We start from the raw sequence: 144,179 nt of genomic DNA on the forward strand, positions 1-144,179 counted from the left end.
ACAAGAGTAGCCGGATGAATTCTGAAGTGTACCGGGATATACTTTCAGCCCAGATTCAGCCAAATGCCGCAAAGTTGATCGGACGGCGCTTCATAGTACAGATGGACAATGACCCCAAGCATACAGCCAAAGCTACCCAGGAGTTCATGAGTGCAAAAAAGTGGAACATTCTGCAATGGCCAAGTCAATCACCAGATCTTAACCCAATTGAGCATGCATTTCACTTGCTCAAATCCAGACTTAAGACGGAAAGACCCACAAACAAGCAAGACCTGAAGGCTGCGGCTGTAAAGGCCTGGCAAAGCATTAAGAAGGAGGAAACCCAGCGTTTGGTGATGTCCATGGGTTCCAGACTTAAGGCAGTGATTGCCTCCAAAGGATTCGCAACAAAATATTGAAAATAAAAATATTTTGTTTGGGTTTGGTTTATTTGTCCAATTACTTTTGACCTCCTAAAATGTGGAGTGTTTGTAAAGAAATGTGTACAATTCCTACAATTTCTATCAGATATTTTTGTTCTAACCTTCAAATTAAACGTTACAATCTGCACTTGAATTCTGTTGTAGAGGTTTCATTTCAAATCCAATGTGGTGGCATGCAGAGCCCAACTCGCGAAAATTGTGTCACTGTCCAAATATTTCTGGACCTAACTGTATATGGGGAATGATGGAGAGTTGTGAGTCAAATATGACCCCAAGACAGCGAGCGTGCCACTTGGGTGTAATGATTAAATCATCGAAGGTTATTGAAATGTCGGGAGTAGGTTGGTTAGTAGAGAGAGGAAACACAAGAAACTCAGTTTTGGAGAGATTCAGTTTCAGATAGAGGGAGGACATCCTTTGAGAGACAACAGACAGACAATCCCTGGTATTTTGTAACAAAGCACTATTGATGATTGGAGATGATGTGTATAATTGGGTGTCATCAGCATAGAAATGGCATTGGAAACCAAATCTGCTGATGGTTTGTCCAATAGGGGCGGCGTATAGAGAGAAAAGGAGAGGGCCCAATACTGAGCCTTGAGGAACCCCGAAGGTGAGGGGGAGAGGAGCGGAGTAAGAGACGGCAAAGGAAACATTGAAGGAGCGGTCGGAGATATAGGAGGAGAACCAGGAGAGAGCGGTGTCCTTGAGGCCAATAGAGCGGCGCATGGTGAAAAGAAGTTGGTGATCCACCTTGTCAAAAGCAGCAGAGGGATCCAAAAGAAACAATAGGGAATAGTAGCCGTTAGATTTTGCTGTTAATAGATCATTGGAGACTTTGGTGAGGGCCGTTTTGGTGGAGTGTAAAGAGCGGAAACCAGATTGAGAGGGATTGAGAAGTGAGTTTTCAGTTAAATAGCGGATTAGCCGAAAGTGAACTAAGCGTACCAGGAGCTTAGAGATAAAGGGAAGATTAGAGACTGGTCTGTAGTTAGCGGTACAGTTCTGATTGAGGGAAGGATTTTTAAGTAGAGGGGCTATGATGGCATGTTTAAATGATGAAGGAAAGATACCTGATGAATGAGAGAGGTTAAACATTTTGGTTAGATAGGTAGTGACAGCTGGGGAGAGAACCTGATGGAGATGTGAGGGAATAGGGTCACTGGTGCAGGTTGTTGGGCGGGAAGAGGTGAGGAGACAGGTCAGGCAGAAGCTCCAGGCAGGCCTGATAACACCTACACAGTGAGGGGACCATCAAGGACCTCACTGACCTTGAAGTCCAGGACTCAGTAGCAAAGGGTGAACCGGGGACAGGACCAGAGACTCCAACCCCATAGGGTTCACGCTACCATCATACGGACTGCAGTGGAAGACCACCAGACGGGGACCCCCAGCTGCTCTACGCCACGGGGACCCACCAACCAGAGACAGGTGCAGGGGAAGAAGGCACCAGATTACTAAACTGGCACTGGGACTAAGGGGACCTGAAGGTGAAACCAGCCAGCCTCGGGTGAGCAGTTACCACCAGAAAATGAGCAAAGAACCAGTTGCACTGAACCCCTTGTGTGGACTACCTTCTTCCGACACCCGTCACTTCACCTACCCTTGGGGCCCGGCCCTGATTGCGGAGGGCCTTTCATCCAGGCTGCCATTAACACCAGCCCCAGTAGTGGACATTGTGCGGTGGTGGCTTCATCTACCTAGCCGCAATACCGCAAGTGGTGTCATATATATATATATATATATATATATATATATACATATATATATCTATATATATATATAATATATATATACACACACACTAGCTGTAGTTCCCGGCGTTGCCCGAGATAGTATCTGTCTCCCAGTCTCTGTCTGTCTCTCTCTCTCTATCTCTCTGTGTGTTTGTCTCTATCTGTCTGTCTCTGTCTGTCTGTCTCTGTGTGTCTCTTTCCAAGTCTGTCTCTGTCTGTGCGTCTGTCTCTGTCTATCTCTGTGTCTCTGTCTGTCTATCTCTCTCTATCTCTCCGTCTGTCTCTGTGTTTCTGTCTGTCTGTCTCTTTGTATCTTTCCCTGTCTGTCTCTTTGTCTATATCTTTCCCTGTCTCTTCCTCTGTCTGTCTCTTTCCCTGTCTATCTGTCTGATTCTTTCTTTGTCTGTCTCTTTCAATGTCTATTTTTCTGTCTGAATATTTCCCCATCTGTCTCTTTCCCTGTCTGTCTCTGTCTGCATTTTTCCCTGTCTGTCTGCCTCTTTCCCTGTCTGTCTCTCTTTGTCTTTTTCCCTGTCTGTCTTTTTCCCTGTCTGTCTTTTTCCCTGTCTGACTCTTTCACTGTCTGTGTCTTTCCCGGTCTGTCTCTTTCCCTGTCTGTCTATTTATCTCTTTCCCTTTCTGTCTGTCTCTGTCTGTGCCTATGTCTGTCTGTGCCTATATCTGTCTATGCCTATGTCTCTCTGTCTGTCTCTCCACCAATATAATATTACATCACACATAAGCTTCTTATACTAAAAATGTCTATAAATCCCATCCACTGTGCTTGTACTGTACAATGCAGCGTTTTGGATGTAGTGAAAACATGCTGCGTCCGAAATGCTGTGAACACTGATCGTGGGCACGCAGCCCAAGTGGTATGCATCCGAGATTAGCACCAGTGAAAGCTACAGCTTCCTGACCCTAATCCCACCCCCTCCGAATAAAACAAAGTTATGCATTTGAGAAGTTGATGAGAAAAAAAATATTTTATTAAAAAATTGTAAAGATAACATGTCTGCTATATCTATTGGTAAGCTGTCATTCTGGTGGATTTCCTGATGAAGAAGTGAGGTAACACTTCGAAACGTGTTGAATTAAATCACCTTGCATTATACCTCTCCTAGACGTGTGTCGTATCTTCAGCAGCGCAGTGGTAAATCCAAATTTACAGTGTTCCCGCGCGGCTTTTGGGCTTTCCTAGCATGTGGACTCTGCAGCAGCTGGTTACAGGCGTTATATCTAGTGGTGTGATACACAACTTCATAAGGTGAGCATATTCCCTTATTTTATTTTACTCTGTTTTTGGGTAAGACCTTATTGCGCTTTCCCCCCCCCAGCACTTTAATCTATTGGTAAGCTGCATTAACCCCTTCACCACGGCACCTGGCGATTTTCCGTTTTAGTTTTTTTCCACCCCTTCTTTCAAGAGCCATAACTTTTTTTAATTATTCTGACAATCTTGCCATATGAGGGGTTCTTTTTGACGGGATGAGTTGAACTTTTGAATGACTCCATTCATTCTGCCACATATTGTACTGGAAAATGGGGGAAAAAAATCTAAGTGCAGTGAAATTGCAATTTCATTATTGTTTTTTCAGTTTTTTATTGGTAAAACTGACTATGCAGTATGACTCTCCAGGTCAGTACGAGAACAAGATACCAAACATATATAATTTTATTTAAGTGGTGAAAATAAATCAGAAATTTGTAAAAAAAAAAAGAATTGCGGTTTTGTTGCCATTTTCCGAGACCTGTAGCGTTCTCATTTTTCAGGATCTGGGGCTCAGTGATGGCTTATTTTTTGCGTCTTAAGCTGATGTATTTATTTATACTATTTTTGGGTGGATGCGATGTGTTGATTGCCTCTTGTTGCATTTTATTGTAATGTTGCGTCAACCAAAAATTGTAAGTCTGCCGTTTTGTTATTTTTCTCATTATGCCCTCTACCGATCAGATTAGTTTATTTTATATTTTGATAAATTGGGCATTTTCTAATGTAGCTATGCCAAATATGTGTAGTTTTTTAATTGTTTTATATTTAATGAAGCAAAAGGGGGTGATTTGAATTTGTTTTTTATACTTTTTATTGATCTTACTGGTCCCCTTAGGGAACTTGAAGCTGACACAGTCTGAACTCTTCTGCTGTTCAGAGCGATGCTTCACCATCCCTCTGAACTACAGAAATACTGATCTGTGAATGCTGGCGCTCAGCCGGCGTTCACAGGAACTACGTCATGACAGTGGTCATCAGCTAGCCCCCTGCTATCATGAGTACCCACTGGCGCCCTGTGATCATGTCACATCTCCAATGTCGGCGAGGAATGGCGCAACTCCTGCCCGTTAAATCCTGCTGTCAATCTCTGACTAGCTAACAGGTGTGGGTGTATCTCCAATCCTGTTAGCTGCACATGTTGGCTGATCAGATCAGCCAACATGTGAGAAAACATGCGGGTTCGCTGCGCGAGGCAGCATTGAAGGTACAGACATAGCCTTGGATGCACTGGTACATCCAAGGTCATGAAAGGGTTAAAGCACCATTCTGGTGTTTCTTTTATTACTAGCCACTGTCTTGAGCTTTTCTCAGTGCTGTTCCATTCGCGCAGCGCCATCTTGTGACTTCAGCTTCTGACTAACAGGTAGTCAAATGTATTGGTCACAACAATCTCTCAATGTAAGTCTATGAGAGCCTTGTTCTGGTTCTCATAGACTTACATTGAATAGTGACCTCCAGCTCACCCAGCAAACAGCGGAGCAATCCGGCTGGTCACAAACCGATACAGATCGCCTGTAGCGGCACAGAGAACAGATGAAGGCAGCTGCTGGTAAATATAACGCTAGGATCAGGAATCCTAGATTAGTGCAACCACTCTAGCGGTAAAATAAAAATAAAAACACTGGAGAGGTGCTTCAATTTTCATTACACTTAACATTTTTAGTTATACTGTTCTTTGCACTTTTATTGTTCTGTTGTGCTTTTCATGTTAACTTATTACTGTGTAAAGCAATAAAAATATTCTCTTGTTTTCTGGGGGTACTGGAGATGCATTAAATTATTATATTTTATTAAATTACTCAAGTAATTATCAAGAACTAGACACTTTTCGCTTATCTGTAGAATAGGTCATCATTATTAGTTCAGGGGGTATCTGACCTTCTACATTCCTGCCCATCAGCTATGTGACGAGGCCGCAGCATTATGGAGAGGGCAGCATCCTCTTCATTATCTACGAGACCTCACTTCTTATATCCTACACATGCACAAAGATATTACACATTCACCATGCGACAAGAGGACCTGTGTACCTCCAAATGCAAGGGCTGAATTTTAGTCCCAGTCTGACCCTGATGGTAAAGCGTTACACTAGTGATCACACTAATAAATGTAAACGTAATAAAAGTACAAAACTAAAATATATATATATATATATATATATATATATATATATGTATATATGTATATAATATAATTTAAAAAAATAAAAAAATCTACCCAAATAAATAACAAAATAAGAAAAAAAAATTACACCAATAGATATATATTTATGTGAAAACAAGCCAAAAACTACACATATTTGGTTTCACTGCATCGGGAATAACTCAATCTATAAATACGTCACATTAGACATTCGTTTACCCCTTCAGTGAACAAAAAAAGGCAAAAATTAGGCTTTTTCATCAAAATGCCAGGAAAAAAAGTGTAATAAAACATGATTAATTAGTTAAATATACATAAATATGGTATCCCTGAAAAGGTCATCTCGTTCCGCAAAAAACAAACTGACATACAGCTCCGTCAGCAGAAAATAAAAAAGATATAGCTGTCAGACTAAAGCAATGCAAAATCATTTTTTCCCATAAAATTATTTTATTATGTAAAGTAGGCAAAACATTAAAAAAAAACATATAAATGTGGTATCGCTATATTCGGGTCGCTCGCTGACCTGAGGAATAAAGCGGAGTTATCACTTCTACCAAACGGTGAATGACAAAAAAAACAAACAAAACAATTTCTCAACTGCTGTTTTTTATTCATTCTGCCTCCCAAAAAATCGGAATAAAAAGCGATCAAACAATGTTATGAGCCTGAAAATGATACCAATATAAACAACAGGTCATCCCGCAAAAAACAAGCCCCCACATGACTGTGTTGGCAGAAAAATGAAAAAATTATAGCTCTTAAAGTATGGTGATGTAAAAACGTTTTATAAGCAAATTTTGTTTGTGTGGTAGTTGCCAAACATAAAATTCTGATATAAACCTGGTATCGCTGTAATCGCTCCGCCCCAAAGAATAAAAACGTCTTATCACTTATACCACACGGTGAATGACATAAAAAATAAATTCTTACTCTACTATTGATTTGTTTATTCAACCTCCCAAAGATTACAGTAAGAGTCGGCTCACATTTATCCTGTGCTCTACGGTGAGCGCTTATACCAGTTTAAGTGTAAATCTCTGAAATACATAAGATAGACACTGCTAAATAGAGGTCAGAATAGAGGCCAGACGGAGTCCAGAGTAATTCTGGTGCCTCATTATAGTGAATGGATCCCTCTATTGCTTAGGTAATCCCCAGTTTGGCGCTTTTTTTTTCAGAAAGTGTGGAAGACAAGAAAATGGTGATTTGCAACCTGTGCCGCAGGGGCCTGCCTGACCACTACCAGCTTGACCAACACCAGCATGCTCAGGCACGTCATCTAAGCACCCAACTATGTGGGCCGAATGCCTGGGTCCATAAAACAGAATCTGTGGATGACACCACTACCTCTTCCCCTGTGCTATGTGCATTCCAATCCCTACTCCAGGATGCAGGCATGCCTGCCTCCCATCCTGCACCTGTCATTGCACATTCACAACCACATCCACTTTCTTGTCACAGCACAGCATTCGGTGTCCTTACCCTAGGCTTTGGAATGCAAGCGGAAATACTCAGTCCCCCACTGGCAGGCCCAAACACTTTGGCCATGTTTACAGACTGCTTGCCCTGGAAATGTTATTGTTTCGGCTTATGGACACTGAGGCTTTCAGAAACCTGATGGCAGCATCCGTCTCTTGGTACTCGGTCCCCATCTGCCACTATTATCCACGGTATGCCATCCCTGCCTGAGGCCTGCAACACCAGCGGTGGATGCAGCGGTGGCCGCGGGTAACCTCAGTGACAGCTCAGCTGATCAAGCTACTCACCTCAGTTGCTGCGTGGAGCTGACCGGAGCGGCGGTAAGTAGCGCAATCAGCTGAGTTGTCACTGAGGTTACCCGCGGCCACCGCTGCATCCACCGCTGGATCCAGGTAAGCTCAGTGACAGCTCAGCTGATGACGCGGCTCTCTTCATTTGCTGCGTGGAGGTGACAGGAGTGGCGGTTTCTTCTGCTGCTCCGGTCACCTTCATGCAGCAGAGCTGGAAGCGACGCTGGACCATCCTGGATTCCGCCGGACATGGAGGGCTTTTTGGGGCTGATTAAATTGGTGAACCAGGGAATGTGTTTGTGTTTTTTATTTCTAATAAAGGATTTTTCAGTTGTGTGTGTTTATTTACTGTAATTTACAGATTAATCATGGAAGGTATCTCGGGGAGACGCCTGACATGATTAATCAAGGATCTAGTGGCAGCTATGGGCTGCCAATAACTCCTTATACCCCGATTTGCCAACGCACCAGGGCAAATCGGGAAGAGCCGGGTACTGTCCCAGAACAGTCACATCTAATGTATGTGGCCATTCTGGGTGGCTGCTGACTGATATTGTTAGGCTGGGGGGCTCCCCATAACGTGGAGCTCCCCATCCTGAGAATACCAGCCTTCAGCCGTATGGCTTTATCTGGCTGGTATTAAATTTGGGGGGAACCGCACGCCGTTTTTTTAAATTATTTATTTATTTCTATACTCCATAGTGACACGCCCACCGGCTGCTGTGATTGGGTGCAGTGAGACACCTGTCACTCAGCGTGGGGGCGTGTCTCACTGCAACCAATTATAGGCACCGGTGGGTGGGGAAAGCAGGGAATACGAGATTGTTTAATGAGCGGCCGGCTTTTTCACATTAGAAAAAGCCGCCGGAGCAGTGTGAACGCCGTGCAGCGCCAGTGATCGGGGATCGGTGAGTATGAGAGAGGGGGGGACACTTCAGTCACTCGGGGGATTAGCGGTCACCGGTGAATCCTTCACAGGTGACCGCTAATCAGTACACGGCACACAGACAGAGCCGCGGCATGACAATGAAGTCGGGTGAAGTTCAACCGAGTTCATTCTCATCCCGCTACTCTGTCTGCTGTCTGCCGACATGTAGTAAACGACATTTTGCATCACACACGGACATTCCACACGGACAACACAAACACATGTCAGTTAAGTTTCACACGCACACACGGACATTTCACACGCACATACGGCTAGCATACGGGATACATACGCAGGCCACACATACCATAAAAACGGACCTAAAAAACGGAAAACGGACCCGAAAAACGGCCCGTTTTACACGGACGTGGTTTTCACGGATGTGTGTTTTAGGCCTTAGACAAGTTTGCATCCCATAACATCACTTGTGACATTACCAAGGCAGATACTGGGAAGGTCCACGTAACCACCCTGACATCAACTTATTACATAGGCTTTTTGAGTGTAGGAGTTCCATTATCTAACAATTTTATCTGAATGTGTATCAGACCCTCCTTTATGTCTAATACAGGGTATATCGGAGTCGCTATTCCTTTGTGGTGTTCAGAGTCCCTCCTTCATAAACTACACAGGCTATGTCTGACCATGTCACACACCACATGCCCAGAGGCAGGTAGAAAAGGTAGAAAAATGATAAAATTACATTTACCAGTGAATGTTTTTTTCACCATTGAAAGCAATGAGAATGTACAAAAACGCTATGTATCAACACAGCCTAAGAGATAGAGGAGGCAGGTTTTTTTTCTATTTTTTAATTTGTCTTATATACATCACTATACAAGCAAGAATGAACATTTTTTTTCCTGTAAAATCCATATATCTTTGGTTGTGTATGTGTGCCGCCCCAACAGCAGTCGAACTGCTCGGATCCGGGTTGCTGTGGCTTGAGGGTCTCCGGACCCGAGGGCTTGCGGCCACTTCAAATGTAAGGGGATATTTACAGAAGATGAATGTTCGTGACGCCACCTGCAGGTTGCGGTAAAGGGTAGTACCGCCGCTGCCGATGGGAGTACCGGGGCAGATAGTGTGGGGAAGCCAGGTGTCGGTCCCTCCGCAGGTAGGGAAGGCCCCAGATAGTGGGTATTTGGTGAACGGGTGGCTTGGCCTTGGGAAGCAGGGTGCAGGGGTCAGATTACTCTCTGCGGTTGTCATGGTGCTGGATCAGGTGGATTAAGCAGACACTCACACAGATGGTAAACCAAAGTCTCTAGGCACCGCAGTCTCTACGGGGGGAGCCAGTCCAGGTCCCACTCCCACCATTGTCACTTGGTAAGTCTGGAGCCCTGTCTGTGTGAACAAATTGATTGACAGTTGTGGCCCCTTGGCTTGAAGCTTTCTGGGTCCCGCTAGCCGTGTGTATGGCAGCTGTGCTCTTGGTGGCTGGCACTTGGGATTTCAGTGGGTTGTGTATTTTGGAGAACCCTATTCCCCATGTTGTGCTGATGCCTCCAATCTCTGAGCTCTTATGGAAAGTTCATAAAGAGACTATCCTCCACAGGTTAATTACCAAGGCGCTTGAAGCTCTTCCCTGATCTAGGGTCCAGTACCCCGCCGTGCTCGGTATCGGTAAGGTAGCTGGGCTTTCTGGTGCCAACAGTCCTCCTAGACTGCGTCTGTTACACTCCTGTCCAGTGTTCCTAATACCAGTCCCCGACTCCTGTGGTCCCGGACCACCGTTTGCGACCCAACCTGTCTTCTCCCTGGGAGCTCCAACTTCCCTCTCTGAGGGCTACAACTCAACTCCTTGTCTCCCCTCCCACCAGTCTGCCTGACCCCTAGGTGGGCGGCCGTGCTCCAACTTGACCAACCCACTGGTGTGTCTGTCCACCCCTGGTGTGAGGTGTGGTTGGGATTTGTATTGTGGATGTCATTGACACTGTTGATGGAAACCTGAACCACGGGGGTAGGCCCTGCACCCTGGGTTACAGGATGCAGTTCCCTGTAGCACCCTGATATAGTCAGGGACGCTACATATGTTTCATTTTCACTTTGTAATAATTGAGTAATACTCTGACAACATTATTCCATGCAGCGACCTGGGAGTTAGAGATGCATCCAGGCGTCTTCCCCATGCGATTCCATCCATTTCAGATATTTTCCTGCCCCCCAGTCCTCCTGGGAGGGTCTTCAAGAAAAATGCTCAAGTTTCCCTTTATAGCTTCCATTATACTTGTTGCTTGAGTCAACCACATGAGCATTTTAGCGCTTGTATCATACAGGTTAAAGGGAACCTGTCACCAGGTTTTTCCCTTATGAGCTGTGGCCACCACCAGTGGGCTCTTATATACAGCATTCCAGAATACTGTATATAAGAGCCCCGGCCACTCTGTGTAACGTAAAAAAAGTAATTATTTTATTACGTTATTATACTCACTTAGGTGGCGCTTCCGGTCCGATGGGTGTCGCTGCTCTCGGTCCGGCGCCTCCTCCATCTTGTGCAGTTGCCGTCCTCGAGCCCAGCCCCATGTGGATGATGCGTCCTACATCATCCACACAGAGGCCTCCATTGTGAGAGCAACGATGCCCATGGGACCGGATTGCCCCTTAGGTGAGTATAATAAAGGTGTTTTTTACAGTATGTTATACAGAGTGGCCTGGTGACCACAACTCATAAGGGAAAAACCTGGTGACAGATTTCCTTTGATAGTGTTAAAAGTATCAATGCGAATAATGTCATGTGTCTTAATTCATTACAAAATCCATGATAAAATATTGTAAGATTGTTCATTATACAGTGTTGATGGATTATTACATGATACAGATGGTGCTAAAGTCAACAAAAAATATTGATACTTTTAACACTATTCCAATATATGATACAAAGTGTACTGTATATGAAATATAATTATCAATGAATGTATTATCACCACCAACATGTATAAATAGATGAATCGTCGGTCATGACACTGTGCCGGAGGAAAGCTACAGCGAGGAAAGCTGTTAAATGGAGAGATCAAACTTTAAAAAAAAATAAATAAATAAAATTAAAAAACATCTACTTTTTGAGTGCTTCTTCTATTTTGTGAAAAAATATTTTTAGGCAGATGGATTATTATTATTAATTTATTTTCATTTAAAGCACTATTAACCCCTTCTCCCCCACACAATTTTCCATTTTTGATTTTCGTTTTTTCCTCCACTTCTCCCGAGTGCCATAATTTTTTCTTTTTCCATCAATACTGCCATATGGGGGCTTATTTTTTATGCGGGAAAAGTTGTTCATTTGAATGACACTATTTGTTTTACCATATAGTGTACTGGAAAACGGGAAAAAAAATCCAAGCGTGCAGAAATTGTGAAAAAAGTGCAATTCCGCAATGTTTTTTTTGTTTTTTTTTCTTCACCGTGTTCCCTATATGGTAAAACTGAGGTATCAGTATGATGGCACAGGTCAATACGAGTTCGTAGATACCAATCATGTATTCTTTTACTTTCATCTGAGTGGTGAAAAAAAGGCAGAAGTTTCTCCAAAAAAATAATTGCGCTTTTGTCGCCATTTTCCGAGACTCGTAGCGTTCTCATTTTTCGGGATCTGAGGTTTACTGATTTTTTGCGTCTTGAGCAGACATTTTTAATTATACCATTCTGCATAGACGCGATGTTTGGATCACCTGTTATTGCACTTTAATGCAATGCTGTGGCGACGAAAAAACGTAATTTTGGTGTTTGAATTTTTTTTCTCGCTACGTCGTTCACCGATCAGATTAATTGATTTTATATTTTGATAAATTGATTTCAATAGTTTTACTTTCAATAGGGCAAAATGGGGGTGATTTGAACTTTGTTTTTTAAAAATGTTTCATATTTATTAAAATTTTATTTTTTTATTGATTTTACTAGTACTATCGCTGTGATCAGGAGAAATGCTGTGTTTTTGTGAGTGCCTGCGCTCTGCCAGCATTCACAGGAAGTGAGCTATGACAGCGTCACGGGTCATCATCTGACCCTGCACTGTCATGGTAAGTCATTGGCGCTACGTGACTGCGTCATGGGGCCGCCGATTGCGGCGGGGGAACAGCAAGAACCTCGCCACGGCCCTTTAAGGGATTAACAGGTGCGGGTGGATCTCTGATTAGGATATGTTAAGGTATGCTCACACAGGGTGCCTTGGTGCATTTTTTCTGCAGCAAAACCTTCGCTTATGGCAGTAAGTCTCCTGGTGGTTTTCTGCATTTTGGTGCGGTTTTTATGGCTTTTTTTGCTGCATTTTTTGCACTTCCTCAATGAATTGTAGGGTGTGATGGATGGAGTCGCAGATAACCGGGATTGGAGTCTCTAACTGGGTTAAAAAAATAAAAACAGTTCCTGCACAGAATTGATCCCTGATATCTGGCCGGGCGGCAGTCCCCACAAAACTCTATGGGGCCAGAATCTTGCGCTTAAAAATGGTGGCAGAAGGGATAGGTGGACTGAAGCAAGCGCGCTATACTTACTGGTCTCCGCATGGCTGTAATTACTTCCAGGGCCTCTTATTATCGTTCAGCCATATTCACTGCTTTCCCTGCCCACCAGCAGTCCTAGTTTGTCCGACTGCTTGTGATCACAGACCCTGTCTGCGGGTCTATATCGTGGTGTGGTGTAAAAATAAATAAAAACAATGTCGTAGGTTCCCCCCCATATTATGATACCCAGCCCAGATAAAGCATAGGGCTATAGGCTGCAGCCCCCAGCCGTGCGCTTATCTTGACTTTGTATCAAAATAAGAGGAACCGCATGAGGCTTTTTAAAATTGAAATAAGTAATATAAAAAAAAACGGCATGTGAGCTCCCCCCCAATTTTCATATCCAGCCATGATTAAGTGGACAGCTGGGAGCTGGTATTCTCAGGCTGGGGAGACCCAAGTATATTTGACCCCAGCCTAAATATAGCAGCCTGCAGCTGCCGAGGATTGTCCTGGTGCGGTGACAATTGGGGTAATAAGGGGTTAATGACAGCTCACAGTTGCCACTGAGCCCTATAATAGCAATCAGAGGTGTTTATGAGACCCCCCATTACTAATCTGTAAATGAAAAGAAATAAACACAAATACTAATGTGGCGCCCTGGATAAGCCAGGTCGTCACAGGAACTACACCAACACACCCCACACCCCGGTTAGGCACACCAAAGCCAAAACACAAAATCCTTGTTGCCTTCCTCCAGGGGCTGATGTCCACACCAGAGGGTGGGCCAGGCGGTTGGTCCCGCCCACCGAGGAGTTCACAGTCCTGGAGGCGGGAAAAGGAGAGAGTTAGTGAGGGGAGATGAGTTTTGAGGTTTGAAGTGTAAGGAAGTGAAGTGGTAGAGGAGCAGACAGAAAGCGTACAGCAAGGTTGGCAGACGGTGGTGACTGTCTGCAGGAGAGGCCGATTGGAGTGAGCCATAAGGACCGTGGACGGGCGGTGGCCCGGCGGTACCGGACCGGTGAACAAAGAGAAGCCAGCACCATCAGGCAGGGCTTACGGACCCCGACAAGGCTAGGAGTCGCCGTTGAATTTGTCAAATCCGTTAGCGAAGGGAACCTCCTGGGTTTCCCAGCAGTCAAGTCCCGATAGAAGACGACAGCTCAAACCGTGAAGGGAAACACAGTCACCGCCAAGGCTAAAGTTCCCAGGGCCAGAGCCTGTGGACAAAAGGGGCTCCTTCAGCACCCATCCAAGCTGGGGAGCGGGTTACCGGTGGGAACCCATTGGAACCGTACACACTACACAGGTGCAGGGAAAGGCAGTCACCATCAACCTGCCAGGAGGAGAAACACCGCAGCCATCTGTGGGACCCATCCATCCAGCCGTTTGTTTTACCGGAGACTGTGTATTCATTACTGGCTGAGTGAGTACCACCGTGCCATGCGGCACAGCGCTGCCCCCGCGACCCTGCACCTCACCAGGCCCCGTAGCCCACCTGCCAAGCATCCTACCCCCTCACCGGGCCCCGGGACAACCAACCCCCCTACCCACGGAGGGGAGAAACAACATCCAAGCTGCTCCCTGTCATCGCTCCCGGGATCCCCGTCCAGAGCAGCGGTGGTGTCACCAATCTCACCACAACCGTGGGTGGCGTCACGGACAATATCCCTAAACCAAACCACCCCCCTTTCACTCACGGGCGAGGAACGCCGCTCAAGTCCCCGGGATCCGGCCCACCGCTCGAGCCACCACCGAGCAGCAGCAGCAGCCGGACCCGAGCAGTGGGAGAGCGTAGCGTCCCCTCCTTCGCCCGCGACAACTTGGCGTCACAAACAGGATCTTACCGCTCTGCCGTTTGGTAGAGGTGCGCCTTGTGACCGCCGGAGGTGTCCGGCCGAAAATTTGGAGAAGCCGCCATCTTGGGCGCGAAAAATTCCCGCTCGAGCGTCTCCTCGAGCAGTGGAGGCGCGAAGGCCTAGACCCCGGCCCTGTAGAGGAGGAGCCGGAAAAAGACTAAGGGGGACGGATGGCGTCTGGCCGCATGTAGCCGGCGGCTATAAAAGCAGGGACGCCAGGACCCTGCGGCCATCTTTCTGTTCCTGGAAGAGGCCGCCTGAACGATGTACATGCCGTCCCGCAGCACCGTAGCCCCCGCGCCTGGAACCGCGGCGTGGGTGGAGGTCCGGACCGCCCAGCTCCAACAGCGGCTGCAAGTCAAATGCAACTCCTCTTGGAAGAGTGGGAGGCCGACATGGCGGAGGTGGTGGCAGCCGTACGAAGACGCGAGGAGGAGAGAGTCTTGGAAGGGAGGGTAAGTGACCCACGCCCCTGTACCCCTAGTGGGTCGGTCATTGCGGCCAAGGGACCCGGTCCATACCCGCTCGCCCTGCTACCTCCCCCGCTACCCGTGTTGGCTGCTGCTACCCCGCCACTAGGCCCGCTACCACCACCACCGGTAGCGGTACCCCGCCCATCCCAGGCGGACCGGCCTGCAGCTGGAGCCCGTGACCGATCGGAGCTGCTCTCGTGGAAGGTGCCGAAGCCCGAACCGGAGGCACCTGTGGAGACTACCCCCGAACCGGGGCCGACAGGCCGCTCCGTGCAGGAGGTCCAGCGGGAGACGATCCCTGTGCCCATGCCCCACGCCTCGGCTGAGGCCGCGCCGGGTTGCCGCTACAGGGCAGCACCCAAGGCCATGACACCGCGGGACCTTCCCCCCAGAATGCCAATCCTGGGCAGCGTGAAGGAGGTCTCGCGGGGCCCGACTCGTGCGCTGGAGCCTACAATGGCCCCTTACTGGGACAGAGGACAGACCCCGCTGGGCCAGGAGATCGCTGAGAGGGAGCAAAAGAAGGCGGAGCTGGTGGCTCGTACGATCCGAGAGAAGGAGAACCTTCGCCAGGCCACCTTCCGTGTCCAGGGCCCGTTCTATGAGGGGCAGGTGAGGAGGTTTGACGTCCGTCGGGGCTATTGATTCATTTACGAACCGGGCCTGGAGGCCGAGATCTTTATTGCCCGATGAGACGTCCACGCCCATCTGCCGGAGGACCATCCGGGCCGCAACCTAATGCCGGGGGACCTGGTCCGATACACCAGGCACTGCGGGGAGCGGGGTTGGTTCACCCTGGATGCAAGGCTGAGAGGCAGTCAGGAGGCCCAAGCCGTGACCCAACCCCCTCCTCAGGCCGACACCGTAGATGAGCAGTGAAGTCGGCGGTCCTCCGCCTAAAAGTTGTCCCCGTTGGGACCACCAGCAATGTTGTTTAGAAAAGTTTTGAATGATAAGAAAAGATGATTACCGAAGAAGTTCACCTGATTTGCAAATTGATTAAACCGGTCGTTGCCGGCAACTGGTCCCTGGAGGGACCTATTGTACCCACTGCATAGAAACTGCTACGGACAAGCCCGAGAACTGGCAGGGCAACCACGAACTTGTGGTGTGTAAATAAAATATATGTTGGCTTGTACCGTGACCGCCTCCGGAGAGGCTGATTTGGAGGATGGGCCTGGAGGAAAGAGATGGCCCAGGCCCGCCACTACCGTAACCGGTGGCGATCCTCCGGGGGGTTCGGGGGTTCCCCATGGACGCGGGGCCCCTGAAAGGGACAGAACCCGCTCGGGCAACTTGGTGCTGGACTGGGGTCAGGGGGTGCTGCCCATTTGCTTAGGGGCAGCATCAGGGCCAGGTTGCTTGGGTGGGAGAGAGTGGAAGCCGTAACCGTTATTTACAAAAATGTTGGTAACGTTTAAAGTAATGTGCCTCCCGATGTGGGAAGAGTGAAAAATATGCTTATGCTTTTATATGTTTTACCGTTTTACCTTTTTTCCAGTTTGTGAAAATAAAACCGGTGATGGACGGGCAGCCCGCGGACGGTCTGCATTTTACTAAGGGGGAATGTGGCGCCCTGGACAAGTCAGGTCGTCACAGGAACTACACCAACACCCCACACCCCGGTTAGGCACACCAAAGCCAAAACACAAAATCCTTGTTGCCTTCCTCCAGGGGCTGATGTCCACACCAGGGGGTGGGCCAGGCGGTTGGTCCCGCCTACCGAGGAGTTCACAGTCCTGGAGGCGGGAAAAGGAGAGAGTTAGTGAGGGGAGATGAGTTTTGAGGTTTGAAGTGTAAGGAAGTGAAGTGGTAGAGGAGCAGACAGAAAGCGGTCCGGGTGTGTGGCCCGGACGGTACAGCAAGGTTGGCAGACGGTGGTGACCGTCTGCAGGAGAGGCCGATTGGAGTGAGCCGTAAGGACCGTGGACGGGCGGTGACCCGGCGATACCGGACCGGTGAACAAAGAGAAGCCAGCACCATCCGGCAGGGCTTACGGACCCCGACAAGGCTAGGAGTCGCCGTTGAATTTGTCAAATCCGTTAGCGAAGAGAACCTCCTGGTATTCAGAAATGCGGTCACAGCGAACACAGGTACACGCGGCACTGCTGGTGATGCTGAATTGAATAACATGTTAGTACGCCCCTGTGGGACGGACTAGTCGGGGTATATAACACCCTTGGGACTAGTCCCAATGCTCATTAGCATAAGATAAAAGATCTTTAGAAATACTTTTTCTATAGATCTCTGCTAGAGTATACAGGGACGGTTAGGCAGGGATTAGCAATATACACCAGAACTGCTCGTGCTTTGCCCAAAACGCGTAGACTGGTCTGTCTATACCATCTATTTTTCATTTTATCATGTTTTAAACTGATTCAATAAAGGTGTGATTTTTATTTGTGGATGCCGGATACAAATCTTTTTTGCTTTATCCATGGACCAAGGAACCGGCCTGTATTTCCGAGCACCGCAGCTGCATAATACTGAGCAATTGGTTGGAGCTGTCTGAACTTCACTTGTTGAAAATATGGAAATTGCCTAAGGATGAACCAGACTTGTCCAAGTCCACAATTCTCTTCCTTGGCTAATTTCTTCTTTTGACTTTCCCATGATACTACACAAAGAAGCAGTGTTTTTTATATCGATTAAAATACATCCACAGGTGTGTCTCTAATTAACTCAGATGTTGCCAATAAACCTATCAGAAGCTTGCAAAGACATGACATCATCATATGGGCTGCCTCATATTGTTTAAAGGCATAGTACTCAGTGTATGTAAAGTTTTGACTTTGCAGGAAGTGATGAAAATGCCTTCAAACATTCTCTCTCTCATTATTCTGGTATTTGGCAAATATATAATTTTGGTTCCTAATTGACCTAAAATGGGAAAAGTTTATTCTGATTTCATGTCAGATAGTGAGAAATACATGCAGATGTGTCTTTATAGATAGTGTATGTAAACCTCTGGTTGGAAGAGAGATAGATAGATAATGGATAGATAGATAGATAGATAGATAGATAGAGGGATAGATAGATAGATAGATAGAGGGATAGATAGAGGGATAGATAGATAGAGGGATAGATAGAGGGATAGATAGATAGGATAGATAGATAGATAGATAGATAGATAGATAGATAGATAGATAGATAGATAGATAGATAGATAGATAGAGGGATAGATAGAAAACAACAATAGATTGATGATAGCTCACTCAGTGGCTTCAAAGGCATGTTCTTGCTCTATTGAGACTCATTTGCCATTACATGTCCATTATTTTGGCAGCTCGGTTTCTATCTGTGGATAGATGGATAGGCTCACCATACGATTCAAGATTCAGGTTCTCACCACTATGCCGCCATCTACTTGCCTCTCCTAACACACACCTCACAGCACCATCCACACATAATAATCACCTTAAAAAAGAGCCAGGACACATGTTCTGTAATAATTATAATGGTCATTTTGTAATTGTCAGTCAAATTATTTTACATGGGGCTGGCGGCAGCAGGGTATGGGAGAAAACTAGGCTTATCACAGAATAAAACATCAAATATTTACAATTTTAACAAAATCAACGCAGAAAAAACGGCCGAACAATAACAAACAATATTAACAAAAGAAAAAAAAAATTCCAACAATTTTAGATATTTATATAAAAAGTGCTCTAAAAAATTATTATTTTTTTTTAAAATAGCAAAAATGCTTCAAATAGGATTTATTACAGAAAAAGACAAACACATATAGTAAAATAAAGGCACATTATTTGTTGTATTTCATATTAAATAATGGTAACTAGGCCCTAAACATGACCTCTGACCTCACAGGTTGGGTTGGAAAGGTTATGACCTCTGGTTAAGTGCTTTAACTGATACTGCTGATACAACTGAATGATGGATCGATCTATTGAAATTCTCATTCCTTTTTTTTTTTTTAACAATCTTTAAGTGTTACTCCAGGAGGTTAGGATATCTGAGAATCCTTTCGAAACTCGGGCCAAATGACTTTGGCTTATGGGATTTTGTAACGTAACCCATCTTATACCTAATTATCAATTGTAACAGTTGCAAAAAGCCAAAAGAGTGGCTACTTGGCAAAGTGCTCCAACTACAGCTCTGAAAAAATGACTTCACAGTGCAAATCACAACGTCAAGTCATACCTGATATTAAAAGGGATTACAAAAACATGGCTGCTTTCTTTTATAAACCGTGTCACACCTGTCCAGACGTTGTGCACAGTACTGCAGATCATCCCCATTCACTTTAAAAGATCTGAGCTGCAACACCAGACGCAACTTATGGACAGGTGTGGCACTGTCTCTGTAAGGCCTCCTTTACACATCTGTGTCTCCAGTACGTATGACGTCCGTTTTCACATGTACCGGAAACATGGACACACGTAGACCATTAAAATCAATGGGTCTGCACACACGTCTGTTTTGTTTTGACCATGTGTCCATGTGGACTACACGCGTGTCTGTGTGCTTCACATGGCAACATGTCCATTTTCTGCACGTGTGTCACTGATGTGATCCATGTGAAATCAGTGTGACACATACTGGAGAAAACAAAGGTGACATAAAAATAAAGAATTTTCATACTTACCTGTCTCCAGCGCTGCTATCTCTGTCTCTGTTGGTACTTCCGGGCCCGCTCATTATGCCTCATGCATATTCACTGCACTCACCGCAGACCCTGGAGTTACAACAGTGCTGGAGACAGCAGCACCGGGGACAGGTAAGTATACCAGCTTATGCTGTCCGTGTGCTATCCAGATGTCCCAAGGATAACACAGGGACAGCACACGTAAAACATGCACACAGATACGTACCTTCACCATGGACCATGCAAAACATTAGTGTTTTGCACAGACGTGTGAAGGAGGCCTAAGAAAGCGGTCTTATTTTTCTAAACCTTTAAATTTGCATTGTTACGATCCCCGGAGGACTTCTTTTCACCAAGAAATAGAGGATCACATCAAAACAGAAGTCAAGAGTAAAAATATGATAGGGAGTATACAAAGCAGTTATATGGCTTTTGCTCAACATTGTCTACCTTAGTTTTCATAGATCTGTTTGCTAACAGATTTGTCAAGTTACTTATAAATGCTATAGTGCACAGTGTTGTAGGTACCTATTGCCTAAATTACCTGCTTTATTTAGAAGTACTCAATAGAAAATAAATGACAGGATGGTAAGAGGAGAGTGGAGAACATATCTAGGTCATGATATGAAGTTTGGTGGAGCTTTTGTATGATGGTATTATGTGTTAGATCCTGTTCCCAAAGAGTTCTTGCTAGACATATTGCATGAATTCTAGACAATTGTGGTTGAGATAATGTTCTACTATTAGACTAGACATTGACCATTGAAGTGTCAAACATAATTTAGATAACTGCATCAGTGTTGATACCCATGAGGCCATATTGTGCTTCACACTTCTGTGTCTTTTTTATACTTAGCTGCGATCATGGTAGTCTTCTTCCAGACAGCTTAATATATGCAGGAGTATAGCTGAAGATATTGGGAGCATGTGCCCAAGTGCTCTGTGCCAGGGGAGTACCAACAAGCCACTTTGGTTTGGCCATTGTGCTTAGGCACAGACCTAATGTATTTTTGCCCCAGGTGAAAGAAAGTCTAGCTACAGCTACAAGCTACACGGAAGACCAAGAAAGTGAGCACCATGGCAGTAGATGTTAGGTTTTAGGCTATTGTTAGTACCATAAACATCTTGTGTGTTTCTGTAGATGTAAAGACTATTATTAATTTAGCTATATGCTACACGTAAGGAAGAAACGTAAGACTTTGATGGGAATGTAGGACAATACTAATGTTAGTAATATACTACAAGAAGGAACCTACTAGGCTTTACCAGACCTTACATTATGTGTGACCACAAAAGGATCAGTACGTCTAGTCAGAATCCAACTGTTTTCCAAGAAGAAACAGGCCATTAATATGGACAATTTGATGACAGGTGGTTTCCACCATATGTTGAAGAATGTGTCTATGACTGTTTTACAGCTTCAATGAATTGAGGGTCCAACAGTAGATATACCTAGGATTGTTTGTATGTAGATGAATGGTCCATTTTCCCTTTTACGTTCCTCCTGACCTCGTGAGAAGAAAGTTCAAACTATATTTTATTATGACACATCAGCTAAATTTTCCTGTAGGGAGACACACAGAGATTTGATTAATACAAAAAGGAAATGTTCCTCATTACATCCAATCAGATTTCATGTGCCATTGCTTGAGTGATTTTCAGAAATGGAAAATTAGAAAAGTGTGGACAATTCCTTCCAGAAAAAGCACCACAGTTACTCAGTGGTTACATCTGATATTGGTAATCAGGTGCATTGAAGGGAAAGAAGCTCAGCTGTAGTACCACACACAACCTGTGGGGAGATGTGGTGCTGTTCTTACATGAAAAGTGACATTTTTTAATCCTGCAACATCTCAATGACTAGTCAAAATAGGAACCAGGATCTTTCCTCTTTCAGATGGAATCAGTTTCAGTGATACTGGCTAGTATTTGAATAATGGGGTTTACTTAGAAATAGATGGGTCCCTATTATATATGTAAGACTGCTCACTAGTATCTGGTCTGTTCTGTATACATAGATGGTGCTATATCTGTCCATTTTATCCCTGAGTGTATCACAGGCTGGAGGTATTTAAGATGGCTGTCTGTAGGTTTGCTATCACAAGGCTGTAATGGTCAGCACAAGTAGATCCAATGGATCCTAAGAAGTTATGAGACCATACAATGGGTTTTTGTATTATAGGCACGCCACACAACATGGCATCATATTATCTTCTCTTTGGTGGTCTAAGCCTCCTCCAGGGAGTTCACCACAATAGAATGTTAAACCAATCAATACAACTTATGAAGTATTTCATATACTATGGAGGCAGGATGTGCCTCATGTCTCTGTGATGTTATCAGGTCTAGTAGGGTGTATGACATGGTATCCTCCAAAAATGTCTCCACTGCAAATGATATGAATGCTTTATACAGGATTAGGAAGTTGAATATACTGGATCATATATGATCTAAGGATATTAAAGAGGTTGTCCACTACTTAGGATAGGTCATCAATGTTTGATTGGCCGGGATCCGACACACAGCACACCCACCGATCAGCTGTTCCCGGTGACAGCAGCGACAATAGGTGATTGGAAATGCTCGGTTCCAGAGCTGCCCTGTCAACTGATAGTGGCCATGGCTGGGTACTGCTCATCCACATTCTATTCAAATCAATAGGAGGTGGTTGTGCGGTACCTGTCCGCAAACACTATCAGAGAAGGGGCAGCTCTGTAACTGAGCATTTCCAGCTGCCTAAATGAAGAACAGGTGAGCACACGGGGTGCCGGGTGTCGGACCAAGGCCGATCAGACATTGATGAACTATCCTATGGATAGGCGATCGATGTTAAGGTAGTGGACAACCTCTTTAAATCTAATCTAATATTGCTGTACAGATATTTCAATGGAATATTTTTGGATGTGGTTCTTATTAGGAACTTAATGCTACTCAATGCGTTAATATTGCAATGTTCTATAACAGGCAGCGGCATGTCAATGGTATCATCGTCGATGATTGTCTTGAGGCCTAACGCAAGTCATGGCATTGTAATCAGCTAGGTGCTTGGCAGTAATACTAGCTTGTTCAATGCACTAAACGAATGTATGTTGTGAAAATCAAATTTGCCAACTTCATCGAATTATTTAACAAAAAGTTGTTTTGCAGCTAATTGATTTACCATAAATCGCAAAAAAGCCGTCAACTGCCCTGAAAAGACTTGTGTTACTCTCTGAAATCTCCTAGGAGTGAGTGAATACTGTTCAAGCTCTTTAACGTAAACACAGCTTTAGTAATGTGAACGTGACCGCAACATACATGGCTATGAGTAAATGGATGATAGCTGTTTTCATAGCTGTTGTATTGCACACTATCTGTAATGTTTATTCAGTGTTTTAAAGCTTTCTCTAACTATCTCAAATCTTTAGCTGTGAGCTATGATGTCCTCTCACTCTCCAGATTCCTTTCAACATGGAAAATGGCTGCTGCATTCCTTGCCTCTGCTTTTATACAGGCTATGATATTACCTGCTAATTGACTATGTTCTACCATATGATTTGATAGCTGCAAAGCATTATGGGAAAACCTACGTGGCCCTGTGAGCTTTCTCTTGCCCATGCAACCTTCTGCTTTGTGTAAAATGGTGGTGGGCATTTTTTTAACAATTCGTTCAAATCAAATTGTTCAGGGTCCAGCGAATTTCCTAAAATTCAACACTAATTCACTTGGCAATTCACTCAGCTCCACTATGCACTCATTAATGCCCTATCAAAGCACAAATCATAATGGGTTAATTGTTGAACATGATCCCTAAAAACTATAGATATTGGTTTACTTGATGCAATACTGATGGTCAAATGCACACTCCTATGCTCTGGAATAACTTTGATATTTTCATGGTTTTCTCAAATATATGGCTGATTCATGTAAAGCACATTGAATATCATATAGGCGGCATTTTTATGGTATTTGAATTGAAAGTAATGTCTTGTTGAATCCATACAAAACATTCACAGCACAACTATCGCCTACACATAGTGGAGCTGCCGATATTCTAGAGGAACTTATGATATCACTGAGGCTTAAGATACAACATGCCCAAGATGTCACATATTCTTAGAACTCTCAAGGGCTACATGGTGGCTTAAGAAAAATGACTGCATTTACATTGTTCAGAGTGGGTGAGTGTTTCTAAAAGCTTTTTGACAATATTCACGGTCTTTGGGTTAAATATGGTCCATCTGAGTGAGATATAACCATATCTCTAGATTGTGTGTTGCAGTACCATAACGGCACAGAGTCAACAAACTTTATAGGGTAGGAGACATTTGGGTTATTGGGGGAACGGTCAGAATTCAAGGCCTACAAAACAAAAGGAAAATCTAGATAAAAAAACAAAAGACTGACTATAGAAGTAGGTGGGTGCACCTTTGAATTCTCAAAGTAATGAAGATTCATAGTTCACGTTTCCTTATCATCTCAAAGTCTTATGGTCCATCACAGTGAGAAACCTGGAGATACAGGACATGAAAGGTCCGTAGAGAAGATTACACACCACAATACTGAAAATAATGCTTCAGTGCAGACGGATTGTCCGTTAATACTGGGTAAAAAGGGTAGCTGAGGGGATTTCAGGGTCAAGGGGCAAACTTTCCTTCACATCTCGTATGAAATGTTCCACTGAAAGATTTCAGCATGGAACATCTTCCTTCTGTCCCACTACATCCTGATTACACTGGCGAGGTAGCAGTAGAGTCGCTATATAAGCTCTGGGCGATGTCCTCCCTTTGAATTTTGCGTAGAGCTGTATATAAAGCGTCGGTGGTGGCACAGTCCTTATTGGACCAATCGGAAAGCAGCGCTCGTACCGGAAACTCCTCTCTTGTAAAAGTGTCTATGATCTCATCCTGGTAGCCAAGTTCTCCTGCCAGATTTTTCCAAGTTTGATCCAATGATCCGCTCAGAAGCTTCTCCACCTCTTCTTGCTTATGTGGTGATAGATTATTGTACAGGTGATCATTCTTGCCTGGAGAAAGGAATAGAGATTTATAAGCACTGAAGCTCTGAGAACAAACAAGGTATGTCCACCTTTTGTAAAAAAAATTTTTTACATTTCTCCAATGTATATAAAAAAAACCCCTGAAATATTGTAAAAAGTAATGGCAACAGATTTCTTTTTTGTATTTCTTATTTGTCTCTATGGTTACAGACTACAAACAAACCCTACGTAGTCTGCTGCTATGACTACTCTACCAATAGCATGTTGACAAGAAGTTGGAAAATGGAATTAAAAGGGTTATACATTTTCAACAAGCCCTATTTTGTCAGAAAGCTCCCCAGATGATCAGCTGATTACAACTTATTCTGCTGGGACCTCCACTGGTCAGCTGTAGAGCGTGGGGAAAGCTGAGGACAAGTGCCTAATTACCCTTCAGTGCCACTAAAGGTAAATTACATTGATGTCGTTCACAGTGAGAGACAGTCTTTGTAGCTGCTCCACTCTGACTAATATATTGGAGGATCCTGAACGACAGTCATAATAACTATATTATATGTTTGAGATGGATATTAGATTACATAATACATATTACAGTTATGACAAAAGAAAATGTACACTCTGTAAATTTTATTACTTTACGTCTCTCACATCGTTCTGGAGAAATTCTGACTACTCTTTTCTACAAGTTACTTAAGGTGAACCTGTCAGGTCCCCTATACTCTCCATCTCATCAGCATTGACATCTGTATGACTACATTTCCTGCCTAATCAGCCCTGTATAATGTTATTCACTTAACTCAGTGTTTTAAAAAAGTTTTTAGAAGCTCCGCTTTTCTATGCTAATTAATGCTTTGACTAGTCGATGGGAGGTTAGTTCCCCAGACTAGTTGGCCCCCTTTCCATGTTATCATAATTTTGGCATTTCACTTGGCCTCTTAAGCTGGTTGTATGCATTCCAGCTTCAGAGAGGTGCACTGCGCATGATCAGAAGTGTAGACGCTGTTTTTATGATTATGCGCAGTTCACCTTTCTGAAGCCAGAATGCATACACCTAGCTTCAAATGAGCCATGCGCATGCGCAAGATTTCTAGGGGCTTGTTATTATGCTGGCTTGTGGAAATTATGTTATCACGCCAGCAACCGTATCAGGATACTCGATCGAATATCGACCGTCTCGAGCACCCCAATGCACACTCGCCCATTACTACTTATAACTAACTCTTCCTAGATTGACAGCCGGCAACAATTTCTTCACTAAGATCATTGTTGATGTCTTTCCTCTTTGCCGTTCTGTTAACTTAAATGCTCTAGACCAGCAAATTGCCAAAACTTCAGCTGAACAAATAAAGACATCTGATTAGCAACACCTGACTGCTACTTACCCTTTTAAATCCTAAGAAAGCAATAAGGGTGTACTAAATTTAGTACATACTGTTTTAGCATTTTGGCCTAGTTTTTGGTAAATAAATAATTACATGATGTAGATTTTCATAAGAGGGGCTGCTGATAAGTCTTTGGCTTTGTGATCTTTTTTGTTTCCATGGTAACGAATGTTACATCCCATGAAAGCCTTATGTGTTTAATATATGTTATCAAAATTTTGTGTTTGTTGCTTATGGCAACAGTGTTCTACGCACACGGGAAAACAAAATGGTGGAGTCTAATGCGATATTCACAGCAACTGAGAGCAGAGAAATGATAGAAATCGTGTTTCTGCAAGGAAAGTCCGTCAAGGATATTCATGGTGATATGTCGCAGACATTGGGGGATCAATGCCCTTCATATTCCACAGTTAAGAACTGGGTTGCAAATTTAAAACAGGCCACTTCAGCACCAATGATGAGGAACATCCTGGATGACCGAGAGTGGTTATTGTTCTGGAGATCGTCGATGCTGTGCACAACCTCATAGTGGAGAATCGACGAATTTCAGCTAAAGCAATAGCAGACATCATGAGGATTTCCTGTGAACGTGTTTGTGTTGTGACGACATGGACTCTCATGGGTTAAAGTTTCTTAAAATCCAGCCAGACAGCATGATAGATTGTCTATAGACGGGGGAGAAGTCCCTCATTGTTTTTACAAGACTCTTGTTGACTCAATGTAATTGTGTTGGCCACTGAAAGCCAGACGTATTGCTCTCCAGACATTTCCAGTAACCATTGTATTGTAGTTGTGTATTGATAATGTAAGTACCTTAGTAGCCATTGTCTAGTCGGTGACTTGCCGAATCCATGTAGATATACTGAGTCTTTCTATGCACATCATTTAAATGAACATTATCCATGCAGCTTGAAATTCATCCAATGGGAGAAGCAATCTTGTCCAACCAATCGATGAGGACGCAGTGTATTCTAAGGGAAGGTTATGGCTATAAAAGGGACTTCTTTAAGCCACCAGGGTTGATGAAGGTTGATGGATGCTGATGGATCCAGTCTAAGCTCTTTGGAGCTGACTAGAGGATCAGGATATCTTATGGCTTCAATCTAGGGACTCCGGATCCGGTTGGAGACCATATCCACAGCCTAGGGATTTCGACTCCGGCTGCCAGGATTTTAACATCAAACCAGGACTACCTAAGGAGGACACTCAGGTTGGGACAGTTCAGTCACCTGTTACAGACTTTGCAGACCTCAGACAGCTTGGAACCTGTGAGACATGGACATTCTAAATCCCTGGTGAGCCAGCGGAAGGGTGAGACTCTGTTGCCTGTTACATTTGTGTGTTTTGCTGGTTATGTGTTATGTGCCATTAATTGTTTGGGGATCCAATAAAGTCTAATTATTGTGGTTCCCTCACCCTGTGTTGTCTGAATAGTGTTACACCCACGGTTAAGGAGGCCGGCGTTCAGTTGGGATGAGCCCTGAGCCACTGCAGTACTGCTATCACCAGCTGGTTCGAGAAGGATGGTCCCACTACCCAGCAGAAGCTGCGCCAAAACAAAGGACTACAAACAGGGCCTGTGACTCGCCCAATCTATGGCGCTGTTATACATGTGGGTGCAATGGACATATAGATAAAGATTGTCTCCAAAACCGAGGCCGCATGCTTGGAGCCCGTCTGACACTCCAACCAGTCAACATATGCCGAGATGAACCAACGAGACCTGAGGAATGCTACTCCCAAGAAACACCAATAGCTGAGGAAGTGGTTTATCCAGTCCACACCCTACGGCAGGCTGGACACCGTACACCAGCCAACCTCCATCCCCACATCCAGTCGGTCAAGGTCGGTGATATACAGGCTCCGGGACTTCGAGACATTGGATCTTCCATCACTCTGGTAAGCCCAGTTATTGTTTCCCCAGAAGACCCTGTACCAGATTCCCAATTATCCATCTCCCTGGCTGAGGGCCAGTGCTCAGACATTCCTCTGGCATGTGTGCAGTTGGACCTAAGGACCGACCAGGGAGAGGTCGAGGTAGAGCTTGTGAACAACCTCCCCACACCTGGTATTTTGGGGACCAACCAAGAAGTGATCGATGTGGGGATTGTGAACAGCCTCCCCATACCTGACATTGTGGAGACTGACCAGAGCAAGGCTGATGTGGAGCTTATGGACACCGTCCCCACACCAGTTATTTCGGGAAAGGACCAGGGAGAGGTTGATGTGAGACTTGTGAACAGCCTCCCCACACCTGTCATTGTGGAGACTGACCAGAGCAAGGCTGATGTGGAGCTTATGGACACCGTCCCCACACCAGTTATTTCAGGAAAGGACCAGGGAGAGGTTGATGTGAGACTTGTGAACAGCCTCCCCACACCAGTCATTTTGGAGAATGACCTAGGACAAGGACTATCCAGTCAGTTTGAAGAAGCCATCACCCACCTCCAAGCCAAGCAGGACCCTGATGTGGATCTTTCTAACATCTTTTCCAGGGATGGTTTGCATTCCCGGTCTCCATCATCCACTTCTGAGCCAAGAACCGTGAGTAAGCCTAACCACACTGTGGCTATTGACTGGGGCAGGATTGATAGTGGGAGATTTGTGCAGGCCCAACTCATGGACCCCAGCTTAGTGCTTGTCCACAATATAGCTGCTCAACTTGGGGGAGGTAATCAGGGGGAGGTGTATAGATGCAAGCCTCTGTTGCTGACCTCACCATTAAAAAGGACAATGCCGTCAAGAGGAGAAGGATGATCGGAAGCCTATCATGTCTGGCTAATATTAAGAAGGGGCAGGAATGTGATGACATGGACTCTCATGGGTTAAAGTTTCTTAAAATCCAGCCAGACAGCATGATAGATTGTCTATAGACGGGGGAGAAGTCCCTCATTGTTTTTACAAGACTTTTGTTGACTCAATGTAATTGTGTTGGCCACTGAAAGCCAGACATATTGTTCTCCAGACATTTCCAGTAACCATTGTATTGTAGTTGTGTATTGATAATGTAATTACCTTAGTAGCCATTGTCTAGTCGGTGACTTGCCGACTCCATGTAGATATACTGAGTCTTTCTATGCACATCATTTAAATGAACATTATCCATGCAGCTTGAAATTCATCCAATGGGAGAAGCAATCTTGTCCAACCAATCGATGAGGACGCAGTGTATCCTAAGGGAAGGTTATGGCTATAAAAGGGACTTCTTTAAGCCACCAGGGTTGATGAAGGTTGATGGATGCTGATGGATCCAGTCTAAGCTCTTTGGAGCTCACTAGAGGATCAGGATATCTTATGGCTTCAATCTAGGGACTCCGGATCCGGTTGGAGACCATATCCACAGCCTAGGGATTTCGACTCCGGCTGCCAGGATTTTAACATCAAACCAGGACTACCTAAGGAGGACACTCAGGTTGGGACAGTTCAGTCACCTGTTACAGACTTTGCAGACCTCAGACAGCTTGGAACCTGTGAGACATGGACATTCTAAATCCCTGGTGAGCCAGCGGAAGGGTGAGACTCTGTTGCCTGTTACATTTGTGTGCTTTGCTGGTTATGTGTTATGTGCCGTTAATTGTTTGGGGATCCAATAAAGTCTAATTATTGTGGTTCCCTCACCCTGTGTTGTCTGAGTAGTGTTACGCCCACGGTTAAGGAGGCCGGCGTTCAGTTGGGATGAGCCCTGAGCCACGCTGTCTTTCTAAAGGCGGCGGGTGTTAGTGGACGAGAGCACCCACTGAGCCCCGTGTCTCCACATGTGTCATTATCCATCATCATTTGGACATGAGGAAGCTATCTGCAAAGTGAGTCCCCAAATGTTGAACAACAGATCAAAGAAGCATGCAAGTGAAAATTTTCTGGTCCATTTGTCAGCATTTCCGGACTGATAAGAACCTCCTGGATTGACTGGTCACTATGGATAAGACCTGGATTTATTTGTATAAGCCTGAAAACAAGGCGCAGTCAAAAGAGTGGAGGCACAATAGTTCGCCTTGTCCAAAGAAGTTCAGGGTGCAAAGATCAGCCACTAAGGTGGTTGTGTCTGTGTTCTGGGATAAGGAGGGTGTGCTGCTAGTGGACTACCTTCAAAAGGGTTCCACAATCAATGCAAGGTTTACATTGATATTTTGGACCAACTGAAGGCAGCTCTGAAGGCCAAAAGGCACGGCAAGCTGTCCAAAGGAATCTTGTTCCTGCAAGACAATGCCTCCACTCACACTGCACAAGCGACCACGGCAAAACTGGCAAAACTGGGCTTCCAGCTGGTTGACCACCCGCCTTATTCACCAGATCTAGCTCCTCCAACTATCATCTGTTTCCAAACCTGCAGAAACACCTCAAGGGTACCAAATTTCACACCATTTCTGATGCCATGGCTGCTACGGATGCCGAATTTGAGGCACAACCGAAATCCTTCTTTTTGCTAGGCTTACAGAACTTGGAATACCGATGTAAGAAGTGTGTTGACATCAGTGGAGAGTATGTGGAATAAATGTAAAGTTTCATTATCCTATCTCGTTTATTTCTGGGTAAAGCCAAAGACTTATCAGCAGCCCCTCGTATGTTGTTCTTCTGAATTTGTATTTAGATATTCTTCTAAGAACCGGATTTCTTTTTTGATTATGTTTTGGTATGTAAAACCATAGAATTCAGAGAAGGTGTTCTTAGTTTTCGTCATCACTGTATGTTTATCCAAAACACCGTCATAGTTTGTATTATATTCAGTTATGTAGTTTATGGTGTACAAGGTTATCTGTCTGCAGATTTTCATACTATATGTCCCATTTTATTATGTGGGTTGGTTCAATAACACCAATATGTCCTTTCCCTTTCTTTGGCTCTTTGTAACGCCCTAAGCTCTACACCCTGAGATGGTTCACTGAATACACAACCATGTTCATTTTCTTTTTATCTCTAGGGAATCAATGGTGTACCAAAAATGTAATAAAACATTGGCATAAAATCAGTTTCTTTGACACCTACAAGGCAAAAGGATATTATAAATTCAGGCATTTATATAGCGGCAGAGATACAGACAGTACATGTGACAAGTCCTCACTTGCCGGGTTTCTCAGGGTGGCTCTCAGTATATCAAGCTCAATATATTACTTGTCAGGAATAAGAAGCGAGAAGAAATTGAACTTTGTATTAAAAAAAAGAATAGAAATGCCTTGATAACCTTTAAGGGATTTAAAGAGCTCTGTTTTATTTTAGGACACAGCACCACTCTTATCATCAGGTTGACTTTGGTATTGCAACTTACCTCCATCTTCTTTAGCACCGTTTCCGGAAAATAAGGGGTGCTTCACACATAGCGAGCTCACTGCCGAGATCGCTGCTGAGTCACGCTTTTTGTGACGCAGCAGTGACCTCATTAGCGATCTCGCTGTGTGTGACACTGAGCAGCGATCTGGCCCCTGCTGCGAGATCGCTGCTCGTTACACACAGCCCTGGTTCGTTTTCTTCAAAGCCGCTCTCCTGCTGTGACACACAGATCGCTGTGTGTGACAGCGAGAGAGCGACAAATGAAGCGAGCAGGGAGCAGGAGCCGGCGTCTGACAGCTGAGGTAAGCTGTATCCAAGATAAACATCGGGTAACCAAGGTGGTTACCCGATATTTACCTTAGTTACCAGCCTCTGCAGCTCTCACGCTGCCTGTGCTGCCGGCTCCGGCTCTCTGCACATGTAGCTGCTGTACACATCGGGTTAATTAACCCGATGTGTACAGCAGCTAGGAGAGCAAGGAGCCAGCGCTAAGCAGTGTGCGCGGCTCCCTGCTCTCTGCACATGTAGCTGCATTACACATCGGGTTAATTAACCCGATGTGTACTGTAGCTAGGAGAGCAAGGAGCCAGCGCTCAGTGTGCGCGGCTCCCTGCTCCCTGCTCACACTGGTAACTAATGTAAACATCGGGTAACCATACCCGATGTTTACCTTAGTTACCAGTCTCCGCAGCTTCCAGACGGCGGCTCCGTGCAAGCGCAGCGTCGCTTGCACGTCGCTGCTGGCTGGGGGCTGTTCACTGGTCGCTGGTGAGATCTGCCTGTTTGACAGCTCACCAGCGACCATGTAGCGATGCAGCAGCGATCCTGACCAGGTCAGATCGCTGGTCGGATCGCTGCTGCATCGCTAAGTGTGAAGGTACCCTAAATCGGACAGAACTGGATTATGGGTCTCTGAAAAGTAATAGATGGAGCCACTATATCCCCTCACTTTATAAGGTGTTCAATGGTCATTTTTAGTGTTGAGCGGACCCGGACCAGCAAAATCCGGATCAGTGCGGTTTGAACAGCAGATCCGAGTCCGACCCGGACGCGGGATTCCGGGTGCACGATCCGGATTCGGCAATATTATTTTTTTTTTTCTCTCTCTCTCTCGCTTTCTCTCTCTCGCTCTCTCTCTCACTCTCTCTCTCATCCTGGATCGGATCGGATCCGGACTTCTTTGTCAACCTGCCGCTGATCCGCCGGACCCGGATTATTGGCAGTCCGCTCAACTCTAGTCATTTTGCATATTAGAGTTAAGGTGGTGGCCCCCTTTCCATACGCCCGCCCAGTATATATTCCTATAGGGTCCAGCTGGAGGAGGGGGCCACAAGGAGCCTAATGTCACCCAGCGTTTCTACTACTTAGTAAGTGAAGCAATACAAGGACCATTCCTTACCTTGCGTGTGTCCAGCAGGCTGCTCTGCTGTGCTGTCACTATTCACAGAAATGCCACTGTCACTATGAAGCTTCTCCCCTTCTGGGGATGGGGTCTGGTTCACCGGATGACTGTTACCCCCTTGTTTGTTCTGTTTACAGCTGTTCCACCTATAGGAGTATAGTATAATGGGATAAGACACACTTCTTATACCTATTCAGGTACCAATATATGGCAAAACATGAGTACTATTCATAACACAGTATACGAGAGACCTGTTAAAGGGTTTTTCTCATGTGGTCACATCTTTATTAAAATTAACTACGAAGGCAATCAACTGATCATCACATTCATAGTTCTCTAACCCTCAATAACCGTGCCTGTTAAACACTCTTTTGCCTACATATATCAAATGCAGTATTAGGCCGACTTCACATGTCCTGTAATCATCCGTTGGAATGGATCCTGCAGAGATACGTTCACAAAATTATTTTTATCAGTTTTGTTTTTTTTAACATTAGAGTCTATGGAGGACGGATCTGTTAACAGATTGTAATTTATCTTCCATTTTAAACGGATAATGTAGGAAAAGAACAGATCCATTACAAATCCAAGAATAAGGGATGACTAAATAGCAATCCGTTAACGGAACCGTAATCCATCGACTCCCATGTTAAAAAAAATGGATCCAGGTGTGACAGGTGTTTCACATGGGACAGTCATGTGGTTTCTGGACAGAGAAGGTCACAGCATCTGGCTGCGCCGAATGCTCCCTGACTTTCCATTGTTTCTGCTGTCAGCATTCATTGGTATAGGAAGCTTTCCTGCTGGATTCATCTCTCTCCCTTTTGAACCCAGCAGGAGCTCGACTTCCACCACCCAGCTGCTGATCATCAGTATTCTCTTGGTGTTTAAATACCCCTTCCTTCTTTGGACTGGTGCTGGTGATGTTTTTCAGTTCCTTCAAGCCTTGGTCGCAAGCAGGTGGTTTGTACTCCTCTGTAGTATCGTTGCTGAAAACTCTGCTGAACTTCAACTGAGTCATCTGTTGATAAGTAGTTCATGCCTTTCCTCCTGTGTGTCCCCCATGTATCTTCTGTAGTTGTTTAGTGGGATGGACGAAGAATTCATCCTAGTGTCAGGTATCCGGCTCGGCGCATAGGTGCGGAACCTATCTAAGGTAGTGAGGGACCCCAGGGACCAGCAGTAGGTTCGGTCAGGGGTCACCATCTTCCCTTTCCCTAGACACTGGGTTTCCCTTCCCTTTCGCCGTGCGCTTGGTACTTCCCCATACCTAGTGTCACACCGGCAGACACCAGTTATTTAACAACGGACAAAAAAAGTTTTGTTTGCAGAACTTTTTTCCCAACGGATCTCTGCAGGATCCATTCTAACAGGTAATTACTGGACATGTGAACTCAGCCTTACACTGTCACCATTGAAATCATGGTTGTGTCAGGTTTGCCAGAGCAGAAGCCACTCTATGGATTGGGTCTCAGTTCAGGTTCTTAGAGGGATCACAACCAAGGATCCTTCTATGGTGAAGTCCATTTGCCCTTATTTTGCCCTGATATATTTTATGTAAACCATTACCCCTTTGGCCAATGGACCATGTAGTTTGGACATGTAGTAGGACAATGTAGTTTGCTTTGCCATGAGCCTTAGTGCTGGATGGGATCACAGCTCTTCATATCTACATCCATGTGCATCAATTACATCATGTTTTGGAAAACTCACCGTTTAAAGACAATAAATGCCACTAGTCCTGCAATGACAGCTGCTAAAATGGAGCAATAGACAGGGATGAGGTTCTCGGCTGCTCCACTAGGAGTGATGGGTTCCGTTCCCTCAGTCGATGGATTGACTGTCTCTATGTCCATAATAGTGCTGTCCTGAACGGTGGTGTCCGTGCCGAGCGTAAAGGGAGTCACTGATGCAATGCGTGGATTGGGATCTAAGAAGAGAAAAAGAACATAAAAAACATTGCTTTATATTCTACTTACTATATTGTTTTATAAAGACTAGTTGATGAGCGAGCGTGCTCACGACACCTCAGTAAAAATGCTCTAGTTTCCCATTGACTTCCATTATACTCGGAACTCAAGAAATGTCTGAGTAACCCAATGCTATATCGAGTAACAGGCAGTGCGAGCACGCTCGCTCATCACTAATAATGACATTTCTGGTAGAGATTACTAGATCTCCACATTCATGCATAATAAGACCATTGGGAATCATGGCCGATCCAGATCATCAGAGTACAAGTATGGAGATTAATGCTTTATTCTAATATTTTACATTAATATAAAAATCTGCAGATGCGACAGACTTTGAAATGTCATCTCCTGAACATTTTTCTTCCACAGACCTTTGAGGTCGCTGTATTGAGGAAGCCTGAAGCAGAGTAGAACATATCTAGGGAGACGAGATGAACATTTCAAGGTGCATTGGAACCTTGCCCAATACTAGCAACAATCTAATGCCTGAGGGCGATGACAATCACTGATATACTACCGAGACTGCAGATGTGGAGATGAAATAGGGCAATACTATACATAGTAAATGTGGCCTGTTAAATGTAATACTACTGTGATATCGATAAATCAATGAGACACAAAACTGAAACTTTTGGGGCATTCAGGAGCATTTCATAAGTGGATACAATGTAAACTTTAGGGAACCTCAATTAGAAGTGGTGGAGGTAAGACCAAAAAGAAGCATTTGGGACCATTTTACATGCTGATGAACTAAAGGTCAACAGGGGCCACAATTAAGGTTATATACACACGTGGCATCTTTTACTGCGTTTTTGGTGCATTCTTAAAGACGCACCTAAATGCATGCATTTCCTTCCCCCTGCAAAGTCTATGAGATTTCTATTTTGCTGTCCACACTGGGCATCTTTGTTTGGCTGCATCTTGGCTGCGTTTTTGAAGATTCAGCATGTCAATTCTTTTTGCGTCTTGTCCCTGTGTTTCAGAGGACTCGCAGATCAATCCCCCGCTTACTCGAGGTCGGTGGAGGATTGATTCCTGGTATCTAGCTAGATGACAGTTCCAATAAAGTCAATGGGGACCAGAATCTGGCACAAAGGGGTAGGAGCAAGTGCTTCATACTTACCGAATCACCGGCGTTGCTGTCATACTACTCCTGTGGCCAGTCATTCACTTCCCGAGCCGCTCATTACCTCATTAAATATGCACTGCTTCCCCCGCCCACTGGCGGCTGTGATTCATTGCAGTCAGACGCACCCCCATGCTGAGTGACAGCTGTCTGACTGCAACCAATCATAGCCGCCGGTGGGCAGGTCTATATCGTACAGTACATTAAATAAATAAATAATTAAAAAAAAAAAACACAGCGTGTGGGACTGCCTGCTGTGAATATCAGGCCGCAACTGAAGTGAGCCGCGCGGGACTGCCGGCGGTAAGCTCCACGCAACAACTGAAGTGAGCGATAAGCGTTGACGTCATTCAGGTTAGCCGCTGCCTAAGGAATAGTTGGTGAAGATATAAAAGGGGCTTACAAAACCAGTTTATAACTAGATAGATGGTCAATGACTAATTAGGAAAAGGGGCAGGGAATGGTGATGGTAAGATAAAAAAAAGGGGCACTGAGTAGCAGGATAAACTAGGGAGTAATGGCGCCCCAGAAAGGAATTTTGGTGGAAAGAAAAAAAAGGACCATTTTATAGGTTGATGCATTCTTAACCCTAGAACGTGCAAGCATAACAATCTACCATAAAAAACAAATGACCTAGCAGGCCTGCGAGGCCCCAGGTATGCGTTCTAGGGTTAAAGGGGTTGTCTGGGCAAAATAAATGGATGCCTATGGGAGTGCATGAGTAAAAATGATAAATTCATGAATACTTACCTACCGGCACCCGCTTATGATCCAGCGCAGGCTGCTCCATGGTATGTGCCAGCAGTGGAAGTTGAGATGTCACCATTCAGCCAGCCGCTAAGTCTCTGCCACTAAGTACATCGCTATATCATGGCCCATATGTGTCTGAATATATCTGCTGGCGTTTACCATGCGCTGTGTGGACTGGGAACTATTATTTAGTACTGATGGAATTTAGATTCACTGCGCCCTCAATACAAGTTACAGATATACTACCAGCAAAACTTTTTTTTTGTTTAATTATTCATCTGAATGTGCCTTTCATTTGCCCTCGAGCAAAGCACAGGACTGAATGCCAACCCTAGGAAATATTTATAATGACTTAATCTCCCTGTACCCTGATTGTGAAGATTCGCCTTAAGCAATACAGATAGTCTGCCAGCCATAGAAAACATTCTCACACTTAAGTATTTTCATGACATCCTCCCAAATACTGGAGAGTTCAATAATGGTTTGTCTCTACTATGGTGCCAGAACAATTGTCTGTATCGTTCTCAGAAATGGCGCCTTTCCTGTCTATGACTTGTGTCTGGTACTGTAGATGAGCGCCTATTCGAGTAAAGACTAGACCATGCTAGGGGCCCAGCTTGATCTTTTTAAGGGGTTCCTCTATTATGTAACTTTATGCCCCAAAAGTTAAGAACTTTTTGGGTCAGGTTAGTCTATACAAGATCTATCGATCATATGGTCTACCCTATTCTTAAAGAGGATCTGTCGGCTCTCCTGACATGTCTGCTTTAGTTGTCCATTCCCTATGAAATAGCACTATACTGTTGCATGCTGCTATTTCCTTATGAATACATTCTGAGTGTTACGGTTTCCTTTGTCTGTATATAGTCTATTACTGGCAGCAATGATAGGACAATGTCATTTATGGCACTATACGTCTCTAGCAGACTCCATCAGGCTGTCACTTCACTAATGACTCTGTGAAGAGTACCGTGCGATGTCTAGCACAGGGATAGTCCTGTTGTGGTCTAAGATGGCCATGGGCTGATTCCTGCTTTGCTGTGTCACACAATAAGGTCACTGTGAGCAATCAGAAGAATGAGTCACAGATAGACACAAGGACCCATCATTAGGATGACCTATAAGATTGCTGCGGATGTGGATGGTATGTCTCCCAAATTATATGCTAGAGCAAAGGCTTAGAGCTAGTCCAGCTGTACAGCCATGCTAGTATGTAGATTGACAGATAGATAGATAGATAAATAGATAAATAGATAGATAAATAGATAGATAAATAGATAGATAGATATAAAGATAGATAGAAAGATAATAGAAATAGATAGATACTGTATAAACATAGTTAAATAGATAGAAAGATACAGGGATAGATAGATAGATAGATAGATAGATAGAAAGATAGAAAGAAAGATAATAGAAATAGATAGATACTGTATAAACATAGATAAATAGATAGAAAGATAGAGGGATAGATAGATAGATAATGGATAGATAGATAGATAGATACTGTATAAACATAGATAGATAGAGAGATAGAGGGATAGAGAGATAGAGGGATAGATAGATAGATAAATAAAAGACATAGATAGATACTGTATGAACATAGATAAATAGATAGATGGATAGATAGATAGATAGATAGATAGACAGAGGGATAGATAGATAGATAGATAGATACACAGAGGGATAGATAGAGGGATAGCTATAGATAGATACATAAATAGATAGTTAATAGAAGAATAGATAGAAAGATAGATAGATAGAGGGATAGATAAATAGAAACATATATAAATAATAGATAGAGGGATGGATAATAGATAGATAGAGGGATAAATAGATAGATAGATAGATATGTAGATACATAGATACATAAATAGATAGATAATAGAAGCCTAGATAGAAACATAGATAGAGGGATAAATAAATATATATATATATATATATATATATATATATATATATATATATATACTGTATAAATAGATAGTTAATAGACAGAGGGATGGATCGATAAATAGATAGATAGATGGGTAGATATAAACATAGATAGACAATAGATAGCTATACACATGGATAGATGACAGATAGATACAGATTAATAGCTAGAGGGAGAGATAGATAGATAATAGTTTGATAGATTAATAGACAGGTATCTGTGACGCCCTGGACAAGCCAGGGGTCACAGGTAATGGCATCACCACACCCTACACCCCGGTTAGGCACACCTAAGCTAGACCAGAAATCCTTGTTGCCTTCCTCCAGGGGCTGTTGTCCACACCAGGGGGTGGAGCCAGGCGGTTGGTCTCCGCCCACCAAGCAGTTCACAGTCCTGGAGGCAGGAAAACCAGACAGATTAGGTTTGGAGTTTGAAGTAGAAGGAGGGACAGTAGTGAAAGAGAAAAAGTGACAGCTTGAAAGCCTGAAGTTGGTCCGGGTGTGTGCCCCGGACCGAGACAGCAAGGTTAGCAGACGGCGGTGACCATCTGCAGGAGTGGCCTATCGGAGTTACCGTAAGGACCGCGGACGGGTGGTGGCCCGGCGGTACCGGACCGGTACACAAGGAGAAGCCAGCACCATTGGCAGGGGCCTTTCGGATCCCGGCAAGGCTAGGAGTCGCCATGAATTTGCCAAATCCGTCAGTGAAGGGGACCTCCGGGTCTCCAAACAACTAAGTCCCGATTGAAGGCAACCGTCCAACCGTATGAGAGAGACACCGCCACCGCCAAGGCACCAGTTTCTCAGGGCCAGCGCCTGCGGGCAAAGAGGGGCTCCTCCGGCTCATATCCAAGTTGGGGAGCGGGTTACCGGTGGGAATCCATCGCTACCAACATTGAACATAGGTGCAGGAAAAGAGACAGTCACCGTTACCTACCGGGGAAAAGCAACAGCAGCCGTCCGTGGGAACCGTCTTTCCAGCCGTGTGTTTTACCGAGAACAGTGTCATCGTCTCAGGCTGAGTGAGTACCACCGTGCCGTGAGGCACAGCGCTGCCCCCGCGACCCTGCACCTCACCAGGCCCCACACCTGGCCTGCCATCCCTCATCCTCCACCCCATCACTGGGCCCCGGGACAACCAACCCCTACCCACGGAGGGAAGAACTAACAGCTCTGCTGCTCCCTGTCACCGCTCCCAGGATCCCCATACAGAGCAGCGGTGGTGTTACCAAAAAATCACCACAACCGTGGGTGGCATCATGGACAATAAATTCCCAAAACCAAACCCCTTTTCACTCACGGGCGAGGAGCGCCGCTCGAGTCCCCGGGATCCGGCCCATCGCTCGAGCCACCGAGCAGCAGCGGCCGCAGCAGCAGCGGCAGCCGGACCCGAGCAGTGGGAGAGCGCAGCCTTCCCTCCTCCGCCCGCGACAACTTGGCGTCACGAACAGGATCTTACCGCTCTGCCGTCTGGTAGAGGTGCGCCTTGTTACCGCCGGAGGTGTCCGGCCAGAAAATTTCAGAAGCCGCCATCTTTGGCGCGAAAAGTTCCCGCTCGAGCATCTCCTCGAGTAGTGGAGGCGCGAAGGCCAAAACCCCGCCCCGATAGAGGAGGAGCCGGAAAGAGGCTAAGGGGGACGAAATGGCGACTGGTCGCATGTAGCTCGCGGCTATACAGATAGGGACGCCGGGACCCCACGATCTGCTGACCCCTGCAAAGAATGTCCGCTCCACCGAGCTATGTGGAGGCTACCGAGCCGGTGCCCGGGACAGCGGCATGGCTGAGGGCCCGAACGGCAGGGATCTGCCGACACTACCGGAGCCAGATCTGTAGGCTGATGGAGCAGTGGACCGCAGAGGTGGAGGAGGTAGCTGCAGTTGCACGGGTGTATGGAATGGAGGAGCTGGTGAGTGTCCCACGCCCCTGTGTCCCCGAGGGACCGGCCGTTGCGGCTGAGGGACCCGGTCTACCCCTGGCCCCCATGCCATCTCCGTCCTCCTTGCCCGTGCACCGCGCTGCACCTGGCCCGTCGGGCGTACACCCCTTTGTAGCAGTGGCCGAGAGGGTGGCGAGCCTGGAAGCTGCGTCAGCTGGCGGCAACCCGCCTGGCGCAGGGGCGGACGATAGTGATTCTGGGCCTGACACCGAGCCCGTTTCGGAAGAAGATGAAGGAGTCGTCGCTCTGTATGACATGGAGGCCACTTACATCCCCCGGAGTGGGAACAACGGGTATCGGGCGGCCCTTCCTCGCCGCGCTTGCTATGCGCTGGAGGGGCTGGTGCCCGTGTTCTTACACCCAGAGCCGGGTGGGGAAGACGAAAGTGCACAGTAAGGGCAGCGTAGTGCCGTTCGACCGTCCCCGTTGGGACCATCTATGTGTGTTTTAAAGTTTTAAAAGTTTGTGAAGAATGAAAATGAGTGATCAACTGAAGTTACCCTGATTGTCTACAACCGCTGATTGAAACCGGCCGTTGCCGGCACCGTTGTCCCCGTGGGGACCGATTGAAAAGTTGCGTAAGGGACTCCTTACGGACAAGCCCGTGAACTTGCAGGGCAACCACAAACTTGTGGAATGTAAATAAAAATGTTTTTGTTGCAGCTTACCGTTACTGCCTCCGGAGAGGCAGATTGGAGGGAGGGCCCGCAGTGGAGCAGGCTGGGGCCAAGCCACCATCGGAACCGGTGGCTACCCTCTGGGGGTTCCAGGGGCTCCCCATGGACGTGGGTCCCCTGGAAAGGACAGATCCCGCTCGGGTAACTTGGTGCAGGACTGGGGTCAAGGGGTGCTGCCTGTTTTCTTAGGGGCAGCATCAGGGCCAGGTTACTTGGGTGGGTGAGAGCGGAAAGCCGTAATCGTTTGAAACTGTTACCGTAACGTTTAAGAAAAGTGCCTCCCATTGTGGGATGATGTTCTTTTACTTGTATTGTGTTTTCTTATCTTTTTTCAGAAAAATAAAATCGGTGTTGGACGGGCAGCCCGCGGACGGTCTGCATTTTGCTAAGGGGGAATGTGACGCCCTGGACAAGCCTGGGGTCACAGGTAATGGCATCTCCACACCCTACACCCCGGTTAGGCACACCTAAGCTAGACCAGAAATCCTTGTTGCCTTCCTCCAGGGGCTGATGTCCACACCAGGGGGTGGAGCCAGGCGGTTGGTCTCCGCCCACCAAGGAGTTCACAGTCCTGGAGGCAGGAAAACCAGGCAGATTAGGTTTGGAGTTTGAAGTAGAAGGAGGGACAGTAGTGAAAGAGAAAAAGTGACAGCTTGAAAGCCTGAAGTTGGTCCGGGTGTGTGCCCCGGACCGAGACAGCAAGGTTAGCAGACGGCGGTGACCGTCTGCAGGAGTGGCCTATCGGAGTTACCGTAAGGACTGCGGACGGGTGGTGGCCCGGCGGTACCGGACCGGTACACAAGGAGAAGCCAGCACCATTGGCAGGGGCCTTTCGGATCCCGGCAAGGCTAGGAGTCGCCGTGAATTTGCCAAATCCGTCAGTGAAGGGGACCTCCGGGTCTCCAAACAACTAAGTCCCGATTGAAGGCAACCGTCCAACCGTATGAGAGAGATACCGCCACCGCCAAGGCACCAATTTCTCAGGGCCAGCGCCTGCGGGCAAAGAGGGGCTCCTCCGGCTCATATCCAAGTCGGGGAGCGGGTTACCGGTGGGAATCCATCGCTACCAACATTGAACATAGGTGCAGGAAAAGAGACAGTCACCGTTACCTACCGGGGAAAAGCAACAGCAGCCATCCGTGGGAACCGCCTTTCCAGCCGTGTGTTTTACCGAGAATAGTGTCATCGTCTCAGGCTGAGTGAGTACCACCGTGCCGTGAGGAACAGCACTGCCCCCGCGACCCTGCACCTCACCAGGCCCCACACCTGGCCTGCCATCCCTCATCCTCCACCCCATCACTGGGCCCCGGGACAACCAACCCCTACCCACGGAGGGAAGAACTAACAGCTCTGCTGCTCCCTGTCACCGCTCCCGGGATACCCATACAGAGCAGCGGTGGTGTTACCAAAAAATCACCACAACCGTGGGTGGCGTCACGGACAATAAATCCCCCAAACCAAACCCCTTTTCACTCACGGGCGAGGAGCGCCGCTCGAGTCCCCGGGATCCGGCCCATCGCTCGAGCCACCGAGCAGGAGCGGCCGCAGCAGCAGCGGCAGCCGGACCCGAGCAGTGGGAGAGTGCAGCGTCCCCTCCTCCGCCCGCGACATATCGATAGATAGATAGATAGATAGATCAATTAATAGATCAATGGCTTCAAAGAGATTTCTTTCTTTGAGATTCCTGGCCGCTTTGCTTTCCTTCTTCATCTTCTCCTCTAGACGCCCAGTGCATGTTTCCCATAGATGTTTGCGTTGTGCTCACTTACTATTTCTATAATCTGGAGGATGATACAGGGGCGGACATAACATTGGTGCAGCCACACAGAGGCCCAAGAGATAAGGGGGCCATTTCTACCTCCAAAACAGGTGGAATTGTGCATTTTGATGAGTTATTGGACTCAAAAGGGCCCATACACTGTTGTTGCACAGGGGCCCTTCTTTGTCTGTATCCGCTAGTGGAATAATATATTTCTAATCTGTCCTGTGATTCTGGGACACACGCTGTTAATGTCCAGCCTCTCATTTCTTGTCTGTATTATTTGGCGGCTTGGGAAAAGAAGCCGGATTTAGTTGTGTAGAGATCCGGCCAAGATTTCTTAATGAATTTTCCACAACTTTGAATCAGCTTAGGAATTACGCGTGTGGACCTGCTACTGACGATCCTACAATGACTATTTGCCGTTTCTTACAGTATAAATGACCTTCTGATGCTCTACACAATAAGTAATTTAGTCCTAAAAAATATTGTTATTTAAAATGGTAAAATAAAAGGGTCACTTTCTTGGAGGAAAAAACAGCAATCGTAAGGAGCGCTTCAAGATAATCGAGAAGGAGCGCTATTAAAACCGCTCATTTCATGCGTATCTTGCCGTGTAAACAGGCTGCCGTCACCTTATGTTTTTGGCGGTGGTACAGACTCACAGTCCGAGAACAGACCAGTGTGAGGCTATGCGCACTGAGGGATCGAGTATAGATCTAGTATACATCCCTCAGTGCGCATCATTTACTTTCGTTTGCCTAACAACCGCCGATCAGTTAAAATTTACGCCTAGATGGTTGTATTATGCCACCGGTAAGTGAACTCTTATTCATGAACATCTGATTTTGAAGTTCAGTCCTGTTTATTTGATTTTTGTTAGACTTTGCAGATATTCGATCAATCTGGTGTGGACAGGTCCTATACAGATCTACGCATCTCCATGGTTATTGACTCCAAATAAAGCCCTCGTGGTCTGATCTTGCAGTCCCACTCTCTTCTCTGTATCTGCTACTTTATGCTAACCTACCCAATGTACTAAGAAAGGCTATGACTGTTGGATCGGACTACACAGGCTTTGTTACCATGGAGATGCATAGGTAGGCATTAGAGTTGTATACACAAAATGGAGGTCAATCTTTTTAGTCAAAACTCTACAAAATTTTAACAGAGCAGATGTCGTATATCTCTCTATAGATACTCACCGAAGCATACTGTGTCTAATGTTGTGGTGCACTCAGTCAGCGTGATCTCATTATCTTCACAGATTGTACAGGGCAGACACGGGTCCATGTTGTTGTCCACGTTTGAGTAGGTCCACTCTGGACATTTTTCACACATAGTGTTCTGGTTCATGTAGCACGGTAGGATCATGCCATACCCCACTGGACACGTCTTGCAGGGTAGACATTCTACGCTGTCCTCGTTTTTATAGAATCCATATGCACAAGCGCACAGCGCGTCATCGGTCTCCACACAGGGAGCAATCATCCGCTTGTTGCCATCGCATTCTGTGCAAGGCTTACAGGCTTCAGTATGGCTGGTCGTGTCTGAATAGGTTACACCTAGGAAAGAGAAGAAGACAAAATTAAGGTCATGTACCCTTATGGAGCCATAATGACTCAGGGTGGCACATATGGTATCTCTGTAACAGTTGCTTCCAAGGGGATGATTGGTCTTTACACTACATTACCTTAGTAGTGTATGGTATACATTTTCTAAGAGAATATAGCTTCTCCAGTGGAATGGGGCTCCCTAATGGCACTGGACAATGTTGGATCTGTATTTGGCCACTCTATCTTGGTATTATTTGAGCACTCCATGGTGGCATAGTCTTACACTTCTACCTAACCACTGTATATTTGTACACTGTATGGTGGTAGCACTATGTAACTATTACGACAACTGTATGGAAGTATTATTTATCAATGTAGGACACTGAGGTCACTGTATGCACGGTTCCAAGGTCAATGAGGACCATAACTTTAGGACATTGAAGATATGTAGCTCAGACGTTATATAGTGATTGTATGGCGCTTATAATACCTGTTTGTGCTTGGTGTGGATACTTGTACAGTGTATAACGGTCTATCATTTAGCTTTGACATAAGTTACTGCAGAGGGTACAGCAATATGTCACCATCCCTGGCACTTGGGATCTCATTTGGTAATTCAGAAACTATGCCCCATACAGCCAGAGGCTGTAAGAGCTTATTCACACTTCATTTTTGCTGTGGGTTGTTTTTCCATGCATTTTTGCATCAAAATACATGGAAAAGCATGTAAAAAAAAAGTCACATATTTTACGCTGCATTTTCCCACCAAAACTGGCTTAAATGCAATGTGTGCACAACATCCCTTTGTTTATGTAGATATTGATATATAGTGTGAGCCATAGGTACTGCACCCAAATGTATTAATTAGCAATTGATTGAACTATAGGTGTACACATTTGACTATCTACAACCGAAGTGAATGTTGTCGCCATTTATAAAAGTATGGAAGATATTGCTGATAAGGGTCCCCTAGCCTTGTCAAGTTAGACACGTTGATTATGCCCCCACCTCATTAAATGCAATAAATCTGGAAATCCATGCTTCTGTCAAGTGGAAAACAGATGCACCATAGATATAGGAGCGGTGACTCATATATGACTCACTGAGCAATTATACTGTACACAATGCAGGGCCAAGATAGATAGCAAACATAAGTTAGAAAGAAAGTGAAAACATACAATATTTATAAGGAATTTTCTACAAACATATCCCAAAGGTTGCTCATTTGGAGACAAACTGCAATATTTCTCACAGGATATATTAAAATAAATGTTACAGAGGCTGTAGGGTAGACCGTAAAGATCAGGCTGTATGGGAGGACACAAGGTATGGATGAACTCCATGGAAGCATCTAAAGTATGGATGAACTCCATGGAAGTATCAAAGGTATGGATGAACTCTATGGAAGCATCTAAAGTATGGATGAACTCCAGGGAAGTATATAAGGTATGGATGAACTCTATGGAAGTATATAAGGTATGGATCAACTCCATGGAAGCATCTAAGGTATGGATGGACTCTATGGAAGTATATAAGGTATGGATGAACTCCATGGAAACATATAACTTATGGATGAACTCCATGGAAGCATCTAAGGTATGGATCAACTCCATGGAAGCTTCTAAGGTATGGAAGAACTCCATGGAAGCATCTAAGGTATGGATGAACTCCATGGAAGCATCTAAGGTATGGAAGAACTCCATGGAAACATATAAGTTATGGATGAACTCCATGGAAGCATCTAAGGTATGGATCAACTCCATGGAAGCATCTAAGGAATGGATAAACTCCATGGAAGCATCTAAGGTATTGATGAACTCCATGGAAGGATTTAAGGTATGGATGAACTCAATGGAAGTATATAAGGTATGGATCAACTCCATGGAAGCATCTAAGGTATGGAAGAACTCCATGGAAGTATCTAAGGTATGGATGAATTCCATGGAAACATCTAAGGTATAGGTGAACTCCATGGAAGCATCTACGGTAAGAATGAACTCCATGGAAGCATCTAAGGTAAGGATGAACTCCATGGATGCATTTAAGGTATGGATGAACTCCAAGAAAGCAGTTAAGGTATGGATGAACTCAATAGATACATTTAAAGTATGGATGAACTCCATGAAATCATCTAAGGTATGAATGAGCTCCATGGAAACATCTAAGGTATGGATGAACTCCATGGAAGCATCTTCGGTATGGAAGAACTCAATCGAAGCATCTAAGGTATGGAAGAACACTATGGAATAATTTAAAGGGAATCTTTCAGCAGGTGTTTGCAGCATATCATAAAAGCAGAGACCCTGATTACAGGGATTTGTCTTCGACTAGGCTGTGTGCTGTAGTTTCAATACAATCAGTATTTTATTAGCAGGAGATTATCACTAGAAAACTAGTTCTTGTGCAAACCGTTCAGGCTAATCGGTGTAAACCTGCCCTTACCACTGATTGACAGCTTGCTGACCATGTACACAGCAAGCTGCCAGTCAGGGATATGTCTGACTACTGATTCATCTACAGCAAATAAAACAGGGATTCTATGAAAACTACAACAAACAGTCCAGTAAGCTGGAATCAGGCTCTCTGCCCATACATCATGCTGCTCACAGGTTACATAGAAAAAACCTGCTGATGGAGTCCCTTTAATTTATCGAAGAACTCCATGAACAGGTTTAATGTTTGAATGACTCAGTGGAAGAATTCTTTGTAAACAAATGACTAAATGTGAAGGATTCAACATATGGAAGAATTCTACAGAAGCACTGTACGTGAATGCAACTACTCGGTGTATAGAAGGACTCTTCTATAGAAAGACCTTGGATATAAAAGCACTCCAAATAAAGAGAGACTATGTAATAGGACTCCATGTGGTATCCCTTTAGTTACCAGGCCATTTTTTTTTTTTTTCAAATTTGAAATCTGTCACTTTTTATGACAACAACTCTACAATTCTTTAACATATCCCAGTATTTTTAAGATTCTTTTTTCTGTGGCATATTGTTCTTTATGATAAAGGGAACCTGTCATGTGAAAAAACGCTAGTAATCTTCCGATATGGGATTAATCTGCAGGTTAATAGCATTCTGAACCTGACCACGCCTGTAAATTGAACGTCGCTGGTGGGAGGAAAAGAACTTTATTCCTCCTGGCAACGTTTGGATTTCAGTCATCGAGGTGTTGCCAGCGTGGTTTAAGTCACCTCTCTGTGTATGGAGTAACCATGGCCCCTGCACTGACTGACAGCAGGTTCTCATGCAGAGTGGCTGTCAGTCAGTGTGGGGGGTGCGGTTACAGCCTCTGCTCTCCATAAACAGAGAGGTGACTGAACCTGGGTCGACATCTTCCCGATGACTGAAACCTGAACCCTGGCGGGAGTAATAAAGTTTATTTCCTACTGGCAGTGAAGTTCGATGTGCAGAAATTGAGCAGGTTCCAAAGTGGAAACCCCCCACGCTCTGTTAACCATCTAGATGGCATTGTCAGTATTTACGTCAGCATCTAAGGGATTAAACAGCCATGGTTGGTGCCAACACTTATCGTGGCTGAAGCAGCAGTCTGTCAGCTATAGTAAAAAATATATATTGGTGGTCACTAAACGGTTAAAAAGATTCACTTATGCATGGAAAAACAAATATTAAAAAGCTTTATGTATGGAGAAACCTTACCAAAGGACTCCAGTGAAAAACTTCATGTATGTAAGGACTTTAATGTGGAACTCTACATGTGAAAGCACTCCATGGAAGGAAATTGTGTGTGGAAGGTCTCCTTGTATGGAAGGATCCCACCTAAGGAAGATGGAAGAAGTACTGTATATTGAAGGACTCTGTGTATGAGAGAACTCCATTGAAGCACTCTTTTTAGAAAAGTACTTGATGTATGGAAGATTCCCACCTATGAAAGATGGAAGAAGTATCATGAAGGACTCCACTGAAGCACTCTTTTTAGAGAAGTACTAGATGTATGGAAGGATTCCCACCTATGGAAGATGAAAGAAGTATAATGAAGGACTCCACTAAAGCACTCTTTTTAAAGAAGTACTTGATGTATGGAAGGATGCAACAGAATGACTATGTTTGCGAGAAAACCTCTGAAGCACTCTACATAATAAAGCACTCCATGAAAGGACTCCATGTGTGGAAAGATTCAATACTTTTGAGGGAAGGATTCCTTTGTAGCATAGTCCTTAACAATGTATACAGACAGTTTCTCATGGGACAATCAATGGTGATTTTTCCGGAAGGAATTTTCCACCATCAGTTGTTTGTGTCCTAACGTAGAGTAGGGTCTTCCTAAAGTCTTCCCTTCATTTGTTTTCCCAATCAAAACTTTAAGGTTCATGCAAATTGTTGACTGCAGCAACAAAGAGCTTCTACCAAATACCGGTCACATTGTAGCCAGTGTCAATGAATAGATTGCAATAAACAATTAATGTTTTGAACGTGACATATTCTCTTACTACGTCCTGATCAATCCTGATCACTATACCGAGCTCACACGCCACCGAGCTATATGATACACTATGATTACTGAGAGTACACTTATTAGGGTATACTGGGAGTTGTAGTTTTACAACATCTGTAAAGCTGTAGCAGGGTGGCAAAGCAAATGTAAATGTGTTAACAATGTGCACTAGTCAGGTAAGTTTTAGATTAAAACATAGTTTTTTAACAGATCTAGATGAGTGCGAGACTTCCTGGTTACAAGAGAGGGTGTTCAGTGAAGGATCTGCCTAGCAGGAGTAGGGTCTCGGTGCTTGGGTAAGTCCTGAAAACCTGATGCTAAGATGCCAATCCCGAAAGGTCTGAAGCTGAAGGCTGATCTCGGCTGGGCTTGGTGAAACCACCCAGGCACGACGCATAAGGGGAGTTGGATGAAGGACAACGTGAGGAACCTGGGGTGCCGGAGACCCATGTGAAACACTCTGAGGATATTGACGGAGAAAGTAGAGGTCGTCCTTGTTTATACAGTAGCCTGGGAATGGCGAGCTGTCACTCCAGCCATAGTGGGAGCTTCTAGATGGAAAGAGGGCTGCCACTGTGTTTGTATGGAAGTCCTAAATGGAAGAAATACCCCAGTTAGGGATTAAGAACGTTGAACAATTTGTCTGCTATGCAACCGATAACTGAAAGCAAAGACTGTTGTGTTGTGTTAAAGAGAACGTGGTGTGAAAACTCTGTCTGACAGCCCCTGCAGGTGGGAAAGGTGAAATGGACGTTGTCCTCCAAGAGCAAGTAAGTGCCATGCACCCTACACAGAGATGCACCCACAAATGGGGGACTGTCGATGAGGGAGTGTGGTGCCCAAGCGGCCCGGCGCCCCCATCCTTTAAAGCCACAGGTTAGAAACCACTAATCTATATGAATTTACACAAATTATTCTGATATCCCGGCCCCCACCCCTCCAACATAAATTCATCCTGCAATCTTTAGTGCTTTTCTCCATGGACATGCAATAATGATGGTAGATGGTAGAATAATGCCCATTTCACATCAAGTTCAGTCATATGATACGTGTAACATAAGTTTCCATTTTAATAGCAGAGACAATTGTCTGTGCGGGTGACACAAATTCTAATAAATGGAAAAATGCTCTAACAATGCCAGGAAGGGAGAAGAGGCCAGACTGGCCACAGAAGGACGAATCTTTGACTAGTATTTCACCTGTATAGACACATGATTCCCTATTGGCAATTTTCAAGTATTAAGCCTTCAAATAAAAGCCATTATTATTGTAGGAGCCATGTATTAACAGGATCACATGACTTTCATACCACTGAATATGTTGGCAGCTAGTGACTTATACATACTGTATAGTCAACTAACTTTTGACTACCCTTAAAGGGAATAAGTCACCAAATTTTTGCCACCTAAGGTTACTGAGCTGCTTACTGTATTTTTCATAAATTACTGTTTTATCAGCAGGATATTATCATTAGATGACTAGCAAACCTGCTGTCTAGTAGCCCTCCATATTCAGGACCGCTGTATAATTCCACCTCCACCGTTAATTGGTAGCTTTCTGCTTATGCACAGTGTACACAAAATGCTGTTAATCAGTGGTGGGGGGGAGTTATACAGAGCTCAGTAATAAGAGATCTGCAGCAGATAAAACAGCGATTTTATCAAAACTGCAGCAAGCAGCCAAGTAAATGATGCATCAGTGGAGTCAGGGCTTTTGCCCTTACATCATCCTGATCTTAGATGGGGTAGAAAAATTCTGGCAACAATTTCCCTTTAAAGGGATGTGCACTACTAGGATAACCCCCTTTGAATCCACATATTTCCCCCAGGTAAAATAATAAAGACTATACTCATCTCCCATACCTGTGCCATTCCAGTGGGATCTTGGTGTTGGGGCTCGCGGGGGGTTGTGACATCACACAAGCCCCTCATCCAATCAGTGCCGGCTTCCTTCTCCTCGCCTTTGGACCAAACAATCAACAGGAAGTGAGCAGAGCCACTCACTTCCTGTTGATTAACTCTTATAGTCCAACGAGGAGAAGGAAGCTGGCACTGATTGGATGAGGGGCTTGCGTGATGACACAACCCCACGCGAGCCCTGGCATTGTAAGCTGTTCCACTGCTGGAAGGGTGCAGATACGATAGGTGAGTATAGTCTTTATAATTTTACGTGGGAGAAACATGGAATCAGAAGGGGCTGTCCTAGTAGATGACAATCCCTTTAAGAACTCAGTAAAACATTTGCTGAGCATGAGAACTCCCCCTAGTGGTGGCTATATGCATCCAAACTTTATATTCTTTTTGTATGAAAAGTCATAGGTATGTTGTTGAATTAATTCCCTTTATCTTTTCAGCATACAAGTTTGAGTGATCAGACAAACTGCCATACTGTATATAAAGCTGCTTAAAGTAAGTTTCATAACATTCTGATATATTTCAGCTATCACAGAAGGTTCCCCGATCTCCAGGCATCCCCACCCCCACACAGCCTTGTTCAGTAAGGCCAATTCTGGCTTGGGCTCACCATATGATAATGATGTCTGTGTCTGCACCCCTTTGGTGCTTTCAGTGTCTGCACCTCTTTGGTGCTTTCTGTGTCTGCACCTCTTTGGTGCTTTCTGTGTCTGCACCTCTTTGGTGCTTTCAGTGTCTGCACCTCGTTGGTGCTTTCTGCGTTTGCATCTCTTTGGTGCTTTCTGCGTTTGCACCTCTTTGGTGCTTTTAGTGTCTGCACCTCTTTGGTGCTTTCTGTGTCTGCACCTCTTTGGTGTTTTCTGTGTCTACACCTCTTTGGTGTTTTCTGTGTCTCCACCTCTTTGGTGCTTTCTGTGTCTGCACCTCTTTGGTGCTTTCTGTGTCTGCACCTTTTTGGTGCTTTCTGTGTCTGCACCTCTTTGGTGCTTTCTGTGTCTGCACTTCTTTGGTGCTTTCAGTGTCTGCACCTCGTTGGTGCTTTCTGTGTCTGCATCTCTTTGGTGCTTTCTGCGTTTGCACCTCTTTGGTGCTTTCAGTGTCTGCACCTCGTTGGTGCTTTCTGTGTCTGCATCTCTTTGGTGCTTTCTGTGTTTCACCCCTTCATACCCAGCACTAATGAAGTAATGACTAAGGAAACACAAGTTGGAAATGGAGAACCAGAAAACCCCTTTAACTCCGTTTTTGCAAAGGCTTTTTTCTGTTATTTTGGGTCTTGTGACCTACGACATGTTATACATTCCTCTATCTTGGCAAGATATTTACTGTTATTTGCCTTTATAAATAAGTTGATAATGTAGAGCAGTAGAAAGCAGCTGTCCAGATGAGTAATATACAGTATAAGAGGAGGTTACAGCGTGTCTGGCCCTCGGAAAGTTCCCATGCTGAGCCAGGCTCCACGCAGCAGGACCTGTGACAGTGGCCGACTCATGTATCCAAACCCTTATCTTCCCTAAATAGTACACTGACTTATCTTTGAACAGTCAAAAAATGGATGATATTTTGTACATCCGGATTTTACGACTTTTCCCACAGAACGATGGGCAAAACTTCAAGATGTCACAATGTTATTTTTAAAAACACAATTTGGCACAAACCAAGATAATTCATATTAACAAACAAAACAATCATGAATGTATCTACGGAAGTAGATAAAGAACTGGTTAGATGGCAGAAAAAAAAATTGGAGGTGATGCCGTGAACTTCCCATCTGTGCATTTATGGGAAAGGGGCTTAGCACCCGGGCGTTAACCACAAAGGTAACGTAAAGGGATGGCTGGGGACTTTTTTTTCCCTACATGTCTAAAAACTAACCAGCAGATAGTTGCTAACAGAGCTAACTAAGTGCCTGTTGTACATGGCGCTGACTCAGAGTGGTCATTGACCTGCTGGTGATTCAGTTGCTCTATGTCAACAGAGCAGCTTGTTTTCTTCTGGGCTCCTCTGTTGATGGGGTGTGGCTGCCGACGTCATATTGACTGACAACTGGCTTCCCGCAGATAGGCAGCAGGGAGCCTGTTGTCAATCAGCATGACGTCGGCAGTCACGCCCCTTCAACAAAGCAGAGCAGAAAAGAATCCGCCACTCTGTGGACATGACATGTTAGCAGAAGCAGTTGTATCACCAGCAGGAGTAATCCGTGTTTGGTCTGTCAGTAGAATGGCACTGGGCACAACAAGCAGGTTGTCAGTAACAACCTAACTGTTAGCTCCCTTTTAAAGAGGACCAACCACCAGGATTTAATATAAAAACTAAAGCCAGTGCTATAGAGGTGCTATCATGCTGATTCTATACCTTTAGTTTTGAGGTCAGATGTATAGTTTCTGAAATATAGCCAAGTAAAGTTTGTGAAATACACTGTGATTTGATGAGAGGTGCAACAGAATATCTAATAGGTGGGTCGAGTTTTGCTAATTATTCCCGCCCCTGTCTGCCTTGCCTCCCCTCTGTCCTTCATCCCTCCTTCCTCTCCTTGAAATAACAGAGACAGGAGGAGGAAGGCAGGCAGGTAGACAGGGGCGGGAGTAACTAGGAAAACCCGACATACCTATTAGAGATTCCGTTGCACCTCTCTGCTGATACCAGCCATAAAGAGGAGTTCATAGTACCAGTCTCAGATGGTGGGTGGAGGTTGGCATGACATTGGGTTGGAGGGAAGGTGTGGTAATTCTACTGAGGAGGAGTAGTGTCAATGTTGAGGGTTTATAAGGCCAAGTTATGGCTGGTTTTATTATTCCTGCTGACAGGGACAAACTAAAGTCCCGACTGCCCTCCCTAATTGGTGGGGTATTTGAGTAGTGGGAATTAATAAGGGATATCCTAATTGGGTCATGGTGGCTATGGCACTTGGGGGGTTCTTGAACCCTGGAGTCCCCAATTGTAAAGAATTGCTTAATTGGTCTGGTGATTTTGGGACTCCTGGAAATGGAATGTCAGATGCCTGTGAGTCTGTTATTGGAAAAAGGAGCCTTTTGGGTTATGGTGCTCCCGAGCCTGCGTTGGCTACACCTGGGAGTAATTATGATTTACTGTTTGGTTTTGGGAATCTCCAGAGTTCTTCATTGCTTCAAGGACCTTACAAAGTTTATTCAAACTGTTAAATTATTCTATATTTGTTAAATAAAGGCGTCTGTGGCCAAATTCTCCAACCTGAAGTGTTGGAGTTTTTAATGTTAGGCTACTTTCACACATCCGGATTTTTGCTCTGCGGCACAATACAGCGTTCTGCAGAAAAACCGCAACCGGCTTTTGTAACGCCGGTTGCGTTTTTTTTTTGCATAGACTTACATTAGTGCCGTATTGTGCCGCAGGGGCTTGCGTTCGGTCCGGTTTTTGCCGCATGCGGCAGATTTAGCCGATGCCGCGGCCGGATCGAACGTTCCCTGCAACGTGTTTTGCTCCGGCAAAAAACACCGCATCGCGCCGCATCCGGCCACTGCGGCCCATTTTTCAATGCATACCTATGGAGGCCGGATGCGGCGCGATGCGGAAAAAACCGCATCCGCTCGCCGCATGTGGTTTTTTCCACTGCGCATGCTCAGTAGCATGCCGCAACCGGAAAAAACCGGACGGGCCGCATGTAAAAACTTATGCAAAGGATGCGGTGTTTTCGCCGCATCCGTTGCATAGTTTTCACAGCCGGATTGAGCCGCAGTGCTCAAACCGGATGTGTGAAAGTAGCCTAAGTAATCAGTAGGTAGAGATTTAGGTATTAGCACCAGAATCTAAAATACCAGGGTTATGCCTCCTCCATCACCAGCATCACCTGGGGGCTGAATATGTCTTGTGACAGAGGCAGACATCGCTGATAGAGATGTACAGTACAGACCAAAGGTTTGGACACACCTTCTCATTCAAAGAGTTTTCTTTGTTTTCATGACTCTGAAAATTGTAGATTCACATTGAAGGCATCAAAACTATGAATTAAAACATGTGGAATGAAATTCTTAACAAAAAAGTGTGAAACAACTGAAAATATGTCTTATATTCTAGGTTTTATAAAGTAGCCACCTTTTGCTTTGATTACTGCTTTGCACACTCTTGGCATTCTCTTCAAGAGCTTCAAGAGGTAGTCACCGGAAATGGTCTTCCAACAGTCTTGAAGGAGTTCCCAGAGATGCTTAGCACTTGTTGGCCCTTTTGCCTTCACTCTGCGATCTAGCTCACCCGAAACCATCTCGATTGGGTCTAGGTCTTGTGACTGTGGAGGCCAGGTCATCTGACGTAGCACCCCATCACTCTCCTTCTTAGTCAAATAGCCCTTACACAGCCTGGAGGTGTGTTTGGGGTCATTGTCCTGTTGAAAAATAAATGATGGTCCAACTAAACGCAAATTGGATGGAATAGCATGCCGCTGCAAGATGCTGTGGTAGCCATGCTGGTTCAGTATGCATTCAATTTTGAATAAAGGGTGCTTTACATGCTGCGACATCGCTAGTGATAGCTAGCGATGTCGTGCGCGATAGCACCCACCCCTGTCGCTCGTGCGACATTTAGTGATCGCTGCCGTAGCGAACATTATTGCTACGGCAGCGTCACACGCACAAACCTGGTCAGCGATGTCGCTGTGACCGCCAAACAATCCCTCCTTCAAGGGGAAGGTGCGTTCGGCATCATAGTGACGTCACTGCGGCGTCACTAAGCGGCCGGCCAATAGCAGAGGAGGGGCGGAGATGAGCGGCCGGAACATGCCACCCACCTCCTTACTTCCTCATTGCCGGTGGATGCAGATAAGGAGATGTTCGTCGGTCCTGCGGTGTCACATATAGCAATGTGTGCTGCCGCAGGAACGACGAACAACATCGTACCTGCAGCAGCAACGATATTAAGGAAATGAGCGACGTGTCAACGAGCAACGATTTTTCACGTTTTTGCGCTCGCTGATTGTCACTCATTGGTGTCACATGCTGCGATGTCGCTAACGGCGCCGGATGTGCATCACTAACGACGTGATCCCGACGATATATCGTTAGCGATGTCGCAGCGTGTAAAGCACCCTTAAATCTCCAACAGTGTCACCAGAAAAGCACCCCCACACCATCACACCTCCTCCTCCTCCATGCTTCACGGTGGGAACCAGGCATGTAGAGTCCATCCATTCACCTTTTCTGCGTCGCATAAAGATACAGTGGTTGGATCCAAAGATCTCAAATTTGGACTCATCAGACCAAAGCACAGATTTCCACAGGTCTAATGTCCATTCCTTGTGTTCTTTAGCCCAAATAAGTCTCTTCTGCTTGTTGCCTGTACTTAGCAGTGGTTTCCTAGCAGCTATTTTACCATGAAGGCCTGCTGCACAAAGTCTCCTCTTAACAGTTGTTCTAGAGATGTGTCTGCTACTAGAACTCTGCATTGACCTGGTCTCTAATCTGAGCTGCTGTTAACCTGCGATTTCTGAGGCTGGTGACTCGGATAATCTTATCTTCCACAGCAGAGGTGACTCTTGGTCTTCCTTTCCTGGGGCGGTCCTCATGTGAGCCAGTTTCTTTGTAGAGTTTGATGGTTTTTGCCACTGCACTTGGGGACAATTTTTCAGACTGACTGACCTTCATTTCTTAAAGTAATGATGGCCACTCGTTTTTCTTTACTTAGCTGCTTTTTTATTTCCATAATACAAATTCTAACAGTCTATTCAGTAGGATTATCAGCTATGTATCCACCAGACTTCTGCACAACACAACTGATGGTCCCAACCCCATTTATACGGTAAGAAATCCCACTTATTAAACCTGACAGGGCACACCTGTGAAGTGAAAACTATTTCCGGTGACTACCTCTTGAAGCTCATTAAGAGAATGCCAAGAGTGTGCAAAGCAGTAATCAAAGCAAAAGGTGGCTACTTTGAAGAACCTAGAATATAAGACATATTTTCAGTTGTTTCACACTTTTTTGTTAAGTATTTCATTCCACATGTGTTAATTCATAGTTTTGATGCCTTCACTGTGAATCTACAATTTTCAGAGCCATGAAAATAAAGAAAACTCTTTGAATGAGATGTGTCCAAACTTTTGGTCTGTACTGTATGTTGTGACAACAAGGATGTAACAAAACAGATATGTCAGGAGAAGTGAATAAATATTTCGAAAACTTCCCTCTTTTGCAGAAGATTTTGCAAAGTCTAAGAGAGTAGGTTTTTGTGCCACAGGCTTGGACTGGCCTACAGGGTAACCGGTGAATCCCCAGGTGGGCCCTGTGCATGAGTAAGTCACTCACCCCCCATGAGTAGTAGTTGTAAGTAGTAGTAAGATTCATTGTGGAGAGACAAAAGCATTTCATCCATCATCAAAGTTACTAGTGGGTCTTTGCCACCCCAGTCCGACACTGCTGGGCAATACAAATAACGTGTCATTAAATAATACTAAAAAAAAAAAAGTGGTTAGTTACATGAAACCAGTGAGTTATATCAGTGCCTGAACTGGCAATCACTTTTGTTTTTCCATTCTGATGATCATCCTTTCTGGAAATGCACAGCTCTCAGTACAGCCAAGCATCTGACTTGTGGTTTTTGCAAGTGGGATCTCATATTACGCTCTTAATTTAGATTGATATGACTTTCACCTTTTAAAGGGAATGTGCCATCACAAAATGCTACTCCTGCTGTTTAAATCAGGTTTTTATGTTTAATGTATTAAAAAAAAGTTATATTTTTACTTTTCATATCATAATCTGTATAAAAATAAGATATTGTGGAATTTTCACACTCGCAACTAGCGCTAATTAACATTTATACTTCCTGTTCTTTTAGGAAACCTATCTGTACATTAGCCACAATAAAGAGACCCCTGACTCTATCTTTTCTATTGAAGCATCTAAAGAGCGTGTGCAAAGGTCATTGTGAAGTAAGGAGGCGCAGGTTAGCTGTGATATCATTTATTTTTATTAGCTATGTACTGTATTGTCTGTCATTGTAATGCTGCAAGTGAATGACTCTACTGAATGTCTTTGTAAAAACAAGAAGGATGAGTCTGAAATAATACAGATGGCCAGTGTGAATATTGTGCAATTTCTACATTTTATGTGAATACCAACTTCGATATGAAAAAATAAAAAACATTGACAAAAATGGAAAAAAAAATCTATTAACTAAAACCTGCTGTACACAATAGGACATTTTCTGATGATGCATTCCATTAAAGTAAAACTATGCAAACAGAAATACTTGGAAAGATGGATCATTATGGAAGAGATTTGGTAGATACTGTATAAGATAGAAAGATGATGCTTTTCTCTATAAGCGTGCTATAGGGGAAATAAGTAAAGATCAGGCCAGGATCCGCAGTGGGCTGACGGGCGGCTCATTAGTCCATGGAACATGGGTTACTGCTTCAAGCAGTTTAACGTCTTAATGATATCACTTATTTATAGTGGCCAGTCGCTGCCCTGACCTCATGTAGAGCAGGCAACAAGCACAATCATATGTCATTCAGATTTTCGGCTGTTTTCAGACAAGCGCCCCTTGATATTGACAGTGGTTTGGCAAACGCTGATCCTAATTGTTGTCATTCACAGTTTCTTCCCACAATGAATGAGAAATCATTTCAAGATGTGAAATTTGGCACAATGCGTTATGTGAAGACAAAAGGAAAGTGATTTCTTTTCTATTCTATGTTTCCACACATCCACTAGTGTGGATTCCACATCATAACAGATTAACTCGTTGACTATGTTAGCAGGAATGTGTGTCATACCCGACTACTTCACCAGTCTTCCTTACAGCAGGGAGAAGTGAAGCTATCGGGAAGTTACAGACAGGTGGTCATTTACGGAAACCATAAAAAATGGCTTCCAGAAGGATTTGATATTTAATCCTAATGTTATTTGGAAGGAATTGGGACCAGGGTCACCTCCACTGCCTGTGGGACCTTGGGTGACAGTGATCCCCTGTCTTGTCTACCCTGTTTGACAATTGACCAGATATTCAAATATTGATTGGCCACTGGAATTTGTCTCATTAGGCTGTCCATTATGGAACTGTCTATGTGCTAAGAGCTCCTGATAATTCACAGATGGTGGTGGTGGAAGTGGTTGTGCCACTGGCATTTGTGATGTTAGGCTGTCCATTATGGGACTGACTATGGGCTAAGCACCTGATGATTCACAGATCGGGGTGGTGGTTATGCCACTGGAATTTGTCACATTAGGCTGTCCATTATGGAACGGCCTATGGGCTAAGAGCTCCTGATAATTCACAGATCGTGGTGGTGCCGGTAGTGCCACTGGCATTTGTCATGTTCGGCTGCTGTTTATGGGACTGGCTATGGGCTAAGAGCTCCTGATGATTCACAAATCGGGGTGGTGGTTGTGCCACTGGAATTTGTCATGTTAGGCTGCCCATTAGGGGACTGCCTATGGGCTAAGAGTTCCTGATAATTCACAGATTGTGGTGGTGCCAGTTGTGCCACTCGCTTGAACCATTCGCTCTTCGATTCTACAAGAAGAGGCAACCTTTCCTCCGTAGCATCGAAGTATAGCAGCACTAAAGATGGCCAGATCCAGTGTTCATCGCTTATAACCTCTGTAGCAAAGAATTGCAAACACTGTACTCCTTGTCTAGGAGACTGGCCACTGATGATAGAATACTCCTTTTTCTCGGCGAGCGGTAAACAATAAGATTAAAAATCCCTCCGGTTTGAGAATTGAGAGGATTTTTATTGAGAGGGGAATTGAAAAGTTACTTGTTTTTATACAATTAAAAACACCTTGAGGTATAATGTTCACAGAATACTCCATCAATTTTTTTTAGGTAGAAAATATAGGTACCACCTCCGGCACACTTCTACTGTGTTTTTCCAAAAATAACACACTGTTTTATACTTTTTCTGCCCTGAAAAAAGAACTAGGACTTATTTTTGGTTAGGGTTTCTTCTTGGGGAAACACGGTTCGGGGTAAGTTTATCCTCACAAAAAAGCAGACCCCCCTTCTCAAGAGAATCATACTTACCATACCCCGGACGTCAGTGTGGCTCCCAGGTCCTCCTGCGATCTTCGGCGGGCGCTCCCAGCAGGTATGCTTCACAGCAGTCCTCCCCTGTTTCTAGCCGACACACTCACATACAGCTGATCGCGCACACACACATACTCATACACACACATAAAGTCGCGCACACAATCACACATCAGATCGCACACACCCACACTCACCACATCCAGCGATACCGATTGCTTCCAGCCAGCAGTGGAAGATGGGACGCAGTGCAGTGGAGCACGAGGACCTGTGGTGGAACGCATCGATGCGTTCCACTGCACATCCTCTATGCGTTCTACTGCGTTGTGTCCGAGGATTCTCTGCCAGCCAGAAGCAATCGATATCACTGGATGTGGTGAGTGATTGTGTGTGCGATCTGATGTGTGTCTGCTGTCTATAATGAACTGTCCTGCAGTAATCTTTAACTTTTTTAGCTGCATGGACACTCCATTAGTGAACCGCGACTAGGTCTTATTTTCGGAGTAGGGCTTATGTCGCGGGCGGGGAGGAGGGTGTCAGCACACCGCGCTCACCCCTTCTGCTCGGGTCCGGCAGCTGCTCAGTGGTGGCTCGAGCGGTGGGCCGGATCCCGGGGTTTCTCGAGCGACACTCCTCGCCCGTGAGTGAAAAGGGGTTTTGTGGTTGGGTGTGGGGATTGTTATAGTTCGTGACGCCACCCACGGTTGTGGTGATTTCACCACCGCTGCTCAATGTGGGGATCCCGGGGATGGTGATGTGGAGCAGCCAGTTGTTGTGTTGCCCCTCCGTGGGTAGGGGTTGGTGATCCCGGGGCCAGTGGGGTGCAGGGGCGCAGGGGCAGCGCTGTGCCTTGCGGCACTGAGGTACTCACTCAGCCAGTAAACACGACACAGTTCTCGGTAAACAAACGGCTGGTTGGACGGGTCCCTCGGACGGTTCACGGTGCTGCGGTTCCCTGCAGTTAGCGGTGATGGTCTCTTCCCTGCACCTTTGAAATGTCTGTTTGGTAGCGGTGGATTCCCACCGGTTACCCGCTCCCCGACTGCAATCTGTGCCGGAGGAGCTCCACACTTTGCCCGCAGGCGCCGGCCCTGGGAAACTGGTGCCTTGGCGGTGGCGGTGTTTCCCCGTTGTGGTTGGATCTTTGCCGTCAATCAGGACTTGCTTGTTGGGGGATCTACGTCCCCTTCACTAACGGATTTAGCAATTTACAGCGACTCCAAGCCTTGCTGGGATCCGAGAAGCCCCTGCTCTGGTGCTGACTGCCCTTTGTATACTGCTCCAGACCCCCGGATACACACAGCCTCCGTGGTCCTTCCAGCAACCTCCAGACAGTCCCACTGCAGATCTTCACCACTGTCTGCTGACCTTGCTGACTTCGTCTGGGCACACAGCCACAGACCAACTTCAGGCTTTCTGTCACTTTCACTGCTGTTTCACTCTAGCTCCCTCCTGAGCTACACTCTGTTCACCTCCTACTCCTTTCTCCTCCCTGGCTGAACAACCTGGAACTTCCTGCCTCCAGAGCTGTGATCTCCTTGGTGGGCGGACACCAACTGCCTGGCTCCACCCCCTGGTGTGAATCATCAGCCTCTGGAGGAAGGCAACAAGGATTTGTGGGTTAGCTGGTGTACCTACAGGGAATATGGGGTGCGTGTGTGTTGTTATCTGTGTCCCCTGGCTTGCCCAGGGCGACACACTTATATTTAAGCCTTACACCGAAAAAGCTGAAAATTCCTGCTAGGGCTTATTTTTGGAGAGGCCTTGTTTAGGGGGAAACACGGTAACTAGAAAACATTGCTGCCCTTTTACCTGCTAAAAAAATCCAATGATAGCCACCAAAGGAGTCCATATCAAGAAGTGGTCATGGCTCTTTCTGTAACTGAAACAACTGAGTATGGGTGGGAGCCCTGATGTGTGGCCTTCTAAAGTTTACACCTCTCCTAAACACATGTAGTTATTAGCTGTTACTGTTCATTAGAAGAGCCTGTCAATGGAGGTCAAAGGACCTGAATTTCCATAATGACTGTAACAAGACATCTTTACATCAACTTCTGCTCCATTCATATGACTCTCTTCAGAGCCCTGGTTTTCAGGATTAATGGGGAGTTTTGCAGTCGGACCCATATGGATCGGGGATAACTTCTAAACTGTAAGTCAACCTTAGGAGTCAGATCATCATAGTTTAATTTTTATAACAAAAATTGAAGGATCCTTGAATAGAAATAGCAATTGCCCAATATTTTGCCAAGCTTAAAGAAATCGGTCACCAGCTTTTTACTAACCCGTCTGAGAGCAGCATGATATAGGGCTGATACCCTGCATCACTTACTTTACTGATTACTTACTGATTGCTGCAGTTTTGATTAAAAACTATTTTATCTGCTGCAGATCTACCAGTCCTCTGAATGCTGAACTCTCTATAACCCCACTCACACCACTGATTGGCTGCTATGTACTCTGTGCATAGACAGAAAGCTGCCAATCAGTAGTGTAAGGGGTGCTTCACACACAGCGAGATCGCTGCCGAGATCGCTGCTGAGTCACGCTTTTTTTGACGCAGCAGTGACCTCATTAGCGATCTCGCTGTGTGTGACACTGAGCAGCGATCTGGCCCCTGCTGCGAGATCGCTGCTCGTTACACACAGCCCTGGTTCGTTTTCTTCAAAGGCGCTCTCCCGCTGTGGCACACAGATCGCTGTGTGTGACAGCGAGAGAGCGACAAATGAAGCGAGCAGGGAGCAGGAGCCGGCATCTGGCAGCTGCGGAGGCTGGTAACTAAGATAAACATCGGGTAACCAAGGTGGTTACCCGATATTTACCTTAGTTACTAGCCTCCGCAGCTCTCACGCTGCCTGTGCTGCCGGCTCCGGCTCTCTGCACATGTAGCTGCTGTACACATCGGGTTAATTAACCCGATGTGTACTGTAGCTAGGAGAGCAAGGAGCCAGCGCTAAGCAGTGTGCGCGGCTCCCTGCTCTCTGCACATGTAGCTGCATTACACATTGGGTTAATTAACCCGATGTGTACTGTAGCTAGGAGAGCAAGGAGCCAGCGCTCAGTGTGCGCGGCTCCCTGCTCCCTGCACACACAGCTAAGCGGTGTGCGCTGGTAACTAATGTAAACATCGGGTAACCATACCCGATGTTTACCTTAGTTACCAGTGTCCGCAGCTTCCAGACGCCGGCTCCGTGCAAGCGCAGCGTCGCTTGCACGTCGCTGCTGGCTGGGGGCTGTTCACTGGTCGCTGGTGAGATCTGCCTGTTTGACAGCTCACCAGCGACCATGTAGCGATGCAGCAGCGATCCTGACCAGGTCAGATCGCTGGTCGGATCGCTGCTGCATCGCTAAAGTGTGAAGGTACCCTAAGGAGGGTTTGACTACCTGGCAGCAGGTTTACTAATCATCTAAAGATAATCTCCAGCTGATAAAATAATGATTTTATATAAAACTACAACAAGCAGCCCAATAAGTGACACATCGCTGGTTTCAAGGGTTCTGTCTCTACATTATGTTGCTCTCAGAATAGGTAGCAATAACCTGCTGACAGATTCCATTTAAATCTCCCCCTACATATCGCTTTATCAGCCATCCATGTATATAATGGACATTTATCTAGATCCAGGAGTTACTCCCTGAAGTCAACCCCTATGTGCGAGTTCCTCAACCATAGCCGCTCATGATGCTGAACCATTCATGTAACTGGAAAGCTATTAAGTGAACATTAAGCCTATTTCACAGCTTTCAGGGAAGAGGGCACCAAAAATGCGTTTGATGCGTGTAGACCACAGTCCCAACAGGATGGCAGGTATTACTACAGCATTTGACTCAATGTTCTGCTGCAGGCATAAATAATTGACTTTCATTGCATCCTTTGTATAGCGGGAGACAAGTGAATCATTTGTTTTAACACGTTCTTCTAAGCACATCAATTCCCATCTATGTACAGCTTCGCTGGAAGCGGCTCTGGCATTTTCATCTATATGAAACACGAGCTGTGGGGCCCCTTAGAGGCGAAAAAAATCCTTGGGTTTAACTTTTTGTGCAGATTTTATTCTGTATCTGTTTATTGGAAAGTTGGGTAACAACTAATTTGCCAGTACTCAGTGTGTTACCCATTCACATAAAACCTGCTGTTCATATGCTACTGGACATCTACTCCGCATCTCCCCCCATTCCATAGAACATCTGATCTTTCTAAGTTTGAAGAACATCTCATCTCCACCCATTGCAGGGCATCCCAACTTCCCAAATGTCTGCAGGCGAGTACGTAAAGGCAGCCCACCCATACAGCAACTATGAGAGCATGATTTTTATCATTGCTTTGGATCTTCATATCCTCTACATTTGACACTGTGCAGACATCTCATCAATTCCCTCCCTACCCTCACAAATGGGTCAAATTGCTTGCAATGGTTTCCTACTTGATGAGCATTGATCCTAAGACAGCTGAGCCTAGCGTTTTGGTTGTGGAGCCCAATCTCTATGTGTTTGATTCATTGGTCAGTTGTGGTCTGTTCAAGATTAAATTTTCTTTACGTTGATAGTTTGCTGAGGAAATCTTGTAATGAAAGTGTTGAACATAAAACCCCTTGGCACAAGTCTCTCCTAGGGGTGAAAATGCTAAAAAATGGCCCACTGTATAGCAAACCATAGAAGATTATGCGTTACTGCACAATAAAAATACTATGCTAACTAGTTATGACATGATCAAATTAATGTGTTTAATTCTCTGAACTCGGCCAGGTTGGACGATTTTCAGTTTGCTTCAATTAAATTGCCAAAAATGGCCCAGGCTATTTTACACATTTCAGAATATTCCATCAGCCTGGGATGGATCATACAGCCTCAGGCTGGTGGAATTCCCCAAAATACCTTGTATCTATCACAGCACATGTTATATAGTCAATTACAAGAGACTTACAACCTGTAATATAAATCCAAGAAGCACCAGATATGATGCTTGTAGAGTATGGGTGCATGCTCAAGAGGATTGGCTCATCTGAGTATCCAAAAACATAGAGAAATTTAACCGCACTCTTCTTTGGTACAGGTATGCATCAAATAAAGGGTTTATTGTAACATTTAACATCACTTGTGTTAATCGTATTATTTATATGCAACATTTCGGGTGAGTGACCCTTCATCAGGCAATATATGTCAAGGGGTCATAAGGTTCCTGGTGTGGTAATGCAAAGTGTGGTGTCACTGTCTCCTGTGGCTCAGACCTGGTAATGTGACAATTAGAGATGAGCGAACCTAAGGTTCGATTTTCGAACTTAACAATTTAAAAAATCAAGGTTCGGATGCTTTACGTGCAAATTTCACTCGGGCGAGCAACGCTGTGCTCAGGTACGCTTGGTGCTCAGCCCTGTGCGAGCCACTTGCAGTGTTTGAACGGCTCGCACTGAGGTAACAACAGCATGATTACATGTAGTGTGCAACCCAAAAAATTGTTTGAAAAAGCCCGACACCCTCCCCTGGAAGTGATCTGCTTATGGCTGGCTGTTTGTGGACTGTTTGAGACTCAAACTGTCAATCAGTTACTGGCTCCGGGGATTGGGTCAAGCTTGAGCCTGTGGAGGCTCAGCTCCTTGGCTGCCGGCAAACCGAACCGCCACGTAACTGCTTATCTCTAGTGAGAATTACTTGTCTAGAGTGGTGATCCCCACATCAGGACCCTCATGATCCCTTGATGTACCCTGCCTGATGAAGGGCCAATGACCCAAAAAATTGTAATAAGGAATAAGGTTTTCACAAGCAGTGTTTTTTTGGGATCTGGAATGTTCTAACAAACCTATAATTTAGGCAAACTTGTAACAAGTCAGTGTTATTCAATATCCCTATATAAATCAGGAGGATGCAGCATAGCCTGTATAAAAGCAGAGGCAGGGAATGGAGCAGACATTAAAGGAAAAATCTGGATGGATGTCACAGCTCACAGGTTAGCCATAGAGATAAGGAAATACAACCATAAAACACTGAAGAATCGGACCCAAAGGACAATTTTTCCATCTCTCAGTTAAATTGGGGCCTATGGATACATTTTAGGTATGCTCTCCTCACACATATAGGTGGACTATATAGGCAAGATGGAAGCAGAGCCTTATATGATATTTTCCAATATCTGGCAGTAGGAGAAAAACCCAATGTGACTCATTAACCATATTATAATTTACTTATGGCATGTCTTGCAGCCGAGGGATTGGCGTCTGTGAGCCGTGGCATGTTTTGCTTCCAGATGAGATAGTGAGTTTCCCAGCTCAGCATATCAGTAGATGAAATTAAGTAATTAGATGAAGAGATGAGATTAAATAATTTAATTAACAAGGCACCACTGTTTTACATCATGTAATAATTAAAGGATAGTATGTAAGCTTAAAAAGGACCTGTTGGCTTTCCTGAGATGTCTTTTTTACTAAATACATTTGTATTGGTACCAAATATAAATATAAATTTTGAGGCTTGTTTTATCAGAATTTCACAATATGCAGTTCTTCTTCCTGGAAATAAATGTATAAATTGACAACACAGTCTGACATTGTCAACACTAACTGGACGGTGTCAGCATGTGTTTTTTTTCAATAGAGACAGTACCACTCTTTTCCATAGCCAATGTCTGTAATTGCAACCTCCCAGCTGTCCAAAATCCAGTGAGGCAGTCCCAAATTTGGGGAGCTGTGTTGCTGGCCTGGAAGGTCGGCGATATATCCCAACTTCAATTGCAATGGTGTCCTTAGAATGCTGATGTACAGTATTTAAATATAATGGTGGAGAAAGGAGCCAAAAGATCTTTGCTTCACCATGCGATCTGTTTAGAGCTTGAAGGTCCTTCAGGACATGTGACACTCTCATATGACTTGAAGGCTCTTGCAGAACCTCCAGACACTACCTTGACTGGCTAGCGTAATGATTGTGAAGGGGAAGCATACTGTGTTGAGAATGTACTATGGGGGCATTATACTGCACATGAGGGTTTATGGGGGCATCATACTGTGTTGTGGAACTGTAGTGGCATCATATTGTGTATGGAGGTGTGTACTCTGGGTGCATTATACTGAGTGTGGGGATTTACGGGGGCATACTACTGTGTTGTGAAACTGTATGGGAATCATACCTTATATGAGGGCATGTACTCTGGGAGTGTTATACTGTGTGTGGAGGTCTATGGGGGCATCCTACTGTGTTGTGGAATTGTAGGGGCATCATACCTTGTATGAGGGCATGTACCCTGGGAGTGTTATACTGTGTGTGAGGGTTTATGGGGGGAACCCACTGTGTTGTCTAACTCTATGGGCATCATACCTTATATGAGGGCATGTACTCTGGGTGCATTATACTGAGTATGGAGATTATGGGGGCATCCTACTGTGTTGTGCAACTGTATGGGCATCATACCTTGTATGAGGGCATGTACTCTGGGAGTGTTATACTGTGTGTGAGGGTTTATGGGGGCATCCCACTGTGTTGTCTAACTGTATGGGCATCATACCTTGTATGAGGGCATGTACTCTGGGTGCATTATACTGAGTATGGAGATTATGGGGGCATCCTACTGTGTTGTGCAACTGTATGGGCATCATACCTTGTATGAGGGCATGTACTCTGGGATTGTTCTACTGTTTGTGGGGGTCTATGGGGGCATCCAACTGTGTTGTGGAACTGTAGGGGCATCATACTGTATATAGAGATGTGTACTCTGGCGCGTTATACTGTGTGTGGGGGGGGTCTATGACGGCATCCTACTGTGTTGTGGAACTGTGGGGGCCTCATACTGTGTATAGGGGAACGTACTGTGGGGCAATTATGCTGTGCATGGGGAAATGTACTATGTGGAGGGTGGCATACTGTTCATGAGGAAATTTACTATGTGAGGGCATCATACTGTGAGTAGGGGGCTTTAGGGACACCATACTGTGTGGGTGAAATGTACTTCTGGGGGCATCATATTCAGTGTGAAGAAAGGGTTTTTAAAAGTTATTTTCCCATTAATACTGCAGTGTGAATAAAATAAAATCAAAACCCAATAAACAATGTCAAAATTGCTACTTATTAAGTTTTGTACATGATGCTTTAAAAAATACAACTTTGCCAGCGAAAAACAAGCCCTCATTCAACTATGTTGACTAAAAATCACATATGTAGACATGTTGCCTATTTGCTACCGATTTTCCACGCAGATATGTTTGCAGAAAATCCATATATCATAATACAGTGCAAGCTAAAATACATGAGAATTCAACATAACTTATCTACACCTTATGGAAATGTATGTGTGGGAAATCTGCATGATCTCAGTTCTTTGTATGGAATTCATCTCCGATTTCTCTCCTTGGGGTTTATTCATACATTTCCTGTGGATTCTGCTGCCAAAGGTTTCTTCAACTGTCCCAACTCTTCTCGAACAAAAACCCATTCAGATGAAAGGAACTGATTTTTGGTTGTTGAAATTTCCGCAACGAAATCTGCAGCAATCTGCGGCAAACATGTAACTAAATCCACAATTTGGCTACATTCCCACAGTGTTTGGTGAGGTTTTGATATTGCAGATTTTCTGCTGAATTTTTGCACCTAATAGGTAAATTAGGCCACTTGTGAATGTTCATTGCAATTTTGACTTTTTTTTACATATATTTTTATTACAAATTTAATGCTGTATTATTATGTATTTTTGATATCTCATGTTTTAAATAAAGCTGCTTTGCTTTTGACATTTCCTGGTATTTTGCCTTGATAACATTTTACTAATAAAATCATTGTATCGCTGCATCCCTGCACTCCTTGCTTTCCCCTCCTGCAGGGACACTCTGTCACTCACCGCTGCTTCTGGCTTCCTCCATGCTGCCCGGCATCCCTGTGCTCCTCCACATGGGTGCCTCCTCCTTCCCCCTCCCGAAGTCTGTGCACGTGTCACAGGGCCTCCGGGAGTGCTCCTGGGGTGTGCACGCGCCCTGCTACCCCTCTCTTAAAGGGCCAGCACACCACTCCTAGGAAGTGCCTCCTAGCCTATCACTGAGATGCACTGTGTATTTAGGGTTCGCTCCCACTAGGGATTTAGCTAGTTAGTGTCCAGTGCTTTAGCCAGCTATTAGTCAGGTCCCCTTGTCTGTCCTGTCCATCCAGTCCTGTTGGTACCTCCTACCTGTCGGTCCTGCTCTGTTGGTACTATGAACTGTGCCAGTCCACCCCAGCCGTGCCTCGAGCCTCAGTTAATCCACTGGCTCTTGCTATACCAGAGACTTTGCCTGTCCACCCTAGCCATACCTCCAGCCTCAGTTACCCCAGTGGCTCTTACTATACCAGAGACTGTGCCTGTCCACATCAGCTGTGCCTTCAGCCTCAGTTAACCAGGTGGCCCTTGCTATACCAGACACTGTGCCTGTTCACCCCAGCCATGCCTCTAACCTCAGTTACCCTGGTGGCTCATGCTTTATGAGAAACTGTACATGTCCATCCTGGCTGTACCTCCAGCCTCAGTTATCCCGGTGGCTCTTGCTATACGAGAGACTCAGCCTGCCCGTCTCTGCCATGCCATCTGCCTCTGCTACTCCTGTGGTCTCTGTCTACACTTGAGACTCAGCCCTGTCTGCACCAGTGTTCACCGCTGCCCTGTAAGTAAGATGCCACCGTCTCGGTCTTTACTTCACAAAAGGGTAGGCCCGGGGTCTCCCTGTGGTCAAGTGGGTCCACTTTTGCTCACCACAGTACCATCTCCGGTGGTGAGGGTTACAGTCATGTGCAGATTACATGTATTTTAGTACATTTCTATATGCGATTTTTACCTGTTGATTTTCATCATCTCATTCAAGTCTATGGGCAAAATCTGCAAATAAATTACATATTTACCAAAAGAAAAATTGACATGTTGCGGATTTCAAACACCTACCGCAGGCTCCATGATCTCTATAAATCCCATTCACTTTGCTGGAACTGTAAAATACTGCGTTACTTGTGGAACACAATTATGAAACCTCAAAAACTCACCAAAAACTTATTGTGGGAGCTGTTTTCTGTAACAAAACAGCAATGTTTTTCCTCTTAAAGGACTGAGATTGAGATGCAGTTAAATAATGCATCAAAACTGCGTTTGAACAAACTACATGCAGATTTACCATGACTTGCCGCCATGGCATATGATAGGAGCCCTATCACAGATCTTCCATTGAGGCCCAGGAGCTTCATGTTATACCTCTGTATTGCAGGCAGCCGCGGAGTTCACCCTGACAGCTCGGGCGACCCGTCAGCAGGTGTTTTCTATTACAAAAGTCACTGGTGTTTGGAGCTCGCATACCTTTGGGCAGTCTTTACTTCAAACATGTCACCAGTAATTCTAGATTTATGTAGCTTTGGCCTTTGACAAATCCTCACAAATCTATAGAATTCTAGTAAAACCCAATCTATAATAAACAATGTTAATTACAGCTGAAATGCACGAAGTTATGGGACTATGAACACTACCATTGGTCAGCTGTTATGAGTATCTATAGGTGGGGAGGGACTGAGGGTCCCCCTATAGAGTAAGGAACATTATGTAGAGGTCCTGTGGAGACTCAAGAACTTTGCATTGTGAAGAAATTAAGTTTATAACCAATCCCTCTATTTATGACGACATCTACATACTGTTTCCCACCCTCCTAATGTGCGACTGGATGTCAGGGTTCTATCTAATGAAGGAGCATCCTGGTGCCACTAGTAGAAAACCTTCTAAAATGTTTTCTGCAATATGTTTGGATGTTTGGCAGCACCTATGAGATTTAACCAGTCTTCCAAGAGTCTAGGAAGTCTCCTGTTTTTCTGGGAGTCTTTCCTTTTTTGTCCTAGATGAAACTGGAGAGAAACTAAATATGCTTATAAATGATTTATGGTTGTCGGAAGGAGTAGTCCTGTAACATGTACCTATGGCACCTATAACCTTGGTATGGTCTGTTAAAAATGGATACAAGTTCAGAGATGTGGTGTGGTGCCCCAAGGGACACTGGATGCTCTTGTCCGCTGGCCTGGCTGTCTTTAGAAAGATCGCACAGACCAGGGCACTTCCCACTGATTGTCTGTACTCTTTTCTCATGGATAAACAACTACCGGTACTCAGACAACACAAGGTGAGGTTACCACACTTTAGTAAGACATTATTGAATTCCCAACAGACAACAGTATATAATACATTTCCAGCAAGGACACAAGATGGTGCAAGTGACAGAGTCTCACCCTTCCACCGGTTCAACAGGTATTAGAATCTCAACGACTTCGGGGCATCTGGAGCCACTACCCCAAGTGGCCAGATATTCCTTATTGACGCTGTCTCACATGTGGATTCATGATCAACAAGTAGTTCAGGTACAAGTTGCTGTGGCCAGGGAAGGACAAAAATCCACGTTAACTTGGCTACATTTAGATTGGCTACCGGGAAGTTTTCTACTTCACTGCTAAACCCCATATATCTCACCCACTGAATGGGAGTTTGAATGCTGAGTCTGATGATGGAGCATCCCAGGTTACGCATAGAAAAGCTTTTGCATGAGCTGGTTTTTGAGAGATTAGACAGAATACAGGAACTTTCACATGTATTACAGAATTACAGGAGTTTGCTACTGTTTTTTATGAGTCTCCAGAATTTCCAAGAAAGTTGGTAAAGTCCCCAATACACTTCTAACATCAGATGAACCCGCCAATATCAATATATCTATCTGTATGGTGACCCACAACAGATGATTATAAGGAGTGATACAGAAACAGAGATGTCTGGCAGCAGCTCTCTCATAGGGAATACAAGAGATATCCGGAAGCTTAAGAGTTAAAGCAACCTTTGCCTGATGAAGGAAAGCCTAGCTGTGCAGATATCACTTGTCAGTTATGTCCCATATTATTACTTGCATTTTTAAAAGTGTTTAGTTGCTAACGCAGCCACATGACCATATAACACGGATGACGATCACATCAAAAATCTTGGACTGGTAGGCGGCTCTCCTGACCGGACTGTAAGAGCTGCATAGAAATACATGGTGTCACGCTTAGGTCAGGAGAGCTCCCGGCCAGGCCATGCATTGGGATGCGATCGTCGTCCGTGTTATACGGCCGTCTGACTGAGCCCTTAATCTCCTCATTTACAGCAGTGGTAATGACTATGTAAACCTCAATATTCCATTACTTTTCAATTAAGGTTTTGATGTGATTTCCCTTAAGGACTGAAATCCCATTTGAGTTTGGAAGCATAACTGTGAGCTTCTCATGCTTCGCCCGGGGATGAAGCTGTATATTTAGTGTTTATAGTTTAATACCACTTGTCTCACTGGTATTAGAGTAATTTGCCTCGTTAACTTATCCCATTAAAACTCTTCACTTTAATAGTTACTTGGCTTGTGAGTCAGAAGAGCGCGGATCTTGGACTCATTCCTGTAGGGGATTATCCACTGCTCTCCGTTTTCTTGCCATAACTGGTAAAATCAGGGGTGGTGGCCATACCAAGAACAATAAGGATTATGACAGTCAGGAAGGTGTAAAACTGACTTCAAAGTCACATGTTCCCTTCACTTATGCTCTTATGGCTGTTATTGATATTATCATCACTATGGCAACTAGAAGGGCACCATAATGCCTCTGCAATCAGCTTTCTAAGACTTCAAAAAACAGTGCCACAACATTCCACAGGTTGTATGTGCAACTATGCTCCAGTTACTGAAATATGCTGATTTGCCAATCTAAAGTTTATGGGGACCTTTCGGCGACAGAGTCCCAGTGGGCTCCTCTCACTCCTCGCCTCCCAAGAGCTGTAACTAGTACAATTTTTCAGTCGATAGCGCTATATGAGGGCTTTTTTTTAGCAGCTGTAGATTTTAGTCATGACCATTTGGGGGTCCATATGGCTTTCTGATATATTGAGGGGCACTGCAGCCAGAAGCTTGAGATGCTGCCCCCTGACTGCTGGCCCCTCTGCATGTTTAAATAGAGGTCTCCCCCTGGAAAGACACTGACCTGCCGCCCCCGCCTCCTGTGGTGTGACTGGCCTAAGCCCCGCCTCCCGGATACATATCACCGTGCTGCCCAGCTTCCGGCCTCTCTGTTGCAGGACCCGGACCTGTTTCCCGCCCTCCCTCCCCTTTGGTTTCCAATTTTGATTGAGTTTACTGTGTTTAAGTCGCAGCAGCGGAAGGGGTAGGAAAAGTGGTGGTGAAATACCCGCGCCGGACGGCCGGAAGCCGGTACATTTACCTGAACCCCGTGATGTTGGCAAGTTAATGCCTGGTTAAAAGCTGCGACCAAATGTTATGCCAAAGTAAAAGATGAGAGTGTTTTTTCCCCATGCCTCTCTCCAAAATGGAAAATTCAAATAAAAGTATTTTAATTTATAAGAGAACGGTGTTGTGTCTTTCTAGGGGGGAAAAATGGTGGTAGTTGGGTCCTGGCAGTCATGCCATTGTAAGGAATAGCAGGGTTATTTTCAGATTCTTACAAGTGGTAAGACGGGGGGAATATCTGTAAGTAAGTAATGGAAGCGTGAAGGGCTACTGAGGGCGCCCTCATACAGCATCAGTGCTACTAATGGGGCTTTCATATAGAGTGGGGGCTACTAAGAAGGCAATCATACAGTGGAGGGCTACTAAAGGGGCTCTCATACAGAGTGTGCACTAAAAAGGGGGCCTAACTACAAAGTGGGAGTTACTAAGGGGGCCTTCATACAGAGTGGGGGTTACTAATTGGGCCCTCATATAGAGTAGAGGCTACTAAAGGGGCTCTCATACAGAGTGGAGTCTAGTAATGGATAAATAATACAGTATAAAGTGCATTTCACTGTGTATAGAGAGTTGTGAGGACATTATACTGTGTAGAGAGGAGCCATGGGGACATCATAATGTGTATAGAGGAGCTGTGGGGGTTATTTTACTGTGTTAAGGGGAACTGGTGAAATGATAGTTATCTCCTCCCTGCCTCACTCTGGTTTCCGGGACACTATATCCTTGTGTTGCACCTCCAGTTCAGTGCCAGTGATAGTTTATGCTCTGTAGCGTGTATTACTGGTTCTGGTGAGTTACCTGATCTATCCTGCCTCCCAGCTACCTTGTTCTGACCAATACTCTCCTACGGTTGTGCGTCTGGCCTGGTCCCTGACTACCCGCTCCTGTCTACTGTGTACCTTTCCCTATCTTATTCAGGTCCTGACCTGTTTGTTCTTCTCCCTTGTTTGTACTTGGACTTTCCGGCATCTGACCTGTATTCTCATTCCTAACTTCGGCTCCATCTCTGCCGACTGTTACATACATGACTTCACGGCTTCTGACCCTCAGCTATCACCTGAACACGATTTGATTATCCCTGTGCTATTGACGAGACTTCCTGCTGCTGGCCTGGTTTACTGACTACTCTACTGCCCTCTGGTGGTTTTCCTGCTAACTGCACTCTAAAGCTACATTGCTTGTAGCTTCAGCGTCTCCCTTAGTACAGTGTGACAATCATACTGTGTATGGGAGAGCTGTGGGTGCATTATAGTGAGTAGAGGTGAGCTGTGGTGACAGCATACTGTGTATAGGGGAGCTGTGGAGGTATTATACTGTATAGAGTGGAGCTGTGGTGACTGCATACTGTGTATAGGGCAGCTGTGGAGGCATTATACTGTGTAAAGGGGAGCTGTGGTGACATACTGTGTATGGGAGAGCTGTGGAGGCATTATGCTGGAAATGTGAGAAGTCAAATGTATCCTTTTGTAAACTCTACAAATGAGTTGTTATGTTGGTCTGGACCAGATAGAAAAGAAAGGAAAAGTGAACGAAAGAAAGAATGTCAGCTGTAAGGGGTGCTTCACACACAGCGAGCTCGCTGCCGAGATCGCTGCTGAGTCACGGTTTTTGTGACGCAGCAGTGACCTCATTAGCGATCTCGCTGTGTGTGACACTGAGCAGCGATCTGGCCCCTGCTGCGAGATCGCTGCTCGTTACACACAGCCCTGGTTCGTTTTCTTCAAAGCCGCTCTCCTGCTGTGACACACAGATCGCTGTGTGTGACAGCAAGAGAGCGACAAATGAAGCGAGCAGGGGAGCAGGAGCCGGCATCTGACAGCTGAGGTAAGCTGTATCCAAGATAAACATCGGGTAACCAAGGTGGTTACCCGATATTTACCTTAGTTACCAGCATCTGCAGCTCTCACGCTGCCTGTGCTGCCGGCTCCGGCTCTCTGCACATGTAGCTGCTGTACACATCGGGTTAATTAACCCGATGTGTACAGCAGCTAGGAGAGCAAGGAGCCAGCGCTCAGTGTGCGCGGCTCCCTGCTCTCTGCACATGTAGCTGCATTACACATCGGGTTAATTAACCCGATGTGTACTGTAGCTATGGTAGGAGAGCAAGGAGCCAGCGCTCAGTGTGCGCGGCTCCCTGCTCCCTGCACACACAGCTGTGCGCTGGTAACTAATGTAAACATCGGGTAACCATACCCGATGTTTACCTTAGTTACCAGTCTCCGCAGCTTCCAGACGGCAGCTCCGTGCAAGCGCAGCGTCGCTTGCACGTCGCTGCTGGCTGGGGGCTGTTCACTGGTCGCTGGTGAGATCTGCCTGTTTGACAGCTCACCAGCGACCATGTAGCGATGCAGCAGCGATCCTGACCAGGTCAGATCGCTGGTCGGATTGCTGCTGCATCGCTAAGTGTGAAGGTACCCTAAGTCACTATCTATAACTCTACTGTAATCTCCTATATGTTCTGCAGGAATGGTATCTACCATTATATTGTCACTGTATGACAGTAATATCAGTGTTGGTCTTTGTATAGATATTTATTTTCAGTAACAGCATCTGCTGAGGTTCTCTTTTACCCATGATTAGGGATCTATGGGTCATATCCGGTATTCCAATTTAATTATACATTGTTGAGCTGCAAAGCCAAATACAGATAGTGGACAAAGAAAAGTAGACCTTTTTGGGGAAAAGAGTTTGTTTCACTTATTAGACTTAAAGTTACAAAATCTTAGAAGTCAAAATGTTCAATACAGCGGTATAGATTTAGTGTTGAATGATAAACTGTTTCTTTCCTGCAGCTACCACTAGAGGGAACATGAACGGTACATGGCGAGTATCTAAGCTCCCTCTAGTGGTGGCTATTGGTAGCCTGGACTTTATTATCTATGTCTCAGAAAAAATGAGCTGCAAAAGAAATTAATAAGTACAGAATTTTGCTCCTAAAATTGCATGGGGTTGAAGTTGAACATTTACTTTAATCCTATCATGAACAATTTAAGGTGCAATATACATGTAAAATATTCTGAAAACTTGCATGTATTATGCTACTATCATCATAACATCACGTGTGACAATCAATTCCAATATCTGATTTAAATTCATCTCTTTTGCTTGAAAATTGAAATGTCTCTATAATCAGACCATTGTCCACCCCCTCTATGAGCAAGCGTGATCCTTCCTGAATCTGTCCTCTCATTGCACTCATTAGTGGAATATTAGAGACAATTGTGTGTCTGCTACAGTGAATATTATCTCCTATTTCTCAAGGTCACAACCAAGGACACGACAAGAAGAAGGCAGGGTGCCATTGATTTTGAAGTAATGAGGTTTATATTATGGCAGATGGAATCCAGATTTTGATTTGAAGGACATAAAGAGAGGCCCCCTAAGGGGGGCAGAGTACTGATCAGGTCTGGGGCGCAGCTGCCGAGTTAACCCCTTTAATTCATAAGGGCAGGAGGGATATGGCATAAAGTGATGTAGAAAGTGAAACAAACCTGAGCAATTCAATACAAGACATAGAAGTAAAAAGCAGGCTGAAATGCAGTACATTAATAATGTATCACGTATATATATAAATATGTGTACAATTAGTCTGAAGCCACTTACTGTCAAGGCAGGGTTCACAGACAGTCTGGTTCACCCCACATTCATGTGCGACACCTTCTCCAGATCCGCAGGCTTTACAGCATTCTCCACTCTTTGTGAATTCTCCCGTTGGGCAGTCTTGAGCAGCCACCAACAACTAAAGAGACACATGAGACCTTCATCAATTTAAACCATATTTTCTCAAAATCTATCTATTATCAATAGATAAATGTAACTGATTTTTATATAGTATATACAGTATGTATGTACTTTTTTTGCCAGCGATTTTGACATCAATGGCTGTGTGTTGTTATTTAGAGGGCACATCAAATTTACACTGTTATACAAGCTGTACACTGACTACTTTACATTGTATCAAAGTGTCATACCCTCAGTGAAAAGATATAATAAAATACAAAGATGTGAATATATAAAAATATATATAAATGTGGCGCCCCTGACCTGGTCAGGCGCCACTGAGTACTGCACCCATGCTGGGTCAGTACAAACAGGTAATCCCAAAGGCTGACTAGGGTGTTGACACACAGACATGTAGTAACCAGGACACACACACAGACTCCTAGGCAAACCCAGGGAGGGGGTGTAGCCCTCGCATCCCAGCTAGTGGTGGGTTGTGGGACTGGAAGGTACAGAGGGTGCAGTGGCAGTCACAGGAGTAGGAGCGGAGCAGCCGTGTCTGAGGTGTAGAGCAGAAGACCAGGACACTGTCAGACCCTGCACCTGTAGAGGCTGCTGGCGGGGGAGAGCGGCTACTCAGTGGTGCCGCCTGAAAACCACCTAGTGAAGAGGTGGCAGAGTAAGGGGACTACCGGTAGACCAAGCCCGCACGGGGAAACAGGTCCCTAGAGCAGGAACCCATTTACTCGGCCTGCTAAACCTGCTGGTGAGGGTGCTAGATGTACCTCACCAAACCACACAGAGTCCGCAGCATCAACAGCAACGAGGGTGCCCATAAGGAGGATCGAGCCTGGAGCCCCATCTTATCCTTGGTCCACGCTGTCAGCAAAAAGGCCAGAAAGGGGAGAACGGCAGTTGTGACTTCCCTGGGTGATTCCCGCAGTACTACAAGTCAGGAGTCACCCCAAACAAGAAGGGCTAGGAAGGCAAGTCAGCAGTCACCCCTGGATCAGCCTGAAGGATACCTGGTTCCACCTGGTTCATCATAGCATCGCCTGGGTTGTCTCACGTTACCATCAGAAAAGTGAGTAAAAACCCTGAAAGACATTGCTGCCTATGTGTGAGTTCTTCTGCGCCCTGTGGTACTACACACTTACACTGAGCCCCTGGGGCCAGCCTCACTCTCGGGAGGCCATAACATCAGACTGCATTTACCATCAGCCCCACAAGCTCCCTAAACTGCAGTGGCGGTCACCCCTGACCGCAATTACCGAGAGTGGCGTTACGATTCCTATGGAAGTTAACCCGACCTACCTGTGGCCAGAAGAGTTCTAGCACGTGAAGACCCTGAGGCGACCTGAATGTGAGCAGGGGCTTCACATATACAGTATGTATATACTGTATGTATATATATATATATATATATATATATATATATAGATATATATATATAAAAAATATATATATATTAAATATATATATATTGTGACGTATCAACCGGCTGTATTACAAAGGGCCGGTATGTTTTGCAGAAGCATGGGTGCTCTGCAATGTGAAGTTGGCTGGGACCTGTGGTTCCACAGGACTGCATTACATGCAGAGCCATGGAAGGGTGTGTGATGCTGATTACACACTCCTTACCACCTGTGGGTGTGGCTCCAGGGGTTAAAGCAATCCTGTCTCTGAACCTAGGTGGAGTGTGTCTAGGGCAGTCTAGATAGAGACTGGCTCTAGACTTCCAGTGTGTGGGCTGGAAACAAGTGAGAGCAGAGCAGGGAGCTCTGGGTGTATCAGCCTGTGTGGAGGCTGAACACAAGGCACTGAAATTGAGCCTGAGTTAAGACTGAGGTGAGTGCAGCCAGGCCAGGACTGTAGGGCCGAATCTCTCCGGGAGGAGAGACAGACAGGGGTCTGCAGAGGGCCCTGGGTGCTGGAAGGAACCTTGGCTAGAGCTGTACGCTGGCAGGAGCCAGAGAGTGGGGAAGTTGCTAAAACTTCCACTGTGGACTTTATGTTATGTGTTGGACTTTGAGGATAAAGCCAAGTACTGACATTGTTCTGTTGTGTGACCTCGTATGGTTTATTTGAGCTATTAATAAACCCTATGCTCTGTTAAAGAGACCAATTGTTCCGGTGTGCGTTAATCCCGATACCTGGCGTGTGGCCCCCATACACTCGGGGCCCACATCGTTACAATATATATATATATATATATATATATATATAATATATATATACACTTATACTGTGTATATATATATATATATATATATATATATTAATCACAAAATTGAGTTGAGTACACCCCTCACATTTTTGTATTTTATTATATTTTTTCACTGAGGGTATGAGACTTTGATACAATCTAAAGTAGTCAGTGTACAGCTTGTATAACAGTGTAAATTTGGTGTGCCCTCTAAATAACAACACACAGCCATTAATGTCAAAATCGCTGGCAACAAAAGTGAATACAACCCTAAGTAAGAATGGCAAATTTGTGCCCAATTAGCCATTTTCCCTCCCTGCTGTCATGTGACTCATTAGTGTTATAAGGTATGAGGTGTGAATGGGGAGCAGGTGTGTGAAATTTGATGTTTTCGCTCACTCACTCTCTCATAGTGGTCACTGGAAGTTCAACATGCCTCCTCATGGCAAAGAATTCTCTGACGATCTGAAAAAATAATTTTTGTTCTATGGAAAGATGGCCTAGGCTATAAGAAGATTGCCAGCCCTGTGAAACTGAGCTGTAGCATAATGGCCAAGACCATACAGTGGTTTATCAAGACAGGTTCCACTCAGAACAGACCTTGACATGATTAACTAAATTGAGAAGAAATTGGTCAGCGTCATATCCAGAGGTTTTCTTTTCAAAATTGATGGACACGGGCTGCCAGCATTGCTGCAGAGGCAAAGGGGGTGGGAAGCCAGCCTGTCAGTGCTCAGACCATACACTGCACACTGCATCACACTGGTCTGCATGGCTATCATGGGAACCATGAATGTCAGCATGTAATGTGACATACTGAAGCAGAGCATGTTCCCCTCCCTTCGTATTCCAACATGATAACGACCCCAAAGACACCTCCAAGTTGACCACTGCCTTGCTAAAGAAACTGAGGGTAAAGGTGCTGGACTGGCCAAGCATGTCTCCAGATCTAAAACCTATTGAGCATATGTGGGGCATCCTCAAATGGAAGGTGGAGGAGAGCAAGTTCTCTAACATCCACCAGCTCTATGATGTGGTAATGGAGGAGTGGAAGAGGATTACATTGACTCCTGTGAAGCTCTAGTGAACTCCATGTCCAAAAAGAGTTAAGGCAGTGGTTGAAAACTAATAGTGACCACATAAAATATTGACACTTTGGGCACAATTTGGTCATTTTTCACTTAGTGGTGTACTCATTTTGTATAGCCAGCAATTTGGACATGAATAGGTGAGTTATTTAGAGGGCACATTAAATTTACACTGTTTTACAAGCTGTACACTGACTACTTCACATTGTAACAAAGTGTCAGATCTTCAGTGCTGTCCCATGAAAAGATATAATAATATATTTACGAAAATCTGTCTATATATCTAAAGAAGTTGTCCACTAATTTAACATTCACGGTCTAGCCTTAGGGGCCCTTTGCACACTACGACATCGTAGGTGCGATGTCGGTGGTGTCAAATCGAAAGTGATGCACTTCCGGCGTCGCTCTCGACATCATAGTGCAGGGGTCAGGAACCTTTTTGGCTAAGAGAGCCGTAAACGCCACATATTTTGAAATATAATTCCGCGAGAGCCGTACAATATGTTTAAAGGGCCATTGACAGATCAATCGCTCCAATGTTCACTTAGTACAGCAAGGAATGCTCCTCCCTGCTGTATAAAGCCACAACTGGACTGAAACAATGGTAATTAGCAGTAAAAAAATCAAATAAATAACTTACATTGTGAACTTGCGATGCATGACATCAGTCCAGCAGTCTGGCTTCTTCTTTTTCCTGCGCATGACTGGAAGCTGGCATTCTTCCCACCTGATGTTGAGAGAATGCCAGCTTTGAGGCATTCGCAGAAGAAAGAAGCTGGAATATTAGACATGTCACACAACGCATTGTCAGTTATGTCAATTATCTATTTTATTATTTTACAGCGAATTATTGTTTAGGTCCAGCGGTGGCTTAGTGCAGCAGAGAGGAACACTCCTTTGTGTACTAAGTGACCGCTGGAGCAATTGTATCTGTCAGTGGCCCAGACACCCTGCTTCCCATACAGCCTGCACCCCCCATATCACACACACACACTGCTCCCCATACAGCCTGCACCCCCCATATCCCACACACACACACTGCTTCCCATACAGCCTGCACCCCCCATATGTCACATACCCTGCTTCCCATACAGCCTGCACCCCCCCATATCACACACACACACTGCTCCCCATACAGCCTGCACCCCCCCATATCACACACACACACACACTGCTCCCCATACAGCCTGCACCCCCCATATCCCACACACTACACCCCCATATGTCGCATACCCTGCTCCCCATACAGCCTGCACCCCCATATCACACACACTACACCCCCATATGTCACATACCCTGCTTCCCATACAGCCTGCACCCCCCCATATCACACACACACACTGCTCCCCATACAGCCTGCACCCCCCATATCCCACACACTACACCCCCATATGTCGCATACCCTGCTCCCCATACAGCCTGCACCCCCATATCACACACACTACACCCCCATATCTCTCACACCCTGCTCCCCATACAGCCTGCACCCCCCATATCCCACACACACACACACTGCTTCCCATACAGCCTGCACCCCCCAGATCTCACACACTACACCCCCATATGTCACATACCCTGCTTCCCATATAGCCTGCACCCCCCATATCACACACAATACACCCCCATATCTCACACACCCTGCTCCCCATATCTCACCCTGCCTGTACCCCAACTTACCCCTCTCAAACACTCTGCACCCCTTCACATGCTTCTGTCACAGTCTGCAGCCCTCATATGCCCCTCACCCTGCAGCCCCCCTCACCCTCATGTCCCCTCTTTTCTTATTACCAGTCATCATGTGTCCATTATCTCCTTCAGGATTCATTTCTCTTGCTTTCTGCCCGGCATCCTGTGTCTCCTCCCACACAGTCACATGGGCGTGACATCATCGCAGGTCCTGCAGGATGGAGATTCCGTCTGCTGTGCAGGTCAGGACTAGCACTCCTGCAGCTCAGACATGGCTGGTGGCCTCTCCAGGTCAGGGGCCCCTCTACTGACACTGGGCTCCCCTGACTCACAGGCCGGCCACTACACAGCAGCACTACACATAGACGCAGAGCGGCTGCCGGGCCCCTATGTGTACTAGTGCCGCTGTGTAGTGGCCGGCCTGTGAGTCAGGGGAGCCCAGTGTCAGTAGAGGGGCGGCTCACGTCTCCTCGTTCCCCCGCTGATCCGGTCTCCTCGGCGCATCGTCCATTGCTGTCGCTCGCTCTGACCTCTCAGCAGGCGCGCAGTGATGACGTCACCGCGGTCCTCTGCAGAGCGGTCAGAAGAACGCCGACAGTCACAGCGGGGAGAATGATAAGAGAGAGAGCGCCGCTCACTCCCTCATCATTGCTCTCAATTGTATCGGCACCTGCGATGCCGATGCAATTGAAAGCTCGATCCTCGGCGGGGGGCGGTGACAGCGCGGCCACCGGGGCACCCTGAGTAGCCGGGTGCTGGCGCCGGCCCTGATCCTTCCCATAGACAGGTAGGAGCTCTGTCTGCGAGCCAGATACGGCCATCAAAAGAGCCATATCTGGCTCGCGAGCCATAGGTTCCCGACCCCTGTCATAGTGTGTAAATCGTTTTAACTACGATTACCAAGCGCAAAAGCGTCGGTATCGTATAATTGGTGTAGTGTCGGTCATTTTCATTTTTTTGGCTGCAGAGACGGTACGATGTTGTTCCTCGTTCCTGCGGCAGCACACATCGCTGTGTATGAAGTCGCAGGAGCGAGGAACATCTCCTACTTGCATCCCGTCTGCAATGCGAAAGGAAAGAGGTGGGTGGGATGTTTACGTCCCGCTCATCTCCGCCCCTCCACTTCTATTGGCCGCCTACTGTGTGATGTCGCTGTGACGCCACACGACCCGCCCCCTTAGGAAGGAGGCGGGTCGCCAGCCAGAGCGATGTCGCAGGGCAGGTAAGTGCATGTGAAGCTGCCGTAGCGATATTTGCTACGGCAGCTATCACAAAATATCGCAGCTGCGACGGGGGCGGGGACTATCGCGCTCGGCATCGCTACCATCAGCTTGCAATGTCGTAGTGTGCAAAGGGCCCCTTAGGGTTGGTCATCAATGTCTAATTGGGTGGGGTGCAACACCCGACACTCCTGCCGATCAGCTGTTCCCATTGTCAACAGTGGCCGGAACTGCTCAGTTATGGAGCAGCTCTGTTGAGTCTATAATGGCCGCAGATGGGTATTGCACTTTCACCCCTAACGATATCCCTTCAGTGTTAAAATAGTGGACGACTGCTTTGAATACTTCATTTGAATTTTTGGACTGCCGTCTTCCTTATTTTTTGCATTCTATCTATCTATCTTTCCCTCGATCTAGCTATCTCTCTATCTATCGATCTATCCCTCCCTCTATCTATCCCTCTATCCATCTATCCCTCCCTCTATTTATCTATCCATCCCTCTATCCATCTATCTACAGCATCTTTCTATAGAATATTTATCTATCTCATGCATTTATCTATAGAAATGAGGGGGGCCCTTCTTTGCTTTATGTCTATAACCTCGTTTCCCATAAACGTGGCCCTGATCAGAAGATCATTTTGCCTGTATTTCCCTCTCAACAGCTGTAGCGTTGACTCCTCGGTCTTTGGAGGAGTCTTAGGTTTTCCAACTGTCGCTTACACTGAATAAACTCCTAATAATAGCGTTAAAGGAAACGTTTGTTCACATAAAATCCTCCATGAAACTGCATTACAGGGGGTGATGTTCAGTACCCCCAACTTTTCAACACCTCCCTCCAATGGGAAATGCTCTACAGCTGGGTAAAGAATTAGGAATTTCATGACTTCAAAGACTTTGAAGCCTGTCTAGAATGAAAGAAACATGCAAGGCAAAACTGAGTTTCTCACTTTCTAACTCTGACCCATCAGGGGTTCTTTAGCGGAGAAGATCAGAGTCGTCTTCTACTTCTGGACATTTGGTGATATTTAAAAAAAGGGCAATTCCTATGACATTTGATTAGGAGATTTCTGTTTGAACAGTTCTTTAAAGGGGTTTGTAAGACTCACGTATCAATGATCTATCCATAGGATGTCATGCATATGAGATCAGTGGGGTTCTCATTACTGGCACCCCGGCCGATCAAGTGATATCTTCTCTGGCAGCGGCCGGATGTCAGAAATGTACGGAGAAGAGTGCTGCAATTTATCTCCGATTCTTAGAAAAACATGTCTTCTTTTTCTAAAAACAGCGCCTCTCCTGGCCATAGGTTGTATGTGGTATTGCACATCAGCCAGACTTGTTTCAGTTAGGGTGAGGTACTTAATCAATAGACAGATTTTTCACTATTTCTGTAGGACAGCAGTAGTTTTTTTTCTAATTCTGTAAAACGCTTTTTATTAGTCACACCATAAAAATAAAGCTATAATTTTTTTTAATATAAAACAGCAGCAATAAACAACAAGGATAATAAAATTACATGGCGGGCGATCACTAATAGAATCACAGGGGGAGGCAAATGACTGATGTCCTTCCAATTAGTAGGAGTGTTTTCCAGTCAGTGAGCCATCTCCAAATGACCCAGGCTCCTAATAAACCAGACCAATTTGCCATGAGACACAGGACAGCTTTCCAATAATCAAGCTGCTCTTTTTCCCACACTCAGCATGGTAATAAATATACGCAAATGACTTTATACAGCAGCGGTTTCCAATATCCTTACCCCTCCCCCCATCCAACCGGCCATGTCGTAATAACATCCTCACACAGATGGCCGAGCCATTAGTGCAGGTAGATATGTCACTGACCACCTGTGTTCATCGATTATCCCGGCAGTATGGCCGCACTGGAATTAATACAAGGGCGTATCTATCGGGGGTGTAGGAATGTCACTACCATTATAACGGTACACGGTAACTGGGAGCATTGGGAACCAGGAAACTTCATCCTTGACTAAAACAATAAGAAGATGGACAGAGATATATGAGATACAGTAGATAGATACATAGATAGGTAGATAGATAGATAGATAGATAGATAGATAGATCGGTAGATAGGTAGATTGATAGATGGATGAGAAAAAGAAGCTCATTGTCAGTAAGTAGTGAAAATCCTGAGTCACTGGCAATGAATCCCTATGTTATAGTCCAACATAAACGGCATCACTCCAGAAATTTAGGTCAAGCAAAAAGAATATCCATTATTGACCCATATCCACTGATGTGCAACATTTCAGATAGAGAAGATAAGGCCCCCTTACACATTAGCCAAGTACCAGCCAAACCCAATATCCATGTGTTCAGCCCATAGTCTAATGCAGGGTCCCCAACCTGTGGCTCATGGGGTTCGGGAACCAAATGTGGCTTTCGGGCCCATGATGTGTGGTTCGTGCCTGTCTTCCATTTTGGTGCATATGCACCAGGTCCTTCGAACAACTATGAAGAACGGGTCTCTAGATGGTGACTTTTGTGAGCAGCCCTGCACAGAAGAGCAGATCTAAACGGGGGTAAGGCAAGAATCCCTGGATCTTGGCATACTGTCTTGGTGTGATTTCTGTGGAAAAGCTTTGGCTGTCATTGTACTGGTAATGAGGACTCTCGGTGTCACTACTGGGCGGTGGCTGGATGTGGTTCATGACCCTCTCTCAGAGCTGAATGTGGCTCTCAAGATTAGAAAGGTTGGGCCCCACTGGTCTAATGTGTATGAGGGCTACCGTCTTTCCCCGTAGATGATTGTCGGGTGAGATAAGGATCCAACATGTTTGATTTTGGACTGCCGATCCTTTTACTCTCCGGGAGATAGGCTGCTGCTAGAGATGTCTAGAAGCGGCTCTCTCTTAGAGAACACTGGAGCATCCGGCGGTGTGTAGGAGAATTGTGCGAGAATTAACAATCTCAACCATTGCTTTGCCGATAACCATCTAAAGTTAATAGGGGGCTTCTATATAGATCTTTACAAAAGATAAACTCTATAAGGTACTAAATGTTCACTATATGGAACTTTAAAGGGGGGGGGGTCATTGCAATATCCTGTACAGCCATCAATCAGACCGTGGCCAGTCCTGTTGAGCCCTATTTATCAATATTTTACAACTTGGACATCTGAGAGTGTTCTCACCTGATGGACCAAACTGACCCTGATTGTACAGGATCCATCTCCTGAATCCTCGGTGCTTAGTGGGTTTCTTTTGGAGTGTGATATAAGATATAACATCCTGCCTGTGTTCCCATGCTCTATTTCCTGGCATCCCCCCAACAGTAGAGGACTAGTGTTAGCAGCAGTGACAAATGCTGAGGCTTATAGTTCTTAGTGGCCCCATTGTTACCCCAGAGTGCTACTTGAGCTCATGACAGCTGCTCACTTCTAACTAAAAGAGCCACAAGAAGAATTTTTAGTATTTATAGGAATCTTTTAAAACATAGGAAAATATACAATGACCAGCCATAACAATAAAACCCATTGCCTTATACTATGTAGGTGCCCTCTCATGCCAACAAAATAGGATCAGGCCCATTGAAGCCTAGAGTCTACAAGGCCCACAGTCCTATGGATCCTACATCAAGACATCACCTCCATAGAATGGCTTGTTTTTCAGCATATTCCACAGATGTTCTTTCAAACTGGGATCTAGACATTTGGGGACCAAGTCAAACCTTAAATCTGCTAGGTCCATAACATCTTATAGATTCAACCAACCACATAAGACAACAAGAATATAGAGCTATTGAATGTTCCTATCAGTTCCCCACTATACTTTGCACCTCATAAGTGACCCTGCACTCGTTTAATTCTTTGTGGTATTTTTGTTATGATAAATGATTAGTATCACGTATCAGCACAGTCTCTCCGAACATAGCTGTTTAAAGTGGGATCATAGACTGATGCAGTGTTTACATTCCCTCCAAACACCGGGACTTTTTCATTAGTTTTAGATTCTTAGCACTCAATTTACTGGGAAAACGAGCCCTTCCACTAATAAACAAAATCAATATACCCCCTAGTTATAACTTTTATGTGGTTTCTATGGGATGATATTTTATTAGTTGTAGGAACATTTCAGAAAAATTCCATTTTCATCTAAAATTTATAAAAAAAAAAGAATTATGACTTTGACAAGGCTACCTGGAAATCAACCAGTTTTGGTCTATTTATACGAGTCAATAGGAGAGCAAGCATTTGTAAGAACACTAGGCCAACAATCACCATACAAATTAGGTCTGAATTTAGAGGGTTTGGTCTAAGGAACCTTTGTCCGTAGACAGAGACCTACTCATTTTTGGACTGGATACCGTGGATCAACTAGGGACCTGTTATAGTCATCTGTAATGTGTCAGGCTCATCTGTTGAACCTGTGATACCCTGGTGGGACAATCTGACCCTGGAACTAGTGTTTCCAATGCAAGAAAAGATAAACTACATAAAGAGTTGGGTTCAGCCTTTGACCTTATTGATTGACTCACAGATAAAATAGGATATGATTTCTTCGAAGAGGTAAAAAGACTTGACTTGTTCTAAAGCTTTCCTCTAAATTTTTACAATCCAATCTCTTGTGTGGAATCGGCACACTTCTAACATTGTAATAACAAGCTATAAAGAAATAAAACTAATACATGTAATAAGGGCTATCCAGATGTGCCCTGTGGGAAACAAATAAAAGCTAAAATTATATTAATATACTTAGGAAGTGTTGGAACTTAAATAAGGCAACAGATGGACGTAGGTTTATGAATACTACTGATTCCCACAGTCCTGCCATTCACATACAGTACATACAAGATGGTGCTTATCCCTAAGAGCTTACTGTTTATATAAAACAGCCATATATGCCAGATATCATACGTATGTACTTAACTCATCTGTAGAGCATTTCAACCTAGCCCATGATGTCAACCCTATCTTCAAAGTCTTGTTTGTATATCAATCCATACTTGGATATTTGCAAAATTTTCTTTCTTGGTGTTTCTGAAGGGCTTACCAGATTTCATCTCATGGTTGTCAGTGATATAGGAACAGAAATACCAGGGTCAACAACATTGTTTTCGAAAGCACTAAAAAGAAATCTGGCTTCTCTAAATTAAACGAGCTTCGGCAGACATAAAAAAAAAAAAAGCTCCGTTTCAGAAGGTCACGTCAATGTGGCTGCCTTGAACACATCCATTAAAAAGATGTCTTACCCATGTCCAACAGAGCGTTGACGTTCTAGAGAATATTGACCCAACACAGTCAATCCATAGCAGCTGCGGCATAGTTAGAGATGGCTGATTTGGTCACACGGATCCATGGTATGTGCAGCATCTATGAGTACTTAGTAGCCCAGCAAGTTTATACTTCTCTCTCATAGATGGATGGGAAGGCATTAGAAAAGATAGGAACTGGCCCAAATTTCATGCACCATCTCTTCTACAAGCGATGTGCCCGCCCGTTCAATTATGGGATGGGTTGGGAACATCTAAGAAAATAGAGGGAGGCCCAATCACAACTTATCCTAATAGATCTTTATCTCTATATACAGCCCTCCTCAATGAATATATTATATATATATATATATATATATATATATATATATATATATATATATATATATGACTGGTGTAGGTATCTAATCACTTGCATAAAGGAGCTTGCAATATATAGAGCTTGTTCATCTTGGCCTATATTTTTTACATCAATGTTTGTCAATCTAAAGATTTTAAAGTCTCATAAATCCTGGAAATCAAAGATCTGTAACTTAAGGACAAAGTCACCTAAATTGTGATGTCACATAATCAAACTGTGCATCATGGGTGGGCAGGAATGTAGACGTTGCTTATTTGGCCTGCAGTTACACATGTTTATTGAATGGATTGTGAGTAATTGAGCTGCCACGTTCCATGTGTTGATCTTACCATTGGTCAACCAAATTGTCAGTAACTCAAACTAGACACCGTCTTTTTAATTCATCTAGACAAGCCCCTTACTGTTTTAATAAAGGCCATCTATACATTCATCTAGCATAGCCCTTTATCTAAACATCTGTCGCCCATTCATACACCCTCGTATTATATGATCTACCTACATAACAGGCTACATAGAAATCATGATAGAGTTTAAAATAAAAATCAAATAATACTATGAGACATAATTACCTGCTATTATCACCATATTTCTCCCAAAGAGAGCAGATCGCTCTTCGGTCAACTGACCTCTGAAACCTAAGATTGGCTGCAGTGGTTAGGTGACTGGTGCAACGTGTTATCAGAAGTCCATCCAGTCATCTGATTTCTGCCGCCAGTGTCAGGCCTCAGCGGTCAGGTAACCGAAGAATGGAACATCATGGCTTCCGGTCCCAACGCAGACCACCAGAGCAACCTACACTAGATCCAGGTGGGTGAAAGTTGGTGAGTATGTCTGATTATATCATTTTAAAGATGTCCTTGTCACAGGTACATTTTGCTAAGTTATTGGACATATCTCATTATCAGATACACTCTCCTCATATTCCCAAAGTTGGTGGTTCTGCAAATACTTTTCTGATTACAACACTTGCTGTCAGGTTGCGCGACAGAGTACATCTGGTCCCTAAAGGTGCAAGGAGCAGGGCACCCTAAGATTGTCAACGGATCCTTTTGAGGTGGTTTATTTACCCTCGTGACCTCTAGTCAAAATTTCCTAAAGGGTCCACTAAGGCCACTAAGGCTATGTGTGTACGTTGCCTTTTTTGTGATCACAAAGATGCAGTGGTTTTGGCGGCAAAAACACACAAAAGCGCAAAAAAATGCACCCAAGGTAAAAAAAAAACGCACGCAATTTACTGTGATAAACTATCAGGATCATCCTATTGTTCAGATAGGAAAAATTAATGTGGTCTGCATGTACTGCAGTGCCCTCAAATGGAAAAATGGAAAGATGAACCACCGGGTTTATGCTGTGCAAATGGCAAGATAAAACTTCCACCTCTCCTGTCACCACCAGATCCCCTAAACTCTCTGATGACAGGTACCAGTACAATATCAAAGCATTGCTTGGACAACATTAGGAAGTACAACTCCTGCTTCCAAATGACATAATTTGGTGCAACAAAAGAAATGTTTACAACAGGATTTATGCCGACATGTAAAGTTCAAGGAAAGGTTTACCACTCAATTGGGTCATTGCTTCCATTACAAGGAGAAGAACCTCAATGTCTTTAACTCTTCTTCATGCCTTTTAATAATTACATTTCTATCTATTTGTTTTGTGTTTTTTGTGTGCAGGATACATTTTTGTTAATACATTCTATTTTGTTAACAGGCGAAGCCGGGTAGTACAGCTAGTATATATATATATATATATATATATATATATATATATATGTATATATATATATATATATATATATATATATATATATATATATACACAGTATGTGTGTGTGTGACCCGTATTAGCAGCTCTTTAATATGAAGCTAAGTATACTCTAGGTTCAGTGCCTTCATCAGTGAGGAGCCTGGGCAGCCCCAAATCTGGGAAATGCCATACCCCAGGTAACTAATCCTTGGAGGAGGAGGGAGTCTAAAGGATTTTCAACACTAGGATAAAGTCTGAGTTCAAACATATAACAGTTTGCAAAATGCTCTGTATTAAAGGGATGAGAGAAATAAAACAGCATGCTAATATGCACATCGATTTCAAAAGATCTGGAGATGTAAAAAAATAACAATGAGGTTCTAATTCTGAACTAGGCTCTATGGGGTTGATCCCGCCCTAATGCTATATATGAAAAGCATATGTCCCCCCTTGCAAGCTTACCCCCTCTGACATGATCCACATCAAAGTTCATATACCGCCAAAGATCACAGGGCTCTGAATCCGTGAACAAGTGGTATAAAAACTTCCAGAGGAGGGAAAACTAGGTTTCAGCTATGCTATATTACATATGCCATATACAACATCCCACATGTGCAACACAAGCATATGGCTCTGAAACCACAGGCCTGGTGCTACAACCCCGGGACACCCTATATAAAATTATAGGAGGAAATATAGGGAGGTTATATGAAGTAATAGGAGGAGATATAGGGGGGTATATGGAGTAATAGAAGGAGATATAGGGAGGTTATATGGAGTATTAGGAGGAGATATAGGGAGGTTATATGGAGTAATAGGAGGAGATATAGGGAGGTTATATGGAGTAATAGGTGGAGATATAGGGAGGTTATATGGAGTAATAGGGGGAGATATAGGGAGGATATATGGAGTAATAGGGGGGAGATATAGGGAGGTTATATGGAGTAATAGGAGGAGATATAGGGAGGTTATATGGAGTAATAGGAGGAGATATAGGGAAGTTATATGGAGTAATAAGAGGAAATATAGGGTGGATATATGGAGTAATAGGAGAAGATATATGAAGGATATATGGAGTAATAGGGGGAGATATAGGGAGGATATATGGAGTAATAAGAGGAGATATAGGGAGGTTATATGGAGTAAAAGGAGATATAGGAGAGATTACATGAACATGGCGTAATAGGACGAGATATAAGGAGGATAGATGGAGTAATAGGAAGAGATATAGGGAGGTTATATGGAGTAATAGGGGGACATATAGGGAGGTTATATGGAGTAATAGGAGGAGATATAGGGAGGTTATATGGAATAATAGGGGGAGATATAGGAGATGTTATATGGAGTAATAGGAGGAGATATAGGGAGAGTATATGGAGTAATAGGAGGAGATATAGGGGAGGTTATATGGAGATAAAGGGGGAGATATAGGGGAGGTTATATGGAGATATAGGGGGAGATATAGGGAGGTTATATGGAATAATAGGAGGAGGTATAGGGGAGGTTATATAGAGTAATAGGAGGAGATATAGGGGAGGTTATATGGAGTAATATGAGGAGATATAGGAAAGTTAAATGGAGTAATAGGAGGCGATATAGGGAGGTTATATGGAGTAATAGGAGGAGATATAGGGGGAGATATAGGGGGGTTATATGGAGTAATAGGAGGAGATATAGGGAGATTATATGGAGTAATAGGAGGAGATATAGGGAGGTTATATGAGTAATAGGAGGAGATATAGGTAGGTTATATGGAGTAATAGGAGGAGATATAGGGGAGGTTATATGAGTAATAGGAGGCGATATAGGGAGGTTATATGGAGTAATGGGAGTAGATATATGGGAGGTTATATGGAGTAATAGGAGGAGATATAGGGGAGGTTATATGAGTAATAGGAGGAGATATAGGGGAGGTTATATGAGTAATAGGAGGAGATATAGGGAGGTTATATGGAGTAATAGGAGGAGATATAGGGGAGGTTATATGGAGTAATAGGAGGAGATATAGGGAGGTTATATGGAGTAATAGGAGGAGATAAAGGGGAGGTTATATGGAGTAATATGAGGAGATATAGGGAGGTTATATGGAGTAATAGGAGGAGATATAGGGAGGTTATATGGAGTAATAGGAGGAGATATAGGGAGGTTATATGGAGTAATAGGGGGAGATATAGGGAGATTATATGGAGTAACAGGAGGAGATATTGGGGAGGTTATATGGAGTAATAGGGGGAGATATAGGGAGGCTATATGGAGTAATAGGAGGAGATATAGGGAGGTTATATGGAGTAATAGGAGGAGATATGGGGAGGTTATATGGCGAAATAGGGGGAGATATAGGGAGGCTATATGGAGTAATAGGAGATATAGGAAGGTTGTATGGAGTAATAGAAGGAGATATAGGAAGGTTATATGGAGTAATAGGAGGAGATATAGGGAAGTTATATGGAGTAATAAGAGGAAATATAGGGTGGATATATGGAGTAATAGGAGAAGATATATGAAGGATATATGGAGTAATAGGGGGAGATATAGGGAGGATATATGGAGTAATAAGAGGAGATATAGGGAGGTTATATGGAGTAAAAGGAGATATAGGAGAGATTACATGAACATGGCGTAATAGGAGGAGATATAAGGAGGGTAGATGGAGTAATAGGAAGAGATATAGGGAGGTTATATGGAGTAATAGGGGGACATATAGGGAGGTTATATGGAGTAATAGGAGGAGATATAGGGAGGTTATATGGAATAATAGGGGGAGATATAGGAGATGTTATATGGAGTAATAGGAGAAGATATAGGGAGAGTATATGGAATAATAGGAGGAGATATAGGGGAGGTTATATGGAGATAAAGGGGGAGATATAGGAAGGTTATATGGAGTAATAGGAGGAGATATAGGGAGGTTATATGGAGTAATAGGAGGAGATATAGGGGAGTTTATATGGAGATATAGGGGGAGATATAGGGAGGTTATATGGAATAATAGGAGGAGGTATAGGGGAGGTTATATAGAGTAATAGGAGGCGATATAGGGAGGTTATATGGAGTAATAGGAGGAGATATAGGGGGAGATATAGGGGGGTTATATGGAGTAATAGGAGGAGATATAGGGAGATTATATGGAGTAATAGGAGGAGATATAGGGAGGTTATATGAGTAATAGGAGGAGATATAGGTAGGTTATATGGAGTAATAGGAGGAGATATAGGGGAGGTTATATGAGTAATAGGAGGCGATATAGGGAGGTTATATGGAGTAATGGGAGCAGATATATGGGAGGTTATATGGAGTAATAGGAGGAGATATAGGGGAGGTTATATGAGTAATAGGAGGAGATATAGGGGAGGTTATATGAGTAATAGGAGGAGATATAGGGAGGTTATATGGAGTAATAGGAGGAGATATAGGGGAGGTTATATGGAGTAATAGGAGGAGATATAGGGAGGTTATATGGAGTAATAGGAGGAGATAAAGGGGAGGTTATATGGAGTAATATGAGGAGATATAGGGAGGTTATATGGAGTAATAGGAGGAGATATAGGGAGGTTATATGGAGTAATAGGAGGAGATATAGGGAGGTTATATGGAGTAATAGGGGGAGATATAGGGAGATTATATGGAGTAACAGGAGGAGATATTGGGGAGGTTATATGGAGTAAGAGGAGGAGATATAGGGAGGTTATATGGAGTAAGAGGAGGAGATATAGGGAGATTATATGGAGTAACAGGAGGAGATATTGGGGAGGTTATATGGAGTAACAGGAGGAGATATAGGGAGGTTATATGGAGTAATAGGAGGAGATATAGGGAGGTTATATGGAGTAATAGGAGGAGATATAGGGAGGTTACATGGAGTAATAGGACGAGATATAGGGGAGGTTATATGAGTAATAGGAGGAGATATAGGGAGGTTATATGGAGTAATAGGAGGAGATATAGGGAGGTTATATGGAGTAATAAGAGGAGATATAGGGAGGTTATATGGAGTAAGAGGAGGAGATATAGGGAGGATATATGGAGTAATAGGAGGAGATATAGGGAGGTTATAGGGAGTAATAGGAGGAGATATAGGGAGGTTATATGGAGTAATAGGGGGAGATATAGGGAGATTATATGGAGTAACAGGAGGAGATATTGGGGAGGTTATATGGAGTAAGAGGAGGAGATATAGGGAGGTTATATGGAGTAAGAGGAGGAGATATAGGGAGGTTATATGGAGTAACAGGAGGAGATATTGGGGAGGTTATATGGAGTAACAGGAGGAGATATAGGGAGGTTATATGGAGTAATAGGAGGAGATATAGGGAGGTTATATGGAGTAATAGGAGGAGATATAGGGAGGTTACATGGAGTAATAGGACGAGATATAGGGGAGGTTATATGAGTAATAGGAGGAGATATAGGGGAGGTTATATGGAGTAATAGGAGGAGATATAGGGAGGTTATATGGAGTAATAGGAGGAGATATAGGGAGGTTATATGGAGTAATAGGAGGAGATATAGGGAGGTTATATGGAGTAATAAGAGGAGATATAGGGAGGTTATATGGAGTAAGAGGAGGAGATATAGGGACGATATATGGAGTAATAGGAGGAGATATAGGGAGGTTATAGGGAGTAATAGGAGGAGATATAGGGGAGGTTATGTGGAGTATTAGGAGGAGATATTGGGGAGGTTATGTGGAGTAAGAGGAGGAGATATTGGGGAGGTTATATGGAGTAATAGGAGGAGATATAGGGAGGTTATATGGAGTAATAGGGGGAGATATAGGGAGATTATATGGAGTAATAGGGGGAGATATAGGGAGGTTATATGAGTAATAGGGTTAGATATAGGGAGGTTATATGGAATAATAGGAGGAGATATAGGGAGGTTATATGGAGTAAGAGGAGATATGGGCAGCATTACTTGGAATAATAGGAGGTATTAGATGCTTCATATATAGGAATAGAAAGAGTTATAGGTGATGATTCAGATTTTCTTTTAATAAAGATTATATGGAGCAGTGGAATTAATTATCAGGAGAAGTTATAACGTGAAAGGAAAGACTAAGCCACATGTTCGACGTGTCATAAATATAGATCTGTCATAATATTTAGCTCAAAGCCCATTTAGGATCCCTCGTGGACATCGGGATAATTTATGGTTACTTAAAAAGTATCTAATAACAAGGAATGAAAATCTAATTAAAAAATAATGTATTTTTTTAAAGCCCATTTCAGTGTAAGTCGGTTTATAAGGTACAGCAATAAAAATAAACAGTTGCAAGAATAAAGACCATTTAAGCCGAATTACATCTGATTTATTGTGACTTCAAATAGTCAAATTTGCTTCAAAGTAATGTGCTGTGATCCCCTGACCTTGAAGGCTGAAATCCCCTTGGATTATATGGGTTGTACCTAATTAGGAAGGCGCAGTCGCTTTCTTGAAGAAACAGCACCACTCTTGTACAGTGGTTGTGACTGGTATTACACTTAGCTCCATTCCAGTGAATGAGGCTAAGCAATAATTCCTGAGAAAGCCCATGGCTAGAGGAAAGCAGCCACATGGTATTTAGCGCTTACAAACTCTTTATTCCATTTAAAGGGGACATTCCAAGAAATACATCCTTTTTTAATTAAAAAAGACGTCACAATTTCCAATGGTAGGACATCTAGATATTGGTGATGTACCGTCTTCCAAGCTATTGAAATAGTAGGCCATTTACAGACGACCACTTCATCCAGATGGGCAAAAAATTACTTATGGCAGGCGTCTTTCTTTTAAAGGCATAGAACCTATTTACTAATCGTACCCAAATTTATACGCTAGTATCTCTTTAATAGAATTGAAGCACTGAATTGTCTGCGTCTGATTCTATACCTGCATATTAGCCCCAGTCTGTAAACTATTTCATCATTTATTACCATTTGCTCCTTGTACATTTCTGTAGTCAGCCATATTTTGTGGAGGCAATTGACGGGCCCACAAATTGGAACGCTTTTATATGAAGAGGATCAAAAAGCGACTGTAAAGAGTGGTTTATACCTTGGTAGACCCATACTCATGCCAGGGTATCCCACTGCTGGATTCCCCACTATGGAATTACAGCAGAAAGGTATAAAGGAGCCCTAAGCATAGCCATGGGCGGAGTGAGCCATGACTCACTTTTGGAGAGCAAACAATGGGTTAAAAGTGCAGTAAGCTGCTCAGTGTTTGGGGTCAGCAGTTTAAGGGGAGGTAATGTAGAGGAGAGTGGTTAGATGTTTTATAGGGGAATATACAGTGCGTCCACCGCTATTAACTTGAGAACGGCGGCAGCTATAGGCATAGAAGTGGTGTCCTATAGTGGTGACCTATAGCGCCACCTGGTGTAAAACAACGGAGTTAGAATTTTTATCTCGAAAACGGAACGAGATAGAGAAAAAAAAAGTGAATTGCAAAGTTGTAGGGTATCATCAATTCAATACGAATCGACACTTTGCCTACAGAAATGCTATGATATGAAACCCATGACCCCCCCCCCCCCAAAAAAAAACATTGAATGCTGGTCACGCATATGGCACTCAGTTAACTTTGATGCTCACTGGCCACCGTCATCTGCAATGCACATCTGGACTCTGGCAGCATACTGTATCTTGCTGCACGTTGTGCAATATGGTAGGTGACACGTTTGCACAAGCATCTGTGATACGTCGTTGTTGGTCCTGCAATGTTGGTGGAGGGGTCGCATACACCTGCTGTTTGATGTGACCTCACAGAAAGAAGTCCAGTGGGGTCAGGTCAGATGAGCGTGGAGGCCACTTCACACAGCCACCATACCCAATGACTTGTAGGAAGGTCTCGATGAGGTATTACTTCACGTCCGCAGCTTTGTGAGTTTTACATGTTCTAATCATATCAATTCTGTATGCAAGGTGTTGATTCGTATTGAATTGATGATGCCCTACAACTTTGTAATTCACTTTTTTTCTCTTACTCGTTCCGTTTTCGAGATAAAAATGCTAACTCCGTTGTTTTCCACCAGGTGGCACTATAGGTGGTTTCATTGCGTAGCGCATGGCTACTTTACTATACCTAGACACCACTTCTATGCCTATAACTGCGGCTATTCTCAAGTTAATGGTGGTGGACAGATATGGGTAGACACACTGTATAAGGTGAGGGAGAGGGGGTGGCCTGCAGTTGGCACCATTGCTGAAGGTCCTGCCACCCTGATGAATGAGGGTATACATAGGTTATTTATTTTTTTAATAATAATAAAGGGTGTGTGTGTGAATTGTTAACGGGTAATTTCAGCATTTCAAGGGAGAGGGGGTTCCTGGTGTTGGTGGCAAAACTGTGATTGGGAGGTGGTACATCTGGTGGATGTAACCTCCCATTTTTGATCAGGTCTTGGTGAAATTGCCTGGTGGATTTGGGGCTCTTCAGGGTGGGGTCCCTGGGAGTCAGTGATGTTGTTAATGTTTTCCGGCAATAGTGGTGCCCCCAAGCCTGTGATGACGGCTGGGGGCAATGCTGGATGTTTTTTCTGTTATTTAGGCTATGTGCGCACTAGAAAATGGACTTTTCTTAATAAAAATCCGCACCCCCTGGCAGAATACCGCACCATCGGCAAAAACTGCAGTAAAACCCCGCCCACCTTTTTGCCACCGTTTGGCCGCGGTTTGCTTGCTTTTTCCACGGGTTCTTCCCTGCGTTTTTTTACCATTATCTATGGCAAAAAAAACACAGGTACCTGCAGAAAAGAAGTGACATGCTCTTTATTTTTGCTGCAGAAATTCTGCAAAACCTGTAGGGGAAAAAAATGCAGTGTGCACACACCATTTTTTTTTTACCATAGGTTTTCCTGGAGAATGACTGCAGAAAGGTTATGAACATTTTCTTCAGCAATTCATGCAGCAAAACCGCGGCAAAAACCGCAGTGTGCGCACAGGGCCTAATGGTTTCTGCTAGGTTTTGGAGCTCCAAGAATCTCCTCACCTTTCATGTTAATTTATTGTGTGTTTGTTATAATAAAGGCCGATTTGGCCATATTAATCCACAATGGTTGTCTGTTGTTTGTAGGAGGGGATCTGGGGAATGGGTGGGGGTGGACATGTAGGGGTGTGGATGGAGGTACAATGTGAAGCCTGTGTAATACTGCAACCAAGTGTATAATGTCCCTGCAGCACCGCCACAAGGGACAGCATGCATTACACATTTCTCATTCCCCCCTCCCCCCAGCTTTTAGGAATTCCTGAATAAGGCTATGTTCACACGTTGCTTTTTTTCTTTGCAGCAAAACTTGCTCTCTTGGCAGTAAAAAAGCTGCTGCCAAAAAGCAGGTTTTGCTGCATTTTTGCTTTTTTTTTTTTTTTAGCTGCGCTTTTGGTATGTCATTTGTTTACAGTACACATTCTCCATTTCAGTCAGCAAGTATGTGTATGAGATTTCTGGAATCCCTTAGCTTTTGCTGCTATTGTAAAAAGCAGCGTTTAATTTGCATAAAACTCATGAAAAAAAATGCATAAAAAAATGCAGCCAAACTGCAACGTGTGAACATAGCCTAAGATAGATCTTCTATTGCTTATGCCGCATACACCTCCATGACTCAGCTAATAGGCCAATACATGCCGTGAGATTACATTAGAGGCGTGAGAGGACAATATATGTAACGATATCAATCTGAATTCACCGTCAGGGTATCATATTTAAAGTCAAGTGATTTCATGTTTGGCCTTGTCAGCAGAGCACCTGCCATTGACCTGCATTACACCTGCAGAGGTCTTTCCATGAAGGGGATATCTGCAGAGCATCTCTCCGTCCCTCCCTCGGATTGTTGGAATTCTTGCAGGGCTTTTCACAGCTGCTTTTGGCGCTGTCCTCCTCATTGACATAACTAAGTGACGCTGACAACCTGCAGGTGCAAGTTTACCACAGTTCGCAGCAGGTTCCTAGTAAACACATAGTGCCCCGAGCACCTTATGTACCTGTCATTTTCACACCCTCTGTAGGAAACCTACATTTTTATACCCCACACACTGACGTAGAATCGTACAAATACCATGACAACGCAAATAAATATATATCATATACATATTATAGATTTAATGCTGAGCTATACCATTGTTTTTGGAAATGGGGCTAAAAAACACAGGACACTAATACTCCAAATTGTTTTAACATACATCTTTGGCAATGGAGCATCGGTGAGGTTTGGGGGCTAGAACCATAATAAGGCCATGTGCACACATTGAATATTTGGTGATTTTTTACCTCAGTATATGTAGCCAAAACCAGGAGTTGATAAGAAATTCAGAAGTGGTGATGTGTTTCTATTATACTTTTCCTCTGATTGTCCCACTCCTTGTATTCACTACGAATACTGAGGTAAAAAACTCACCAAATAATCAACATGTGCACGTGGCCTAGTGGATCATGAATGTAACCCATATAATCAGCCTAATGGGTCTCATTCCCTCCCTTCTCCAGAGGTAGAAAGTAGGGAATTGGCCAAAGAATCAGTGAAATGCATATCGGCCTTCTTAGGTCTAGATGGTAAAACTGTCCACCATAACAGAGGTCCCATTTGGATCCCAACTTTCACTCTACTATGTACGTCAAAGATTCCTAATATAAAATAGCACATGAAAAGGAATTTGAGATTGGCAAGTCTTCCAATAAACTCACCTAAGGGAAGGTGATACTTGACCCACATAATGCAAGAGTTGTCCTTCAGCTTCCGTTGCCCCAGGGTACAGACCATCTAATCCTTTATCTGGCCCTGACAAGGAAACTAAAAAGGTGATGCCCCCCTCCTGCTCATATCTCAGATGTGGACTGTCAACATCACTGCTTGTCACATTCATGATGACAGATGGTCTGTAATAAGGACACCATTAGTGGCTCTGAAATAGCAATTAAGTCATCACTATTGGCTTTGAGCATCTCTAGAAGGTCTTCTCAGAGAGAGCCATGCCATTTAATTGAAGATACTGTCTAAAGTATTCCTGTAACCAATCAGAAACCAGATTTTAAGAGGCCTAGGGTAAGCACATTGAAGCATAGATAGGGTTAAAGCACCACACCAGTACTTTTTTCAGTGCTGGAGTCGTGCTTCTAATGTCAGGTCTGTGCCCCTATCCTTATACTCACAGTAGGGTGTTTTCATCTTTCATGGGCACCATCTTGTGACCGCAACTTCTCACTGGCCGGAAGTCATATCACAGGCTCTCAATGCAAGTTGAACCAAAATGAGGCCAGAACAAGGCTGTCATAGACTTATATTGAAAAGTGACCTCCGACTTGGTTCATGAAATACTGAAGAGATCCAGCAGGTCACAAACTGCCAGAGACCGATGTGAGTGGCGGCAATAATAAATTAAGATGGCGGCAGGTGAGTCTAAGAGTAGGGTCAGAGAATTTAGATTAGAAACACCTTACCAACGGTGGAAAGAAAACAAATGCTGGAGTGTTGCTTTAATTAGAAGGTCAAGATTGCTCACCAGAGTGACCCAAGTGACCAGACTTGACCATCTATGAGAACTTGCTGGTACAACCCTAGGGTGTAGCTATACATGGTGCAGATGTAGCAGTCTCTGCCAGTTCCTAACTCCTGTGGAGGCCTAATAAAACCCCCTGAGCCAAATAATAAGACATCAGTACCTTAAATAGCACATGTTAGGTGGAGGAGGCCTGTTACAGATTTTGCATTGAGACCCAGGAACATCAAGTTTGGTGAACACATGTGACGCTTACAATGAAGGAACCAATGCTAGAATTTAACACAGTTTGTGGTTATATGACATTCTTCTTTTAACCTGTAAATGTAATCTAAAAAACTATGTGTTATTGATCAGTAACTTCTGCTAATAGTGTGAGCATTAAATATAGACAACAGCTCCAGCTCCCACTGTATAATATAATGTGAACTTGACCTTAAGGAGCTGACACCAAAATTTTGAGGAATTGTAATCAATTCCATTCTGATTCTTGATGACTAGTTATCACTACAATAGCCATTTTTGTTGACACCTTATTTTTTGGCAAAATTACTGTAAAAACCTAAAAAAAAAACCTCAAAATGCCATGGATCATTGGACTTTTGTACATATGGAGAGGTAGAGGAGTCATGGGAAACATCCCCTTGCACATGATACCCCTACTTCTACAAAAACTTAATCTAAGGGACCAGGTAATTGGAAGGGGCTTCCTTGTTCTTAATTGCCCAGAAGAAAACACTGACTGAAGGTTAATGAATCAATCTAAAAAATAATTAAAAGCAAGTCTATACACACAAAAACAAGCCAGTGTAGACATGCACCAATTCACATGAGCGCACAATTAAACACACGACCAGGCATGTAAGTAGACACAATGTCCAGGACACACAAATTCTTTAAGTATGTGGTTGCTTGCTTAGATTTAAGATATAGAATAAGAAGGATTAGATGTCATCTGCAGACCTGTTATGTGCACACTACTTGTGACTATCATGGATTCGGTCTTGTTGTGTGCGCACATATCCTATAGCAATGGTGAAAGAAAGACATACAGTTAGCTAAGTTACAAAGATGTTGTAGAATTCATGTTTAGTACAGTTCATAGTGATGGAACATTATCAACTTTGCAATTTACCTCTTAAATTTCAAGAACAGATGTACTTGTAACTCTGCAGCTTATTTTTCATTGCCTAGATTACGGCCACCTCTACAGTCTATCAGTGGTGACCAGACTCCTAGACAAAAAGTGCAGCACTTACAAGCTCTTTGATATAGAGCTTGTCAGTGATGGTCTGAAACTGGCTGGATCGTTGGGTAGAACAAGCTTCAGTGTCCCTGCGTTCCTTCAATGCGGCATAGACAAAGCCTCTGCTTGCTGTATGGTGTGCGCTCAGTCCAGTGTCAGCGGCCCAACCATGCCATTGGTACAAACTGCGAATCATCAGGAACGCACCACCTCCTGACACACACTAAGCTAGAGGACAAGGGGGCGGTGAGCTCCTGAAGATTAGACAACCCCTTTTAACGCAAAAAGCACAATGCACAAGTAGTGCTGATCCAAACAGTAAAATGACACTGTACAAACATCTTCTATCCAAAGGACAATCAAGTTTTGTACATCTTATGAATCCTACCTAACGTTAGTTACATATATTATAGGTCTGGTTTATTCTATATATTAGAGCATGCTTATTGGCTATATGTTGGTACTATGCTATTACTATTGTATTCCTCAGAGTAGCAGTTTGCATTGTGCTCCCAGTACATTTCTGACAGGTCTACAACTTGTGACAGCGTTTAGGGAGGAGTAATTAGCAGATTTTAGGATTGTCATTTTAGGCTGTTTGATGTTGACCCAAGAAAGTGAAAACTCGGATAGACCTGGAAAGCCTGAACATCAGCAATAACTCAGATATTGCTGGCTTACACCATACCAATTCCGACATGACAATGTAAATAAACTATAGTGGCCAAACCTCAACTAAAGCAAGGTGCTGCTAAGAAAAATATTAGTAATAGAGACCTAGAATGTTGGAGAACACCCACTGGGGCTCAGAATCTACGGGATACACTAGGACTAACTTCCCAATCGAGTCAATATGCACAATCAAGACTTTTTTGTTGTGTGGGAGAAAATCTACTTGAGGATGGGAAGAGCCTACAAACATGCCAAAATATGTTTGTTACAGAATTACCAGACAATGTCAGTGCCACCTAAAATGTATTAGAGTTGTTGACACTTTCTGGGCAATTCAACCTTCCAGTAAAATCTGTATTTGCCATAGAGGCAGAACATGAATTTGCTAAAGGTCATTAGATTACAGAAGACCAAGCCCTGTTTGGCCTCTTCACTTATTTTAAAGGGCATTGAGAGAGAACTTTGCAGAGATCTCCTCTCTACAGGGTCTACAGTGTTAGTAATCAAGAGTGGTGAGCCACTCCGAGGGTCATTTAATGAGAATTGGGGTCAAACAAGCACTAAATCCACATGCACCATGTGGTTAGGAATGTGGTGATGCCGAATATATGGAACCTTAATTCATTCAGTATACACTATGATATCCCATCATATGCATCTACCTCATTCCAATTCTTTGCTTCAAAAACAAAATCCCAGAATTGCCAAGATCCAGGGATTCCTTAGACCAGAGGTCCCCAACCTGTAGCTGAGGAGCCAGATTTGACTTGTTGGCCTGTGATATGTGGCTCATGACTGTCTTCAAGCTTCATGCATAAGCACCAGGTCTATCAAGAGCAGATCTCTGGATGGTGATGAATTTTGTGAGTAGCCCCACACAGAAGACCAAATTTGAATAGGGGTATTGTGGGACCCCATGGATCTTGGTATACGTTGGTGTGATTTCTGTGGAAAAACGTTGGCTGTGATTATACAGGTTTTGGGGGTTCTGGGTGTCACTACTGTGAGTGGGACAAGTGCTGGATATGGCTCGCGACTCTGTCTCAAAGCTATGTGTGGCTCTCGAGGTCAGAAAGGTTGGGAACCTCTGTTTTAGACACACATCATGTGTTTGATTCTACCTGAAGACCATGTCAACCCAAGTCAAGCCACATGTTAAGGTTCCTCCGTATCCATTCATATAAAGCAATCTTCTACTCCACACCTGTCTTTCAGTCTCATTTCTCCACATGTGTTTTACTTTGATAATTGACGCTACTTAAGTTAAATGACCCATAAACAAACATAATCAGCTTCACATTCTTGAAATAATCAACATTCATAGCATCTTTCCAGCAAATGTCACTTTTGAAATACTCATTTTCTCTTACACAACACAGTGCATTAGAAGGACTTCACTCCACACTGAATCTTCACCAATTTCGTACAAAGCTTTCAACACCCTCAAATTATACCCTGTCACTCAAATTTGGATTAAAAGCCTTGCTGAACCAAATCCAACCCTAAATTACTGGCCCACTTGAGTTTATCTACTACTGTATTACTCTGGACATATTTTGACAAGAGCCAACTCATCAAAGAAGGCTTTGAGTATCTAAATAATCATGAACATGTCAATGAGAAGCTTGAAAACTCACACAGAATCACCTGGAGAAACACGACTGGGGTCACCATGGGTTTACCGGGAGACAAAATTGGTTATACGGTCATCTCATCCAAGATACCAACTAGGTACTTATCAAAATACATTAAAAATGGTCCTTTACTAGTACTGTAAGTTCCTTTTGAGATATCATCAGAATGTGGAAGTTCCTTTGGAGATGTCATCAGAATGTGGACCACATAGTCCAGATCCAATATATTGCTTGTAGAAAGGTGGGTTTGACTATAGAAGAGTCAATGTTGGACAATAACCCTCTGAAGATCCCAATTATTTAACTCTTTTATTATTAAGTTTTGAAGGAATACTTGACTTCAAGTTACTAAGACACAACTAACATTCTTTACTCCTAGAAGACACAACTTAATATATACTCTGCCAATGGCATGGATCACTATTGGATGATTGCCCTGCTACCGCGATATAATCCATTAGTCGTCCTAAAGAGGAAGTCTGAGGTTTTATGATTTCATCTTGATCAGAAAGATGTTTTTAATTTGCTTTGAGAGTATGTAAAATAGTACTATCTATGTTGAAATTTATCCACCATTAGGCACAATGAATAATCGAGACCCCCATTGAGTGAGAACTTCAAAAACATAAGAAATGTTCACTGAACACTTCCCATTCCAAGTGTTTCCAGAAACACCTCCTTGAATGTCCATCCATTAAGAATACCCTACTTCTTTTCATAAGCGACTACCTTGGCACATCTCCTTACTGCCTCTACCACCCACGATTCAAAAAGTTACAACCCAAATCCTCTCTATTCAAACCCAACCCCATGAAATCTCAGAAACGTCTAAAATAGGAGCCTGCCAAAATTCACAGCTGCCTCCTGGATCTAACCATGTAGAGAAAATCATCCCGTAAATGACGCCCCACCTACACTGGCACAGTCTGTACTTGGATGGGGCGCCACAAATGGGTGCTGTTTTTAATGACTGGGTTAATCAATGTAATTCCATACAAGAAAAGGAAAGCGCATAAATAAGGATACACGTGGAGTCAAGGGGTAATTGAACTGGACCAAAGAGCTTGCTCTCACCAAGTTATTACAGATGGAGCTATGCAAATAACAAAATTAGACCTAAAGAGCTTGAATTCTAGGCCAAGTTATTACAAATAGAGAGAAAAAAGAGCTGGCACTTTCGACTTGGCAATTATATATATAGCGCTATATATAGAAAATTGAAGCAGACCCTAAGAGCTTGCACTCTAAACTCAGCTATTACTAAGAGAACTATGTAGAGTTAGACCTAAAGAGCTTGCACTCAAGAACAAGGCTACTAGGGGGAAAGGTAATAATTTAAAGAACTAGCACTCTATTAAAAGAAAAAATTAATCCAACCTTAAGAGCTTGAAAACATTTAAACAACTACATAGGGAAGGGAGTTAGACTAAAGAGCTTGCAATCACTTATGGTAACAAGGATATGTAGGAATGGAGGGATGAAAAAGATAGCCCAAAGAGCTAGCACTCTACTGTAAGCTATAATAGACATATTATACAGAGTATGAAGAGGGAAGGAGTTAGACCAAAGAGCTAGCACTCTACTGTAATCTATAATAGACATATTATATAGGGTATAAGGAGTTACACCCAAAGAGCTAGCACTCTATTGTAAGCTATAATAGGCATATTATACAGGGTATGAGAAGGTAAGGAGTTTGACCCAAAGAGCTAGCACTCTACTGTTAGCTATATTAAACATATTATACAGGGTATAAGGAGAGAAGAAGTTACACCCAAAGAGCTAGCACTCTACTGTAAGCTATAATAGATATATATTGCAGGGTATGAGGAGATAAGTAGTTAGACCCAAGAGCTTGCACTCTACTGTAAGCTATAATAGCCATATTATACAGTGTATGGGGAGATAAGGAGTTAGACCTAAAGAGCTAGCACTCTACTGTAAGCCATAACATACATATTATACAGGTATAAGGAGGTAAGGAGTTTGACCCAAAGAGCTAACACTCTACTGTAAGCTATAATAGATATATTATACAGGGTATGAGGAGATAAGGAGTTAGATCCAAGAGCTTGCACTCTACTGTAAGCTATAATAGCCATATTATACAGGGTATGAGGAGATAAGGAGTTAGACCCAAGAGCTTGCACTCTATTGTAAGCTATAATAGCCATATTATACAGGGTATGAGGAGAAAATGAGTTAGACCTAAAGAGCTAGCACTCTACTGTAAGCCATAGCATACATATTATACAAGTATGAGGAGGTAAGGAGTTACACCTAAAGAGCTTGCACTCTAATCTGAATAACCACAGACAGCAACTGTTAACTTGACTGCAGCTGAACTATATAGGGTCAACCAAGTTTGCATGATGCCATAAAAATGAGCTGAAAATGCAATAAAAGACTATGAAAATAAGCAGAATATGGAAGGAAAGCAGACAGTGCAGGGAACAGGAGATAAGAGAGTGACAGCTTCCATGCACCAGCTAACCCATTGATATATTCCATTAATGGATTTTTACATAGGGAGGGGGGAAAGGTTTGGGACTGCTTTCTGGGCTGAAGGGCATGCATTGTGCAGCTCCTGCTGAAATCTGAGTCTGTGGGGTTTTGTGTGCGCAGTAATAGGAAGGTAATTATCCACCACTGCATTATCTACAAGCCAAACCCTTATACACTGCAGAACTGGGCTAGTATGGCTCCCAGCAATATAGCACAGCATAAATAGTATAAAAACCCTATAACACAGCTGACATAGGACAACAGCATCACAGACCAAAGCTCAGCCTAGAAAAACACTTCTGGAAAAGGGGACAAGAATGTTATCATCATTCCCAGATAATGGAGGGTGACAAATTACTATAAAGACCCCAAAAAGCGAGCCACGTGATGTATAATGATAACATGTAGACATAATATATGGAGCCAAGTCCGGGAATGAATGGAGGAGCATTGGTCCAGTCCTGAGGATGCACTTACTGTGCTGCAGAGGATGACGAGCAGTGGAGCATCCATTCTCCTGGTCCTATAAGGCTGATGGCTGTGGAGTGATAAGCAGATGGAGAATGCAGCGATTCAGCTACACCTGCCCCTAAAGCTTTGACAAGCCATCCCCTTCTGTTTAAAGCAAACCTTCCCCTTAGCTGTCCTCCCATTAGCTGCAAGTCCATCCCATTGCCACAGCATCGCCTCCCTCCCATCAGGGAAGCCATCCAACAAGCAACGACTGCCTGTCAGGATTGGATTTAGGGAATGATGTTTGGATCTCGGCCCCGAAAACACTTAACTGCTAATTATTTAAGAGGAGACGAGAAAACAGAAGATGCAGCGTTTTCCTTTGTCCCTCTGTGAGCCTCCTCTGTGCAGTGTGCTGTTCACACATGGGGATTGACAGGAAGACTCAGTGCTGGGCTATGTAGGATAATGCCATGCTGCCCAGTGGGCATACAGTACATATCACCGCCTGGGGGTAATACAGAAATGACCTATACTGGTACAGTGATGCTGCTAGCACATGGCACCAGGGGAACAAGTCCAGGGTCTATAGCCCAGCGCCTTGGGTCTGGTGGTGACAACAATCATCATCAGGGTTGTCAAGTGTCCCTAAATTCCATGAAAATCTGTAAAAAATGGCCACTTGTTCCAAATTATTTACTAATATAATCATAGCACTTTATATAATAATAATATTTATTCACTTATATAGCGCTATTAATTCCACAGCACTTTACATACATCAGCAACACTGTCCCCACTGGGGCTCACAATCTAAATTCCCTCAGTCTGTTTTTGGAGTGTGGGAGGAAACCGGAGTACCTGGAGGAAGCCCACGGAGATGCAAACTCCATGCAGATGTTGTCCTGAGTGGGACTAGAACCCAGGACCCCAGCACTGCAAGGCTGCAGTGCTAACCACTGAGCCACCGTGCTGCCCATATAATGTATCTACCCTTTTTCGGATACCCCATGAACCTTCGGTGTCCACCAATTATTTGCCATAAGGAGATCAGACGTCATAAAATGGATTATAAGGTAACGGGGTGCGCTGCTTGTCCCACAGCACTGTCCCAAGTCGGGTAAATGGAAGCTCAAGGGTCCCAATGCAACATTTTCAACAGGTCCCCCCTCCCCAACAGGGATCATTGGTCTTCCCATAGGTGCCTTTTGGACCCCTAGGACTTCTGGTATCGTGTGCCACTATAAACCCCGCAAACCTTTGGGGACCTCACAAGCTGCTCTTGAGACACTTCCAGAGATCCCAATAGAAGGTCGGAGTAGATTCCCAGCTCTAGAAAATTAGGATACTAGGTAGGTATGACTATTTCACTAGGCAGGTATGCCATTCAGGAATTGGGGAAAGCTGGGAAAATCATATCAGCTCTAGCTATCTCAGATGATTTCATACAGCTCTTTGCTGGGGATCTAGAGAAATGTATCAGCCGTGCAGGAGTCTGGGAAAGCTGGGTGAATGAGGCTGAAACTAACACGTCCTGGCTAGCAAATTACAGTTGTGCCAAGTTCTCCAGGGAATATAGCACTGTATTTGCCATTCAGGAGTCGGCAAAGCTGAGTGAAAAACAGAAAGGGCACAACTTCCCCAAGTGACGCCATATCACCCTTCCCCACTCATGAGTGGCAAATCTGCCTGTTTATATAGGCAATGCATCAATGTATGCCAGGGGAGAATTGCAATTCAGGAATCGGGAAAAACTGGGAATATACAGTTCGGCTGTAAGTTCCTCCGAGAGACATATCTAGAGTTTATCGACTCTCTGACCAGTAACTCTGCCCAGGGGTAGAACTAAAGTGAGTGCAGGGGTTGCATTTGGACCAGGGCCCAGGGGGGGCCTAGAAAAAAGTCCCTTTTGTTTATACAAGAAGACCAATACTATTATAAGGAATGTCAGTGTCACCAGGTTTTTGCTACTTATTCTGAAAGAAGAATGATATAGACAGAGATCCTGATTCCAGTGATGTGTCACTTACTGGGCTGCTTAATATAATTTTTATAAAATCACTATTTTATCAGCAGAAGATTATCATTAGAGGACTAGTAAACCTGCTGCCATGAGCGTTGTATAACTCCACCCTACCAATGATTGGCAGCTTTCTGCCTATTCACAGTGTACACAGGAAGCTGCCAATCTCAGTGGTGTGGACGGGGTTATACAAAGCTCAGTATTCAGAGAACTGGTAAATCTGCAGCAGAGAAAACAGGGAATTTATCAAAACTACAGTGAGCAGCCCAGTAAGTTAGACATCACTGGAATCAGGGTTTCCGCTACCACATTATACTGCTCTCATATGGGATAGTACAAAATTAGTGACAAATTCTCATGAAAGACCAGTGATAGTTGGGGCTCTGTTGCAGCTTTTGCATATCTTGACTCTTCAGTATTATTCTGCCTAGATCTGATCTATATATCTGGACAAATTTGCCATTGAGGAGCTTGGGAAAGTTGTGTGGGAGGCATAAGTCCATAAGGCCATGGGCACACGGTGAGTATTTGGTGAGTTTTTTACCTCAGAATTGGTAAGACAAAACCAGGAGTGGGGCAATCAGAGGGAAAGTATCATAGAAACATGTCACCAATTCTGTATTTATCACCCACTCCTGGTTTGGCTACAAATACTGAGGTAAACAAAACCTCAACGTGTGAACGTGGCCTAATGAATCTATACTGGCCAGCTTTCCCTGACTGAATTTTGAATGAGTTGTTACTGCCATTTGTCATTCCTCTGCTGGCTAAGGATCATTCACCAGTTTTCGGATGAATCGTAATAACCCATGTGCCTCCAGTCACGGCTTTTCCATGCGCTCTTCATGCATTGCTCTTTTAAGTTGGTCAATGTATGTTACAGCGCTCATACTGATCCCTAAGAAACCAGAAATAGGCCATGCCTTGTGAAATTTGTAAAATATGTCACGGTTTAAATGGCACCATTGACACTCGGCCGCTCAGTTATTAATGGGTCATTCAAACACTTGTCATCGCCACATGCAAGGCACATTTTTACACAATGAAAAAGAAAAATAGAGTCAACAGTAAAATATTAATTTTACTATGAATTCCTTTCATCCGGAAGTTTATAATTCAGAACTTCATGTGACTAAAACTCAAAATGCAAGTGATTAAAAAAAGGTGAAGATTAATGGCAAGGAATCTGTCAGGAAGGATTTTCGGCATAAGGCTTAAATATAAGCCCTACTCCAAAAATAAGCCCTAGTAGCACTTAAATAATGGAGTGTCAATGCAGCTAAAAAAGTTAAAGAATATTGCAGGACACTTCATTATAGACAGCAGACACCCCCAAATGAGAGAAGAAAGAAGACAGAAGAGCCCACAATCATACCAGATGCCGAACGGGAGGACCTGCGGTGTATCGCACACCTACATACATCAGATCGCACACCCACACACATACCAGATCCCACACACACACACCAGATCGCACACCCACACACATTAGATCGCACACGCATACACATTAGATCACACACTCACACATCAGATCGCACACACAATCATACATCAGATCGCACCACACAATCATACATCAGATCGCACACCCATACCCATGAGATCGCACACACGATCATACATCAGATCGCACCACACAATCATACATCAGATCGCACACCCATACCCATGAGATCGCACAGACGATCATACATCAGATCGCACACCCACACACATCAGATTGCACACACACACACACACACACACACACATCAGATCAGACACCCACACACATTAGATCGTACACACGTACACATTATATCACACACTCACATGTCAGATCACACACACAATCATACATCAAATCGCACACCCACACACATCAGATCGCACACACACACATCAGATCGCACACACAATCACACATTAGATCACACACCCACACACATCAGATCGCACACCCACACACATCAGATCGCATACCCACATACATCAGATCGCACACCCATACACATTAGATCGCACACACGCACACATCAGATCGAACACATGCACACATCAGATCGCGCACACACACACATTAGATCACACACACACACACACACAGACATACACACCAGATCAAACACATGCACACATCAGATCACACACACATCACATCATGCACACACACACATTAGATCGCACACACACACAGACACACACACTAGATCGCACACACATACAAACACACATCAGATCGTACACCCACACGCATCAGATCACACACACAATCACACATTAGATCGCACACCCACACACATCAGATCACACACACACACATACATCAGGTCGCACACCCATACACATCAGATCGCACACACGCACACATCAGATCGCACACATGCACACATCAGATCGAATACATGCACACATCAGATCGAATACATGCACACATCAGATCGAATACATGCACACATCAGATCGAATACATGCACACATCAGATCGAATACATGCACACATCAGATCGAATACATGCACACATCAGATCACACACATCAGATCGCGCACACACACACACACACACCAGATCGGACACATGCACACATCAGATCACACACACATCAGATCGCGCACACACACACATTAGATCGCACACACACACACAGACACACACACCAGATCGCACACACGCACACATCAGATCGCAAACATCAGATCACACACACACACACACACAACATCTGGTGATATCTATTGCTTCTGGCCGACAGGAGAACCTGGGACACAGTGCAGTCGAGCGTGAGGACCTGTGGTAGAATGCAAGGAGGACCTGCGGTGGAAGGCATTTCTGAGTTCGACCGCAGGTTCTCGATGCGTTGCACAGCAGGTCCTCTTGCTCTACTTCACTTTCTCCCAGGTTCCCCTGCCAGCTAAAAGCAACAGGTATCACCGGATGTGGTGTGTGTGCGATCTGATGTGTATGAGTGTGTGGGTACAATCTGATGTATGTGTCGGCCAGAAGCAGGGGAGAAGCGCTGTGGAGCATACCCGCTGGGAGCTCCCATCAAAGATTGCAAAAGGACCTGGGAGCGAGGCAGACATCCGGGATCTGGTAAGTATGATTCTCCTGGGAAGGGGGGGGTCTCCTTTTTTGAAGTAGTAAACTTAACCCCAACCCATGTTTCCCCAAGAATAAGCTCTACCCCGAAAATAAGCCCTAGCATATTTTTCGGAGCCAAAAAAAATATAAAACTGTCTCTTATTTTTAGGCAAACACGGTAGTAATCTGTTGTGCCAGCTTTGAAACTACATGAAAAATTTCATAGAAATTTCAGTGCATTCGGCGTATATGGACAGACCCCCCAATTTATTTCAATGTTAATTTGCACTTGGCTTCTAAGTTTGATTACTCCACCCTGGTACTTTGGATTACAAGAAAAAGAGAATTTTGTGCTCTTCTAGGAGCTACACTGCTAGTCTCAGTAGGAAAATCATCCTGATAGACTCCCTTAAAGGCTATAGATATATTTGAAATGGAAAAAAAACATATTAACTGTTACCTTAATTAAATTGCACCTTAAAGTTAATAAAATTTCACTAAGTTTCAGACTGTAATCTTTGTGCCTTTTTTCATGTTCGATCTCCCTTAGTAGGATGTTCAAAAGTTTCATCATTTTTCTCTTGCAGGAGTGTCTCTCCCAGTAATATAGGCTGTATGTGAGGTCTGTGTAAATTCAGGCTGTTGCTGTCTTAACTTACTTTCATGTATTAGCACAGTTTCAGTACTGTACTTTCCTTTAAATGTGGTTTTGTTGCGCTTGGTACAGAGAAGTACCAAGTGAACGGCGAAAGAGAAGGGAAACCCTGTGCCTACAGATGGCTCTTGGCTTCCCTCACCGCCCTAGATAGGTTCCGCACATATGCGCCAAGCCAAATACCTGACCCTGGCTGATCCTGAAATTGGCCCTAGTTGGTGAGCGGATGGGATGAGCGCTCAGTCAACCCCACTAAGCTCTAAAAAAGACACAGGGAATAACACACAACGGAAAGGAAACAAATAACATGTCCAGATGACTCAGGGAAGGGAACTGCAACAACAGCAAAGTTTCTCCAGATATATACAAGCCGACTGCTTGCACTGAAGACTTGTTAAGGGTGTCAGACATATCACCAGTACAGAGTAAGGAGGAAAGAGGATATTTAAAGACACAAAGGGAGGTGCTGAAGATTTACAGCTGAAAAGGTGAAATCCGCAGGGTCCTACAGAGAAAGGGATAAACCCCAAGCAGGTAAAAAGGGAAAGCCAGAAAGCAGCTTGTGTAGCCAAACACTGCGACCTTGTACAGCCAGACACTACAGGACTGTCTGTCAAGCGTGACACACCCGTGACAGCGTTCCTCCTTTTCTACAGTTTGTTTTTTCAAAATACGTTCTTCCCTCTCCATTGCAGATCTGTGTACAGCCCCCATACTTCTTAGTATCTCTAAGGCTATGTTCACACAGGGCGTTTTTTTGCATGTTTTTTCATTGGTTTTATGCAAATCCATGCTAATAAAATGCTGCTTTTACAGTACTGGCAAAACCTATGAGTTTCCAGAAATCGCATTCACACACACAAAACACCTACTTTTTTTCCTAACTGATATGTCAGCCTCATTAGTTTTTGTTGTGTTTTTGAAACAAGTAGAATGTCAATTCTTTCAGTGGTTTTGCCGCAGTTTTTCACCCACACAGGGCAATGAGGAATGCCAAAACCAGGAGAAAAACTGCACCAAAACCGCAAGTTATTTCTTGCCAAGAGATGAGGTTTGCTACACTTTTATTGCAGAAATAAATGCCCTATGTGAACATAGCTTAAAGCTGAGTAAAAAGAGGAGGGAGCAGAGAACTAGCAGGAGCACTGACACACTCAGCTAGGTAAAGGACTAACAAACACTGCATGAGCAAAATGTTAGAAAAAAAATTAATTAAAACTATTTAGGAAGTTGCTTAAAGGGGTTGCCCACTACTTTTACATTGATGGCCTATCCTCAGGGTAGGTCATGAATGTCTGACAATCATCTGTCCTTGGTGCTGTTGTGGCGCCCTGGACAAGCCAGGGGCCACAGAGAACAACACCAACACACCCCACACTCCCGGTCAGGCACACCGAAGTCAGACAGAAACCCTTGTTGCCTTCCTCCAGGGGCTGATGTTCACACCAGGGGGGTGGGCCAGGCGGTTGGCCCTGCCCACCGAGGAGTTCACAGTCCTGGAGGCGGGAAAAGTAGACAGTTTAGTTGTGGAGGAGAAAGTGAGAGGAAGTAAAGTGTTAGTGGAGGAGACAGAAGTGGTCCGGGTGTGTGGCCTGGACGGATCAGCAAGGTTGGCAGACGGTGGTGACCATCTGCAGGAGTGGCCGATTGGAGTTTACCGCAAGGACCGTGGACGGGCGGTGGCCCGGCGGTACCGGACCAGTACACAAAGAGAAGTCAGCACCATCCGGCAGGGGCTTACGGACCCCGGCAAGGCTAGGAGTCGCCATGAATTTGCCAAATCCATTAGCGAAGGGAACCTCCTGGGTTTCCCAGCAGCCAAGTCCCTAAGAAGGCAACCGTCCAACCGAGAGAGGGAAACACAGCCACCGCCAAGGCTACCGTTCCCAGGGCCAGAGCCTGCGGGCAAAAGGGGCTCCTCCAGCCCATAACCAAGCTGGGGAGCGGGTTACCGGTGGAAACCCATTGGAACCAAACACTACACAGGTGCAGGGAAAGGCAGTCACCATCAACCTGCCGGGAGCAGAAACCACCGCAGCCGTCTGTGGGACCCGTCCATCCAGCCGTGTGTTTTACCGAGAACTGTGTCCTCATCATTGGCTGAGTGAGTACCACCGTGCCGTGCGGCACAGCGCTGCCCCTGCGACCCTGCACCTCACCAGGCCCCACAACCCGCCTGCCATCCATCCCTACTCCTTCACAGGGCCCCGGGACAACCAACCCCCTACCCACGGAGGGGAGAACTAACATCCAGGCTGCTCCCTGTCATCGCTCCCGGGATCCCCGTCCAGAGCAGCGGTGGTGTCACCAATATCACCACAACCGTGGGTGGCGTCACGGACAATATCCAATCCCCACAATCAATCCCCACCCTTTTCACTCACGGGCGAGGAACGCCGTTCGAGTCCCCGGGATCTGGCCCACCGCTCGAGCCACCACCGAGCAGCAGCAGCAGCAGCCGGACCCGAGCAGTGGGAGAGCGCAGCGTCCCCTCCTCCGCCCGCGACAACTTGGCATCACGAACAGGATCTTACCGCTCTGCCGTCTGGTAGAGGTGCGCCTTGTGACCGCCGGAGGTGTCCGGCCGGAAAATTTGAGAAGCCGCCATCTTGGGCGCGAAAAGTTCCCGCTTGAGCGTCTCCTCGAGTAGTGGAGGCGCGAAGGCCAAAACTCCGCCCCTGTAGAGGAGGAGCCGGAAAGAGACTAAGGGGGACGCAGATGGAGAAATGGCGGCGTCCTCAAATTGGAGCGCGGGAGTACCCGCTACCGGAGCGTCTAAGCTCTGGGGGCACCGAGGAGGAGTAGCCTTTGAAAACTGCAGCCCGGGTGAGCTCCCCGCCAGGACCGCTGCGTGGCTGGAGCGGGAGCTGGGCCGGTTCTGCTTGAAGGTGAGGGCGCAGAGCCTGCAGCAGCTGCTGGACTGGAAGGCGGAGATGCGCAGGATGGTTGCTGTAGTGGGGGCCCATGAGCAAGGGGCCGCTGCGGCCGTGCCACGTTGCGACCAGTCCACCCAAACCCCAGAACCAGCCCTGATTGCATGGGAGCCGGGGGCCGGCACTGCAACCGGGGGTCCAGAGAGAATGTCGCTGATGGAGGAGGGGGTTCCGACCACGCTGCCCCCGCCACCGTTCTTAACGGCCGTCAGTGGTTCTGGACTGAACTGCCTGTGGAAAGAGAACCCGATGTACCGACTGGTCCCCGAGTGGGCCGACCCCCTGCGGTGGTAGCCGCTCCAAAATCAGCGGAGCTCCGCTGCCAGTTGTCCCCGTTGGGACCACCAGTAACCGTTTTGAAAGCTTGAATGATAAGTAAATGATTGATGAGGAGTTACCTGATTGACAAAGTGATTGTACCAGTCGTTGCCGGCAACTGGTCCCCGTTGGGACCTCTTTACCAAATGCGTAGAAACTGCTACGGACAAGCCCGAGAACTGGCAGGGCAACCACAAACTTAGTGGCATGTAAATAAATGTTTTTGTTGGCTTGACACCGTGACCGCCTGCGGAGAGGCTGATTTGGAGGATGGGCCTGGAGGGAAGAGATGGCCCAGGCCCGCCACTACCGCAACCGGTGGCAATCCTGTGGGGGTTTCAGGGGTTCCCCATGGACGTGGGTCCCCTGAAAAGGACAGAACCCGTTCGGGTAACTTGTGCTGGACTGGGGTCAAGGGGTGCTGCCTGTTTGCTTAGGGGCAGCATCAGGGCCAGGTTACTTGGGTGGGAAAGAGCGGAAGCCGTTACTGTTTGCAACATTAAAGTAAGAGTACCTCCCGATGTGGGAAAAAGTTAATATAATTGTAATGTGTTTACCGTTATCTTTTCCAGTTTGTGAAAATAAAACCGGTGATGGACGGGCAGCCCGCGGACGGTCTGCATTTTACTAAGGGGGAATGTGGCGCCCTGGACAAGCCAGGGGCCACAGAGAACAACACCAACACACCCCACACTCCCGGTCAGGCACACCGAAGTCAGACAGAAACCCTTGTTGCCTTCCTCCAGGGGCTGATGTTCACACCAGGGGGGTGGGCCAGGCGGTTGGCCCCGCCCACCGAGGAGTTCACAGTCCTGGAAGCGGGAAAAGTAGACAGTTTAGTTGTGGAGGAGAAAGTGAGAGGAAGTAAAGTGTTAGTGGAGGAGACAGAAGTGGTCCGAGTGTGTGGCCCGGACGGATCAGCAAGGTTGGCAGACGGTGGTGACCGTCTGCAGGAGTGGCCGATTGGAGTTTACCGCAAGGACCGTGGACGGGCTGTGGCCCGGCGGTACCCGACCGGTACTCAAAGAGAAGTCAGCACCATCCGGCAGGGGCTTACGGACCCCGGCAAGGCTAGGAGTCGCCGTGAATTTGCCAAATCCGTTAGCGAAGGGAACCTCCTGGGTTTCCCAGCAGCCAAGTCCCGTCAGAAGGCAACCGTCCAACCGAGAGAGGGAAACACAGCTACCGCCAAGGCTACCGTTCCCAGGGCCAGAGCCTGCGGGCAAAAGGGGCTCCTCCAGCCCATATCCAAGCTGGGGAGCGGGTTACCGGTGGGAACCCATTGGAACCAAACACTACACAGGTGCAGGGAAAGGCAGTCACCATCAACCTGCCGGGAGCAGAAACCACCGCAGCCGTCTGTGGGATCCGTCCATCCAGCCATGTGTTTTACCGAGAACTGTGTCTTCATCATTGGCTGAGTGAGTACCACCATGCCGTGCGGCACAGCGCTGCCCCTGCGACCCTGCACCTCACCAGGCCCCGCAACCCGCCTGCCATCCATCCCTACCCCTTCACAGGGCCCCGGGACAACCAACCCCCTACCCACGGAGGGGAGAACTAACATCCAGGCTGCTCCCTGTCATCGCTCCCGGGATCCCCGTCCAGAGCAGCGGTGGTGTCACCAATATCACCACAACCGTGGGTGGCTTCACGGACAATATCCAATCCCCACAATCAATCCCCACCCTTTTCACTCACGGGCGAGGAACGCCGCTCGAGTCCCCGGGATCCGGCCCACCGCTCGAGCCACCACCGAGCAGCAGCAGCAGCCGGACGTGAGCAGTGGGAGAGCGCAGCGTCCCCTCCTCCGCCCGCGACACTGTGCCGCCCCAGCAGCGGATCGAACCACTCGGATCCAGGGTTGGTGTCCGTTTGTGGCTCGGGGGTCTCCGGACCCGGGGGCTTAGGGGCCACACTCAAATGTAAAAGGGAGTATTTACAGGGGATTTGGTACAGTTCATGATGCCACCCATGGTGTGCGGTAATTGGGAGTACCGCCGCTGCCGTTGGGAGTACCCGGGGTGATGGAGTGGGGCAGCTAGGTGACGTTGCCCTCCAAGGGTAGGGGTAGGCCCCGGGACTCTGGATGGTGATGCGGGGACGCAGTGCAGGGGTCAGTCGGGTACTCTCTCAGCAATGAAGCAGACACTGACAACAGGGTAAACCAAGTCTCTGAGTCTCTGAACGCCACTGCCTCTCAAGGAGAGCTCGTCCGGCTCCCGTCCCCTGCAGTGCTGCTGGTGGTCTGTAACCTGCCTCCTGGCACTAAATTTTAGAGTGTCCGTTGTGGTCCGATAGCTTGGAGCTATCCAGGCCCCGCTCCCCACTGTGGCTAAGTGGAGGAGCCTGCTCTTAGGGCTCACGCTTGGGATTTCAGTGGACTTCTTGCTAGGAAAGCCCTATCCCCCTCGTTGCGCTAGTGCCCCGATTCTGAAGCTGGTGGGAACAGTCCATAAAGGCCCCATTTTCCTTAGGTTAATTGCTGGGTTGCCTGAAGCTTCTCCCTGGCCTAAGGTCTGTGTACCCCATCGTGCCTTCAGTCCCGGACCAGTGACAGGACCAGGCTGCCGGCTGTCCTCCTCGACGGGTTCCAGGCACCTAGCCTCAATCCTCTGCGACTGGGGGTCCGACTCCATTAGGTCCAGACCATCGTCTGCGACCTAGGTTTCCTCTCTCCTGGGAGCTCCAACTCACAGCTTCCTCAGAGCTCCTCACAGCTCGAGGGTCACCACAGAACTGACTTGACTTTTACACCTCCCACCTCCCTGTCTAGCCCCTAGGTGGGCGGCCCTATTCCTGCTTAAGCAGCCCACTGGTGTGCCTGACAGGTGTGGTGCAACGTGTATCTAAGATTTGTGAATGCTGATGGAGGCAGCACTGCAGGATAGAAACCCAGAACCCTGGGGGGTTGAATACTGCACGGGTAGGATAGTTTCTGCAGTACCCTGTGATGACCTGAATAGTCCAGGGGTGTCACAGTGCCGCCGCCAGTAGCAGGTGGCAGGAAATTCTCAGTTTCGGAGCTGCCCTGTCATCTAATAACGGCTGAATACTATACATCTTCCTCTCATTCAAATCAATAGGAGAAAGATGTGCAATACCCAGTTATGGCCACTATCAGAAGATAGGGCAGCTTCGGAATTGAGCATTTCCTGCCGCTGCTGCCCCGAAAACAGCTGATCAGCGGGGGTATCAGGTGTTAGACCCCGGCGCATCAGACATTAATGACCTACCCTAAGGAAAGGCCATCAATGTAAAAGTAGTGGAGAACTTCTCAGTTTTAAATTGAAAAGCAAAGTAACAATTTTATAACCCTCTTTGCCAGGTTGTACAGTGCCTACAAGTAGTATTCAACCCCCTGCAGATTTAGCAGGTTTACACATTCGGAATTAACTTGGCATTGTGACATTTGGACTGTAGATCAGCCTGGAAGTGTGAAATGCACTGCAGCAAAAAAGAATGTTATTTCTTTTTTTATTTTTTTTTTAAATTGTGAAAAGTTTATTCAGAGGGTCATTTATTATTCAACCCCTTAAACCACAAGAATTCTGTTTGGTTCCCCTAAAGTATTAAGAAGTATTTCAGGCACAAAGAACAATGAGCTTCACATGTTTGGATTAATTATCTCTTTTTCCAGATTTTTCTGACTAATTAAGACCCTCCCCAAACTTGTGAACAGCACTCATACTTGGTCAACATGGGAAAGACAAAGGAGCATTCCAAGGCCATCAGAGACAAGATCGTGGAGGGTCACAAGGCTGGCAAGGGGTACAAAACCCTTTCCAAGGAGTTGGGCCTACCTGTCTCCACTGTTGGGAGCATCATCCTGAAGTGGAAGGCTTTTGGAACTACTGTTAGCCTTCCACAGCCTGGACAGCCTTTGAAAGTTTCCACCCGTGCCGAGGCCAGGCTTGTCCGAAGAGTCAAGGCTAACCCAAGGACAACAAGGAAGGAGCTCCGGGAAGATCTCATGGCAGTGGGGACATTGGTTTCAGTCAATACCATAAGTAATGTACTCCACCGCAATGGTCTCCGTTCCAGATGAGCCCGTAAGGTACCTTTACTTTCAAAGCGTCATGTCAAGGCTCATCTACAGTTTGCTCATGATCACTTGGAGGACTCTGAGACAGACTGGTTCAAGGTTCTCTGGTCTGATGAGACCAAGATCGAGATCTTTGGTGCCAACCACACACGTGACGTTTGGAGACTTAATGGCACTGCATACGACCCCAAGAATACCATCCCTACAGTCAAGCATGGTGGTGGCAGCATCATGCTGTGGGGCTGTTTCTCAGCCAAGGGGCCTGGCCATCTGGTCCGCATTCATGGGAAGATGGATAGCACGGCCTACCTGGAGATTTTGGCCAAGAACCTCCGCTCCTCCATCAAGGATCTTAAGATGGGTCGTCATTTCATCTTCCAACAAGACAACGACCCAAAGCACACAGCCAAGAAAACCAAGGCCTGGTTCAAGAGGGAAAAAATCAAGGTGTTGCAGTGGCCTAGTCAGTCTCCTGACCTTAACCCAATTGAAAACTTGTGGAAGGAGCTCAAGATTAAAGTCCACATGAGACACCCAAAGAACCTAGATAACTTGGAGAAGATCTGCATGGAGGAGTGGGCCAAGATAACTCCAGAGACCTGTGCCGGCCTGATCAGGTCTTATAAAAGACGATTATTAGCTGTAATTGCAAACAAGGGTTATTCCACAAAATATTAAACCTAGGGGTGGAATAATAATTGACCCATACTTTTATGTTGAAAATTTATTAAAATTTAACTGAGCAACATAACTTGTTGGTTTGTAAGATTTATGCATCTGTTAATAAATCCTGCTCTTGGTTGAAGTTTGCAGGCTCTAACTTATTTGCATCTTATCAAACCTGCTAAATCTGCAGGGGGTTGAAGACTACTTGTAGGCACTGTATATACCGATAAGCAATCTTCAGCTGTTTTCTTTAAAAAATGTCTATTTTTTTCTAGAAAGTGGGAAGGATAGATTTACTATATGCCATGAATTGACCAAAATTATAAGGAAAATCTTCTCCAGCTCATAGCTGAAAATGTGACACCTATACTATAAGATATTTTTAAAGAGTTGGCTTAGATTTATTTAAGAATAATCGATGATAAGAGACTGGCTATAAACCTTCTCTCATACGTTACAATAGACGGATCATTGCTTTCAATAGGAGCTGTCAGATACTCCATTTCTGGTCTGAAACTTCTGCAGGGAATCTGGATGTTTGCTGTTGGGTTCCCTTAGAAATTACCGCAGAAAATCCCATTTTTAGTTTAGGGATTGTCCCAAGCAGAGACCATTTTTACCAACCCACATTTTGACATTTTCTACAACAGACCTAATACTAAGGGGTACTTTGCACACTACGACATCGCAAGCCGATGGTAGCGATGGTGAGTGCGATAGTCCCCGCCCCCGTCGCAGCTGCGATATCTTGTGATAGATGCCATAGCGAACATTATCGCTACGGCAGCTTCACATGCACTTACCTGCCCTGCGACATCGCTCTGGCCAGCGAACCGCCTCCTTCCTAAGGGGGGGGGGGGTCGTGTGGCGTCACAGCGACGTCACACGGCAGGCGGCCAATAGAAGCAGGGGGGCGGAGATGAGTGGGACGTAAACATCCCGCCCCCCTCCTTCCTTCCTCATTGCAGCCGGGACGCAGGTAAGGCGATGTTCCTCGCTCCTGCGGCTTCACACACAGCGATGTGTGCTGCCGCAGGAACGAGGAACAACATCGTAACATCGGTCCTTCCGAAATTATGGAAATGATCAACGCTACACCGATGATACGATTTCGACACTTTTGCGCTCGTTAATCGTGGTAAAAAGGATTCACATACTCCGATGTCGACAGCGACGCCGGATGTCCGTCACTTTCGATTTGACCCCACCGACATCGCAGCTGCGATGTCGTAGTGTGCAAAGTACCCCTAAGGTCACTAACTGCCACCTTGGCAAATGAAGGATGTCAGGAACGCTAAATAACATTTCATGAGTTCTCATCTTGGAGGCCTTTGTGTTTCTGTAATGGTTGGCTCTCAAGCACAATGACAACATAAATCTTTTTCCTGGAAAAGCTTGGACAGCTCATGGCTACAGGATCCTAGAAAGTCAGACATAGTATAAACTGTCATACAAGAAGGAGAATGTTTCAGAGAAGAGATCACAATTGCCAGGAATAGAGAATGACAATGCTGTATATCTAGGGACAGGTTGTAGCTCTAGATATACTCATTAATATATATATAGCTAGCTCCCCCTAGTGATGACTACATTCAGGCAGGACTATCTGAGCTATCAAATCAAAAATAAGAGCACACATATTTTTTATATAATAAAATGTAATAGCAGGGCTCTGAGTGATAGGACGGGGGTATTTTTTCTTTTAATGCAGAGCTCTAATATTTATGTGTAATCTTGGTCTTTACAATGGATTGCAATAGATAGATACAAGGGCATCTCAATAAAATTAGAATATCATCAAAAAGTTAATTTATTTCAGTAATTCAATACAAAAAGTGAAACACATATATTATATAGTCATTACACACAGAGTGATCTTTTTCAAGTGTTTATTTCTGTTAATGTTGATGATTAAGGCTTACAGCCAATGAAAACCCTAAAGTCATTATCTATTTATTAGAATAAAATTGGAATAATTACCGCAAAACACCTGCAAAGGCTTCCTAAGCGATTAAAATGGTCCCTTAGTTCAGTAGGCTACACAATCATGGGAAAGACTGCAGATTTGACAGATGTCCAGAAGACAGTCATTGACACACTCCACAAGGAGGGTAAGCCACAAAAGGTCGTTGCTACAGAAGCTGGCTGTTCACAGAGTGCTGTATTCAAGCATCTTAATGGAAGGTTGAGTGGAAGGAAAAAGTGTGGTAGAAAAAGGTGCCCAAGCAACCGAGATAACCGCAGCCTTGATAGGATTGTTAAGAAGCGGCCATTTAAAAATTTGGGGTAGATTCACAAGGAGTGGACTGCTGCTGGAGTCAGTGCTTCAGGGACCACCACAGACAGATGTATCCAGGATATGGGCTACAACAGAGAGATAGATAGATAGATAGATAGATAATAAAAAAATAAATAGATAGATAATAGAAGAATATATAGATGATAAATATATAAATAAATATAAATATATATATATATATATATATAAAAATATAGATGACAGATTAATAGATAATTAATACAAGGATAGATAAATAGATAGATGATAGTGTGACGCCCTGGACTAGCCAGGTAGTCACAGACATGCCAACATACACACCCCCACCCTAGGCAGTTACAGCAGCTAAACACAAAATCCTTGTTGCCTCCCTCCAGAGTCTGATGTCTACTCCAGGTGGGGCGGAGCCAGGCGGTTGGCCCCACCCACCGAGGAGTTCACAGGCCTGGAGGTGGGAAAAGTGTCGGTTCAGTCTTGGAGGTGAAAGTGAGAGGAGTGAACACTTGGGTGTCTGGGTTGGAGCCCAGACACTAACAGCAAGGTTGGCAGACGGTGGTGGCCGTCTGCAGGAGTTAGTGGAACTCCACAGAGCCGTAAGGACCGGGGTTGGGCGTCTGCCCGCCGGTACCAGACCAGGGAACGGAGTGAAGCTAAGCACACAGGCAGGGCCATCGGACCCCAACCAGGCTTAGAGCCGCCGTCAATAGTCAAATCCGAATGTGACAGGAACCCCAGGGGTTTCTCAACTACTAAAGTCCTGATTGAAGGCAACCGTCCATCCAGAGAGGATATACAGCCACCGCCACAGGCTAGAGATCCAAGGGCCAGCGCCTGTGGGCAAAACGGGCTCCTACGGCACCTATACGCCGGGGAGCGGACTACCGGTGGGCAACCACAGGAGTCAAGAACATTCTCAAAGGTGCAGGGAAAGACAGCCACCTTCAGCCATCCTGGGAGAGCACAACAACAACAACACTGCAGCCGGCTGCGGGACTCGTCCATCCGGCCGTTTTGGTTTACCAGAGACTTTGTCAGTGATTGTCTGAGTGAGTACACCAGTGCCGTCCGGCACCGCGCCGCGCTGTCCCTGCAACCCTGCACCCCAGCCATCCGGCCTCCCCGTTACACCATCGGGCCCCGGGATCACCAACCCCTGCCCACGGAGGGGAAACATCTCAGCTGCACCCTACCATCTCTCCCGGGATCCCCGTTACCAGCAGCAGGGGTGCCATTATCACCACGACCCGTGGGTGGCGTCACGAACAATCTCCCTAACCAAACCACCCCCCTTTCACTCACGGGTGAGGAGCATTGCTCGAGTCCCTGGGTCCGGTCCACCGCTAGAGCCACCGAGCAGCAGCAGCAGAAGCCCCGGACCCGAGCTTGGCGAGCGCGTCCCCTCCCCCCGCGACAATAGATAGATAGATAGATGATAGATAGATAGATAGATAGAGAGATATGATAGATCATTCAAGAAAATATTATAGATAGTAGAAAGATAGATAAATAGATAAGTGATAGAAAGATAGATAGGACAGCTATAGATAGATGATATATGGATAGATAGATAAATAGATAGATAGATAGATAGATAGCTTTTAGCCCAGTAGAGGCATGTTTGATAAGTGTTAGGCGGGCTTTGCACACTACGACATCGCAGCCCGATGCTGCGATGCCGAGTGCGATAGTGCCCGCCCCCGTCGCAGCAGCGATATGTGGTGATAGCTGGCGTAGCGAAAGTTATCGCTACGCCAGCTTCACACACACACTCACCTGCCGTGCGACGTCCCTGTGGCCGGCGACCCGCCTCCTTGTTAAGGGGGCGGGTCGTGCGGCGTCACTGCGACGTCACACGGCAGGCAGCCAATCAGAGCGGAGGGGCGGAGATGAGCAGGATGTAAACATCCTGCCCACCTCCTTCCTTCCGCATATCCTACGGAAGCCGCAGTGAGGCCGGTAGGAGACGTTCCTCGCTCCTGCGACTTCACACACAGCGATGTGTGATGCCGCAGGAGCGAGGAACAACATCGGACCGTCGCGTCAGCGTAATCATGGATTACGCCGACGCTGCACCGATGATACGATTACGACGCTTTTGCGCTCGTTAATCGTATCATCCAGCCTTTACACACTGCGATGTCGCATGCGATGCCGGAAGTGCGTCATTTTCAATTTGACCCCACCGACATCGCACCTGCGATGTCGCAGTGTGCAAAGTGCCCCTTAGGTTTAGGGTCCCATCAAATAAATGTTGTCTTTTCGTAGCTGGTGAGATCTCATGAATTAGCCAATCTGGGTGCTAAGTACCTTAATTTTATATTCTATATAGCAGTAATGAAGTCTAAACTTTATATATTCAATGTTTGCATGTATGTTAGCGTATACATATATTCTTATACTTGTAGAAAGATAAGATTGATAGACAAAAGGTGGAAGATGAATACTCAAGTTATATCACTAAATAGATAAATAGATAATGGATAGAGCACAAATTCGCAAATGGTATGCTCTGTACTGTACTCCCAATAGTAATGTCATTGGTCGTTATGAGATAAAGAAAAATCTATATCTCCTTGTTATGATATTGTACAGCGCACCCCTAATGTTTTTTGGCCCCTTCATTGGAAAAGCTTCCAGACATTGCAGGAAAACGTACATGTGTTGACTTATATATCAATATATAATATATTCATTCACTGAAATGGTTAATTATTGGCAGCAGCATTGTTTCCCCAGAGGTATCAATATCTTCTGGGATTGAAAGGACTGAGACCTCATAGCCCAGAGGCTTTGGGGGTTTTCAAAAATTCACAATATCCAACACATTAAGAAATTTGAATCCTCAGACACAAGAAATCTCACTGAACCGTAGCCATGCCTAGCTCTCTGGTATTATTTGGGGATGCAGAAAGCTTAGGGAAGTTTTTTGTGCTGCTGTTCAAGAAGAGAGGATTCTGAGAAGAGAAGAACGATAACCTGAGCTCGGGCTACAAGAATCTTGTGTCTTCTGGGCATTGATTGGTCCCTTATTGCATGAACATCAACTTTTACAGGAAGGACAAGCTTGTAACCACACCCCATAGCCACAGCCCATAGAGAGGCAGACAGGGAGAGAGACAGAGAGAAAGACAGACAGGGAGAGAGAGAGACAGACAGACAGGGAGAGACAGAGAGAGAGAGAGACAGAGAGAGTGAGAGAGGCAGAAAGGAAGAGAGAAAGATAGAGAGAGACAGATAGAGAGACAGAGACAGAGGGAGAAGAGAGAGAGACGGATAGAGAAAGAGACAGAGAGAGAAACAGACAGACAGAGAGATAGTGACAGACAGACAGACAGACAGAGAGATAGTGACAGACAGAGAGATAGATAGACAGAGAGAGAGAAAAACAGAGAGACAGACAGAGATACAGACAGTGAGAGAGTCAGAGAGAGGGACAGACAGACAGAGAAACAGACAGAGAGACACAGAGGGAGAGACAGAGAAAGGCAAACAGTGAGAGAGACAAACAGAGAGAGAGAGATAGAGATAGAAACAGAGAGAGACAGGCAGACAGAGAAAAAGACAGAGACAGAGAAACAGAGACAGACAGATGCAGAGATTGAGACAGACAGAGACAGACAGAGAGAGAGATAAACAGAGAGAGACAGACAGCGAGTGAGAGTGACAGAGTGGGAGACACCGCCGGGTACTACGGCTAGTAAATAAATAATTCTATAAAGACAATGGATATCATATCAGACTGACAGACCACATATTTAGTCATTTGGGACCAGTATTAGTATCTATTACACGAAAGGTTAAGCAGAGCATTGTGGCCAGGGGCGGACTGGCCCACCAGGAGGTCGGGAGAACCCCCGGTGGGCCCCTGCTATTGATGGCCACGCCCCCTAGGCCCTGCCTCCCTACCCCTCCTGGGCAACTATGGATATGTGTGAAAGGCCCTCCCGGTCGGTAATTTCACTAATCATATCGGCACATTGCCGATATGATTAGTGACAATCCCATTCCCTCTGCAGCGGCAAGCAGGGAGAGCGATCTCCCTGCTGTCGCTGTCAGTGCCTGCACCCAGCAAACCCAGTCAAATGCCGGGGCCCTGAGCTGCCGGGGGGCCCACTCGCGGTGGCAGGAGTGGCGCACCGCTACTCAGGGGGGCCCGTTGGCTGCGCTGTCACCGCCCCCCCCCCCCCCCGCCGAGGATCGCGATTTCAATTATATCGACATCCCAGGTGCCGATACAATTGAGAGCAATGATGAGAGAGTGAGCGGCGCACTCCCTCTCTTATCATTCTCCCCGCTGTAACTGTCGGCGCTCTGACAGCTCTGCAGCAGAGCGCGGTGACGTCATCACTGCGCGCCTGCTGAGAGGTCAGAGCGAGTGACAGCAATGGACACGCCGTGGAGATCGGATCAGCGGGGGAACGAGGAGAAGTGAGTATTACTCACTGTATGCTGCATGAGGCTGCCTACTGCTATCCAGCTCTGCGCTGTGCTGTATACAGGCTGTGCTATATTATATAGCACAGCCTGTATATAGCACAGTGCAGAGCCAGATTGCAATAGGCAGCCTCATGTAGCATACAGCTTGTATATAGCCTATATACAAGTTGTATGCTACATGAGGGTGCCTATTGCTATCTGGCTCTGCACAGTGCTATATAGGGGCTCTGCACTACATGAGGGTGCCTAATGCTATCTGGCTCTGCACTGTGGTATATAGAGGCTGTGCTATATACAAGCTGTATACTACATGAGGATACCTAATGCTATTGGCTCTGCACAGTGCTATATAGGGGCTCTGCACTACATGAGGGTGCCTAATGCTATCTGGCTCTGCACTGTGGTATATAGAGGCTGTATACTACATGGGGGTGCCTAACGCTATCTGGGTCTGTATTGTGCTATATGCGGGCTGTAGATTACATGAAGGTGCCTAATGATATATGGGGGCTGCTTAATGTTATATGGGGGCTGCGTAGTGCATATGGGGGCTACATAATACTATATGGAAGACAATGGGGGCTTCATAACACAATATGGGGGCTGCATACTACTATACCCCCAGAGCTGTATGTCCCCTCCACCCAGGTGATGTTTACCCCCCAGAGCTGTATGTTCCCTCCACCCAGGTGCTATATACCCCATTAGAGCTGTATGTCCCCCCCACCTCAGAGTTACTGCCCTCCTCTAGAGCTGTATGCCCCCCATTGCTGTATACTCCTTTCATCAGTAATATGTATGCCCCCAGTAATGTGTATGTCCCCAGCCTCTCTTGTGATGTATATACAGCAGTGTTAGTGTGCTCTATGTGCGACCATGTCTGTTAGACAAGCCGGGAGGTGAATGAGGCTGTTGCCGGCTTCCCAATATTAGAAATATATATACAGGATGAATATATAAAAATAATGTGTGTGTGTGTGTGTGTGTGTGCGCATGTATGATGTGTATCTATGCATGTCAGTGTATATGACTGTGTCTAGATTTATGTCTATTTATGTGTTTTTGTGAATTTCTCTTTAAATAAGTATGTGTACGTATGCCTGTATGTGTATGTATCTGTGCATGTCTATGTGTGGATGGGGCCCACTGAGACTATTTCGCCCAGGGCCCACAAAAATCTGGAGCCGGCCCTGCCTGCACCGACCGCACCGGTATTCAGATGTATGCGTGTATTTCAGGTGCGCATACATTTGTACAGTGCGGCCGCAGGGATGAAGAGGAGGACGCGCAGGCACAGGTAAGCGCTCCAGAGGAGCCGAAGATGTACTTTTATATGAGCGGCTGCAGGTGGGGGAGGAGCAGTGTTATTTTACAAGTGGCATTAAGAAGCAGTGGGGGACTTTATGGAGCATATTATGGGTCAGTGGGGGACATAATAGTGCAGTGGGGGACATTATAATGCAGTGGGGAACATAATAAGGCAGTGGGGAACATAATAGGGCAGTGGAGAACATAATAGGGAGGTGGGGAACATAATAGGGAGGTGGGGAACATAATAGGGAGGTGGGGAACATAATAGGGAGGTGGGGAACATAATAGGGAGGTGGGGAACATAATAGGGCGGTGGGGAACATAATAGGGCAGTGGGGGACATTATAGGGCAGTGGGGAACATAATAGGGCAGTGGGGAACATAATAGGGCAGTGGGGGACACTATAGGGCAGTGGGGGACTCTATAGGGCAGTGGGGGACACTATAGGGCAGTGGGGGACATTATGAAGCAAATTGGGGCATTATAGGTCAGTGGGGGACGTTATGAAAGAAATTGGGACATTATAGGGCAATGGGGGAAATTATGAGGCATCAAGAATTGTGGAAGGCAGCATAGTATAATGAGGAGGGGGGAATTTATACAGGGAAGTAGTTGGGGGAGATCTAATAAAATGCAAATTTTTGGGGGACATTATGGAAAGGGGCACTTTGTGGGGCTATTTTGGAGAGGAGCAGTGTGGGGGGATATTTTGTGCAGGAAGCAATTAAGAACCCCTTCTGATTCCACTTGTTTCCCCAGACATTATTAAATAAAAGGGGCCAGGATGAGGGACATAATTACTATATGGGGCCAGAATAAGGGACATACATTATTAGCTTATGGTGGCACTTGGGGCATAATTACTGTAGGGGCAAATTAGGGGACATTATTGCTGATGAAATATAAGTTAATTTTGAGGATACTGACTCCAGTGGGGGAACAAGAGTCTGACGTGGTGTAGAAATTGGGGAAATAGTGAGGAATGTGCTCTGGGAGTGATTGGCTATAGGTGACTGTTATTTTCTGCAGAGTCGCGTCATGCAGGAAGAAGTGATGGCGGTCAGCACCGGATGAAGAGAAAAAGCGAAGATGAATAAAGTCAGCTAGAGACGTCACTGGTAAGTCAGTGTATTACATGAACACACACACTGAACTGTACACTGTATACAGAGCTCCTGTGTATAATGTCACTGGTGAGCACTCTATTACCTATACACTATATACAGATCTCTTGTGTATTATGGCACTGATGGCAATATTAGTGTTATTAGTGTTGTAGTTTTTATTCATGATCATTATTATAGTATTATATGTCCTTGTGTGGTAGTAACATGTCGTCTGGTCATGTTGTACTGATATTTGTCTCGTGTGTGGTATTATTTGGTCATTATGTGGTGTGGTAATAGTGTCACGGTATTTCTCCCTTGTATGTGGTTGTATTCGGTCACTATGTGGTCTGATTATGGTGTGGCGGTATTACTTTCTTGTATGTAGTTATAGTCGGTCATTATGTGGTGTGGTTATAGTGTTGCGGTATTTCTCCCTTGTATGTGGTAATATTCGGTTACTGTATGGTCTAATTATGATGTGGTGGTATTACTCTCTGGTATGTAGTTGCTTTTGATCACTATGTGTTGGCAGTATGTTATCTGGTCATAGTGTCGCGGTATTTCTCCCTTGTATGTGGCTGTATTTGGTCACTGTTTGGTGGTAATATGTGGTCTGGTCACAGTGTGGCGGTATTTCTCCCTTGTATGGGTTGTATTTGGTCACTATGTGGTGGTCATATCTTGTCTGGTCACGGTGTGGCGGTATTTCCCCCTTGTATATGGTATTATTGATTTCGGTATAGTGGATTGTGTTGTGTATGGAGGTAACTTTTTCAATCTATAAGGGGGAGATTATTTCCAGTAGAAATTAAATACTTAAACATTTAACCCCTCCCTGCCCTGTGACTATTACACTGCAGTAAATATGCACTTACAGAGGTTCTCCAGTGAAAACAAGTAATCACCTTTACTAAGGCCACGTGCACACACTGAGTATTCAGTGCGTTTTTTACCTCAGTATTAGAAGCCTAAACCAGGAGCGGTAAAATCAGAGAAAAAGTGTAATAGAAACACGAGCATCACGTCTGTATTTATCACCCACTCCTGGATTTGGCTACAAATACTGATGTAAGACACTGACCAAATACTGAATGTGTGAACGTGGCCTAAGGATAAGTGATAACTTGTTCATCAGTGGGGACCGATTACTGGGACCTGCACCGATCATGCAACTTTTATCCCCCATTACACTGGAGCTCGTGTCCGACTCAACCCCTGATCCATTCATTTCCTCAGTGGCTGTGAGCGCTGTGCTTGTTATTATCTGGCTGCTCCACAGAGGATGAATGGAGTTGCGGTCACACATGCCACCCCACAGAGGATGAATGGAGCTGCGGTCACACACCCCACCCCACAGAGGATGAATGGAGCTGCGGTCACACATCCCACCCCACAGAGGATGAATGGAGCTGTGGTCACACATCCCACCCCACAGAGGATGAATGGAGCTGCGGTCACACATGCCACCCCACAGAGAATGAATGGAGCTACGGTCACACACCCCACCCCACAGAGGATGAATGGAGCTGCGGTCACACATGCCACCCCACAGAGGATGAATGGAGCTGCGGTCACACACCCCACCCCACAGAGGATGAATCGAGCTGCGGTCACACATCCCACCCCACAGAGGATGAATGGAGCTGCGGTCACACATCCCACCCCACAGAGGATGAATGGAGCTGCGTTCACACATCCCACCTGCCGCTGCAAAAAGTTCCCCAATCTTCCGATCGGTGCGGTTTCCACTGGTCTGGTTCCACCGATCAATAAGTTATCACCAATCTAACCTGTGGATCGGTGATAACTTGTTTTCACCAAAGACCCCATTACTGCAAACTACTCTAATTGTACATCCCAGTTATGGTGCACAATATAGATGTGCAGGAGCCGCCTGTGTATACAGTCAAAGCAGCACAATAATGGGGATAACACTAAGGGGTGTTTATATTTATCTGTAGGGTGGGCCCCTGGAGTCAATTCCCCTGGTAGGCCCCAGACACCCCAGTCCGCCCCTGATTGTGGCTTACGGTTAGAGCCCCTGGGTAAGTGGGCACTGTGCCCAGGATTCCTACATACCCAATATGCAAAGGCAAAAGGAGAGGTTTTAGGACTTGACCCAAGATGAAGAAAGGTAGCCGGAAATTATACAGAGGATTCCTCCACTCATCTAAACAAGGCGAGGGAATACTGACATATCCTTCAATTTTAGGTTTGTTTTTTCTTTGATGGTACCTATGTACTGACATATCCACATTAGTGTTGAGCGAGTATGCTTGTCACTACTCGGTACTCGCACGAGTATCGCTGTACTCGGGCTACTCGGCGGGGACCGAGTAATCTCGCGATACTCGTGCTGTACTCGTGGTCTTCATCCCTGCATGTTGGCGCTCTTTTGAGAGCCAGCCCTCATGCAGGGATTGGCTGGCAGACCACTGCAATGCCACAGCCCTGATAGTTGTGGAATTGCAGTGATTGGCCGGCCTGCACAGCATGACCGAGCCTTTATACCGGCGGGCGCGCTGTGCTCTGCACACAGCCATCCAGACAGTCAGTGCAGGGAGAGTGTTGCTGCTTCAGGGAAAGGTTTGCGGCCCTTTATAGTTATTTCCGTAGCAGGGGTGCAAACAGTGTGACCAGAAGTCCTTCTCAGGACTATTGTAGTTGTATACAGGCAGGCAGGGTATAACCAGGTCGGAGTACAGGAGCAGAGTCCTTCTCAGGACTATTGTTGCTGTATACAGGCAGGGCAGGCAGGGTATAGCCAGGTCGGAATACAGGCTAGTGACCAGAAGAGTCCTTCTCAGGACTATTGTAGCTGTATACAGGCAGGCAGGCAGGCAGGGTATATAGCCATTCCTAGTGGTGACCGTATACAAGCATTCATCATATCTGGGGCTGGTGTACACAGTCTAAAACAGTCCTGATAGTGTCAGACTTCTCAGTAATTGTCGCTCCTAAAAACCTGTTAGGTTCTTAGTGCGCCCGTGCTTGCATTTAAAAACCGCACGTGTGTGCCTGTCGGTGGCAGCGTACAGGTGCACTTGTGTGCGTTTTGCACAAACTAGTATATAACGCACAAGTCCAGTGAATAATACACGTCAGTCAGCAGTGTCTGATAGTGTCAAACTTCTCAGTAATTGTCGCTCCTAAAAACCTGTTAGGTTCTTAGTGCGTCCGTGCTTGCATTTAAAAACCGCACGTGTGTGCCTGTCGGTGGCAGAGTACAGGTGCACGTTTTGCACAAACTAGTATATAACGCACAAGTCTAGTGAATAATACACGTCAGTCAGCAGTGTCTGATAGTGTCAAACTTCTCAGTAATTGTCGCTCCTAAAAACCTGTTAGGTTCTTAGTGCGTCCGTGCTTGCATTTAAAAACCGCTCGTGTGTGCCTGTCGGTGGCAGCGTACAGGTGCACTTGTGTGCGTTTTGCACAAACTTGGATATAGCGCACAAGTCTAGTGAATACACGTCAGCACAGCATTGCAAAATGCGCAAGGGCGTTGGCAACAAACAAGGAAGTGGACGTGATGGTGGTGCAGGCAGAGGCCGAGGTCGTGGGCAAGCTCTAATTTCGCCAGAACAAAGGGCCACATCTACTCGCTCGCACGTCCTGTCCCAAATTCTTGGGGACCGCAGCAGTACACCGCTCTTGAACCAAGACCAGTGTCAACAGGTTGTTAGTTGGATAGCGGATAATGCTTCCAGTCAGATTGGCACCACCACAAACACTCTGTCTTCCACACGGTCAAGTGTCAGTAGCCGTGATACTGCACCGCACATTTCAGAACCTGATCCTCCTTCCTACCACAAGGCTGAGTACACGTCCACGGACATTACTGATCCCACACTTGGACACTCGGAAGAGCTGTTCACGTTTCCATTCGCACATTCTGGCCTCTCGCAAGCTCCTGTTGAAGTGGGTCATGAGGAGATCGTATGTACAGATGCCCAAATATTTGAGCAGCCACGTTCTCACGAAGTTGGCAATGTGTCTCAACAAGGGGTGGACGATGATGAGACACAATTGTCAGGAAGTCAGGAGGAGGAGCAGGGTGCGGAAGAGGAAGACGACGTGGTGGATGATCCAGTAACTGACCCAACCTGGCAGGAGGATATGCAGAGCGAGGACAGCAGTGCACAGGGGGAGGGAGGCGTAGCATCCCAACAGGCAGTAAGAAGCAGGGTGGTGGCCTCAGGCAGAAGTCAGGCAACCGTTCCCCGGAACAACAACACAACACAAGGTGCCTGTACAAATGTTAGGTCTTCCCGAGTCTGGCAGTTTTTTAAGTTGGCTCCAGATGATTCTAAAAAGGCCATTTGCAACACCTGCCGTGCCAGCATCAGCAGGGGTACCAAAACTAGCAGCCTGACCACCACCAGCATGATCAGGCACATGTCAGCCAAGCACCCGACTTTGTGGGAGGTACAACAGAGTCGAGGAGCAGTGCTTGCTGATGTCACTGCTACGTCTTCGCTTGTTGTGCATGCGAGCCAATCCCCTGTCCATGCTGCCTGCGAACAAGCCTCCTCCGGCCCTGCACCTGCAGTTGCCTACGCAGAAATAACACCATCATCAAGCACGTCCTTGTCCCAGCGCAGCGTTCAGTTATCCATTCAGCAAACCTTTGAACGCAGGCGCAAATACACTGCCAACGCCCCACATGCCACAGTTCTAAATGCTAACATTTCGCGACTGCTTGTGCTGGAAATGTTGCCTTTTAGGCTGGTGGAGACAGAAGCATTCCGCGACCTGATGGCGGCACCTGTCCCACGTTACTCAGTCCCCAGCCGCCACTATTTCTCCCGGTGTGCCGTCCCCGCATTGCATAACCACGTGTCACAAAACATCACACGTGCCCTGAACAACTCTGTTTCAGCCAAAGTCCACCTAACCACAGACACGAGGACAAGTGCTTGTGGGCAAGGCCGCTACATCTCGTTGACGGCACACTGGGTTAATATTGTGGAAGCTGGGACCCAGTCTGAGCGAGGGATGGAACACGTCCTTCCCACACCAAGGTTTGCAGGCCCTACCTCAGTCAGGGTTTCACCCACACTCTACAGCTCCGGAATGTCATGCTCCTCAGCCTCATCCTCCTCCTGCGCATCCTCATCCACTTTACCCTCCACACCAGTCCCAAGCTGGAAGCACTGCAGCACTGCCTCGGCAAAGCGGCAACAGGCTGTGCTGAAGCTAATCTGCATAGGTGACAAACCCCACAATGCAGAAGAGGTGTGGACAGCTCTGAAACAGCAGGCAGATCACTGGCTCACACCTCTGAACCTAAAGCCAGGAAAGGTCGTGTGTGACAATGGCCGGAACCTGGTGGCGGCTTTGAGGCGAGGCCAGCTGACACATGTTCCATGCGTGGCCTATGTGCTTAACCTCGTGGTTCAGCGGTTTCTAAAGTCATACCCAGAGCTGTCTGATCTGCTGGTAAAAGTTCGCCGCCTGTCTGCACATTTTCGAAAGTCACCTACTGCTTCAGCCGGCCTTGCCGGCTTTCAGCGCCGTTTGCATCTTCCGGCTCACAGACTGGTGTGTGATGTCCCCACGCGTTGGAATTCAACTCTGCACATGTTGGTCAGGATATGTGAGCAGAAGAGGGCAGTTGTTGAGTACCTGCATCACCTAAGCCGTCGGGAAATGGGTCAAACTCCACACATAACACCTGAGGAGTGGAGATGGATGTCCGACCTATGTACCATCCTCCAAAACTTTGAGGACTCCACCAAGATGGTGAGTGGTGATGACGTCATTATTAGCGTCACTTCTCTGCCTTCTAAAATGGTCTCTGCTCAAAAACAAACATGATGCATTGCAGGCGGAGCGTGATCAGTTGGAGCAAGAAACAGTAGTGGGTGTGGGTGATAACACACAGCCGAGCCTCGTCTCATCACAACGTGCAGTGGAGGACTATGATGAGGAGGAGGATGAAGACATGGAGCAACTCTCCAGCCAAATTGAGGATATGACATGCACACCAGTCATATTCTCGGTTCAGTGTGGCTGGCCAGAGGACAGGGTAGATGAGGAGGAGGAGGAGGAGGAGGACAGCATGTTCAGTCATCGTGTTGGTCAGGATACTGAAGTACTGGCTGTTAAGAGTCTGGCGCACATGGCTGACTTTATGGTAAGCTGCCTGTCTCGTGACCCTCGCGTTAAGAACATGTTGGCGGACAATCATTACTGGTTGGTAACACTGTTAGACCCACGCTACAAGGAGAACTTTATGTCTCTTATTCCCGAGGTGGAGAGGTCAGCCAAAATGCAGCAGTTCCGGAAGGCCATAGTCACGGAAGTAGGCAAAGCATTCCCCTCACAAAACGCTAGCGGCATAAGTCAGGAATCAGTGGACAACCAAGGCGTACAGCCGAGAGGGGCACAAGTCCAATCCGCCAGAGGTAGGGGAACAGTCTTTAAGATGTGGGACAGTTTTCTCAGCCCCTCACGTACCACAGCCCCTGAGGTGCGGGGTAGTGCCACAAGAAATCCTAAGTTTGCCCAGATGCTCAAGGAGTACCTTGCAGATCGAACAACTGTACTCCGACATTCCTCTGTGCCTTACAATTATTGGGTATCCAAGGTGGACACGTGGCATGAATTGGCTCTCTACGCCTTGGAAGTCCTGGCCTGCCCTGCCGCTAGCGTTTTGTCAGAGCGTGTTTTTAGTGCCGCAGGTGGAATCATTACAGATAAACGCACCCGCCTGTCAACTGAAAATGCTGACAGGCTGACTCTGATCAAGATGAACAAGGGTTGGATTGGGCCAGACTTCACCACACCACCAGCAAATGAGAGCGGAATTTAAAGTTTGTAACGGGAATTCGCCATGTACCTCCACTCACCCATGGGTACACACTTCTGGACTTTGGATAATCGCTGGACTGCTCCTCCTTCTCCTCATGCGCCACCATGATGACCGTTACAATAGTTAGGCCGTTGTTTCAGGTATACCCCCAGTGTTAAATTTTTTCGCCCATTCTTTCAGAATGGACATTACAACGACAGGAGACCCGCTCCTTTGCAATGGGAACAATGTTTTGAGGCCCTCATGCACATCTCTATCCAGGGACAATGTGGAGCCTCCCAATTTTTGGCTGCCCTGCCAAAGGGCCATACTAAAATAGACCCACTTCCTTACAATGGGCACTTCAGGTTTACAGGCCCTCATACACGTCTCTATCCAGGGACAATGTGGAGTCTCCCAATTTTTGGCTGTCCTGCCAAAGGGCTATACTACAATAGACCCACTTCCTTATAATGGGCACTTCAGGTTTACAGGCCCTCATGCACGTCTCTATCCAGGGACAATGTGGAGCCTCCCAATTTTTGGCTGTCCTGCCAAAGGGCTATACTACAATAGACCCACTTCCTTACAATGGGCACTTCAGGTTTACAGGCCATCATGCACGTCTCTATCCAGGGACAACGTGGAGCCTCCCAATTTTTGGCTGTCCTGCCAAAGGGCATATACTACAATAGACCCACTTCCTTACAATGGGCACTTCAGGTTTACAGGCCCTCATGCACGTCTGTATGCAGGGGCATTGGTGAACCTCACAATTTTGGACTGCCCTGGCAAAGGAAAATACTACAAAGACTCACTTCCTCAAAATGGGCACATTAGACTCAAGAGGCCTTCATGTACGTCTCTTCTCAGGGACATCGGAGTGCCACACAATGTTTTCACGTAAAATCTTTCATGTAATCTCCAAAAGTAACATACACCAGCTCTATCTCACTATTGGGTATGTGCCCTTAATATTTCCGCCATGAAAATTCATTTTAGTGTCATTTTTTAAGGTTTTCTGGTGAGTCCGTAAAAATGGCGTAAAACGCAGACAAAATTGTTCACAGCTGTGACTTTTGAGTGATAAATGCTTCAAGGGATCTTCCCCATGCTGTTGCCATGTCATTTGAGCACTCTTCTGAGACTTTTGTGACATTTTTAGGGTTTCTACATGCTGCCGGGGGTCATTTCATAAAAATACTCGGGTCTCCCATAGGATAACATTGAGCTCGGTGCTCGGGCCGAGTACACGAGTATCTTGGGATGCTCGGCCCGAGCCTCGAGCACCCGAGCTTTTTAGTACTCGCTCATCACTAATCCACATGTATATTATAGCTGCTGTAGAAACAATCTGCCGGTGATATCTGGAGCAAAGAAGGTTGTAAGCAGAATAAGAATAGCTGAAGAAAACCGTTACAAGTAGACATAAAAAGTAACAAAAAATGAATAATTTTCCAGCACTCCAGTCACCAATGAGTTAATGAAATTTTAATAAATCCACTCTACTTGAAGCTATCCACCACACACCCCAGACATCTCACACATCTACATATTATTTGTCCCTTATGGGATTTCCATAGCATGCAAGCCTATGCAGCTGCTTACATCTGACAATGACCCAATTAATCCGAACCCTGCAGAAACCTGCTGGTAACTAACCAGCGTCACAGCACAGGGGACCGCCATCTCCTCCAATAAGCAGTACTGGCGGGTTATGCATCAAAGAGCTGGTGCCCCACTACCCACCCTCCTAAATATATAACTGAAAGCTCATAGACAAAAGGAACTAACTATAGAGGAAAGCAATTACTCTATTACGATCTACAATCACTCCTCACTCAACTCGTGTTACTTATTACAACTAATCCTATACTTTATACTTATCTAATACCTAAGATCCTTTATGTTAGAGAATGAGTTATAGTATATCTCCCCCTATTACTCCATATAACCTCCCTATATCTCCCCCTATTACTCCATATAACCTCCCTATATCTCCCCCTATTACTCCATATAACCTCCCTATATCTCCCCCTATTACTTCATATAACCTCCCTATATCTCCCCCTATTACTCCATATAACCTCCCTATATCTCCCCCTATTACTCCATATAACCTCCCTATATCTCCTCCTATTATTCCATATAACCTCCCTATATCTCCCCCTATTACTCCATATAACCTCCCTATATCTCCCCCTATTACTCCATATAACCTCCCTATATCTCCTCCTATTACTCCATATAACCTCCCCTATATCTCCCCCTATTACTCCATATAACCTCCCTATATCTCCCCCTATTACTCCATATAACCTCCCTATATCTCTCCCTATTACTCCATATAACCTCCCTATATCTCCCCCTATTACTCCATATAACCTCCCTATATCTCCCCCTATTACTCCATATAACCTCCCTATATCTCCCCCTATTACTCCATATAACCTCCCTATATCTCCCCCTATTACTCCATATAACCTCCCTATATCTCCTCCTATTATTCCATCTACCCTTCCTATATCTCCTCCTATTACTCCATATAACCTCCCTATATCTCCCCCTATTACTCCATATAACCTCCCTATATCTCCTCCTATTATTCCATCTACCCTTCCTATATCTCCTCCTATTACTCCATATAACCTCCCTATATCTCCTCCTATTACTCCATATACCTCCCTATATCTCCTCCTATTACTCCATATATCTTTCCTATATCTCCTCCTATTACTCCATCTACCCTTCCTATATCTCCTCCTATTACTTCATGTAACCTCCCTATATCTCCTCCTATTATTCTATCTACCCTTCCTATATCTCCTCCTATTACTCCATGTAACCTCCCTATATCTCCTCCTATTACTCCATATAACCCCTATATCTACTCCTATTACTCCATATAACTTCCCCTATATCTCCTACTAATACTCCATATAACCTCCCTATATCTCCCCCTATTACTCCATATAACCTCCCTATATCTCCTCCTCTTACTCCATATAACCTCCCCTACATCTCCTCCTATTGCCCCATATAACTCCCTATATCTACTACTATTACTCCATATAACCTCCCCTATATCTCCCCTCTTACTCCATATAACCTCCCTATATCTCCTCCTCTTACACCATATAACCTCCCCTACATCTCCTCCTAATACTCCATATAACCCCCTATATCTACTCCTATTACTCCATATAACTTCCCCTATATCTCCTCCTCTTACTCCATATAACCTCCCCTACATCTCCTCCTATTACTCCATATAACCCCCTATATCTACTACTATTACTCCATATAACCTCCCTATATTTCCTCCTCTTACTCCATATAACCTCCCTATATCTCCTCCTCTTACTCCATATAACCTCCCTATATCTCCTCTTACTCCATATAACCTGCCCTACATCACCTCCTATTACTCCATATAACCTGCCCTAAATCTCCTATTACTCCATATAACCTGCCCTATATCTCCCCCTATTACTCCATATAACCTCCCTATATCTCCCCCTATTACTGTGACGCCCTGGACTAGCCAGGTAGTCACAGATAGCGCCCCGCACAACACCTGTCCCCTAAAAAGGTGTCATCAGCCAACCATTAAAACCTAGTCACCTCTCTCAGTGCTTGATGGACACACCAGGGGGCGGAGCCAGGCGGTTGGCCATGCCGACCGAGGAGTTCAGAGAGCCGGAGGCAGGAAAACACAGTGCAGATCAGTTTAAGAGGTGAAGTAGAGTGAAGGCAGGCCTGTGTGGCAGGTCTGCAGAGAACTGACAGGTGCCGGGGTCGGAGCCGGGCACCTTTGTCTAGGAGGCAAGCGGTGGCCTCAGCCTGCAGGAGCCGGGAAGACAGCTCGGTGGAACCGTGGTGGACCGGGACAGGGTAGTGGCCCGCCGGTACCGACCCGGGTAACTGACTTGGAAATCGGAGCACAAAGGGGGGTACTCAGACCCTGAAACGAGGTCCAGAAGCCACTGGATCGAGTTAATAAACTGATTCCTGTCTGGACTATAGGTCCTTTCACACCCAAAGTCACGACTGAAGACAACAGCCCAACGAGGGGGATAGAAAGTCACCGCACAGGCAGAGAGATCCCACGAGCCAGCGTCTGCGGGCAAAGGGCTCTCCCGACATCCACAAAGTCGGGGAGCGGACTCCCGTCCCTGAAGCGCAGGCAGTCTACAGATACACAACACGGTGCAGGAAAAAGGCAGAGACCACCAACCGGGTGGGGGACCCGACTCAGCCGGCTGCAGGCACCGACCACCATCAACTTGTTTTACCAGAGACATGTGTGTGTTACTAATCGTGAGTACAACAGTGCCCTCCGGCTGCGCACCTCCCTGCACCGCCCAACCCCACAACACCCAATGGGTCCTGGATCCACCATCCCTGCCCACAGAGGGGTTAACATCTTGCTGCATAAACATCTCCCCCGGGTGCCCCGTAACTGCAGCGTTGGTGTCTACACCTTCACCACATCCCGTGGGTATCGTTACGAACTTAACCACGGCTCCGGCCGTACACCTACATCCCCTAAACCACCAGCCCCCCTTCCAGATCGAAGTGACCATGGGGCCCCCGGGTCCGGAAGCGCTCGAGCCACCTACCAGCGAACCCGGACCCGAGCGGCTCGGCTGCAGCCGAGCGTGGGGCGGTACATTACTCCATATAACCTCCCTATATCTCCCCCTATTACTCCATATAACCTCCCTATATCTCCCCCTATTACTCCATATAACGTCCCCTATATCTCCTCCTATTACTCCATATAACCTCCCTATATCTCCTCCTATTACTCCATATAACCTCCCTATATCTCCTATTACTCCATATAAACTCCTCTATATCTCCTCCTATTACTCCATATAACCTCCCTATATCTCCTCCTATTACTCCATATAACCTCCCCTATATCTCTTCCTATTACTCCATATAGCCTCCCTATATCTCCTCCATTACTCCATATAACTTCCCCTATATCTCCTCCTATTACTCCATATAACCCCCTATGTCTCCTCCTATTACTCCATCTAACCTCCCTATATCTCCTCCATTACTCCATATAACCTCCCTATATCTCCTCCTATTACTCCTTATAACATCCCCTATATCTCCTCCTATTACTCCATATAACCTCCCTATATCTTCCCCTATTACTCCATATAACCTCCCTAAATCTCCCCCTATTACTCCATATAATGTCCCCTATATCTCCCCCTAATACTCCATATAACCTCCCTATATCTCCTCCTATTACTCCATATAACCTCCCAATATATCCTCCATTACTCCATATAACCTCCCTATATCTCCTCCTATTACTCCATATAACCTCCCTATATCTCCTCCTATTACTCCATATAACCTCCCTATATCTCCTATTATTCCTTATAACATCCCCTAAATCTCCTCCTCTTACTCCATATAACCCCCCTATATCTCCTCCTATTACTCCATATAACCTCCCCAATGTCTCCTCCTATTAATCCATATAACCTCCCTATATCTCCTCCTATTACTCCATATATCCTCCTTATATCTCCTCCTATTACTCCATATATCCTCCCTATATCTCCTCCTATTACTCCATATAACCTCCCTATATCTCCTCCTATAACTCCATATATCCTCCCTATATCTCCTCCTATTACTCCATATAACCTCCCTATATCTCCTCCTATAACTCCATATAACCCCCCTATATCTCCTCCTATAACTCCATATAACCTCCCTATATCTCCCCCTATTACTCCACATAACCTCCCTATATCTCCCCCTATTACTCCATATAACTGTAGGAGGTGGTCGATTTGCCCCCCCCCCTCCTCCTATACAGTGTTTCCCCTAAAAACACTTAACAAACAATCACAGAATAGGACTACATACTGTATTGTATATGTACAGATTACATAGAAAATTGGGATAATTTACAAGTACAAGTGTTAAACATCTACATCGGGAATTTAATAAATATATAACGTATCATTCCTGTAATTCATTCCATTCGGATATTTGCTATCCTTTTTTATGATCCAAAAAGCTTCTCTTAGGCGGGCTTTGCACACTACGACATCACAGGTGCGATGTCGGTGGGGTCAAATTGAAAGTGACGCACATCCGGCAACGCATTCGACATTGTAGTGTGTAAAGCCTAGATGATACGATTAACGAGCGCAAAAGCGTCGTAATCGTATCATCGGTGCAGCGTCGGCGTAATCCATAATTACGCTGACGCGACGGTCCGATGTTGTTCCTCGCTCCTGCGGCAGCACACATCGCTGTGTGTGAAGTCGCAGGAGCGAGGAACATCTCCTACCGGCGTCACCGCGGCTCCCGTAGGATATGCGGAAGGAAGGAGGTGGGCGGGATGTTTACATCCTGCTCATCTCTGCCCTTCCGTCCCTATTGGCCGCCTGCCGTGTGACGTCGCAGTGACGCCGCACGACCAGCCCCCTTAACAAGGAGGCGGGTCGCCGGCCAGAGCGACGGTCGCAGGGCAGGTGAGTGCATGTGAAGCTGGCGTAGCGATAATTTTCGCTACGCCAGCTTTCTCAAGATATTGTACGTGCGACGGGGGCGGGGACTATTGCGTGCGACATCGCAGCATCGGCTTGCGATGTCGCAACGTGCAAAGCCCGCCTTAGTCAGACCTTTTTTTGTCCAATTACCTCCTCGCAGGGGTTTATTAACCTTTTCCACTCTGAAAAAAACAAAATCATCTAACTTGCCCTCATGCTGTTCCACAAAATGTTTTACCGCACTTGAATATGCTGCATTTTTATTATTTATGTTAGAGATGTGTTCACCTATTCCACGTTTTAATTTACAGATGGTACATCTTATATATCTTATTTTACAACCCTTGCAAAAAATGCAGTATTCAACACGAGTTGTGTCAACTCATAATTCATGAAACTTAATATTTTATTTTTGTCATTTATCTTTTTTGTTTTTATAGCGTGGTGGCAAACATTACACTTTTCCCCTGTACATTTAAAAAAAACAGTACACGAAAGCCATGTGCTATTATTAACATGTGCATTATATAAAGTAGGGGAAAGAAAATTGCCTAGAGATTTTTCTTTTCTAGCCACACAATTGATTCTATTGTTCAAAATTTGATCTTGATACAATATGGGAGTGTATCTTTCAACAATCTTATTAATATCCTCATACTGCCTACAGTAGGGGGTACTGAAGATTACATTATTTTCCCCTCTAAATTTTTGTTTGTTAACATAGCACACTTTCTTGTTCTTATCTTGTACGTTTATCAGCGCTGACTGAATAT

At 45.3% G+C, this 144,179-nt stretch overlaps 1 protein-coding gene across 1 annotated transcript; it reads right to left on the minus strand.

The window, feature by feature from the left end:
• Nucleotides 1-18,496: 18,496 nt before the first annotated feature.
• Nucleotides 18,497-107,409, minus strand: NGFR (nerve growth factor receptor). Its single transcript, XM_075350233.1, has 6 exons — nucleotides 107,261-107,409; nucleotides 76,598-76,733; nucleotides 44,040-44,399; nucleotides 34,394-34,610; nucleotides 32,678-32,826; nucleotides 18,497-24,658 (listed from the first exon to the last, which is right to left on the minus strand). The coding sequence occupies exons 1-6, from the start codon at nucleotides 107,294-107,296 to the stop codon at nucleotides 24,363-24,365; spliced, it is 1,194 nt and encodes a 397-aa protein (XP_075206348.1). The 5' UTR covers nucleotides 107,297-107,409; the 3' UTR covers nucleotides 18,497-24,362.
• Nucleotides 107,410-144,179: the final 36,770 nt, after the last annotated feature.

This window comes from Anomaloglossus baeobatrachus, chromosome 5 (assembly GCF_048569485.1).
Source record: "Anomaloglossus baeobatrachus isolate aAnoBae1 chromosome 5, aAnoBae1.hap1, whole genome shotgun sequence".
Classification (NCBI taxonomy): domain Eukaryota; kingdom Metazoa; phylum Chordata; class Amphibia; order Anura; family Aromobatidae; genus Anomaloglossus; species Anomaloglossus baeobatrachus.

Excerpts from the sequence above, each read along its gene's own strand:
- NGFR (XM_075350233.1), bottom strand. The coding sequence starts at position 107,296 with ATGGATGCTCCACTGCTCGTCATCCTCTGCAGCACA. Across the intron at positions 32,827-34,393 it reads GCATTTATTGTCTTTAAACG|GTGGAACAGCTGTAAACAGA; the intron begins GTGAGTTTTCCA and ends ATACTCCTATAG. Across the intron at positions 24,659-32,677 it reads GCCTGCTGGACACACGCAAG|GCAAGAATGATCACCTGTAC; the intron begins GTAAGGAATGGT and ends TCCTTTCTCCAG.